The sequence below is a fragment of the Molothrus aeneus genome, chromosome 2, assembly GCF_037042795.1.
Source record: "Molothrus aeneus isolate 106 chromosome 2, BPBGC_Maene_1.0, whole genome shotgun sequence".
NCBI classification, from domain to species: domain Eukaryota; kingdom Metazoa; phylum Chordata; class Aves; order Passeriformes; family Icteridae; genus Molothrus; species Molothrus aeneus.
Window position 1 is genome coordinate 112,594,928 of NC_089647.1, and position 142,594 is coordinate 112,737,521.

The 142,594-nt window shown below is 43.5% G+C and overlaps 3 protein-coding genes and 1 long non-coding RNA gene across 8 annotated transcripts; 3 read left to right on the plus strand and 1 right to left on the minus strand.

Annotated features, from left to right (window-relative positions):
- Positions 1 to 24,171: 24,171 nt before the first annotated feature.
- ZBTB21 (zinc finger and BTB domain containing 21) lies at positions 24,172 to 32,419 on the plus strand. The gene has a single exon (XM_066545540.1). The coding sequence runs from the start codon at positions 24,251 to 24,253 to the stop codon at positions 27,425 to 27,427; it is 3,177 nt and encodes a 1,058-aa protein (XP_066401637.1). The 5' UTR covers positions 24,172 to 24,250; the 3' UTR covers positions 27,428 to 32,419.
- Positions 32,420 to 34,347: 1,928 nt separating this feature from the next.
- LOC136553772 (uncharacterized) lies at positions 34,348 to 43,395 on the minus strand. The gene is made up of 3 exons (XR_010783221.1): positions 43,254 to 43,395; positions 35,730 to 35,883; positions 34,348 to 34,799 (listed from the first exon to the last, which is right to left on the minus strand). It is a non-coding gene; the product is annotated as an uncharacterized lncRNA (long non-coding RNA).
- Positions 43,164 to 83,029, plus strand: C2CD2 (C2 calcium dependent domain containing 2). 2 transcript variants are annotated; one of them, XM_066545541.1, is made up of 14 exons: positions 43,164 to 43,445; positions 45,348 to 45,446; positions 53,990 to 54,109; positions 54,443 to 54,544; positions 57,530 to 57,652; positions 57,924 to 58,050; positions 61,790 to 61,898; positions 63,949 to 64,010; positions 65,621 to 65,760; positions 68,052 to 68,223; positions 69,005 to 69,118; positions 71,432 to 71,559; positions 72,654 to 72,966; positions 77,492 to 83,029. In XM_066545541.1, exons 1-14 carry the CDS (start codon positions 43,164 to 43,166, stop codon positions 77,716 to 77,718), a joined length of 2,118 nt encoding a protein of 705 aa, XP_066401638.1. In that variant the 3' UTR covers positions 77,719 to 83,029. The 2 variants fall into 2 exon arrangements, with proteins under 2 accessions (XP_066401638.1, XP_066401639.1); XM_066545542.1 differs by lacking the exon at positions 77,492 to 83,029 and adding an exon at positions 74,686 to 74,724.
- Positions 83,030 to 87,453: 4,424 nt separating this feature from the next.
- Positions 87,454 to 119,668, plus strand: PRDM15 (PR/SET domain 15). 4 transcript variants are annotated; one of them, XM_066545543.1, is made up of 25 exons: positions 87,454 to 87,477; positions 91,218 to 91,264; positions 94,440 to 94,533; positions 96,738 to 96,891; positions 97,654 to 97,906; positions 99,039 to 99,164; positions 101,513 to 101,611; positions 102,367 to 102,594; positions 103,228 to 103,363; positions 104,406 to 104,587; positions 105,374 to 105,468; positions 106,233 to 106,320; positions 107,010 to 107,177; positions 108,294 to 108,388; positions 109,702 to 109,833; positions 110,214 to 110,348; positions 112,683 to 112,846; positions 113,268 to 113,347; positions 113,930 to 114,049; positions 114,740 to 114,871; positions 115,372 to 115,455; positions 115,642 to 115,817; positions 116,934 to 117,014; positions 117,349 to 117,561; positions 118,219 to 119,668. In XM_066545543.1, the coding sequence occupies exons 2-25, from the start codon at positions 91,228 to 91,230 to the stop codon at positions 118,699 to 118,701; spliced, it is 3,555 nt and encodes a 1,184-aa protein (XP_066401640.1). In that variant the 5' UTR covers positions 87,454 to 87,477; positions 91,218 to 91,227; the 3' UTR covers positions 118,702 to 119,668. The 4 variants fall into 4 exon arrangements, with proteins under 4 accessions (XP_066401640.1, XP_066401642.1, XP_066401641.1 ...); XM_066545545.1 differs by having other exon boundaries at positions 115,645 to 115,817; XM_066545544.1 differs by having other exon boundaries at positions 104,409 to 104,587.
- Positions 119,669 to 142,594: the final 22,926 nt, after the last annotated feature.

The following is a 142,594-nucleotide window of genomic DNA, read 5'->3' on the forward strand; positions in this document are numbered from 1 at the left end:
CAAAACTCAGCCAAAAACTCAGCAAATTACCTGGAGTTCAATGCACAACAAAGGATGATGTTCACCTGAAAAAAATGTGTGTAATTCTCTGCTCCTTGAGGCAGAAAAAAGAAGGATTAGTCAGAACATTTTTGCTTGTCAGATGCTGCTGAAACACACTCCAAGGCAGACATGATCAAGAGTAGGCAAAGTCAAATTCCACTAATACTTGTATTCCCTTCTGCTGCACCAACAGCAAAAATGGGAAGCCCAGCTTCATTTTTTCAGAAGCAAACATCCACATTTTGAAGAATCATGTGCCTACATTATGCAACTACCTTGTCCCTAACAAAATGGGCTGGTTTTCTATCTAGACTTGTATAAAAATAAATTTGAGAGGCCTGTTTTCCCAAAAGGGCAAGGGTTATGCACATAACTCAGGGTCCACTTGGAAAATCTCTTCTGCATTCCTACGAGCAGCACTAATGATTATCTAAACAGAAAGGTCTTTTTCATCTCATTTACTTTTAGGCCCTCTTCTGTCTTCCACCTTTTTACATTTCTATCAGTCTGAATATTAAGTTAGATTAATATTTTTGCTTAGGTTTGTTCCTTTACATGTCTTTGCCATTATACACATTTATTTTTACATACATGCATGTCTATATGAGTATACATATACACACAAACATATGTGCTTTGTATATTTAAAAAAATACATACAGGCACAAAAAAAAGCATATATAAGTTTATAAACACATCTATGCAAAGATACAACCCTTGCAAGAGGAATTGTGTTTGATTCAACACTGTTAATATTTCAATTTAATACGATGGAACTGTATCAACCTGTTGAAACTTGATCTTGCAAACCTCACTTTTCAACCACAATTATTACATTCTTTAAGCATCACATTTTTTTACTGAAAGCAAATGTGATAAGGATGAAAAAAAAAAAAAGAAAGAAATGGAAACAAGTGGGTTGTAACTGTGTGCAATCCATGAGGAGGGAAATGCTCCCTGCACCTGGAGTGCTTGAGCTGGATGCTGTAAACACCCTGTAGAAGCTTTTCTCTATCAGTTTACTTTAAGCCTCTATCCTTAACAAGTCTTTACATGTGCATCATAAAGGCAAGTCCCATAGCACCTTATTAAGTTGTTTATTCTTTCCAGCCCTCTGCATTCAAGCTAAATCACATGCAATTAGCTGCTATGAAAACAAATGAAACTTATTCTCTTTTTCCATGTTGAAGGAGCAGTTCAAAATCTATCCTCTTCAAAAAGTATTTAACAGACTGAATTAGGATCAGTTTGATGTCTGAATTATTTTTCTGAATATTTTTCTGATGTCTGAATTTGAAGTATGAATTATTTTTCCTGTACACGAAAAGAAGCTGCTGCTGAGGTTATGCTTAAAACCATCAAGATGCTGCAAAAAAAATCTGTGACTCGAACAGTGAATTTTGATTACTTAGACAACTTCATCACTTTTCCCACAAGGAGAAAAGAATTAGTTACTTTTAAGATGTAGGAGTGACAGGGTGGTCTTGACATGCCACAAAGTTCAACTGGTTTCATATTAATATTTTTTTTTCCTTTGAGAAGTCTTGCTTCTAAATTTCAGCATTCAAGTGATTCAATTATTAGAAACTTCTGCTGGCAAGCAAAGGGCAGCACATCTCTGCTGTGCTGCATGACATTCATCTGTATGGGAAGAGGAAAGAGACTGTTACCATGTAAACAAAAGGAAAACAAGGACAAAATCTCACTGGCTCTGTTGAGCTCATCACCAGCCAAGCCTAATTTTGATCAGCTGTCCCTCCATCAGCAGGATCCTCTCCAATGGAATTGACCATAAAAGGAGATTTGGGGGTTACAGTTATCACTGGGATTGACCAAATGTTCAAATACCAATGGAGACAAGAAATTCAGAGTATTTTAAACTGTTGATTTTAGCAGGCATTTGCTTTCTAAATGTGTAATAGGTGACTGTCATCAGAAGAGCTCTGGGTGATTTATTTCATGACCTTCTTTGTGGAGTCAGTTCATACAAGGCTCCTTCCAAGTGTTAATGTATTCCCCCAAAAATGCAGGCTGGGTCTATCCCAGGTCATATGAAAAAATTATTCCACCCCAAGAAACCATGGAGGTTTCTGTCCTACTCTTAGCAGTATACTCCAGGAGAAAAAAAAACAAAACAAAACAAAACTAAAAACATTCAATTTTTTTTTTTTTTTTTTTTTTTTTTTTTTTTTTTTTTTTTGTTGCTGGGGCTTAATTCAGTCACAAAAATATCCCAGTCCTACAAGTGATAGTAAATACTGTTGTTTGTGGGGGTACAGCAGCTTACCTGCCTGGGGGATATTATGAAATTTGGGTCTTCAGATTCTTCTATCAAGTACAGGACATCAGGGGTGAATAACATTCCCTTTAAATCATAGCAAATATACTGAATGGTTAATAAAATGTCATCTAGAAACACATTAGAAAATTCCTTATTCCTCCATGAAAAAAATAGGAAATGATTTTTGCTTGCCATGTGAAGACAAGATTATTAAAAAAAGGAGTACATAAAAATCAACTAAAATTTAAATTGTGCTATAATAAGCTGTTCAGAGTAGTTTCAAACTAATTCCCACTGAAAATAAGTAGGATGAATTGAGACAACACAAGTCTCTGCATAAATATTTCTGGAAATACAGAAGGAGGAATGGAAACGTGGTCATAAATTTGCCAAGATGAAAAGAAGGTGTCATTAATGTTTGCTCTCTCTGTATGAGCCATGGGTTCTTCCTCTTGGGGGAATCACAGTGGAAAACTGTAAACAAATTTTTCTGCACAGCATCATAAAATAAACTCCCAGCTCTGTATGCGGTGCCAAAGACATTGCCAGGCAACAGAAAATTATTTCTCTATCTTGAGAGAATGCCCTGAATTGATTATTTTTAGGTCATCCGTTAGTGACACAACTCACAGTTTCACCCAGGTTTCATTCCAGTGAGCCCAGTCCTGAAGCTAAACAGATGTCCAGAAATTTCAGCAGTTTGAGGCACTCCAATCCCCTTGGTTCACCAAACTCTGTAGCTACTGACGGACAACAATCAGTAGGCAGCTTAGCAGGAATCAGGAGTTTGGCTGTGCCCACTCAACATCACCTGGAAATATTACCTGAAGGGCTGCCCCATTTGAGCTCCAAGGACATCTGGGGGTGAAAATTCCCTGCTGAAATTTCCCCACAGGCTCTGGACACCCCAGCACACCTGGGGAACACGCTGGGCACACACAGCAGCTGTGCCACAGGAACCCAGTGGTGGTGACAGGGAAGCTACCACATCCCTCAGCTAATTTTTCCAGTGCTTAACAAGCCTCATGGTTAAAATAACCCTCCTTTTCCTTCTTTCTTGAATTTATAGCTCCCAGTCCTGGAAACTTTAATATTAATTACCTTTTTTTTTTTGCTTAAAATATTTTGAGAGCAAATGCTCATTCTTTCCTAAGTTTTAATTGGAGAAGAGATGACTTTGAAAGGTTCAGGTCTTTCAAGCAAGCAGAAAAGGCACAGCTCTAGTAGAAGCTATAAATTTAGTGCAGGGTTAATGAGGATTATTTACATGCAGAGATGTATTACATGATTGTAATTAATCGTCCTCTTTAGCTTCAGGATTTTAAAATCCCAAACAGAAAGTTTCTCTGTGAGTAGCAATGACAAATTCCTTCCTTTCCAAAAGCTTCCTTTCAACTGTGAATGCACACAGTGCCTTTGAACACAAATCTGAGAACAATTAGGCCTCATGGATGGCACTTTTAAATATAAAACACTCTTCTTAGTATTTTATTTTATTCACCACAGGCTACAAGCATGCTTCCAGCCAGACTTTTCAGTTGAGGTGGCCAGTGATGATCTGATAAGCTGTGGTTAACTCCAGCACTTGCCATGTCTCTGCACACCCAGCAGCTGCACCCTACTGACATATGGAGGTGCAATTAGGTTAAGCCCAGCTCTTAATCACTGTACACAGAAGCAAGTGCTGTCCTGTGCTGGGTGAGGGCTGTTCTTGGTGTCTGCAGGCACCTGGGTGGGAAAAGGTGGGAAGAAAAGCAATCATGACACCGCTTGTGTGTGCTGAAAATGAGAATAACTGCTGCTGTAGTGTCTGAAATAATCAGTAAATGTGCTGGTCCAGGGCATCTCCTGACAGCCTTTACCTGCAAGGATTTTTGCACATACCTGGCTGTACCTTAAAACAGATGAAGAGTCACTTGTGGCTAAAGAAAAGGAGGCAGCTTTCAGCTGGAGAGTGAGTGAAACCCAGCTCACTCCCCAAAAAGCTGGGCTGCAGCAAAGACAGGGGGAGAGAAACCTGGACTGAGGAGGGTGAGGAGGGGGCACCAGGGCTAGCAGAGAAGAGAGAGGAAGAGAAGAATCACAGAATGGTTTGGGTTGGCAGGGACCTTAAGGGTCATCTCAATTCCAACATCCCCTGCCATGGAAAGGAGGAATAAAGGGAAGGAAGAAATCTGTATGTTGTTAGAAATAGCATTGACAATTCTATACAGACTGCAATGACTCTGAAATCCCAATTAAGGCAATGGAAATGCAGAACCAGTAATGCAGAGATGAATCATCTGACCTAAAATAGAGGGAATGATGAAACATACAAGGGAACAAAGTGTGTCATTTTAGCTTTTACAGCAAAATAATTCCAGACATATTCTCTCAAAAATATTTGGCCAACAGAAACTGTAAGACAGTGTTGGTTACTGCAGCTCTATGCAGGTACAGTGGAGAATTTCTCTCTTACAAGCTGACATGGACAGGTCTGCCTTTCTGCAGGTCTCAGACACAAAAGGCAGGCAACACCCAAACTATCACACATGCCAGTCTGTCTTGGTGTGACACTGCCAGTTAAAGATATAAAATAAATCAAAAATCTGTTAATCGTCTTTTTTAAAACAGGATGTCAAATACACCATGAATTACAAGGTCTCACTCTCAGTTTCTCTCTTCCAGTGTAGTCCTAAAAAACAAAATGAGACCAGAGCAGCTCTCAGGTCTGCAGCAGTTGGGAAGCAATGGTGAAAAAGTTTCCAATGAAGAGACTTTCCATAATCACAGAACTTTTACAATCCTAATTTAAATGCAAAAAACCCTCCTGCTTAAGGGAGGAAAACCCCATTTCCAGGCAGCTGAGCAGCCTGTCAGAGGGGAGAAGAGAGAATTTCTGCTGTACATCACACATTTCTACAGATTCCTGGGAAAAAATATGTCCCTTCAGTAGCTGGAAAGTCCATTGACAGGATTTCAGGGGTCAGATTCCTCAACTACTGTAGATTAGCCTGGAAAATGCTAAACTCTCCTGTGAGTGTGTCAGGTTCCAGCTGCAATTCCCCTCTATGCCATCCTTGCAGCATGACACCCTCTGCCTTTTCCCACTTCCTCGTCCACATGCCAAGGGAAATTTGCATTTTCACCATGTCCTCTCCAACAGGGAACTTCCCTTTTGTATTTAAAGTCAACTTTACTGATACTTTGTGCTACTCTGGAAATAGGAGGAGACCTCAAGAGGAGAAAGAACAGCCACATACACTGAAATGCCCCAGCTGACTTCTTCTATGCCACTTTGAGACTCTTGGTATTTTCTGTGCTTTAATTAGCCATTAATTGGCCAGATAAGTGCCATAATCTTTTAGCCCAGCACCAAAATACAACACCTGCATAACCTTGAAGGCAATTTCAACCTAAGGCCCAAATGTCAACAGAAGTTTTTCCTAGTCCTGAGTCATCAGCCCTCACAGCTAGTGAAATACAGACAATAATGCTTCAGACACACAAACATCACAAAATATAAAAATAAAAAAGCTTAAAGCCAGATTTGTCTGTGTATCTTTATCCTATATGCAATTACTTGATTAGCTCTCAGTAGATCTGTGTAGTTCTGCCCATTAAACCTTTTTTTTTCAAAGTTTGTGGGTTTTTTCCCCTCAAGAAGGTCCATGACAACACCAAGGAAGATGCTGTAAGAAAAAAACAGTGCAGCTCATGTGGGATTTTACCATCAGGGTTCTTTTCAAACAGAAACCCTTGTGCTGTGGCTCTCCAGGACATATTCTTGCTGTAGTAGTCACACATAACCCAGATCTATGACCTCTGTGTACATAACTAAGAGAAAGACATTGGAGAGATGTCATTTTTATAATTGAGAGAGGGGAAGCCAACTGTGTAATGACACGGACCAATTGTGTCTCTTCACATTCAGCATTCAAAATTCAACGTACACACAGAGCTGTGTAAGCACATGTAGCTCCCAAATCCCTGGAATCCAACATGTTACAGCCAGTTTGGTCCCCAGCAGGATGCTGGTTCTGGAGAGGCAATCAGCTTCTCTCTTGCCCATCTATCACTGGCTCCTGGGTAATGAACTGCCACAGGGAACTGGGGGAAAGAGTGTTAAACTGACAGAAAAGCAGGTCAAGCAAAAAGGCCTCTTCCAGTGCACTGCTTCTGTCCTTCAGAACTGAAAAGCAACACTTCCTAAAGAAATCCCCATTCTGTTCTGGGGGCTGAATTCATCATGCATAGAATGTAATTTTACAGTCCAGAATCGACAATAAATTCAGTCAGTAGCCTGAATATAAAGACATCAATAATTCTGTATCTTGGCTATTTTTGCTCTGCCACTTGAGCCTTCCACTCAGTAATGAATAAATCCATGTGGAGATGACATCAGTCAGAGTGCCCAGGCCATAGAAATGCAAAGCTGTCCCTCAGCTGTCACAGGGCAGAACTGCTGCTCATGACCTGAAAGCAAGTGCTATTCCTCATCTCACACCATGGGCATGTCTTTATAGTGCACAGAAAGGCACAAGAATAAGTCTGAAGTTGTTATAAATTGCAAATTCTCCTTGAAATATACATTTTGTCATCTAAGAACCAGCCTGTTAAGACCAGAAATTAAATTAAATTAGTGACACAACAGCGCCCTGGCACTATCTGATGAAACAAAGAAATCAAAACATATTTTTTCAGCAAGCCAATACTTTTCCTTCCTAGCTTGTGCACTTTTTGCTTGACAAGAACTTACCACACATCACTTCTAACACTTGGATACAATTGCTGAAAAGAAAAATCATCTACTCCACGTACACCACGCTTTTGTAGCATCTCAGCAAAGCACAAACACAAATGGACTGGCTGAAATTCTGGAAATTGCTGTCCATCTCTGTGGAATCTCTGACCCCAGAATGTTGTCATTTGAGGCCAAACTGACTGATACTGAGGAGTGAAAGCATCAAGCTCACTTTTCCAGTGTACCAGAGCCCTAATAGCTCTTTGGTGCTCTCTCTGATTCACTTACATGAACCTTCTCAAGAACTGAGGCTACAGCCACGCTGCTTTCTGCCAAGAAACTTGATCCCTAAAGCCACATTTACAGGAAAGCAGGACATTAACAGAATTACTGTACTAAAGCAAAATCTTGCACTATCATTCTGTTTGTTCTTCCTGGAAATTAACTTTGTTAAACATGAACCAAAACATAAGTCCTATTTATTTTTTTTAATAATAAGCACCAGAAAATTATTTTTTCTTGCTTTTCCTTGCTTGAACTTATTGTCTGGACAGAATTACAGAAAATGCTTGCCATATCATCCATCTCTCAATTTGTTTTTTCCTGAATTTCTTTACATACACAATGAGCTGGATGAACACACTTGTAACTAGGAAACCAAAGCCACTTTTTAATATTCTTACACACTTCCACTGTAATCAGAATACTCAGGATTTTAATTTTAGAAGGCTCAGACACCAAACTCCAGCTGAAGTTACACAGAGCTGGGAGAGCTGCTAACACAAAATTGCACCGTATCTGCTGCACTGTGACAGATTTTCTATTTCAGTTGCTCCTGCAGCTTTTCATCAACGTGTTTTTTAGAAATACCCACGAATTTGCAACCCCTTCCTAGCTGCAAATGAAGCCTTTTTTATGCTTTAATCATAGTAACCCATGACTGTCTGCCCACTTAAAAAAACCTAACACCAATACCTGTGGCTTATTTGTCTCTGAATCATTGTCCAACCTGTGGAACAATCACCTTTTTAAATAAGAATGTGTTTCTTACTATTTAACAGCTTTCCAGGTTAATATTGCCACCCAGCTTGCCACTGTCTGGCACCATTTATCTGAACCTGTCCAAGCTGCTGCATGTGGGCTCCAAGTGGAAAATATTAACTAGATTGTGCTATTTGCAGAAGAATGAGGCTGACAGCTAAAAAAGCTCAAGACTTGGCACTCAGAAGCAATACCAGGAATGAAGGCAGTTTTACATTATTCTGTATTATAGTTATTTTCCTGGTAAGAAATTTACATCTTCAGGAAGAGTCTTGTCTGTGTGCCTTGTATCACACCAGTAATGGAAACAGAATTTTTGTTTTTTTAATGCTCACATTGTGTATCACACAGTCTGGTTTTCCCTCTGAATACTGGAAGTGTCTCTACTTTCATGACAAGATAAGTGACAGGTTTTAACTAGAAAAAGTAAGATTCCTTACTTTACCTGCTAGTATTTGTTATAGGAAGTGTCATCTGAACACATGAGAAGAAATAAATAAAAATCCAGGCACCCTTTACAGTGCAGAGCTGTCAGCAATGAGAAAGTGGTGGAAGATTCTGTGTTTGCATTTTGGCAAGTCATTAAGTTTTGGCAGAATATTTGGAAACAATAAAGAGAGTTCCCAGGAACATCTGCATTCAAAGGAATGGGTTCATTCACGTGTGTTCTGTGATCCCAGGTAACTGTGCTCCACATCCCAGAAGTTCTGGGATAGAAGCTGGTGTCTGAAGGAATTGGGTGACAGCCACAGCATTTGCTCCACTTTAAGATTTTCAGGGGCAGAGAGACAGAAGGCAGTTTCTCAGAGATTAACCATCTCCCTCTGCAATATGTCCTTGGCAACAATCAGTTCCAGAGGATTTGGTGAGAAACAAGAGACAAACCCCTGTGCCTGGGGTTTTGCATTTCCACTTTTACATTGGTTAGAGGAGAAGTTGGAGCTGGAGAAGCCCCATTGCCAAGGTGCTCCAGCAGGACACTCCCAAAGCCACCAAAGTACAGAACAGATCTCTCACATGGACAGAAGACTCAAAGAAAATTTACCAAGATGAAAAATGTTAGCACCTCCATCTAGTCAAGGTTCCCCCATGGAAATGAAGCAGCTTCTTCTGTCCTTACCCTCTCTCCTCCCTCAAAACCAAACTCCTCTCTGCAAAACTCTTTCCCAGCTGCTAACAGAGGAGTGCCTCAGGGTATCTGAGCTACTTCTGGGTTCTCTGCAGGAAAAGAACCTGATGTCATTAGATTTAAATTAATCTCATAAGGTCCAAATCTTTATTAAAGAAAATTCTAGGATCTCAACATGCGAAAGAGCTGAAACTACAGATCTAAAAAAAAAAAAGACAATTATGTCCAGGATATGACTTCATTTCAACTATTTTTATATTGAAAATGTTAGTGTCAAAAACACTGAACTATTCAGAGTACACAATTTTGCCCTTCAGTGCAATATTTACACAATGAAAACCAGTAATTCTCATACTTTCAACCAGTGCAAGTGTTTCAGCATTTACATGTTAATTTGCTCACAATGTCCATGTATAATCATCCTTTATTTTCTCTGAAGTTTCTTTACACTCTACATTTTGCAGGGGGCTCAGTTTTTAACAAAATTCCAGTGATAAAGCTTGTTGGCAAGTATGAACCAAAGTTAATCTGAGCAGTTATTGGATACTCCAAATGGAGAACAAACCTTATACTTAACAAACATGCACCTGGTAATAACAGCTGCAACCATACATAAAGATGAAAAATATATCAAACTAAGCCCCCCATCAAAGCATCTAAAATTAGAAATGTTGGAAAATACATTCATAAACAAGCTAATCTTGAAGAACCAGAATACATTCAAATAATTGGGGATGGTACATTTGACAAAATTAACCTACTTAAAGACAACTTAAACTCCCAATCATTCTAGAGAATGAATTCCTTCCCTAGATTTTATTAGGATCAAGAAAAATCTGATTTACAGGAATATAAAGCAACCATAAACTTTAAAAACATCAAGTCAATCAGACTCAATCATGAAATACAACCAGATTATGTCTTTTTGAATCACAGAATCTTGGAGGATTGCATTTAGAATTTTCTCAAATCATGTGTTTGTAAGAATGACAAAATTATAGAATCACAGAACATTAAGGGTTGGAAGATCATCTTGTCCCACCCCCCTGCCATGGCAGGGACACCTCCCACTGTCCCAGGCTGCTCCAGCCCCAGTGTCCAACCTGGCCTTGGGCACTGCCAGGGATCCAGGGGCAGCCACAGCTGCTCTGGGCACCCTGTGCCAAGGCCTCACCATGCTCAAAGTGAAAAATTTCTTAATATCCAACCTAAATTTCCCCTTTTCCAGTTTGTACCCATTCCCCCCTGTCCTGTCACTCCATTCCCTCATAGAGAGCACCTCTCCAGCTTCCTTGCAGGTCTCTTCAGATTCTGAAAGGTGTTTTGAGGTCTCCACACAACCTTCTGCAGGATGAACACCCAATTTTCCCAGCCTGTCTCTCTAGGGGAGGTGCCCCAGTGCTCTTATCAATTTCGTGGCCTCTTCTGGACTATCTCCAACAGAATTATACAAGGCACTGCATGGGCTCTGTTCCACTGGCTGCACTTTCACTGGGGAACCTGAAAAATTAAAAATACTGGTAATAAATACCTGCACAGCAAGACACACACACATGTGTAAGACCACCTTTCAGCAGGGTAATTCTGGGACAGAATCCTCCATCTGTGCCACAGGCCCTTTTGGAGAAGCACAGTTAAGAAATTATGCAAGACCAACGAGTTTCTGCTTGGCTGAGAAGTAACTTAGTACACATGAGGGAAAAAAAAAAAAAGAAAAAAAAAAAGAAGAAAGCTCAGGTTAGCTCCCCAAATCATCCCCTGGCAGCACAGCCAGCCTCACTGCACAAACTGGTTTATGGGAACAGATGCAAGTGCTTTCCCAGTTGTTTGTTCCCATCACCACAGCAGCCCCCGTGCCAGAGCAGTTGTCTGCACAGCAAACCAGATCAGGGAACTCTTCCAAAGAGCTTTGCTGGGGTTTTGTGCTGGCTCACAAAGCCACATTCGCATCAGGGCACGAGTCCCTGAGTGAAAAAAACCCCACTCCTTTCACAAGCAGCTTCCCCAGTTTCCAAAGCTACCAAAAGAGCCAGCAATGACAAAACAAACCCCCAAGATCTGGAGAGGGGGAAAAGGAGCCAGACCCAGTAAGGTACATCTCCTTTCCTTATGTGGGTTTTAGCCCATTTGCAACAAAACCTTGGCAAAAAAGGCTTAAACGCATCCCTAAAAACATTCCAGAGATTCTACAGCTGCTTCAGAGTATTTGTGACTTAGGTGGGATATCTGAAAGCACACTGAAAACATGTATGGGATTAGATGCTAATCTCTAGAGCTGTCCTTAATGAAAAGATAAAGCGCCAGATTAGCCTTCGACAAAAACAAGAGGAATCTTGTAATTCTTAATTTCTATTTTAATACTTGCATTTTGACACATAAAGCCCTATTCAGGTATTTAATTCAAAGCGGATAATCACAATGAGAAGCCAGCCTAAAGCAATGATAATGGCCATTATGATTTTTTTTCAAATCAGCAGTTACAAAGGGGCTGAGCCAAAACCCACCGGGATCTGGGCTGTGTGTCCCTGGTGGCAACAGAGGGTGGTGGGCTGGCTTGGGACGGGGACGGTGGTGGCCTTTGAGGGACTGTGGGTGGCTTGTGAGTGGGATGGTGGTGGCTTTTGAGGGGTTGGAGAGTGGCTTTTGAGGGGAACAGTGGGTGGCTTTTGATGGGAACAATGGGTGGCTTTTGAGGGGACCAGGAGTGGCTTTTGAGGGGTCTGAGGGTGGCTTTTGATGGGGACAGGGGTGGCTTTTGATGGGGACAGTGAGTGGTTTTTGAGGGACACTGGGTGGCTTGGGAGGGGTTCGGTGGGTAGTGAATGGGATATTGGTGGCTTGGGGGAGTCAGTGACTTTTGATGTCACACAGTGGTGGCTTTTGAGGGGACAGAAATGTGAGGGGTTGGGGGGTGGCTTGTGAGGGACACAGTGCGTGGCACGAGGCACGGTGCTTCTTCACAGACCACATTGGGCCTAACCCCTACACCTAAAAAACCCCAATAATAGTAACAACAATAATAATAATAATTATCACCACAATAAAACCTCACGACGAAACAAGTACAAATGTCGGTGAATCGCGCACTAACGCGGCACGCGGAGTCCCCTCACACCCACAGCACACAGGCCGGGGGGGGTAGGGTGGTGGGTGCGGGTTACCACAGCGGCACCTCCCGAACCCCTCCGTCCCCCGCCACACGGACCCTCCGTGTGTGTGTGTGCCCCCTCCGTGTGTGTGTGTGTGTCCCCTCCGTGTGTGTGTGTGTGTCCCCCCGTGCCGGGCCACCCCCACCCGCGCGGCGCCGGCTGCTGCTGCCTCAGTTTCCCTGCGGCGGGGCGGGCTGAGGGCGGCGGCCGTGGCGCTGCGGGCGGTGCTGCCCTCGCTGGAAGGCGGCCGGCCGGGCGGGCTGTCGGTCTGTCTGTCGGTCGGTCGGTCGGGTCGGGGATCCCCGCTGCCGTCCCCGCTCCGTTTCCCCGTTCCCCCCGCCGTCCCCCCCCCCCCGCCGCGCCGCCCCCTCGCCCCCCGCTCCCCCCCGGCCCGGCCAATCGCGGCGCCGCGCACGTGACGAGCGCTCCCCGCGATGACCTCATCCCTCGGTTGTGGGATGACGTCAAATTCAAGATGGATGGAATCACGGCGGCGGCGGCGGCAGCGCGGGCTGAGCCCTGAGCGGCGGCGCCGAGGGGGGCGAGCAGGGGGGGGCGGCGGACAGGGTGAGTAGCGCCCGCGTGTCGCGCCCGTCCCGGGGGCTGCCCGCGCCGCGCGGGTCTCCCCGCGCACAAATCCGTCTTTTCCTGACGTAACTCTGAGGTGGTTTTTTTTTTCCCTTTTTTTTTTTTTTTTCCTCTTTCCTCCTTCTCCCCCCCCACCCCCTTCCTCCACCGAGCGGGGATGCGGCTCCGGCGCGCATGCGCCGGTTACGAAACTCTTCCCCCCGTCCTTGGCGGGGCGCGGCGCAGGCGCCCGGAGCGGGCGGGAGGTGCCCGCGGCCGCCGCCGCCACATCGCCCGCCCCGCCCGGGCCCGAGCCCCGAGGGGGAGGCGCGGGGGAAGCGCTCAGGGCGCATGAGCGCGGCCGGCAGCGATGGAAGGAAGGAAGGATGGATGGAAGGAAGGCGGGGAGAGGCGGGTCGGGAGCGGAGAGGGGGGAGCGGGAAGAGGCGCGCCGCTCTCCGGCTTCTTGGGGCTGCGGCGCCTCAGGAGCCCGTTACCCGCTGCAGCGGGGCGTGAGGGCCGCGAGGGTCCGGCCGCCGCAGGGCGTGAGGGACCGGTGATGTGAGGGACGCTGGGGACCGGTGGTGTGAGGGATACCAGGCTCCGGTGGTGTGAGGGATACCAGGCTCCGGTGGTGAGAAGGAGCGGCCGCTCGAGGGGTGTGAGCGACCGGCGGGCCGGCGCTTCCCCCGCCTCCGCCGGCGGCTCCGGGCTCTGCTCCCGCTGCCATCCGAGCTCTAGAACAAGAGAGAGGCGCCGGGAGGGCCGTGACTCGGGGGTGCCACGGCTCCTCCCCGGGGTCTCTGGAAGGGAGACGCGTTTCATCTCCCCCCAGCGAGGTCCCCGCGTGTCAGTGCAGGCAGGTACCAAACCTCATCAATGTCTGTCAGTCTAGAAGGGGAGGATGGACCGGGCTCTGCTCGGTGGTGCCCGGCAATGCTGGGACCCGATGCACAGACATTCCACCTCAACATAAGAACTTTGCTGTGCAGTGACCGAGCACTGGACAGGTTGTCCAGAGAGGCTGTGGAGTCTCCCTCACTGGAGATATTCCAGAACATAATAACAATCTGGACACAATCCTGTGCCGTGTGCTCTGGGATGACCCTGCTGGAGCAGGGAGGTGGGAGCAGATGATCCATGGTGGTCCCTTCCAGTCTGACCAATTCTGTGGTTCTGTAAACAAAGTATGGCTTGCTGCTCCGAGCACTCTTGGGCTGGATTATTCATCAGAAGGATGAAGCACATTTCACAGTCAGGTGGGGAAATCCTCAGTGGTGGGCTGTGCAGAAAGTTGTGGAAGATGTTTTACCTGGTCACAGCTATCAGAAAGAACTTTGCTATAAATCCTCTGTAAAATCCAAGCTGAAGTTATGTTCAGATTGGATGAGGCTCATGTAAATAAACAGAAGAAAAACTTCAAGGAGTTACTATTAGACAGGAAATAATTGTGGAGTGTGTGTGTACTGAGTAAGCTCATCTTAATAATTAAATAGCAATTGCTTTAGTAGCTCTTCCTTTTTTTTTTGTAGTTGGACTCCCAGTGGAAGTAAGAGGTAGGTAGGCTGTACATACCTACAGAAGAGATTGTGTAATTCATCACAATCACAAAGCTTTTTGTGAATACATTGAATATCTTGTAGTTAAATTAAAATTAATGTTTTATCCTTAGATAAATGAATGTGAAACTAGATTTTTTTAAAATGTATTTTCGTACAGGAAGTCTTTTTGGTATTAAATCAGGAGTAGTCAGTGCACACTGCAGGTATATCTAGTACTGTTTTATGTGTAGGTTTAGTGTTCTGTTCTGACTTTGCTCATGCTGACAAAGTGCTCTGACTAAAATTTTCCACCAGCGTTATGGTGATCCTCTTGAGGGGAAGTTTGGAGCAAATTTAAGCAACTGTTTTTATAAACCTTGTTAGCAAAAAAAAACCCAAATTATGTGGCCTTCTCTTGGGTGGAGGGGTTCTGACATCCCATTCTCTCAGATGTGTGTCTCACCCATGTGCTGCAGAGTTGTAATTTCTTAAGAATATTTTGTGCACCTGTGGAAAGTCCACCCATCCTGACTGGATTGTGACCATTTCAAGAGCTGTCATTTACATGTTCTCAGCAGGGGCTTGCAGGGAGATGTCACAAATTAGAACCTCTGGAGTTTTCAGCTGCAGAGTCAGACCAGGATTCCTTGGGGATTTTACCACTTGTGAGCTCCCCTGATTCTGCTTCAATGTTCCAGGTACCTTATCCTTTAGAACACCTTAGCATTCTTCTTGAATATAAAGCTGGCAGCAGCTTTTAGGGAGTTCCCAAAGTCCTTTTTGTGCTGTATATTCAGTGATAAATACGAACTTCTGTGCCTCCTGTTCCCATGTGTATGTTCCCAGTGCCAGGGTGATACTCTGCCACATCCATCTCGCACTGAGAACCCCCTGGATCAGTAGGAGCTGGATATTACTGAGAAATTAGATTTTCTGAGCTCATGGGGGTTTTTGTGTGTGTGATGCTAGAGAATATTTGCACTCAGTGAGTTAAGTGCTCTGATCATCTGGCTGATCACACTTTCCTCAATATTAGTTTGGGATAGATCAACCTTTGGATTTAAAAGGACAACTTGGCAGAAAGCCTCGAGCTTTCTTACTCTATTGAAGCTGTTTTGTTTGGAGCTTCAGGATGTGAAGCAGTTACTGTTAAAAACCAACCCTCTGGAGCTTTCAGGGTTTTGAAATTTGCTTTATCTGCAAAATGGTGATAACTTCAGTGTGTGACCAAGTGTGGACTCGGAGTGGAGAGGAAGCTGAGCTGTAATCAGCACAAGGTTTGCTCTGCACTGGGAGGGGCTGTGCTCTGAGTCACATGCTGCAGTTGCAATAATTTCAGCTCTCATTAAACTTTTGAGCAACTGAGCGCCTTCATTTTGAAATCTGTCTCATGTAATGATCTGGGATCCTCAGAAAGCAGCAAAAGTCTTCAGAAGCAGCAAAGTCATGGAAAGACTGCAACATGCCCTGCTTTAAAATAGGTGTTCTGTGCAGGAGGAGGTTCCTTCCCACATATTTGTTGTAGTTTAATATTAGTCTTTGTACTGTAGTGTTTCCATTTTTCCCTGATAATATTAAAGACATCAGTTCTCTTCTATTTTCTTTCAATCAGCGGTGAAATAAAAAGAAATTTGTTGTCTTTTTTTATTGACTACTCTTTGCTGTTCTGGAACAGTTCAGGCCTATTTTGTGAACAGGGAAAGAAAGTGTTGGGCAAGTCTTCAATCTTCCTAAGCTCCTTTCATCCCCACCCCCATTAGTTCATCAGTCTTGCTGTCCATCACAAATATTAAAAGTATATAAATAAAATATATCACAAGTTTTAAAATCCCTTGGTCTTGATTGTTGAGGGGTTTTCCCTCTGAGATGCAGTAAAACACCACATCCTCCTTGTGAAAATTCTCTCCGTGTACTCTGTGATGAAAAGACATGAAAAATCCTTTGTCCAAATACATAATTTTTTAAATGCCACAAAACTTTTCCTTTGATAGTAATTTGTATACAACTAAATTGCATTCTTTGGGAAAAGAAGAAATATTTTTCCCTTTCTTGTCTGGCAGCATTAATCTCCTTATCCAAGGTTTAGCCTACCTCAGGACTGAACTGTGAGTAACATTTAGGTTGCAATTCATCCTCATCAGCCTCTGACAAGGTGTGGTTACTGCAGGGACAGTTCTGGGCACAGTGAGTCTGCCCCTCACAGTCTGCTCTGGACACATTTGTGAGTATCTTCAGAGATCTTCTAAAAAACGGAGTACTTGGGACAGTAAATATGCCTCACAAAGCCCCTTTTAATGTAAATTAGGAGCCATGGAAGGAAAAGCAGCAGTTACAGTGATTTCTAATCACTGCCACACTCTGTCATAACCAAAAGGGAATTTGTTTACTCTGTACCAAGACATAACAGTACAGTCCTTCAGCTGTTGAGGTTAAGGGCCAAATTTCCTGGAAATCCAGTAAAAATATGACCATCTCAATTCTCATAAATACTTCTGAGGAGTAAAGAAAATACAGTGCTCTTGTTCATGGAGCTGGATTTTTAATTTTTTTTTTTTTAACCATATAAGACATAGCCTACCTTCAATTGCTTGTGGACTGGAGTAAACTGAAATCTTCCACATGCTATTGAATGAGCTTGAAATCTCTTAAGGTAAAACTCAGCTAAAATTGCTGTTGTCTTTTCCTGTATCATCTTCCCAGTATCTTGGCCAGAATCAGTGATGGCTGAATAACATTTTCTTTGGATCCCTTCAGTGAGAGGAAGGTACCTGCATTCCCTGAATCATAACTTTCTCACTTGGAATTTTTTAGGCTCAGCTTTTATATTCTGCATTTTTCAGATTAAATGTACGACTTTTCCCCCTCATGTCTCATTTTCTTAAAGAAACCTTAGTGTAAACACTAATTCTCTTGATAGAATAGTACCGTACCAGGGGTATGTGGCTTCTCTTCCCATCCAAAATACACTGTGCCTGTAAAAAGCACCATTATAGTGATAGAAATATGACCACAATTAGGGTTTGTCATGTTTACTACACTAGCAAAATTAAAAGCTGTATGTTGACGACTTTTTAATGTGAATTAGGCCAGTTAATGTGTCTCATCTAATAAAGCAGATGACTGAATATTACTCAATTTGATAAGTATATCTCAGCATTGCCAATAAAACAATAAAATCAACGGGTAGAAATAGTACAAGTGTACACATTTGGTCTACAATTCTTCAAATTTCAAGCATCTCTTACTAAAAAAATGACAAGAAGTATTTCTGGACGTGAGATTTCTGTAGGTGTTTAAATTTGATGGCTGTCAAGCCTTTCAGACTTGTCCCATCAGAGAGTTTATTTGCAACATTACTAAGCAAACGTTTCTTTGTATTTTGCATTACAAAACAAACATTTCAAGGGAATGAAAGATTAAGTATTCCTAGGGAAAGGTGTTTTTAAACTTTTTAATATTTGGATTTAGTTAACAGCAATTTGGAGGCTGAGTTACACACCTTTTAGTCGAATCATGGAAGCCAGGACAAATATCAAATTGTGTTTGATGTGATTTAATCTTCACTAAATGTTTCAGGAGGAACTTTGAGAGCTCCCAACCATCATTTCCCTGCCCTGTCCCTTCCATCCTGTCACTGGATCCTCCCTGCTCTGAGCCAGGCAGCCCTTCCTCGGAGGGGCAGGAGGGACACGGGCCACTCCTTGCAGGAGTGATCCTTCCTCAGACTGCTCTGAGAGTAAGATGGAATTGCACCCTGAGCTGCTGCCGGGTTGTAAACAAGAATGGCAATGACAAGAGGAGCTTTGTGCGCTGACATTCTGTAGTTTGCTGCACGTCAGGGGGAGCTATTTTAAGTGTCAGAACGTGAAACTGAGGCTATGATCTGAATGTGAAAAGTAGCCTCTAATTTCTGAGTCAGTTTCACGTCTGTGTCAGGTTAGCTGCTAATTATCTGTCTAGAGCGTAGGGCAAAATAGACTGCAGAATATTCAAACTGAAAGTAGGTTTAGATTAGATATTAGAAAAAAATTCTTTACTGTGAGGGTGGTGAGGCACTGGCACAGATTGCCCCACTTCCCCCCCTGGAAGTGTTCAAGGCCAGGCTGGATGGGGCTCTGAGGAACCTGCTCTCTGCCCGTGGCAGGGGGGTTAGAACTGGATGGTCCTTAAGGTCCCTTCCCAAACCATTCTGTGATTCCATGATTATAAAATTTCTTCTTTTTCTCTCCCTAATTTCTGCTTTTATGTGTGTGCAGGATAAACAGGTAGAAATTAGTCCATCAGTTTCACACACTGGCAAGCATGTTATTAATCTGATTTTATGCCTGTCTTCATGCCAGTGAGTCTCTTTGTGCTGCTGACCTATTGGAAATGAGAAACGTTTGTCTTCATGGAGAGTTCACAGTGCTGTCTGCAGTGGAAAACAGCCATAGCAGTGAGATCTCATTTCATTAAATCCAGGAAGACAGAACCCCCAAACTTGCAGCAAGAGATTATTTAAGTATTTAGGTAGAAAAAGATTCTAGAAATGCAAACAATATTCCTATGTGGTTTTGCAGCTTTTACCTACAGGTTTTGGGGGTATATAGGGGGATGTGTAAATCTGTATGTGCTGTGGAAGAATATCTGTGTTGCAAAGGCTGTTGATGGGAGAAAAGACATTTTATAAACTGTTGTCAAATTCAAATCATAAAATCCAGCATAGGGTCCTTGAGTAGAATCTTAAGCAGTGGAGGTTCCTTTTTCATCTGGACTTGTGACAGACAAGTAGGGGACCTTTCTACTCTTCTGGTGTCTAAAACAGCACCAGAATTGTCAGAGCCATCAGATCCTCAGCAGAGCACTCAAATGAATGCAATGTTCCTGTATTTTCCAGGGGATGCCCCAGGAAGTCACTTGTATTTTTTTGGCTGAGTCTTATAATCCACATTTCTTTGCTTTCTTTAGTGCGCTTGTCCCTGCCGTGCTTCTTGTGTGTTTTACCTGTTTAACCCCCTGTTCAGTGTCTGTCTCTTCTGTGTGTTTTCTCCTCCATCCTCACATTCTCTGCTTCCCCCTGCTCTTCCTCGCAGCCCTGGCACCTCCTTGCTGCAATGTTGCATCTCAGGGATGGTTTCAGAGCATCACCTTTCCCACTGCCCCCCAGCGCGCTGTTAACGGAGCTTCAGCTGACAGGGATTTCCTTATTGTGGAAGGCAGAAGGCAACATCAACACCTCTTAGTTGCTCATGTATTTGAGGCTGCAGCTTGCACTAAAACCACACATAAATATCTGCCTGATTCTGTCTGGGATGTTTCAGCTGTAAAGCTGGTGGCTCTGTTGTTTCTAAAGGTGAAATTTCAGATGGAGGAAACTGATGGAACAACTTCCTGACAAAGAATGAATGGGCAGCTGCCTGGCTCCTCTTGTGGGAACCCTGATGCTCATTTGGCCTCTCAGTGAGCTGATTAAGCTGCCTATCCTAGAAAATAGCAAACAGATCTAAAATTCTGGAATTATTTTATTTATTTTTGTTCCCTGCTTAATTTTAAGGACTTGAATTAACTCACTGGGAGATCAAATAAGCAAAGCTGGTGAAAGGAAGGGGAGAGTAGCACAGGGCTGGGAGGAGATGTGAGAGTAAGGAACAGAGGAAAGGAAGGGGAGCTACCACTTCAAAGGGAGGTTGCTATTGAAGATCAAGAAACTATTGGGCCTAAGATTAAGCTTTTTCACCCTTCCCTTGTGAAGAGCTCTCCTGAGATTTTTTTTATTTTACAAAAGTTATTTTGAAGTAGCGGAGGCATCTTTTTCTGTCCTTGTTCAAAATATAACATAAAAACAATGTTATACCAAATATGGTACTTAGGGTTTGAAATCTAGTGTTCTGAGATCAGTGGAGGGCTGTTGAAGGAGGGAATTAGAGGCTGGAACATCTCCCTTACAAGGAAAGGCTCAGGGAGCTGGGCATGTTCAACCTGGAGAAGGGATGACTGAGAGGGCACCTCTTTAATGTGTATAAATATCTAAAGGGGCAGGGGCAAGAGGGTGGAGCAGGCTCTGCTCCATGGTGCCCAGAAACAGGACAAGAGGGAATGGGCAGAGCTGATGCCCAGGAAGTTCCACCTGAACACGAGGAAGAACTTCTTCCCTGTGCAGTGACAGAGAACTGGGACAGATTGTCCAGAGAGGCTATGGAGTCTGCCTTGCTGGAGTTATTCCAGATTCATCTGGACACAGTCCTGTGCTGTGTGCTCTGGGATGGCCCTGCTGGAGCAGGGGGGTTGGACCTGGTGACCCACTGTGGTCCCTTCCAGCCTGACCCATCTGTGATTCTGTGAAGGCTGACACTAAAATCTCTTTGTGGCTTCTGGGAGGTTCCTGCTGCACTGGCCCTTCCTGGGTCTGGAGTCTAAACTTAGTCACTGTTCCTCCTGAGGACCAGCAGCTGCTGTGGCATGAGGCACCTGCCACCAGACTGTGGGAGATTTCCTGATGTGCTCCTGCTGTTTCCATGATGTCACCTGAACATCATGGAAGAAAAGTAGAAAGCTTTGTTTCCAGTCAGTAGTGAAGGTGGCTGGAAAAAAAGGGTTAGAGAGAATAAAAGCAGATTATCTGGAGGAAAGATCTGAGGTAGCTAACCACAAAACAATCTACAGCTGAGAAGTAGGAGTACTCAAACACCTGGAACCAAATCTGGTGTTACAGGAGACTGCCAGGTTTGTGCATCTACGCAGGCTTTTGTGTGGGGCTAAGCACAGGCAGCCAAGCACTGGCTTTGGGGAGCCAGTTCTTGCCTCCTGTGGCTGTTCCTACTGCTGCCTCTTCAGTTATGCCAATGCAGTAGTTCCTGCTGTGGTTCACATCAGGAAAAAAAAATCGACCAGCATTTGAAAAGAAATAATGTTGGGTGTTTATTTATTGTCTGTTCTGCTACGTCATACGGGCCTGCAAATATTTGTACTGGCACAGCTGAAGGAGGAGTGACCTGCAGTGTGCAGGTAAGGTGAACACAGGAGAGCAGGGATGACTTGGATCAACTTTGTTATTGAAAGGTGTTCATGTAGTGAAATTTTAACACATTGTACTCTGGTATTCTTTGGGTTGATTTTTTTCTACTTCTAAATATTTCAGGCTTTCACATGATCTGGGTAAATGTCTTAAAATGGCTCTGCAAAACAGTCCTGGTGGTTTTTTTGCAATTGTTTGTTTAATTTCTGCCTGTTGTGTCTAAAGGCTATTAAGCTGAAAGTCAAGCCCTTGAATTAGGAAATACCAGGATTAAAGCTGCCTTTGGAGGATTGATTTGGTCCTTTGCCATTTGTGTACGTTGCAGCCTTGGTTACTGTTAAAGTGACAGAGTTCAATTGCACCGTGAGTGGCTGCAGGGATGTTTATGTCTGCAGTGTTTCATGTGATGATTTGAAGTTGTTGTAGGAATGAAGAAGGAAACTGTGGCCAGAAGGATGGGTGACTGCTGGATTCTGCTTTAGTCCTGCAGATTTTACACACTGCACTGCTGGGTTATGTGGGCAGAGGGACACATAGTAATTACATGGTGTTTACTCTGCCAGTTTGAAAAACACAAGGGCAAAGCAGATTAAAACGAAAGATCTTAAGATATTTCAAAACATTTGACTAATACTCTATTTCCACTGTGTCCTTGAAGTGTGGGTTGTGCAGCAGCTTCTATTGGGTGTCTGTACACCACAGTTAAAAGTTTCCTAAGCTCTGTTGATCTGCTACCTCCATTTACCTTCTGCAACTTGCATCCCAGAGGAATCGCTTGAGTTTGCAAACTCACTTTCTTCCAGGTGAAGGGAAAGATGCTCTCCTGGAGCACTTACAACTCTGTAATTGTTAATGGGTGCTCAGACCATGAAACTGGATTAGGGCCAGCCACACTCTGCCACTTTAAATTGCAGTGGCATCCACAAAGGAGGACGGTAATGAACCACCATCCTCACACCCCCACCTCCATCCTCCCAGTGTCCTTAAGTAAAACATAGAAAGCAAAGCAAACCAGATTGCTTTCTCAAATTGAGATTGACTGCACTGCTTTTTACAGATGGAGGTGTGGGGGAATTATGCATTATAGCTATCTAAGGTGAATTAAGGATAAATTACTGTTTATGAAATGACACTGCAAGGCACTGAAATACTCAGTAAAGACTGATCTGGTGAGGAAACAGCATTCTGGTTTTGCTGTTGCCATGTCACTATGAACTCATTTGGTATTTTTAGGTGTAGAAGTGGTAGCTCAGTCCTTGATAAGATCAGTGCCCTGAGACACTGCATGCAGCATCCTTTATGTCATTTCTCAATAATCCCAATTCAGGCTTTGATCACTTATTTATACCCATTAGTTTTAAGATTTACCATCCTCATTTGTTAACCATGGGGTTGTAGCTTCTCAGCACTGTTTGGTTATTTTGATAAACTTTACAGTTTTGCTTGTAAGCTGGTGAACAATGAAACCTTTTTGTTGTAGTTGCATATATCATGTACAAATGAAACTAAAAAGTAGTTTCTCAAATCAGCTGTAAAAGTAAGAGAATTTTTTTTAACAGACACTGACTTGTTTTAGAGCCACCATGGAAGTAGTATAGAGAGTGTCCATGAAAAAAATAAGAGAATTTAATATTGTTGATTTCTCTATGTGTGTTCTTGTGCACAGATATATAAATTGCAACTCCTGCCATTGAATTTCTTTGTTTAACTTAAAACCTGGTTATCTTCTTTTGTTAAACTCTCATCAGGAGCAGTATATTGAATTATCCAGACATACCAAGTATGGAATGGGCTGTGTTTTGAAGCACATGAATCATGGAGATTTCTGCACTGCAGATTAATTTGTCCTTATTGTACTCTTGGATGCAGCCAAGGGTAACTGTTCCTCAGATATATGGGTTGTGGGCATAAAGTGCTCTAATGCTAATGAATGAAACAGGGATTTCAGTTCTCTGAGTGCTTTTCATCCTGAGCAAAGCAATGCAGGGATACTTCAGTGAAAACTGACATTTCCCAGAAACCAGATCCTGCCAGTGCACTTTTAAGTGGCACATACAGTTAGAAGTAGATATTAACAGCACTTATTTAACATAAGTAAACACGGTGAATTTAGATTACAGACAATAATGACGTTTCCTTTTCCCTTCCCAGTATTAATGCCTTTTCCATCATCCTATTAAAAGTGACAACAAAATCCCCTAAATTTGTCTAGTCAGCAGGAGGCTGTCAGGGTTGCTTGGCCTCAGAAAGGTGAGTTGCTATAACTAAGCTTTATATACCTGATCCAAGAGTCCAGAGTTTATCAATCCAGTTGTCTAGATAGATCTTTATAGAGCTGAAGCAGAGAAAAAGATGATCAAGAGTGAAATGACTGAACTGTTCCTCCCTGTGGTGAGGTGTATTACAGGAAGAGAACACAGCCCATCCATCCATCCATCCATCCATCCATCCATCCATCCATCCATCCATCCATCCATCCATCCATCCATCCATCCCCCAGTTAGTTAGGTGCAATATCCTTGGTGTAAGATTAGCAATTAAAAGGATATTTGACAGTGGGCAGATAAGCTGGTTCTTCCCATGCCTGTGCTATTTTGGAGCTACCAGTGGTGTTTCATTCCCAAAGCTTTCCTCCACACAAGCTGTTTCTTTAATTGCTGTTTGATGGTGGTTTAGCCAGTTTACAAAGTACAGGAGATGTGTTTACTTTGTCTCTAACAGTTCATATAAGGCAACCACCTACAGCTTTGTTGTTGTTGTTCTTTTTCAGGGACATCAGAATCATGGAGGGGCTCTTGCATTACATAAATCCAGCACATGCCATTTCCCTCCTGAGCACCCTGAACGAGGAGCGTCTCAAGGGACAGCTGTGTGACGTTGTGCTGATCGTAGGAGACCAGAAATTCCGAGCTCATAAGAATGTTCTGGCTGCCAGCAGTGAATATTTCCAGACTCTGTTCACAAATAAGGAGAATGAGTCTCAGTCAGTGTTTCAGCTCGACTTTTGTGAGCCAGATGCTTTTGATAATGTGTTGAACTACATTTATTCTTCATCCTTGTTCATTGAGAAAGGCAGCCTTGCAGCTGTGCAAGAACTGGGCTACAGCCTTGGAATATCTTTTCTTACAAACATTGTCTCCAAGAATCCTCAAGCTCCTTTTCCTTCTTGTCCTATGAAAAAAATACTCTACCAAGATGAAGATGAAAGTAGTTCTCAGAAGAGAAGTGTTATCGTCTGTCAGAACAGAATTGAAGCACAAGCGAAAAGCATAAATCAAACACAACATGACTTAAGCCATACTCCTAAACCTTCACCCTCTGTGGCTGTCAAAGCCGGCAGCAGACCACAGGTAACAAAACCAACTGAAACCCTTCACAACTTATCACTGACTGAAAGGAGGTGGCTGAAAGAAGGCCCTGTGAGCTATACAAAGGTTCATGAAACTTCTGGAACCGTGGAGGATCAGAGCAGAGGTGCTTTAGTGAAAAGGAACATGGTACTGCCTCAGATGTCTTTGGCAGAGAAAGAAATGGCAAGTGGTGAGCCAGGAAGCAGCGCTCAGCTTCTGAGAGGAAAAGTGGCAGAGATGTCATTGAAAAGACCACGTCCACCAGTCTTGTCTCTGCGTGGGGCAGCAGAATCCACGTTTCTGTTGCGAGAGGCAGGAAAAGGAAATGGTCAAGGGGAAGACAGGAATTTGCTCTACTACTCCAAGTTAGGGCTGGTAATCCCATCCAGTGGGTCTGGCCCAGAAAACCAAAGTATTGACAGAAGTGGGCCCCTTGTAAAAAGTCTCCTTCGAAGGTCGCTGTCCATGGACAGCCAGGTTCCTATTTACTCACCTTCTGTTGACCTAAAACCTGCACAGGTATCCTCGTGCTCCTCACCGGGAACTAACGATTCCCAGAAGACATTTAATGTTGCATCCCAAAAGTCATCCTCGAAAGAGTCATCGGAGAAGTCGGCCTTGGATGAGAAGCCACAGGTAATACACCCACATCGCCTTAGGTCTTTCAGTGCCTCTCAGTCAACGGATCGGGAGGTGGCTTCCCCTCTCTCGGAGGTGAGGATCAAAACTGAGCCCAGCAGTCCCCTCTCAGATCCTGCTGACATCATACGAGTCACAGTGGGTGATGCTGCAGCATCGGCAAACAAAGACTTTGCTTTTAAAACTGAGGATGACCGTAAGGAACCAAGCGGACTTCCAGCCAAAAGGAGGTTCCAGGATGATCGGAGGCTACCGTTCAAGAAGCTGAAGGCGGATGAGCGGGGTTCTCCTGGCTCAGAAGAGAACTTTGAGGAAGGCTCCAGCCCCACGCACCTTGATGCCGATTTCCCTGATTCTGATGTCAGCAAAGATGAATACAGCGAGATGGAAGAAGCAAGACCAAATAAAAAATTTAAATGTAAACACTGCCTTAAAATTTTCAGATCAACAGCAGGTCTTCACCGCCATGTTAACATGTATCACAATCCAGAGAAGCCCTATGCTTGTGACATCTGCCACAAGAGATTCCACACCAATTTCAAAGTGTGGACTCACTGCCAGACACAACATGGAATCGTGAAGAATCCCTCACCAGCTTCCAGTTCACACGCCCTTTTGGATGAAAAATTCCAAAGAAAACTGATCGATATAGTGAGGGAGAGAGAAATCAAAAAAGCTCTGATTGTGAAACTGAGACGTGGCAAGCAGAGCTTTCAGGGCCAGTCGGCTTCCCAAGCACAACAAGTCATCAAAAGGAATTTAAGGTCGAGAACCAAAGGAGCCTATATTTGTACCTACTGTGGGAAAGCTTATCGTTTCCTCTCCCAGTTCAAACAGCACATAAAAATGCACCCTGGGGAGAAGCCCATTGGAGGGAATAAGGCTCCTAAGCAGAAAGATCACATTCATATTGAAAACCCAGTGGAAAACAAGGAGGTTTATCAGTGCCGTCTCTGCAATGCCAAGCTCTCCTCACTTATTGAACAGGGAAACCACGAGCGGCTCTGTAGGAACGCCACTGTCTGTCCTTACTGCAGCCTTAGGTTTTCTTCTCCAGAGCTGAAGCACGAGCATGAGAGCAAGTGTGAGTACAAGAAGCTGACTTGCCTTGAGTGCATGCGTACCTTCAAATCATCCTTCAGCATCTGGCGCCATCAGGTTGAAGTTCACAATCAGAACACAATGGCTCCATCAGAGAACTTCTCTTTGCCTCTCATGGATCACAATGGAGAAGTCACCAGTTCCTCTCGGCTGCCTCCGCAGTCGGAATCCAATAAAATGAACAATTTTGTTGCTGCAAAGGAGGACGGCGTGTTCAGTGATTCGTCAGAACAAATCAATTTTGATTCTGAAGACTCTTCATGCCTGCCTGAAGACTTAAGTGTTTCCAAGCAGTTTAAAATCCAGATCAAAGAAGAGCCTGCAGATGACATAGAGGACGAGGTCACCGAAACGAGCAGGGAACCCAAGGACGTAGTCTCCAAGAAAGATCCCAGTTTGTGGCCCTGTGAGAAGTGTGGGAAGATTTTCACCTTACGCAAGCAGCTGGAGCGCCACCAGGAGCTCCTGTGCTCGGTGAAGCCCTTTATTTGCCACGTGTGCAACAAGGCCTTCCGAACGAATTTCCGCCTCTGGAGCCACTTCCAGTCTCACATGTCCCAGGCTGCAGAGGAGTCCACAAATAAAGAGCCTGAGATATGTCCACCAGCTAATTCCCCATCACCCCCACCCTTACCCCCACCCCCTCCACTCCCCAAAATCCAGCCTTTGGAGCCCGACAGCCCCACGGGCTTGCCAGAGAGCTCCGGTACTACTGAGAAGCTGTTTGTGCCGCAGGAGTCGGACACGCTCTTCTACCACGCCCCGCCGCTCTCGGCAATCACCTTCAAGAGACAGTACATGTGCAAACTCTGCCACAGGACTTTCAAGACAGCTTTCAGCCTCTGGAGCCACGAACAGACACACAATTAGCTTTAACAGAAGCCTTGCAGAGCTGGTTTGGGGGGGCTGTGTTCAGGATCTCAGAGGCCTGCCACATAGACTACAAGTTTAAGAGGATCAAAAGGATGATGATGATGATGGAAAATCTGGAATTTGTGATGCTGCTTGGATTTGAAGATTAGGGAAAATTATAACTTGGTTAGTAGGTAGAAAGCAGAGTAATTTAAAATATTGTGGTCTGGGATCTAATAGTAAGAGAATAAATTTTATTTTATTTCATTTGACACTGAAATACAATTGCATCTGGATTGTATGCATGGATCTTCATCCCGTGATGTTGGTGTGTGCGTGTGTATTATATATAAAGTTACATATTAAATGAAAGAGAAACAACAATTTGGATTCTAACTGTGAGTGTGAAGGTTCTACTTATAGTAGTGAAATACTGTAACAAACGTCATAATTTGTTTTTCAAAAAGAAACCAACACACACAAGCTCCATGTAAGTGGTTGCCATGCAGTGGCAGTTTGGGAGGAAGTGGATGGAGTGTCTTGCTGTATTGACTTAGGTCTTAGAAACCTTTAGCAATAACAAATAAACCTCAAGTTTGAGTAATCTTGATGTTATTGGATACGAATGTTTGCTATTTTAAGGGAACATAGAATTGTTTCGTTGTTGTATGGAACTTGTGCAAATTAAAATAGAATCTAAAGTCAGCAATATTATTAAGATTTTATATAAGAAGTAGCAGCAAGCCTGCTTTTCAGCCATTTAATTATAACTTTCTAAGGAAAATTGAGAGAGGGGGTACTTTGCTTTATATAATGTCCCAAAGACTAATTTCCTATGGATACTTGGGTAGCTGAAGTCATTGTGTAACAGCCATCACAATGCAAATGGTACTGTTTATAACATGAACTGAGGTTGAATGGATGTCAGACAAGTTTCATAGTTTTGTTTCCACTATTTGTACAACTGTTTGTAATTTTAACTACAAAGGAATGTATAACTATTAAATCATCAAGAGAGAGCTCGTTAAGGGACAGAAGATGAGTTGTGTTTCTAAACACAAGTAATAAGCTCAGCCATGAAGTACAAAGATATGTTTTAACAAAACCTAAAAATGTAAATATTTATATAGACACCTGTATAAATGAAGAAGTATGTATTTGAAATTTGTATTAAGCGTACATATCCAGCTCAAAGCAGAGGAGAAAATCACACTACAATCACTGCATTTTATGGATACAATGCATATAGAGTAGTTCTTTCTGCTGCTTTACTCATATGTGACTGTGTTGCAATTTTCCAATTTGTTGAAAATTGTGGTAATAATGGGCTGCAGATATTCTGTGTGCTTCCATTATTTTACCTCAAATGGCAACTGGAGCATTTAGTGTAAGTAGGATCACACATATTTACCAGGAGCTATAGTAAGGGTCCAATTTTTTCTGTAAGTCAAGGAAATATTTACCCAGAAGTAGGAGGTGAACCAACAGTGAGAAATTATTTTGCTAGAATTTTAACTTAGTGGAGGGGTGGTGGGTTGGAGTGAACGTAAATGATGCAAACTGTGTTTATGATCCTGACCAACATTCCCCCTGCAGGGTTGGGAGAAGGGGGATGTAATTCCACCCTGCTGAGTCAGAGCCCAGTCTGTGTCCACTGAAACCAGCAGGGGTTTGGTCACCAGTTTCAGGGGGAGCAGGAGTGAGGCTTGAATTCCCTGTGTAACCATGTGTGTAACTCTTTTTTCAGTATCCCAAGTTCAAAAGCGAGAATTGCAAGCTGATGCTGAGATTCAGCAAAATCAAGCACAAGTGTAACTCTAAGAATCTGAGGATGGGCACCCTTAGGCACACACCAGATTTTTCTCAGTGAAAGCCAAGTGTGCCACCATTTTTTTTTTCCCAACAGATATTTAACTATTTTTCCTGTATGTGAAGTTTGAAAGAATTAGCTCAGGATGGACCCCTGATTTTTTTTCAGCTACCAAAAAAATTGCAATGTTAGTTTCAAGCCTCTTCTGCTTTGTTTTTCATATGATCTAAAATTGCTACTAGACACCTCTGAAAGTAACATGTTGTTCTTTATTGTCCTCTTTCAGGCAAACTGTGGCTGAGTATGATTAGGCTAATTTGCTTGAGTATCAGTTAAACTCTTTCAGTGGCATTGCAGTTAAAACAAGGTACTTGCTTAATAGTGACATTTCCAGTTACTGACTTTTTTATTCCACCTAATAAAACTATAAATTTCTTTCTTACCAGAAACAATTTCAGAATAAAATGGTTATTGCACTTAAACCTGGTTTTAAAAATCAGAGAAATGTAAAGCCTTGCTAAGTACCCTTTATATATGTTTAAAAAAAATCTGTGCGTATAAAATATGAACGTGTTTTTGTAGAATGGTTCCTAAGTTTTCCCCAGTGATTCCTCTGCACAACAGCCTGAAAGTTGAGCTACAGCCTTTTAAAATTCAGTGTGCTTTCTGAAGGAAGGTGGCAACCAGCTCAGCTGGGTCACAGCCATCTCACTTCCAGCTGGGATTCTGCTCTGTGCTGTGATGATAAATTCTACACACTTTAAGTCAAAACCTTGTGCAACATCTTTGAAGAAACCCTAACCCCTTTTCCTAGTGTACTAGGTATTATAAAGAATCCATAAAATATTTTTGGTCTAAGTAGCCTCCTAAGTTTTTCTTCAGTTGCTTTGGTTTTGAGGGGGTTTTTAAAGTTTTGTTTTCCACTTTGAGCGTGTTCTGTGTGATTTTTTTTTTTTTTTTTACATTTGGTTCCTGTTTAGTAAAGGAATTCAGGATCTCTAAAATTTAAATATGAGATGTTTATATAGCAGTTCTGGTTTTCTATTAGCTTTTATACAGTATCTTAAAAAGCCCTTGATAGAAGTGTTTATTTTGGAGGATACGGAATAAATATGCTTCCACTTATATAACTTTAATATATGTCTTAAAATTTAAATTATGGGAAAAAATGTTAGTTGCTTGTTTATAAATAAAGGTCTTTTGAAAAGTGTCTAGTTTGGCCACAGCCAAAATAAAAGGCAAATTTATTGATGCAAAAGCCTGTTTTCATCATATTTTGTTTAATTTTATAGCTGTGTATTGAAGTGACAAAAAAGTTAGAGGTCTTGTTAAATATAAAAAAGTGTTTTGCTTTTTTTTCTAAAATTTGTGACAGGAACGTGCAGATGTTTTAATATATAGATTAGAATCTATAATTCTGTCCTTTTTTTTGCTATTTTTATAACCTATCAGATAAATCTCAGAGAACTATCCTGCTTCAGTGGGAGTGGAAACTAGTGTTGCATTTCAGGGGAGCAGTGTTGAGCCATGAAATGTGTTTTGGTTTGGGACTTTTTTTTCCTTTCAGGCACTGTGTTGGCAAAGCCTCTTAAGTCTATCTTAAGTCCAATAAGATCAGTCTTATTTTTTTTTCTTAAATTGTTCTGTGCAAGTTCTTTGCTGAACTGGGACCATGACCAACCTTGAAAGTGAGCAATGGCAGCACAAACAGGAACCAGTGACAGAACTGTCTCTAGTTTTGGGTTATTGGTAAGGGAGAGGGAAACACCCCATGGCAGGTGATGGAGGAGATAACCTGATGGAGAGGGTGAGCCCAGAGTTTGTCTGGGCTGTTCCAAAAGTGAGATGTTGCATTATCTGTGACCCCAAGCAGCTCTAAGAGGCAAGGCAGGAATATCCAGGAGGTTTTTTTGCCTGATGTTGTTCGTTTCCCCAAGTGGGACACGTGGGTTTGCTCCAAAGCTCTGCGTGTTCTCTCTTGCTGTTCCAAGCTTCCAGTGTTGAAATGAGTTCCTCCCATGGGATAAGGACAGACTATGCCTAATTTCTTGGCTCTAACAGTGAGACTGCAAATATCTGGCATGAGCCTCTAATCTGGCATGTGCCTATACTGTTCAATAAAATTGTTTACATTTTCCTACCAGAAGATTTAGGTAAAAATCAAAACAAGCTTAGGGGGTTGGTTTTTGTTGGAGTTTTTTTTATCTGTTTGTTTTGGTTGGGGGTTTTTTTAGTGTTGCTGTTATTGAATCAGTGTTAAAATATTTTTTTCTGTTGTTGCTGAACACAGCCTGATAGTATTTTTAATGTTATTGATTCTTGTTTATTTAAAATGACTTGTGAAAAACTGTACTGTAACTGCTCTACGAAAAGGGACACTATCAAGAGAAAGGCTGGATACAGAAAATGAACACACCTGTATTAGAAATACTTTATATTAATAAATAATATTAAAGAATTTTAAAACAAATTCAGTCATAACACTTGAGCTGCTTGGGCATGAAAATTCTATTGGGGCAGCCTCAGTTCTTGTGAGGATGTCTGAAAAATGTAACTGGATTCTGTGAGTTGAGCTGATTTTTCATGTATCTTTTCCTCTCACTATTCCAGAATAAAGGACTCAGTCCTTTTTTTTCCTTTTCCAGACTCTCAGTGATACACATTATCTTTTCAAGACACAAGCCTCCCACTATTGCAGCAGCAGCTTTAATTCATATATGTCCAGAAAAATCAGAACAAACCCTCTTTTCAGCGTTAAGTGCAAAATACACAAAGTACATATTTTAAGGCTTATTCTTGACAGTGTCCCTTTCTAAAAAGCAGGAAAATGGGATCACTTTAAGTGCTTGGGTACAGGGGAATAGTTTCCTACTAGAAATTGGAATAATCCAATATATTTTCTAGAGAGTTTTCTGGTTAGTTACACAAATCACTTGTCATTTTAAAGGATTATAGAAGTAAGACAAGCAACTCTGGGTTTATAATCCTGTATACCTTATACATTCTATATCTGTTCAATACACCAGGATGGGTTTTTACTTTTTTTAGGACTGAGACTTAATAGCTTAAGGCAACTTTTTCTTTAATGTAATGTAAATCCATTGCTGCTTTGTACAACTTTTTCTACTGTGTGTTTTCTTTACTTAGATCTTGACTAAGAAATGTTGACGTCCAATAAACTTACACTTTGTTTCTTTTGAGTCACTGTGTCTTCTACTGGAATCTCTTGGCAGAGGGTGGTGTTATTTTACAAACCATTGTGTCTGCAGGGTAGGAAGTGAGTTTGTAAGAGAGCATCTTTTGTTCTCTTTGTTGGATGTAAGTGCTACTTGTACATTACTAAAATAATGGGGGGGTTGTTTGTTTTAGTAAATGCCTCACTGAACCTTTTACTGGAAAATACAGGAAAACCAACTCTTCCAGACAATCCCTTAAAAACTTGAGCACAGCCCAAATCCTGCTTCATGTGCAATCAGTGATTTGTGGGAGGAAGTGTCTCCATCTAAAACTGGACTGAGCCAGATGTTTGAGAAGACACAGCAATGTTTCTGGTTTTGCAGCACTCTCATCCAAAGCAGTTTTGCTGCAGAAATGTCCCTCTTCAAAACCCTGTGGTGGTGTTCACAGGGGTCCCAGGAAGAGGAGAGAGACGAGGATCTGACTCCATGTTTCAGAAGGCTGGTTTAATATTATATATATTATATTAAAATGATATATTAAAGCTATACTAAAAGAATAGAAGAAAGGATTTCATCAGAAGGCTAGCAAGCAAGAAGAAAGAATGATAACAAAAGCTTGTGTCTGACCAAGAGTCCAAGCCAGCTGGACTGTGATTGGCCATAAATTAGAAACAACCACAAGAGACCAATCCCAGATGCACCTGTTGCATTCCACAGCAGCAGATAACCATTGGTTACATTTTGTTCCTGAGGCCTCTCAGCTTCTCAGGAGAAAAAATCCTAAGGAAAGGGATTTTTCAGAAAATATTATGGCTACAAAACCCCCTGTGTGGGAATGTAGTTTGTGGATTCCCATAAAGCAGAGAATGAGTTTTTTATCTTTTGGGAATGGGGTTTACTCAGTTCCTGTCTTCACACTAGGTGTGACCTGTCTTTGAAAACACTTAGGCCACTTTTCTCAACTTCTTGGACTCCCTGTTTGCTCTCTTTTGCCATTTTTGCTCTGTGCAGTGTGGTTGGACCCACTCCTCAGATTCACCCACATTTAACACAGGAGACAAGGTCTCAAGAATTAATGTCCTACAAGTTTCGTGCAAATCCCTGCCTGGGTGTCTAGGAATGATGTCAGTGGGACACCACAAATCCAGTGGGAAGGATAGGATTTGCACAGAGGATGTGCTGAGCACTCACCTGCACTTTTTACCCCAGCACTTGTCACTCTGTGTGTGCACTGACCTCTGACGACAGGACAGTGGCTCAGGTGGAACACAGGGCAGAGCTGAAGGACCAGCTCTGCCAAACATTCGGATCAGGGGTTAAAAGGGCACTCTGAGCTCAGGAGGATTTGGGCCTCTCCTTGAGAATGGGGACAAAGGGCTCGTGGTCTGTCCCTCTGTGTGGTATCCCTGCCCCTCACAGGTTAGGGAGCTTTATGGAGCTGTGGAAAAGGCAAAGAGAGGGTGGAGAGCTGCTCTCTGACCCACTCACAGTCTTAAACCCCCAGAGATGTGGCTCTCCCTTTCTCCTTTTAGATCAGAACAACTCCAGCTCTTCCTGCATCCAGGTAATATTGACACACAGTCCTCTCCATCACTGTTAGCACAGACTGACCTCTGCTAGAATGGTTCACAGAAAAATGCTCCAGAGAACAAAAAGCCTGTGTTTGACATAAAACTCAAGAAACAAATCAAAATTATTAAAAGTGACTGATAATGCCATGAGCATTGCACCTGTTTTTGTGGTTATTTTTGTTCCAATTCCAGCTGTCCCCCTCTAAGACAGTTGGTGTGCAAACAAATCCAGCAATGCTTACTTTTCCATTCGTAGGATATTTCCATCTATCATTCAATATACAAACACAGGAGCATCCTTACTATTAGACCAACAGGGATAATATTTCTGCTTCCAGTCCTGAAATACTCTGGCAATAAAAATTTGCAAGGCTGCAATGAAGCAACATACACAACTTTTATTTCCCTTTCATTTTGCATGTGTTGAAAGAGTACATTGAAAGTCAGTTTCTGCTGACAAAGAATTTGCTTTAAATTGATAAACCCTTGATAATTTATTAATGTCCTGTCAGTCCAGGATCTAGGATGGATTGAGCTCTTCAGTGTTATGCAGCCCTGGTTGTAGTCAGCAGCTTGAGCTCATAGTTAAGGGTTCAGGCTCTCACCCAGCCACATGCATCTCTCCAGTGAAGTCCACTGGTGTCAAAAACCTGCTGGGATTACTGAAATCCAGGGATGCTTCTGCTGGAAGGAAGAGACCATGCTGGGGTTTGCAGGCTCTGCAGGCAGATGGCTGAAGGAACAAAGGACAATGAGGCAGAAGAAGAGGTGAGAGCAAGTCTGGTGACAACAGCAGCAGAGTGTGAGATACAGAGGAGCACGCTGTGACCCTGCCAAAAAGAACAGCAAGAAAAAAAACAGCCTTCATTTTAAGGTGTCATTTGTGATTAATATGGCTCTTTTTGGTTCCCACTTATTCCCTTCTTCCCTAATGAATGAGGTGTTCCTGAGGCGTGACACCTCTAACCCTTTTTGGCTGACAGAAACTGTATTTATTACTCTTGTCATCCATTAATTTATCCTATAAAGTATATGAAACACTTTATTGGAGAAAACCTATCCAAAAGATATTTAATATTTCCTCTACAGTCTTGCACCAGGGGAAGTTTTGGTGCTCTTGGAACAGTCTTTGAAGACTGCACATCCTGAGGGCTTCCCCAGGTGTGACAGCTACAGCTGTGCAATATTTGCTGCTGCTGCTTCTTTACTCATCAATCATCTGAGCAGCCAAATGCCACAAGAAGAAAACTTTGCCTTGTTGGCTCACATTCAGGTTATTTGTTTCAGGAGAAATTTGACAGAGGTCTGTAAAGGCATGTAAACAAAATTTTTAAAAGCGTGAGGAACAAAACCTGTAAAATACCGAATTCTAAGTCTGGAGGAGATTCACAGATACTAAAATGAGATTTGAAATTGAGTATTTTTTACGAAATATTTACTACAAGGCTTAAGAGAGGGAGAATCACATAGAATCTTTGTTTTATGGAGATGATTCTATAATCTATTCTGTGCCTCTAATGCTGTGTACAGGCACCAAGGAGGAGACAGAAAAAAAAGACTGCACCATCACACTCAAAAGCATCACACTGAAGGTGAAGCCCTCTCTCCATATATGCACAGATCCTTGGATTTTCTTATCTGGAGCATTTTCACTGTTCCTCTGGAGGAAGGCATTTTTCAAAGCCTCTTGTTTTCCTACAAAATTCCTTTTTGTGCTGCTGCTCTCAGTCTAAAACGTGAAGATGTCTTTTGCTACTTACCAAGTCCTTTCTGATGCCCCACATTCCCAAAGCCAGCCGGTCTGAGCGTCCTCAAGCATTTGTCTGAGGGGCTCACGGGTGTTTGTCCTGCCCGGGAGAAGCGCACGCTCCTGGCGAGTCCCAGCATCAGCACCTCTGGGGATCCTGGCGCTCTCTGGTGGGGAGAAAAGAACCGGATCCAGCAGTGAAAATAAAGGAGAGAAAAAAAAATTTAAAAAAAAATTAAAAAGGGCAGCTTGACGTTGGTTTCGTTTCTAAAAACTCAGGGTATTTCACTGAAGTTTTGGTCAATGTATTTTTGAAGAGTCATCGTCATAGAAAAAATAATAGTCCCAAAAATTATTTTCCTTTTTTTCCATTGCAGTGCCAGGTGCATTCCAAACAAAATGTCTGTTGTTAGCCTTTGTCCCTTTTGCAAAATTGTGATCACTCTGGAATAGACTGAGTACCAGATATGGAATCACAGAATGGTTTGGGTTGGAAGGGACCTTAAAAACCATCCAGTGCCACCCCTGCCATGGGCAAGGACACTTCCACTGCCCCAGGCTGCTCCAAGCCCCAATGTCCAACAATTCCAGGGATCCAGGGGCAGCCCCAGCTTCTCTGGGCACCCTGTGCCAGGGCCTCCCCACCCTCACAGGGAAGAATTTTTTCCTAAAATCTAATCTAAACTTGCTGTCTTTAAGTTTGAAGCCAAATTTTGAGAAAGGTAAAAGCGGGATCCTACAGGGAAAAGCAATATTGTTATAATAATGACACTTATAAATTATGACACTGATAAAATTAGTGGATGGTGTACAGGTGGGCTATGGTTAATGCACACACCATGGTGCCATTATTTGTTTTCACACAATGTTTTTTTTCCTTGTGTTCTGGTTTTGGGTTAAACCATGACCCCTTGGGAGCTGCATTATTGGTGCATGAAGGGCTTCAAAAGCAAGTACAAGTGTCCAGGGTGAACTACCTTGGGTCAATTCAAATAGAATTGAAACATGGCTCTGCAGCTTTACTTTATACCTTAATACATAATTCAAAATTATGATTGGCCAAAATAAAACATTGTGACTCATCTGCTCTGAAACTTAGCCAATTTGTCAACAATTACATTCAGAGTTGTAAATATAGTCATTTTTTCAAGACATATTTAGGACCAGACCTGTATTTTAATAACAAAGCCAATTTCTGATCTGATGAAACAGCTCCTGGCAGTGTGTCTCCTCAAGCAATTAAGAGATGTAGGCATTTGGGCAAAGAAGAACAAAATGACCATAAATGAATTGCAGTTTTCCTGCTATGAAGTCATGGTGGACACATTGCTTTTTCTTCTACAGAGATTACTGTTTGGATAGATCAGATGTCTCCTGATTTTGCAAATGAACTGAAAATAAGAGCAGTTAGGTGGAGGTCTAATGATGCCATCACCTCTGAGCTTTTTTTATACAGAGCAAGACTCCATTAAGAAGAGGATGTTCTCTGGAAGACACGGGTTTGGAGATTCCAGATCAAGAACCAGACACGTCCCAGCCTCTTTGTCCCCACACCAGCTCCAGCTTATGGAAGCTTGCTTGGTGGCACATCCTTGGTGCCAGGTGTAGGGGTTTCAGTTGTTGGTTTCTCTGGGTCTGGATTGAAGGCACTTGAGATGGTGTTTTATGTTCAGACTCAGGTGTTTATTATTTCTTATCAGTAAAACAGTCTCACTGCTGTGAGTTCTGCAGCTTTTCATTAGAAGGCACAAAATGGCAACAATCTCTTGGTACAAGGACTTTTAAGACTGAACTATCCAATGAAGAACTGACACCTGGACCCAAAGAGCTGCAATGGGGACTTTTCTGCCCAATTACAAAATGCCACCCAAACCCATGGAGAAGAAGGAAGAAGAAGCATGAAGAAGAAACCCAGGACAACACCCTGTGCCCTCCATCTTGCTTCCATCCACAACATACTAAAGACCTCAAAACCTCAATTTCTCACCAAGTGATGCACCTACACTGCTCTCTATAATCTATTTCACACTTTTGTGGATTCTGGTCTATCTTGAAGTCTGGGAAACTTTCTCCATGAATGAGGGTCAAAGTCAGTGCTCCCCTGGGGGTCAGGGCACCCCAGGGCAGACAGAGAAATATTCCCAGTGCCCTGGGTTTCCACAGCCAGGCTGCTGAGCACCTTCCAAAGAGGCTTCTGGGCATCCCACCTGGCCCTTGCTCCACGTCTTTGCACAGCCATCACCCTCCTCCTCAGACAGCTGTCACAAAGACTCACAATGGTGACTCAGATGGACGGGATGTGTCCCACGTGCTGAGCCTCATCTAGAAAGGGGCTACAGAAAACAGACTGGAGAGTCCACATGAGGGCAGGACAACATGGGGGATCAGTGTTCTGGCTTTGTGCCTCTCCTGGCCCCACAACTCCTGAGCAAACCTGCCACAGCCAGCAGGAAGAAGGACAGGGCTGTGACCTGTCTCTGGGAGAAAAGATGAAAAGCTGCATGTGAAAGGGGAAGTGGTCCCCTCTTCCAGGAAGGGACATGCTGAGGGATCACATTTCAGGAATGAAGATTTCCAGGTCTGCTTCTTCCAGCAGAGCTGCCGGTGAGGAGCATGCAGTGGTCATGAGGCTATAAAATCTCAATGAAAACATGGCTATTGCCACCTCACAGGTAAAGGTGGCATCACACAGAGTCCTGGAATGCTGCAAAAAGCTCTGCTGGCCAAAGTGTCATTTTGACAAACGAAGCATATTTTACACTGTTACACTCTCCTGACAAAGCACTTGTATCAAACCTCATGTTAGACTGCATGAATGGCCTCTTATGAACCTTCTCTTTCTTTCATGTAGAAAATGGACTCTGGAGCACAGAGGCAGATAATTATTGGGGAAAGTTTGTATTGATTTTATCTCTTTTCAATGTATTTGTTTTTGTGTTTATTTTAATTTCAGTGACGGAATATACTCCTCTTTTTTTTTTTATAAATTGTTGTGTTCACAGCTTTAAAAATGAAATTTATTAAATAACTATGATTAAATAACAATGAATAACTATAAGCTATGATGCTTATTTTTGTAACATGACACCTGGGGTAATCTCAGATCCAGCACTTTCCAGTGCTGGAGTGGTCAGGGAGGCAGCACTAATGTGAGGCATTTGAAGGTGTCTTCCAACCTTGATGAATCCAGGACGCGGGGATTGCCCTGGGCCAGGTGCAGCACCTGGGCCGTGGCCGTCTTGAACCTCATGAGGTTCTCATGGTCCCACTTGTCAAGCTTGTCCAGGTCCCTGTGCCTGGCCTCGTCCTTCCATGGTGCCCCTGCCCTGCTCAGCTCCCCATCTCCTGCAAATGTGCTGAGGGTGAGCTGGATCTGCTGTCTGTGCCATTGAGAAAGCCATGCAAGAGCCCTGGGGCCAAGGCAGAGCCCTGAGGGACACCCCCTGTCCCAGCCCCTTGCCCAGCTGGTCAGAAGAGCAGGCCCTCAGTGAGCACTTGGTGGGGGCAATGGGTGTGCCAGAGACTGAGGAGGCAGAGCAGGAATCTGACATGGATCATGAGCTTTCCCAATGGAGAGATGTTAGGAACTACCAAGAGATCTCTGACTGGGAAGAGTCTCTTGAGTGAGAGCTCTCCCAAGGAGATGTTCTATGGAGAGCTCTCCAGCTGGGATGAGGAGAGCAGGAGCAGAGCAGGGAGAAGCCCTTAGCTACCAAGAATTTTCCATGGGGAAGAATGCAAGGAGCAGGGGCTGTCCCAAGGAGCAGTCGGCAGCTCCTCAGAACCGTCCGACTGGGAGGACTCTGTTGGTCAAGAGCTTTCCAAAGAGGAAGACTCCGCTGGCCAAGAGTTGTCCCAAGGCAATGGTAGCAGACCCTCTGTGCAGTCCAGCTGGGACAATGATGGTGACAAAGAGCTTGTTCAGGACAACTGGGAACGTGTGAGCATCCACAGCAATGGGGTCAAGCCCTTGCTGCGGGAGAAGGACATGGCACAAACGAACTTCTTTGAGCTGAGTGAAGAAGAAGACGGGTGTCAGAGCCCAGGAAATTCCTCTGGCTGCCCTGGAGGACTCGAGCTGCTGCCCAGGGGGCTCAGAGACCTTGGCACAGAGCCCAAGACCCCTGTGCCTTTGATTCAGCCCTTGGAAAAAATAATTACCAACATCAGATGAAGAATTACAAGCCACGACAGTTTAAGTAGAATGATAGTGAATTTATCACAGGGTGAAAAATAGATTTTTTGGAGTTTTTAGAATGGGGGTTCAGGGGGCAAGATGGAGGAATCTGGGCATGTCCAGCCTTTCTCCTTCTTCCTCTTGGCCTCCATCTTCTGCTGTGATGTTGGCACTTACAGATTGGTTTAAAGTAGAAGCTCACTGTCTAACATAGGTGATAGGGATTGGAAAGTAATTGTAAACATTGAACACGTAGTTTTTAGTATAAAAAGATAACACTGCCCCAGGGGCAGGCAGAGTGCCTGTGACTGTCCTGCTGAGTGGACCTTGGCAGGACAGGAGAAAAAATTTTATAGCTAAGGAACAATAAACAACCTTGAGACTGAGAAACTAAGAGCTCTGACTCCTTCTTCGACCATTGGGCTGGGAAAAGTATGTAGTTACATTAGAATAGTTTCTAATGTATCTTGGGGTCACTGACCAGCTAGAGTCCTGAGAGGTGGGGAGCAAAGACTGGACTGGGAGTTTTTGCAGCAGACGGGCTCCCAGTGCCTGTCCCTCGAGGCCTGGGTTGAGCGTGGGGCAGCCGAGCCGTGCCCCAAGTGCTGCTCTGGGCCTCGCCTCCCCACCTGGCAGCCCAGGGCCTCCTCAGAGCACAGCAGCTTCTCCTGAGGAGCAGGAGGCAGGGACAGAGAGCCCAGTGCCTGCCCAGCTCAGCTGCTTTTTGTGCTTTTCCCAGGCGGGAGCCCAGGCCCTCAGGGAGCAGCCGGCTCCCCCCAAGAAACGCCCGTCCCGCTTCAGGCGGGCGCTGCGGGCGCTGCTCCGCTGGCCCTGCCTGAGGGCACAGCCGGACAATCAGTGCCCGCTGCCAGCGCCAGGCCCGGCCCCGCAGGCCCAGAGCCTGCCCGGTGTCCTGAGGGAGCCACACGGGGCTGCCTCTGTCTGGATGTGTCCTCCAGGCCCAGCAATCCCCGGCTGCTTTGCTTCCTCTCAGGGGCATCTCCCCAAGGCCAAAAGTTACGGTGTGGCCAGCCCCAAAGCAGCAGCCGTGGGGGCTCAGGTGAATCCCAGAGAAGCATCAAGGTGGGAAGAGACCCTGATGGTTGTGCAGTCCCACTGGCACCCCACACTGCCATCATCACCCCAAAACCACATCCCCAGGTGCCACATCTGGACAACTCTTCAACACTTCCAGAGATGGCGACTCCACCACCTCCCTGGGCAACTTCTTCCAGTACCTGACCACTGTGTCAGGGAAAATTTGTTCCAATATTTAATCTGAACCTCTCCTGCTGGAATGGAAGGCCGTTTTCTCTCATCTTGGAAGGATTACATGCTGGTCCTCTGGGATTGTAGCTGTGAGGAATGGGCACACACAGGAGGCGTTTCTCCAGGAATGTCACTGCAGGACTGTGACACAAATGATTCTTCCAAAAGAGTGAAGGTTGAATTTAAGAAATGGTATTAGTAAGGAAAAAGACCACAACCTCCCCACTCACAAAAAAAGAAAAAACAAACCAAAAAAACCCAACAAAACAAAACCCCCAAAACCCAAAAAACAGAAAACAAAAACAACAAAAAAAAGGAGTAAGAATAAGAAAATTATGCAGAACTAATAGTAGTAAATAAGAACAAGAAAAGGAATAGGAATAGTAAGTTGAATGAGAATTATGAGAAGAAGAAGATAAGGAGAAATAGTAGTAGTAATAATAAGAAAATAACAGTTATAAATAAATAACAATTATATATATATGTTATATGTTATATGTTATAAATAAATAACAATTTATTTTTCTTCTTGTTGCAAGAACAAGAAGAAGAAAAATAAATTGTAGTAGGAAATAATAATAAGAAGAAGATAAGAAGACGAAACAGTTTTAGAAGTAAATAATAGTATCAAATTAAAATAAACACCCACTCAACCACAGAATGAAGGGAAGGACCTTAAGGTCCTCTAGTTCCAACTAGTTATCTTCTGCTCTCTCTCTGAGATATCTTTCCTTTCTTTCTACTGCTCTACCTCCCCTTTCTTGTCACATAAAATCCATGTTAAATAAAATCCATATGTTGTCCTCATATGGCCTCCTTTGCACCTGCATTTGGACAGAGGCCTCTCTCCCTCATGGGCTCATAACACCTGCTCAGGGTCCCTTCCAGCCGCCAGCATTCCAGGATTCTGTCAGCTCCTCGCTTCCCTCTTCTTCTTGCCTCTGCTTTGAGCTGGGAATGTGCTTGAGAATGTCCAGCCAAGAAGCCTTTGCTGTCTGCTCTGGGAGCCCAGGTGGCGTTGGGACCTTGTCACCTGCACCTGCACAGCTCCCTCGAGCAGCAGGGCAGAACCAGCACCCCGAGGGCCTCGGGAATTCCCCTCTGTGGTCCATGGCACACGCTGCAATGGCCTGGAATTCCAGTTTCCAGCAAGGAAAAGATGTTCCTGCCCTTTAAGGCAAAGCTCTGAAGGGGCTGAAAGCCAAGAGGAGCAAGAGCTTAAAATGACATTGCATGACCAGGTTTCATAACTTAATCAAGGGTTGTTTTACCACGTGGATTGGGGAAAAAATCAAGCGAGGGTCTTTGGCTGGGAGGTGCCACAGGTAAAGACAGACACTAGGAAAGAAACAGAGCAGGCACCTGCCCCATACCCACAGCGAACCACTCAATCTCTGGGAAACTCGGTGTCCCCCCTACCCCCTGAAGTATCGGACACCTGCTCCAAGCCCTTCTACCCCGGGCACCAGGCGCCCGTCCCAAGTCCTTTTAACCCCGGGGGCACCGGGCGCCCACCCTGAACTCTGCTACCTTCGGAGGCACAAGGAACTCACGGTGGGCCCCTTTACTCCAGGGCACCAGGAGCACATCATGAACTTGTCGCATCCCCAGGGGCTCATCCCAAATCCCTCTTACCCCCGGGAGCACCAGGTGCCCACCCCAAGCCCGTCTCCCCCTTCCGTCCCTGGGCCAATGGGCGCCCACCGCCGCCACGCTGCGGGACACGGCGGGCCGCGTTCGCCGCCTGGCAACCGCCCCCGCTGGGCAGCAGCCAGAGCCGGCGCCGGGCCGAGCCTGCGGCCGGGGCCGGGCCCCTTCTCCACCGCCCCGGGGCGGGGACTGCGCCGTGGGCGGGCGGGGCAGCGCGGCACGTCCCAGGGCAGCGCCGGTCCCTGCGCCGGCGCCCGCGGGTCGAGCGAGCGCCGTGCGGGGCTGCGGCCGCCGCTCCCAGCCGGGCGCGCCTTGGACCCGTCCGGAGTCGCGGCCCCATTATGGTCAGCCATGGCGTGGCTGCCGGGCGGGCTGGCCGAGCTGCGCTGGGGCGCGCTGGTCGCCCTCTTCGTGGCGGCGCTGGCCACGCTGGCCGTGTACCTGGTGCAGTACGCGCTGCTGGCACTGCGGAGGGGCCGCCCGCCGCCGGCCCCCGCTGCCCCGGTGCAGCGGGACGAGCTGCTGGAGGAGGGCGGCTCGGTGCTGGCCTGGGCGCTGTCGCGGGGCAGCTGGAGGCGGCAGTGGCGGCGGGCCTGGGTGGCGGCGCTCCGAGCCGAGGCGGCGGAGCGGGCGGTGAGTGCCGGGATGCAGGTGATGGATGGAGGGAGGGAGGGAAGGAACCGGGGAGGGCCGGCGGCGGCTCCCCCGCGCCCGCCGGGACGGGGCCGGCGCCTCCCGGCCGTGGGGCATCGCGCCGGGACGCGGCTCCGGGCGCTCCCCGCTGTTGAGACGCCGGGACTTGCTGCAGGGATGTGCCGGGTGTGTTCCTGACCCTCCGTGTGTGTGTTTGTGTATTTACACGTGTGCGTTCGGTGGCTGCTTGGCAGGGCTTGCAGGAGGGAGCCGGCCGGAGGCGCGGAGTGGGAGCAGGGAAGGATGGGGAGGAAGGAAAGCCCCGACCCCCGCAGCCCCTGGCAGGGGTTCGCTCCGCCGATAACATTGTTCGGGCGTGGGGAGGAGGAAACAATGGAAACTTCCTGGCCTGGGCCTGGGGCCCGTCCTTCGGCAAATAATTCCCAGAGCTGGGCTTCCCCCGCCATGCCTCAGGCCCTGCTGTGTGTGCTGTAACTCCAGGGGCTGGTAGCTCCGAGCCTGCTGGAAGGCGGATGGGATGCTCAGGGTTTGGTCAGGTTGCCTGTACCCGGGTCACGGAGGATGCACAAAACGTGGTATTTCTTCTCATCCCAACCCGTCCTTCCTGGAAAAGGCACAGTGTGGCATCCTGCGCGGTGGTGTGTGATGGTATGCCCGCTGAGGTGAGGAGGTTAAGTGAGGCTGTGGCAAGCTGATTTCCATGTCCTGAGGACTGAACCCTTGTCGTGTCAGTGCAAAATGCTGAGGATAAACTCTAGGAAGTGGCATGTCCCCAGCTCTCTGAATTTGCGTGCGTCCCAGACCGAAGAGGTTCCTTCTTATGTGTCAGAGAGCAGGCTGGGGAAGAAGGAAGAGTGGGGCAACATGTGTGTGTGAAAGATAAGGAATAAAAATGAACACTTCCCAAGTATCATTGTAAGTTGGGCAGTAGAAAGAAAATATTTTGTGCACCCTTTCAAATTTTGCAATGTGGTTGAGAAAAGAGTGGGTTGTGCTAAGAAATGAAGGTTGGTTTGCCGTGCACTTGTGGAAGAGAAGGGTCCAGGCAGCTTGAGCACAGGTGCTGGGAACCGAAAGTAACCAGACACAAGTGACAGCTTCCTGTCCCTGAGCAGAGGGCAAAGCCCCTTGAAGGGACAGCGACAGGGACACCCTCCCTGCCCAGGTGGAGCCAGGAGTTCAGCACCTGGCGCTGCAGCGTGGCGTTGCTCCTGCTGTCAGCCTCCCAAAACAATGTCAGCAGCACAAAGCTATTGAAATTCTTGCGTGCAAAACAACCTGGGGTGATGAGGGAAGCGAGGCTGAGTGCTCCGTGTGGGTAGCAGGTGAAGAATGCAGTGCTGATGCTTCTGAAAGTATGACCTCAGTGCCCAAAGGCTGCCTTGCCTTGCTGTCTGTGTGAAGATTGAGTTGCTGTCATCACTGTCTGCCTCCACTGATGAGGAGGGCTGGGCAGGGGAAGGCTTCTTTCCTCACCTGTGCAAGATGATATTTGGGGTTTCTTAGTTTTGGCATAGCCTACTGCAGCCCTATTAGTGGGCCAAACCAAACTCGACTTTTCAAACTGCAGCCCTGATAAATCTTTGCTGAAGAACAGCAGTTTTGCTGGACCCTGTTGCTGTTCGTGGACTTGGCTCTGCACTGTGTACCTTGATATTCTACTACAGGGAAAGATGAGTTATGATTAGGCCCATAGTTATGTCCTAAGTATATGTTTTCAGGCTCTACCCTGTATTATGTAGTGAGGTGTCATGCAATTAATACATGGAAGTTTTGACTTACATTTGCAATTCCAGGAACTTGACTGGCAGTGCATTTTTATCGCTTGTTTTCAAGTGATGGGTTCATCACCTAATGTGCTTCTTTTTTTTTTCTTGTTAGGATTGTCAGTTGCTTACGTTTGAGGAAGATGACCCAGCAGAACCACTTGAGCTAGCAGTTAAAGAAGTTACCAGCATTGTAAAGTCAGCTGGAGAGAAGGTAAACTTTGGATTTGTTGCCTTTCAGTGTACTTTGGGTCAGGAAATGTTTTATTAGTGTGAGTGGAAAAGTTATTTGTCAATAGATCTGTACCCTTGACCTGTGTTTGTCGAGGCAGGTAAGAGGCTGCCTCTCTAAAGAACCTGTGCAAACTCCCTGCATTGATTCACTTCTTTTGCATGTTGTGAGCAGAATGTGCTCCAGGGCTTCCACCAAATGCACAATACCCAGGGTTATGCCAAGTTTATAGCTACACCCTCAGTGAGCTCATGGAGCAGCCCTCTCCTCCACCTCCACAGTCCTGATGATGTTTCCCCATCCCATTGCTGAAGTGGGCAGTGGGAACTGCATTGAGAAGAAAGAAATTTCTCTCCTGGGACTGGAAAACATCTTTGTCTCCTCTTGCTGTTTGTGTGGCTGATGACAGGTTTGCTTCCTAAGTGGGAGCTAGGTCAGGATCAGTGGAACAGGTGCAGAGTCCTGAGGGTGAAGTCTTGACTCTGCTGGTCCTTGTATTCAGTGAGGAACAAGTGATTTCTTCCCTCTGCTCCCACAGCAAATACTGGGAGGTGGTTCAGTGCCTGTGAAATTAAAATAAGGCAGAACGTGGCTCTTGGAACAGTAAAAATGCTTTAAAAGGGAAAAAAACCCCTATATATGTTTATTAGCAATGATAGTTCCTGCATTTTTGTCCTAGTGACTGCTTACATTAGGCACCTGCATCAAATTAGCCTAATGCTTTTCTTTTAGTTTTGCTTTGTTATTTTGCTTTGCTCATCTGATTTAGATGCTAAGCAGCTCTGCTATGATTCCTTTGAAAACTATGCATGCTTATCTGCCTGATACACAACTTAGAGGCACACCCTGACTGGTGGCAGCTGGGTGGCAGCTGGGGATTGTTAACATGTAAAGCTGATTGTGTAATTATTTTCTTCCTTTTTAGAAAAAAAAAATTCAGTACCCTGAAATAAATGGTTTATAAAATCCCTGCCCCAGCAGTGGGGCTGGAGAAACTGGACTTGGGAGGGCTGTGGGGTTGGCACAAGTGTTTCTTACTCTGTGCCACTGGAAGATGCCACAATGGGAAATTTTAAGGAGAGGGCACTGCTAGGTCTGAAATTGATGTGCTGTGTCATGTGTGAAGCCAGGACCCCAGGGAGAGCTGCTGCAAATAACAGCACAAAAAACTGCTGTCTTGCGGTGCAGTGTCTAAAATGTTGCTGGAAGGGACAGGCAGGGCTGGGTTGAGCCATTCCAGCATTTTAATCGAGGTGTTACACTGCAGACAGAAATCCGATGTGCTTTCAAAACAGCTTAGACTAATAGAAGCACATTTTCAAATTTATTGGGATAAAGAGGTTTGTTTTCATACACTGGGTTCTTCTGAACTCTGCCAAAACCCATTTCAATAGTCTTGTGCACAGCTGCTGGAAAAAGTTCTCTGAATCATTCTTACTCCTTCACTTAAGGTACAACCTGAATATTTATTTGAATTACAGGGTATAATAACCTTATGGTGTCAGTCTGGTAGCTACTTTTCCTTCTTCTTTAAATGCATACCTTTCTCTAAACACCTCAGGAGTTCTCTTATATGATAATTGTGTCTTGAATTTCCTGAGGTGATACCAAGGCCGTTCGGGTTTTTTGGTGTTTTCTTTTTTCCCCCCATCCTCTTCAAACTCTCAATGTTTGCATGTGAAATCGAAATCTCTATCTGCAACTTGCCCAAACTGAAATTTTCTGACAGAAATTGGTGTGTGCTGCACAGTGCAGTGCTGCAGACATGGCTGGAATGCTGCTGCTTGGCCCAAGCTGTGGTGATAGGAACAGAGCTGCTCTGTGGCTGGAGGTCACACCACACTGCCCCTTGATAAAGCCTTATTTATGTGTTGCCTTCACCCCAATTTTGGGCCAGAGCCTAAATATATAGAATGAGGCGGCCTGTTTTCATTGTGTGGTATTGGTTGTTTTGTTTTAATAAAATAAACATTAGAAATATTCTTAGTCTTAGCTTTTTCTGCCAGCCTTTCCATTAGTGCAGTCTGTTTCCAGAGGACTTGAACTTCACAACAGAAACAGCCACAAAAAAGGCAATGAAAAAGAGGATTCTCTTGCTGGGGACTTGGCACAGAGGGTTTGGATGGAGCAGGCTGTGACAGAAGTCTCCCTTCTTTTTCTGCTTCATACTCAAATGGAAAGGGGTAAAATTCCTTCAGAGTGCCATTCCTTTAATGTCACTGCTGCACTCCTAACTGGAACCATTCCTGGTGTTTATTTCTGATTATTTTTGGTGGAGTGAACTATCCTGACCGTGATGTGCCGTTCCTGTTGTTTTTTAACTCCCCATTTTGTTTCAAAAGCCATCCCAGCTCTTTGCTGCTTTAATGACTGGGGGTTTTTTTACAAGCCTAGATGGAATTGTAGCCCATGGAGATTTTTTCCTTGGCTTTTTTTAGTTTTTGCACTAACATAATCCTTCCTTCTTAATATGTTTACTCTTCTTTCATGGTGCTTGCTGTCAGTAAATGTATTATGAAGGGATTATATTTCCTTCCAGCTTTTGTTTAGCTTGCCTGCATAAGTTGCTCCTTAAATCTCCTTTTAAAATACTGTCCTGTCTCCTGAGTCTCTCCTATGCACCCATTCTCAGCAGCAGCTCAAATTAAATCCATGTTTTTGAACTTGATGGCTGAAGGGCCACACAGCCCTACAGGTAAAGTCTCACAATCCAAGGAGGCAGCTTCTTTTTGGCTCTGGAAGTACTTTCCTGAGGGGTTTTGGGCTCCAATCTGCCTCTCCTGTGGCTGCTTCATGCTATGAGTGCCTTGCTGCATCAAGGTCTCTCTCCCTGTGGTGCTGTCCTGATAATAAACTGTCCTTTGTGTGAGCAGGAGTTGTTAATCCTTACACACACACACTCTCTACGTATTTTGTGTTGCATTCCTCTCCTGCTTTTCAAGGTCTTTCAGTTTTCCTGTGTGATGACCTAATCTTCCTTTATGTTGCTGCTTCCCAGCTTGCTTTCCTGAGCATCACATTTTCTTTCAGGTTTCTCCTGAGGTATTTTGGACTTTTAACTGTGTGATAGGTTTGGTGCCTGAAAGAATCTTTGGTAACCTGTTTCCAGCTTTCACCTCCTTGCTCACTGTACTGTTCTCTCCCTTTCAAACATCCCTTAATGGGGGAGTGATGGAGTAAAAGCTTAATTGTTAGTGGGGTGAGCCTACAGAAGTAAACAAGATAACATTATGATCCAGCCTTCTTCAGAACTGAGTGCCTGGTCAGGGGAGGACATCCTGATGGGGGTTGGTTTGCTTCACTGGACGTGATCCTTTGTAGAAAAAAAAACAAAACAAAAGCAAAAGCAAAACCAAACAAAGCCAAAACAAAACAAAAAAAAAAAACCAAACTCAAAAACCAAAGCTTTTTTCCTTTTTAAAAAAATAAAAACTAATTTTGTCACTCCATCAACAAAAACCACATTTCTACCATCCTGGGTTTTGCTCTGTCTGTCTTCCAGCTGCTGCTGCAGATGTGTGTGAGCTATAGGAGGCTCATCTTGTGCCACATCTGCCAGCTTGGCACAGGGATCAGGGAAGCCTGAGCACCCTGAACTGTCTCTGCAAGTGAATTCCTGTCCAAGCTACCACAGCACAAACTGGCAAACCTCTCTGGGGTTTTCTGTCTCCTCTTCTTCTCTGTGTCCTCAGCTGTGCTGTGTCTCAGATGCTTTGGAAAGGCTTGCATGATAGTGAGGCCAAACTAGCACTTCTAGTTCTGGTATTGATTTATATTCCCCTTTCTGAAATATAAGTACTGCTTCAAACTTGCATTGTTTGATGTTCATTTCAACTTATTAGGTGGATTGAAAATCCTTCCTGTCCTGTCTCCTTGTATGCCCTGCTTGTTTATTTCATTCCCTCACTCCCCATTTTTTCCACCTATTTGAATTTGAATGTGTTGGTCTCAAAGGAGTGGATAAATTCACATGTTCCATCAACTTCTGCTTTGTTTCTGTTGCTGACATGGAAACTCTGTCCTGCACTGAGTCCATCCCTCACCCTGCCTTCACTGTGGTGTTTACCAGCATTTCAAAAACTGGTCTGAGGTTTTCACTGTATTTACAGGCAAATTCATTTTGATACTGGCTCCTAAAAACCCACACCTGCCTGTGCCTGGGTTAGACATTGCATTTGTCACCTCCCCTTCATTATTTGCCCTGGTCACTTGGTCAGTTGTTTGGGTAAAGGAATGGAGAAGAAGCTGGAGAAACCCCCTCAAGAAATGAAGGAATTGGCTCTGTAACCAAGAAGATGATGTAATTCTTCTGAACAGCTGAGTGCTAATGACTGTCAAAAGGCAGAAGTTTTTGACTTGAAAAATTTTCTTGTGAGGTTTTCAGCTGAGCACACCAACTGTCTGTGTGGCCATTGACAAGATAAGTTTTCCATGCCAAAAAGAAGAGGCTTTTCATAGTAAAACCCTGTGAGACAGATGGGAAACTGTGAGGGTCCTAAATCTTACAGTGAGATCAAGGCAACTTTACTGTGTGGCTGCCTCATGGTTAATTCTGATTCTCTTGTGAAAATGTCATATATTTGTATTACTTTCATACTACTGAGTAACCTCAAGTAACCTGCTCTTTCTGGAAGTAAATACCAAGTGCAGTAAAAAGAATTTCCTCCTAGAAAACAAACAAAAAAGGCAATCAAGGCCTGTACTGCTGGGGGGTTTACAAACACATGTGGTGTGGTCAGGGCCTGGGGAAGGTGAGGGAAATGTTCCCCATCAGGGCTGTCAGAAATTCCCCCTGAAGTCACAGCCAGGGGGGAACCTGCTGCTGCACCTGGGGAGGGAAGAGTAAAGAAAAGGGAAGGTGTAATGCACAAATTAATGGGGTGCCAGTGCCAAAACTGAGACCTCAAGGCAAGAAGGCACCATGTGTGAGGAGCAGGGGCACCGTGGTGCTTCTTGAGATGAAGCAGCTTCTGCTGCTACTTCAGGAAGGAAAAACTGAGATTTTGAAGCCTGTCCAGAGGAACTGCAAAGAGAAAAAGTCTGGATATAGAGGGGGAGGGCATAGGAGGGGAAGGGTTTTAATAGCTGTGAGTACACAAGTTTGGACACTTCACTTTCTCAGAAAAATAATCTTGCTCAACCCACAATGCTTTTTCAGTCTCCTTTGTTGCTGTGGTTTCTTATCTGGAAGAGAATTGCTTTTAGGATAATTGTACCCAGAGTTTTAGATATGTGTGAGCAGGTTGTGTCACAGCATCTGCAGCTCAGTGGAGCTGAGTGCCAGCATTTTCCATGTGGGGAACTGAGCCCAGCCAGGTCTGGGAGTTCTGGCCACTGCAGCTCATCCCATGGTGGGGGTGTCAGGTCAGGGATGAAGAGGAGAGGCTGGAAACAGCAGGAATAACCCTGGCAGTGGGGGATTAAGTACCAGCTGTGCGTGGGGAGGGATGGCAGAGGACTGAGGAGGAGCAGGGACACAAAGGTACCTGAGGAAGGGCTGGAACTCCTTCCATGGGAGATCCCCAAAGCACATGGAGAGAAGGGTGTTTGTGCCAAGGGAGGTGCTGGAGGGAGAAAATCCCTTGATACTGGTTTCTTTGTGCTGCTACTTCACCTCACCCTCTTTCTGCTGATTTAGGAGATGTGTCTTGCCCAGAGGTAGGATCACACCAGGGAGCTGGGGGTGACCCCTCTGGGAGCTCAGAATCAGCTGGTCCCAGCTGCTGTGCAGGGCTTGGTTTTTAAAGAACAGTTTGTTACAAAAGTGACAGGTTTTCTAGACTCTAAAACACAAAGGGTTGATAACTGGAGGTGTCTCTGGTAAGGGGAGTGGGAGCAAGAATGAGGAATAGAAATGAAATTGAAGAACTCTCTTCCTATCAGTCCAGGTTCCTCTGTTTTCTTGTGGACACCTCCCCTTCCTCTTTCTCCCCCTGCCAGCCAGAAAGGGCTGCTTTGCTTGGCCCTCTCTTCTCCAGCTTTTCATCTGTGCAGAGAAAATGAATTTGAAGAAGCAGGTTGGAACAAGGCAGGGGGAAAAGGAGCCGAGCACGGGAAGCTTCAGTGTTTTTCTTTGTGTGCCTGCCATGGGGGAAGTGGCCTACATATTTCTGCTTGGGTCTATCAAAATCACCTGCTACACTTCTAAAGGAATGTCACTCAGCAAGGGAAGCAGCAGTTGCAGTCTCTTTAATCACCTTTTCACCACTTGTGGCAGCATTGGAGATGAAAACAAAGCTGCTTTCTCTTCAAATTCTAGCCCAGAATTCTGCTTCTCTCAGTATTCTGACTCCATCATCCATCCTGCTCCCAGAACAAAGGGATTCACCTGACATAAATACATATTATTTTCCATTTACAAACATGGAATCACTCCTTTTGATGATTGGATTAAAAGTTGACAGGTGGCTGTATGTGAGTACCACAATTTTTTTTAGTAAAAGTGAGGGTATAAAGGGAGTAGGGCTTAGTAGAGGTCATTGGCAGAATATAAATTAATCAAGGAGACTAAAAGTCCAAACTTCACTGGTCTGGGCTTTGAAATGAAAGGTAAAAATACATTAAAAAAACTGACTTAGCATCTCTTGACAAAACACAGAAAGAAAAATGAAAGTTCTGCCACCTGCAGTGTCTGTTTCCATCCTTTACTTGGAATTAAACATGATTAAGAAATTAGTGGCACATGAACTCATTTGCCAACTCTCTGGCCACACTTTTATTTCTTTTAAAAACATTAATCAACCACGTACCTGGCAACCTTGGCTCTTGGACATCCAGAAATTCCAGATGAATGGCTCTGCATTGCATGTACAGCAAGTCCAACTTGTTCTGAATACATTGAACTTCCTATGGATGTGTGGAAAAAACATGTATGGATGATAAAACACTGCATTTAGGATATGGCAGTGGCAGCAGTTTTTGCATCAAACCTGTCCTTTTTCCTCCTCTTTCCTCAAAAAAGAGGGAAGAACCTTTTCCTTTTCGAAGTCTTTAAAGAGTCACCGTGTCAATCTTTGAGTGAAAGGAGTGATTCTGTGTTTCATTTCAGCTACAAGTAAAACGAGCAGCTGGGCTCTTTGTTCTTGTTAGCTACTAAAAATCCTTTCTATTTTACCATAAATACTGGGTGTTGGTGTTGTTTGTGTGGGATTAAGGTCAGAAATGACTTCTGAAGGAATCTGGACTTTGGGAAAGGGGAGAGGTGAGGAAAACTCATTTGTCCACTTCTAAAGTATAATTTGCAAAGATATAACCTGAAAAGGCAAATCTTATTGCTTGGGGTGTGGTTGGGATTTTTATTTGTCATATCCACCTCCCCACCCCCTCCTCCTTTGTAATTAAGTCTCTACCTTAATGGATGTACTCAGGCCCTTGATAAAGCCCTGGCCATCCTTAAAATGTACCCCAGAGAGCCCAGGGAGATGAAATGTATTTAAGGAGAGACTGATAAGGATCTTCCAGGAGTTACATGATTCCTCTCAAAGCTTTCAGCTTCAATTCCAGTGCCCATAATTGGAGCAGTAAGTGCACAAACACAATTTAATAGCAGCATGCAGGGCTTTTGTCAGACAAACCTTGCAGGGAATTATTTGTCTGTGCATTGCATTGACCTGGTTCCCTCTGCCTGAGTCAGTGTGAGGGGAGCCCAGCTGTCCTTCCCACAGAGGGACAGTGACAAGCAGCTCTCCTGCACCACCAGCACATCTGTTTGCAAAACAAACATGCCTCTGTGGTGTGATGAATAATTTCTGACTTCCACTCCATGGGCTTTCCTGTGCTGCCAGGAACCCTCCAGGAATTTCTGCACACTCCAGGAATTTTGCATGGCAGCTCCAGCAGCTCAGTCAGTTTGCAGAGGGGAGGGAGCAAAAACTGTCCACTGTTTACAAACTCAGTGTGATAGCAAGTTAAATTACTGCTCCTCAAAGTGTATTGCAGTCAAGTGGCACTCAGACTTTTCCCAGACATTTAGCTTTGTCACCACATTTCAGGTTTTCTTGGTTTGGTCAAAGGTTTGAATAAATTCTTAAAGGCTCCTGCTCCTTCTTACCCACTGAGAACTGGAATTACTCAGACAGAATCCTCTGCTGTAGCAGCAGGTTTATTCCAGTTTCACTAAACTAAAGATTTTGTGGTAAATCAGCTGCTGCTCAGAGCAGAAGAGGAAGAAGAACAAACATCTTTGTCCTCTTGGAGCTCTTAATACACAAATCTGTGAGATGGAAAGGAGTCCTTGTCAGGCAAAGAGTTACTTCTGAATAAGGTAATAATACAAAAGAAATTTTGGGAAATGCCATAATTGGCAGATACTATATTTCATGTACAGATTTGAACACTTGAACTATGTGCTTTCAGAAGGAGGGGGGGAACATGAATGAAATTGCTGAGATATTTCCCACCTGTGCAACTTAGCATAATTCTGCTAGCTTTAATTCCTTTCTTATTTTCTTTCTTGCCTTCACCAGACCTTCTGAAGACTAATTTGTTTTTCCCTTTGTTTCCCCTCATCCTTTTCCTTTCTCCAGGTGGTTTCTTGCAATGTTGTGGGGGATTCTGTGAAATTCCTCGTTGCTGTCTCACCCCCTCCGCCCGCGGCTGCCGAAGCTCAGTCGTACTTTGTGAAGCTGTCCCCAGTCCACCTGCAGGTGAAAAGTCTTCAGTGTTGTCCTCTCTTCCCTTCCTTTTGTTTCCTCTCTGGGGGCAAGTGGTAAATACAGAAATTAGGCTGCCTCTTCAGGAGACTGGCGATAAATAACATGTTGGGTAGACGACTTGGATATCTAGAACAATTCCCTTTTTTAACTGGCACGAACTCTCAAAGCTCAAGCAACTTCTGCCTCCTTAGAGTGTCATTTTGAAGTTACCTACTCAGATACTGATGTCATTCTTCCTGTGCTGAGCCTTAGCATGGAGATTGACCTACAATTTCCTTACAGGACACCACAACAACTCTACAATAACTCTTTTCCTGTCCACAGCTTCAGCTCTATGTGAAAGACAAAGGAGAAGATGTCAAAGTTGAGTGGTTCCTCAATAAGACCGATGAAATCAACTTTGAAATCCAGCCAGCAGTGCAGGAGGTCAGTCAGTTTTATTTGTTATTATGGTAGAGCAGATGAGTGTCCATCCCCTTGATCCAAAATGTGGTAAAGCATCTGCCTTGGATCATCTATCAAACCCCTACACCTCTGAAATCCAGCAACACCTCTCAAGATCACTGAAACAAATCTGTATTTGACAGACAAATGACTTAGCAAACATCTTTCATCTAACTTCAAGGTGTGAAAAATGTCTGTTCCTAAATATCTTCTCTCAGACTACTTCTAAAATAATAAAAAAACCCCAGTTGTGATGGTATTTCCATCAAAGCAATTAAAACGTTGCTCCTTCCCTAATTTAAATCAGTTTTGAAGTCTGGCAGCAATAGATCAGAAATGGCTGTGAAAAATACGATGATGGATGATCTAAAAATACTTTGTTGCTTTTGAAATTGCACCTGATTTTTGTGTATGAGCACTCATTCACTGGGCCATCCTCTGCAAGAGTTTCATCTTGACTGGGATTCTCTTCTGCGTTTGCCCCTTCAGTTTTTTATTTTTGGCACAAGTGTGGTGATTTAACTTTTCCTACAGCTGTGGGGAAGACTTGTTTGTGTTTTGTGAAGTTGTTTTCTTGATTGAAGGCCTTGTTAAAAAGTAATTTTATTGTAGAGCTGCTTCTAAAGACCTGTACTGAGAGAGCTATAATCATAACAATTTATTGCCACAGCTTTTGTCTATAAAAATGTGAAACTCCTAGCTAAAGCCAGACAAGCCTTTTGAAGTGTGTTTTAATGTAGGTTTTACCATGCACACGTAGCATGTAAGTGACCTTCATGTGCTGGGGTGGCATGTTGATTATCCACATTTGAACAGTCATTAACTATTAAATCCTTCCTGACAAACACAGGTGACTCTGCTGCAGTCACTGGACTTCACAATCAGCTTTTTGCTAGGTGCCCAAGTCCAGCTTTGCAGAGTTGCCCCTGTTCTGCTTTGCCTGCATGTTTAGAATGAGCCTGTTAAGTTCTTTATTTGTTAGAGAGTTTTATTTTCACTTTTGAAGTTCGTGTTAGCACTTATGGAAGAGGAGAGGTAATAAACAAAGGGCTACAACCTGTGAGCAAGGAGCAGCTCCTAAACTACAATGTCAGCTTTTGTGCCTTGTTTTCTTCCTCTTTCAGAAGCAATACTGTGTGTACAAATAAATACCTCTAATTACTTATGATTATCTGCACAGTGGTTTTGACATCACACAAGCTGGGTGTAATAACCCATTTTCTCTTGGTAATAGCTGGGTGAACCTGAGTTGTGTTGGGCAACCTGGGTGACTGGTAGGGTTTGGATTTACACAATTTACATCATATGCTGATGTGCCCCAGGCTGGCTGTGCTGTACACCCCTAGCCCAAGTCAAACCCAAAGTGAAACCTGTTGTCTTTATCATTTTGAGGTGGCAGTTAAGCCACCCCATTATGGCTTGTCTTGTTGAGGGAGTTGTGGTGGAGAGTTACTTTCCAAAAAAAGGATGGCTAAAAATGAGCCAGAGCTGACAGGAGGCTCTTTAATCAATCTCCTTTCCAAATAACTATGGAAACAACAGCAAACACCTATGAGCAGAAGTCCAGTGACTGAGGTTGCTGTTGTTACTGTTAAATAACAGATGTCACATTAGGCTGATGGCAAAGCATGTGAGGCACTGGGATTTTACAATTTAGGCAAGAGCAGGGGAGGGGAAATCACCTCCAAAACAGTGAAGACTACTCATAATTTATCTGCTTATTTAAGTAACTTAAGTAATGAAATTGCTGTTACTAAGGCTTTAAAAAGCCTAATTTACTGTGATCTTTATTCAAGTGAATGAGTATTATCTGTTTCCTTGGTGGTTATTTGAGGGCACATGGTGTAAATGCAGCAGATTTTTGTGGGACTGGCCAATGCTGTTGTATGTTTTGAGCATGTCATCAAAGGCCAGTTAGGTAAGAAGGCAGTACAACAGGATTTCTGAATGTTTCTCTAACACCTGGGTAGCTGGGGAAGGGCTCTTACTCCCAATCTCTTTGTCATGTCATGCAAACTGCACATCAGTGAAGTCTCTCAGTGTGGTATCAGCTAAAAAAGATGGAGGGGTCCTCTGTTTTTAGGTCAGATCTTTGTCTCCTACTTCAGTCTTTCCTTTAGAAAAGAAACCTCAGTGGGATTTCAGAGCTGTTTGGTTTCAGGCTGTCCTTTCTGGGACAGCTTGATTTTAAAATTTCTGCCCTGTAGGTACCTGAGCAGACAAAAATTCCTGAGGCGCCTGCTGTGGAAAGCAGGCATTCTCTAGGAGCACAGGGAGGGCAGGGGCACTTCAGTCTCTTCATACACCTTAGAATTAATCATGTGAAGCTACATGTGTGTGCACAAACTCTCTGGTGTGTTCTGACCCCTCAGAGGTTGTGGTGCTAAGCACAGATGGCTGTGAGATTTTTTTATGGACAAACTACAACTCAGTGCCCCAGAGCAGCACAACTCTGTCCATACACTGCACTTTCCCGCAAGGTTGAAGACCTCCAGGAGATGCTATAATTTTTTTTTTCAGTGCAGCACAGGATTAGTTTCTTCTCAGCTGCTGCAAGCTGGCATAACTCCCACTAAATCAGTGGAACGGTGCAGATCTGCTTATCTGATGACCTGATCTGCTCTCTCAGGGAGTACAGAGCAGTGCAGAATCTTTAAAACACCATCATAAGATAAAAGCTATTAAATAAACTTCTGGCTTTTTGACTAACAGCTGTGTCTTCCTAACTCTTAGAACAGCATGAGTTTTTCGTGTTTAATTCTAGCTTTCCTTTAATGCATAATGGAGAATTTAAGTAATTCTTTGGATGATCTGTTGTGAAATTCTGTTGTTGGCAATAGAAACCATTGTGTCTCTCTCTGACAGAGCTAATGTTAGATGGCTTTGGTGGTATAGCTATGTACCAAATTAATTTTTGCCTCAATTGCTTCTGAGTTTTGAGAAGCCTGGTTGTTTGTTTCCTCCTAGGGACAGACAGCAGGGACATGTGCAATATCTGAAACGCTCACAGATGTCTTGAAGAACCTTTTCAGCTCAGCTTCTCCATCTGTAGAGCTGAGTGTGAGGCCTGCAGATACAAAGGAGATTCAGGTAAGTCTCATTCCTTCCAAAACCTTTTGAGAAGTGTCCTTCATGCTTTTATTACATATTCATGACTCACAAATGAGTAAATTTAACAGTGTTCAATGACAAGAACTGGGACACATGTTTAGAACAACACAGCCCATGGCAGCGGAGGCTTTGTGGTCCCACCTCCCTTGTGGCTTTGTTGGTGTTCCAGCCCAGCTTCCCTGTGCCAGCATGGCACCAGGGTTTGGTGCTGGCACGTGCACAGTGCCTTTGTCCTGGTTGCCTTTTGCAGAATGTACAGAGCACACTGAGCCTTCTCCCTCAGGGCACCAGCCCTCCCAAGCCTCCGAGGGCTCACGAGCTGAAGCTGCTGCTGAGGAACATCGCGCTGGAGCCATCGAGCGACCTCCGTGCTGCAGGTACCACAGCCCAGGGGTGCTGTTGCTCCTCAGGCTGGCCTGGGCTGGCTTTTCCTACTGTTAGAGATGGATATGAGATGATTTGGTCTTACAATTAAAAGATAGCTGTTGTGTGAATATTAAGAAAAGCTTTAGTGATGTATGGTTATGTTATTGTGGTTTAGATCTCCTCTGTTCTCCCCATGGTTCCCTTTCCCCCCTGTATTGTTGCCATCAGACAGCCTGGGCTGTCCAGGACAGGTACAAAGAAGCTGCACAGGTGTCCCTGGCATGGGGCAGCTGGGAATGGAAAAGCTTGGGGTGCTCAGGGGGTGGGCATGGCAACACCTGAGCTCCAATCCAGTGACAAGAAAGCAGTTTGCACTGATAAATGGCACAGAAGAGCTGAGTGACAGACTCTGGGAGGGCCAGGGCTGGCTGATGCAACCCCCAGGGGTATAAAAGACTGAGCATCCATCCTGAAGATGAACTGGCCATGTGGTGTGCATGAGGGGCAGTTCCCAGCACTGCAGCTTTTTCCTTATGCAGTCCTTTGTTGTGTTTTTGTCAAGGTTTAATAAACCTCTTTAAATTTTCAAAGTGAGAAGTTGTTTCTCACATCACTTTCCTTTCAGCTGAGGAAATGTAGAAGTTCTGGGTTACAGCCTGCTCTCAACAGAAGGTTTAAGAAATTGTTGTATTCTGAGAAATAGACTTCATAGAGTCACAGAATGGTTTGGGTTGGAAGGGACCTTAAAGCTTATCTCATTCCACCCCTGCCATGGGTAGGGACACCTTCCACTGTTCCCAGCTTGCTCAAAACCCATCCAGCCTGGCCTTGAGCATTCCCAGGGATGGGGCAGCCACAGCTTCTCTGGGCAACCTGTGCCAATGCTGACTTAATGTATATTTTAGTTTATTGGAGTATTTAAGCATCTTGTTCTTCTTGTACAAATCCATCATTGCTGAAAACAGATTGAAATGACCATATGTATAAAGCTGGCTGATTATTTTCTGGCTTTTAGTTTTAATTTCTAAAAGTTCTCACTTTGGCTGTACCCAAGATGACGGGCTCAAATCCAGCTCTCCATTAGCTGCTGGCAATGACATTGGCTTGATTCAATGTTACCTTATTTTTCTTTGCTTTAAAGTGATTTGCAGATATATCTCAAACTCTCCCCCTGTATTAGAAACTCCTGAAAGGTATTTTTTTGGGGTTTTTTTCTGTTGTCAGGGACATTTTCCCCTGATGAAGTGCCTCTGCAGGTAAAGGAAGAAGGTACCTCTTGCAAGTGGAGAATGAAGCCAAAAAAGAGGTCACTGCCTAATCCTAATGAAGTTAGTGTTGGGTTTGGAAAGCAGCACCAGGCCTGTCTTGCAAGGCTCAGACTTCTCCAGGTGCAGGTTGAGGCACAGCTCAGATTCTGTCAGCAGAGATACAGATTGGAGGCTCTGTTGTTTATGGCCACTAAACAACTCCATAACAGTATTTTTAATGGAAGCTTGTGGCTGCTAAATTGGGCAAGGCAGTATTTTAGATAAATACATCCTGCTTGCTGTTCTGCTTGTTTTCAGTTAGCTGTAATAGGTTTCTGCCCTAGAGTCTTGTGTAATGCTGCTTTGCTCATCCTGGTTGGAAGTGATCCCCTTAAAAATCTCTGCAGAGCTTTTTTTTTAAAAAAAAAAACAATTTATTTTTAAGCACTTCTGGAGCTCTTGGCTGTGAAATGTCCTTTATCAATAAAATATGCTGGCAACTGCAACTTTCAAGTGGAAAGTGTCCCAGCCCACAGCAGGGGCTTTGGAATGAAATGATCTTTAAGGTCCCTTCCAACCCAAACCATTCTATGATTTATTATTACTCTACAATTTTGTAGTGCAGACTAAACTTTCCAAAAGATTGGGTCATTTTGCCTCGCTTTAAAAGTCATGAGATGAGATGAGATGAGATGAGATGAGATGAAATGAGATATCTTTGTGTGCATACAGTGCATAGAACAGAAGATCCACCTTCTGAAAATCCCTGCACCTTCCCAAAAACCAAGAGGAAAAAGAGACAATTCATGTGCTGTGCTCTGGGAACACAGCTGTTGGGAGGCAAAATCCCCATTTGCCAGTCTAACAGGAGATAGAGGGAATTTTGCTGATTCTCCAGCAGCTCCTGGAGTGTAAATATTTGGAACTGAGGATGAGAAATAAAGCTTCATAATGGGGTTTAACTGGTACACTTGAAATCCAGCTGGGAAGGTGCTGGCTTCTGGACATAACTTGCTGACTTTTAATTAATATTCCCTTCCCTTGTAATAATGGATTATCCTGCTGGAGCCCAGACTCCATGGGAGTGTGCAATATTTCAAGCACACAGGTACACAGGGGGCTGGGGAGGGGCAGTTTGTCCATGCTGGTGAAACCATGGGTGCTTGATGGATGCTGACAGGGTTTGTAGGAGCTCTGGCTCTCCTGTGGGTATCTCAGTTCAGCTGGTGAATATCCACTAGCAGAACTGGTCTCTGCTTATGGGCTGTGCCAGTTTTTGTCTCCTTAGTTTGTGTATGTAAACACAAACCTAGATTGCTATGTGTTCTACAGGGAATAACTAAGGGCAAAAGTGATTTCTGCTGGTGAGGAAAAAGCAGTTAATTGTTTGCAGCAGGGCAGAAGAGCTGCAATACCCTATGGGGTACAGCTGGTTTGTGGTTCAGGTGGAGTTCCAGGGTTCCAGCTCAGGGACACTTGGCTGGGGGAGCAGAAAGCAGCCCAGGTCCATGAGCTCAGGCTCAGCCCCTGTGAAAGCAGCTCAGCTGCTTACTCTGGGCTCAGCTTGGGTCCCAAATAAGCTGTGTGTACACAGTGCTTTGTCTCCTCTAATCACCTTGCCAGACCCAGGCTGCCTCTGTGCCTGAGACAGGGCTGATCCACGGCCCCAAAGCATCCCCAGAGAACAACGGAGAGCTGCTCATAGCAAATACAAACCCAGATTCTTCTGGAGAACCGGGGGCAGCATCTTTTGTTTGCTTTGCACACAGTCAGTACTGAGCTTTTTGTTGCTTTCCTTGATGTGTTGGAACTCTGGGTTTAAATTATTTCTGATGCTGTCAGAGCCAGAAAGTGAAAAGAAACTGTTTTTAGAGGAACACATCAGGCAAACTATTTCCCCTCGGAGCAGCAGTAGAACTACTCTTAATATGCCAATTTGCAGCACTATCAAATTCCGAGATCAAGGCACAGATAAGTCTGCAGCAGTGCTTTAAAACTTGTTAAAAACCACAGTGCATGAACCACTGTGAATTAGAACTGCTGTCATCAGTCACTTGCCAGCAGAAAAAGCTTATTTTCATGTCCAGATAAACCACTGTGACTGTGGCCAGGGGGAACTTAGAAAATTTCTGTTATTTTTCAAACAGCTTGTAAACAACTTCACTCCCTCCCTGCCTCACACCCACAACATCACCTGCTCCCTCTTTGTCTCCCCATCTTTTTGGATTGTTTTATGCCTGCATTTTGTTGCTTCATGGCAGGATTTAAATCGGGCTGTCATGTTTCATAGTGTGTAGGGTAGCTCATAAGACAACAGTGATGCAATAGTGACCTTTGCCATGAATATCCTCGGTGTACAGGCTAAGGGAAGGCATTTATCCTGTGGGAGGGTGTGAAAAAGTCTGCAAAAGTTTGTTCAGAAATGCAAGGAAAGGGGGTTTCTTTGCAGTAAGTGAGCTCTTGGTGACAGAGCATTAATAACTGATTGTTCTTGCCCTTGCAGGCAGCACAGACCTTGTGTGTATAGTTCAGTTGAATGACCCTATGCAGAAGTTTTCCAGCTCTGTAGCCAAAAATGCTGCACATCCCTTTTGGAAGGAAGAGTTTATCTTGTAAGTAACTTACCTACTGAGAATACTTTTACACTAAAGCACTTTTTTTTTCCTTGAACTGTGTGAGAGAAGAATGGCATTTTGAAATAGGACTTGGATTTTCTCTGTGTGGCCTCAGAGACATCTGGAGCTGGTGGGGACTTTAGGATATCTAATTACCCTCTGTATGGATATGAGGTACAGTCTCTAGGTGTTCCATGGTAGAGACATGATTCTAGTAGATGACAGCAGTCACAGGCACAATAAATCACCTCATGCTTTCCTACAGTGCCAGAAAAGAAGTGTTAGCACTTCATTTAGGTAGCTAAGTTTAGCTGCCTAACAGCTAGCAAGGTTTAGAAAGGTTTTGCTAGGTTTTACTAGGTTTTGTTAGCAAGGTTTTGAAGTCGCTTTACTGTGAAAACTGCATTTGAGGGAATCTAATGTGTCTGCATTCCATCCCTGAGTGGAAAAAGCAAATGTGCAGAAACAACTGAGCACCTTAAGGAATGGTGGCCCTGACTAAAAAGAGAGTATAAAACTTAACTAGATTTTCTTTCTCCTGTAAAACAATAAAGGGACTTTCAGGCAGCCTACACAGTTTCCTGTGATTCACACAGCTGTTGTAAATAAGGTCAAAAGTGAGGAGTTCTAAAACTATTTTTATTTTCACTTTCTAACAGCAGAGCAAAAATGGCTTCTGAGGTGCATGAGTTTGGGAAAGGAGGGACTCAGTGATAAACTTTGTTTTCTGAAGTATCACAAAGTGCTTCAGCCAGTGGCTCTGTGATTCACTTCAGCCATCTGTTGGTGGAACAGCACCCGTGCTCAGGCTTGCAGAGCACACAAGTTCCCAGCAGTTTGGGACAGGAAGTTTGTAAGAATAAAACCCTTTTCCAGCTGAAAGGGCTGAGAGAGGGCAGGCAGGATGTGATTAACTTGACAGGAATTTGGCCTTGACACCAGGAATAATGCTGGGGTTTCCACACTGCTTTTCAGAAGTGCATGGGGTAAGCTTGGGGGCTTTTACAGATAAATGATTAGGATTTTGGCAGAGGTTTTTAAACTTCTTTCAAGTTCCCACACACAAACCTCTGCCTTTTTCTTTCTTCAGAGCCAAAAATATCTTCCACTCTGAACACTAAATTACTGACCACCATGTCAGACTCTGCTTTAGCTTCATGGCAAAGCAGCAGTAGGGACATCAAGGTTGCTCCTTTCCAAGTTTTGGGGTGCAGGAAGGGTGGGAGTGCCAGGGAAAAACTTCAAATCTGCTGCATAGATAATGTACCACAGCATCTAATGGAGGTGGGGTGTCTGCAGCCAGGATCACACCGTCCTGCAATGGGGACATGGCAAAATATAATGTATGTTTGCATGCTCTGAGGGGTTTTGGCAGAATGCCTGCTGGGAAGGGTGTAAAATAAGGTTTGACTGGAGGGTTCCTCAGCAGGCACCCAGTTTGCTTCACTGTGTCAGTCAGAGGAAAGGTTTTGTATCTGTTGTCTAGTCCATCTTAGGAAGTACCACACGTGTCATTCTGAGAATTCAGTTCAGAGTCCAGTTCACATGGGTTTTGTCACACAGAAACTCCTCTTGTTGGCTTGCAGCATCCTTGAGTCTTGTTTTGGAAAAGTGATACTGACTCTTCTCATTTAAAGCTGTAACTACTTTTGTTTTCTTGCATCTGTCCTGTTTTTGCAGGACACTTTCCTGCTTTGATAGGGATGTTGATTGAGCCTGTTCCAGCATCTTGACTTACAAATTTGATCCTGCCAGGAGAAACAAAACTTTTTGGTGTTGTGGTGTAGCAGTCAGACTAGGAACCATCTTCAGCTCCTGGGGAGAAGAAAATCCTCTGAAATCCAACAAATTGAACCTGTGCAGAAGTGAGGGAGGTTCCCAGGCCATGTTTTATTACTGTGATCCCTTCAGTCACTCTTACCCACCTGCAAGGTGCAGTGTTTGGCTTGGAGAGGGCTGAGAAAAACTGGAGAAAGGGGAAAACCTACATGGGAAGGAAAATCTGCTTAGGCTGCAAAGACCTAACATGGTTTTGTTTTCTTCCCAGTGAACTAAGTGCCAAATCAAAAGCATTGCAACTGCAAGTAGTAGAAGATGGAAAGTTGGACAGTAAGTATTTTAAGATTGAGTTATTTTGCATGATCAGCGTGTGAGCTTTGCTGAGTGTTGACAGAAGTGCCCTTTTATTTCTGGATGGCCACAGAAACTGTGAGATCCATCAGAAATCATGGGTGGAAGGAGAATACACTGACCAGGTGCCTGGGTTAAGGTTACAGAGAATCTTTGAGTTTCTTTTTATATTGTCAACATACTGAGTCTTCCAGGTGCTGGTATCCTGTATTTTTCCATCTTTTAAACATCTAACAGATCCACTGTGAACCTTTTTGGTTTCAAATTAAGCTTTTGAGTTCTTTCTGTGGCTGAAGGAGAATGATAGGGGTTAATTGTAAATCCTTCCTTTTTAAGTCCTAGAGACTCCATAACAATTCAGGTATGAAAATCACAATCAGGTGTAAAACACTCCAATTCTGATTATGTTGGACTAAATAAAGAACATGGGAGGGTCAAACATTTTTACAGCTCGATTCTGTTGTTTCAGAATTATTTATAATAATCTGGATATACAAAGTTGTGCAATATCTTGCTTATGATATGTGATTGTTGGAGGGATTGGAAAGTTAAAAGCTTTAAAAAAAATCTGATGTGGATGCTATTTTTTATTTTTAAAAGAATATGTATGTGGAGTCAGCAAACTTATGTTTTTCTTGGACAAAATGTAGTCTTGACTGTACCTAAGCATCTTTAGTCTTTCAAACAACACCAGAAATGTTCTACATCCTAACTTTCAGCCTGGTTTCCTGAAGAAAAAGGTCCCAGTGGATTGCATTGACAATTCTCTTCCTCCCCCTCTGTCCCTCCATACCTGCTGAGCTGTTCTTCTCCAAAAAATTAAATAGAAGACTCAAAGTAGAATCATATTAATGATCAGGGTGCTGAGTTATATGAATATAATGTAAATCCCTACTTGTATAATACAGGTATAGACAAGAGTTTATTACACCTGTTCAAATCGTGTTTGAGAAAATCGTTTAATACAAATTCTCAGCACATGTTCTGTGGTAACCTGACCCCAAAAGGCCAGTGAAGTGTAGGAATTTTTTGTTTTTAAACATTCTGCTTTGCACAGAAAACCAGAATTTCATCTCTTAAATCATTAGTACCATTGCTAATAATTTGTTCTTATCTAGTGGAGCTGATAAAGTCAGGGGAGGAACAAGAGAATTGCTGAAGTTTTATTAAAGTTCAAATTAAGAAATACTATTGTTGTGATGCAGCAGTTAATCAGGACTACAGATTGTCCTCTGAAATGAAAGATGCAGAAACTGGTTATGGAGATTGTCCAAGAACCTAATAGTTGTTTCCTTTTTTCCCTAGATATTCTGCATATAAAGGGAAAAATAATGGCCAGAAACAACAGTAAATAAGGAATAGGTCATGGTTCCATTCCTCCATTCTTTCCTGTTACATAGTATTAGGCCAGGCTGAGGAATAGTCATTAAATGGCAAAAAAGTTGTAAAATGCCACTTTTCTGCCCTGTGGTGTAGAACCAGTTACTGCGATTTTTTGCCTGAATTTTTCTCCTCCCTTCCAATATTCTGTCCCTTACACATCCTGGCAGCTTAGCTCTGGGCTGACCTTGCTGATTGTGTTCTTGCAGGTCCTTTATCAGGGCAGGTGACCGTCCCTCTGGACCTGTTCAGGAAGCAGCCCTGTGGCCAGCACAGCTTTGCCCTGAGCAGAGGGGCTGGGGAGAGCAGCTCAGAGCCAGGGCCCGCGCTGGGCTCCATCACTGCAGAGGTACTGCTGGGCTGGGGCTTTGGGGTGGGTCTGTTCCTTCAGGAGCTGCTTGGGAATGCTCACCCACAGCTTGGACAGAGCACTCTCTGCTGGGTTAGGAATGGCTGGATGGATGGCCCAAGGAGTGATGGTGAACGGTGCTGCATCCAGCTGGCAGCCAGTCACCAGTGGTGTCCCTCAGGGGTCTGTGCTGGGACCAGTTCTAGTTAATGTCTTTATAGAGGACATGGATGAGGGCATGGAGTCCTTCATTAGTAAATTTGCAGATGACACTAAGCTGGGAGCTTGTGTTGATCTATTGGAAGGAAGGAGGGCTCTGCAGAGGGACTTAGATCTGGTGGATGGATGGGCAGAGTCCAACAGCATGAAGTTTAATAAGTCTAAGTGCTGAGTTCTACATTTTGGCCACAAAAATCCCCTACCACGTTACAAGCTGGGGACATTGTGGCTGGACAGTGTTCAGGCTGAAAGGGACCTGGGGGTGCTGTGGTGGTGTTCACAGGGGTCCCAGGATGAGGGAAGAGATGGGAATCTTGACTCCATGTTTCAGAAGGCTGATTTATTATTTTATGAAATATATTATATTAAAAGAAAATGATATATTAAAACTATACTAAAAGAATAGAGAAGGGATTCATCAGAAGGCTAGCAAGGAAAGAAAGGAATGGAATAATAATAAAATCTTGTGACTGACCAGAGAGTCCGAGACAGCTGGACTGTGATTGGCCATTAATTGAAAACAACCACATGAGACCAATCAAAGATCCACCTGTTACATTCCACAGCAGCAGATAATCATTATTTACATTTCATTTCTGAGGCCTCTCAGCTTCTCCAGAGGAAAAAAAAATCCTAACAAAAGGATTTTTCATAAAATATGTCTGTGACAGGGTGCTGGTCAACAGCCAGCTGAATATGAGCTGGCAGTGAGCCTTGGTGGCCAAGAAGGCCAATGGCATCCTGGCCTGCATTGTGAATTGTGTGGCCAGCAGGAGCAGGGAGGTCATCCTTGCCCTGCACTGGGCACTGGTGAGGCTGTACCTTGAGTGCTGTGCCCAGTTCTGGGGCCTCAGTTTAGGAAGGATGTGGAGATGCTTGAGCACATCCAGAGGAGGCAACAAGGCTGGTGAGGGGCTTGGAACACAAGCCCTGTGAGGAATGTTTGAAGGAGCTGGGGCTGTTTAGCCTGGAGAAGAGAAGGCTTAGAGGTGACCTTACTGCTCTCTACACCTTCCTGAAGGGAGGCTGCAGACAGGTGGGGTTGGTCTCTTCCACCAGGCAGCACTGACAGAACCAGAGGACACAGCCTCCAGCTACATCAGGGAAGGTACAGGTTGGACATTAGGAAGAAATTTTTCACCAAAAGAATAATAAAGTACTGGGATGCTCTTCCCAGGGAGGTGGTAGAATCACCATCTCTGGATGTGTTTAAAAAAAGCCTGTCCATGGCACTGGGTGCTATAGTCTGGTTGAGGTGTTAGGGCATGGGTTGGACTCGATGATCTCAGAGGTCTCTTCCAGCCTCATTCATTATTCTGTGATTCTGTGATCTCATGCTTGGGCTTGTGGCTGAGTCAGAGCAGCCTGTTCTGATTGCAGGGTGTTTGTGTCTTATGGGATTTTGGAAGGAATTTTGAATGATTTAGAGACAGGACCTCTGAGTTGTTTTAGATGATGGGGTTTATTTTTCTTATCTTCTACATAGACAGGAAGGGTGAGTTTGGATCACATCTTTACTGCATGGTTCAGAAGGTCACAGGACCCCTTGTTACAAAATAAAATAAATCCTTTTAAGGGTTTATTGACCAATAAAACACTACCAACAAGGATATTTATGTTTTTGAACCAGTCCTTAAATATTTCATCTTATGGACCCATGCTACAGTGTAAGCTTTCTTAACTAATCATGTTATGAGACACAAACCTACAGTGCTGCATTCTAAACTCCTTGTTTACCTTTGTAGCTACTTTTATTTTTTCTATATCTTTAAAACTCTAAACTTTCCTCAGCTTAACATATCTCTTCTTTAAACTATAAATCCACATTCTCACTTCTAGCACCTAAGTTTGGAAGCCTTTTCCAAGGTCTCAGATCAAATCCTGTTTTTAATTCTAAGCTTTGGCTTCCAGGCCCAAAGTTCTGAGACTTCCCTGCATTTCAGATTCCAGCAGTGTCTTATTGAAAGAATTAACTCTTGAATTTGGCTCAGCAAAAACCTAAAAGGAGTACCAGAAATAGAGTCCTCCTTGCCTGACTGTGCTTCTGAGGTGGTGTTTTTTTGTCTCCTCAGTTCTCTTTTATAGAGCCCAGTGAAGTGAAGGCCAGGCAGGTCTCCTCTCCAGTGCTGGCCACCAAGATCGAGAAGGACCGCACTGTGATGCCCTGTGGGACTGTGGTCACCACTGTCACTGCTGTGAGAACCAAACCTCGTCTGGAAGGGAGATCCTCCCCCCTGAGCACAGGTCAGCACCTCCAGATCTTCCTCCAGGGGCACCAGGAGAAGCACTGGGGGCTGGGATGGCAGGGAAGCACCAATTCCAGAGTTCTCTGATGTGTTGGAGTGGGGTTGTTGTTCGTATTCTCCAGAATCGGGATTTTAATTTTCATCAAAACTTGTTTCTTACAAGAGGAACAGTTAATATTTCTTTTAATTCTGTAAATCTTCACCATGGTGTGATAATGTAGAAGGGCTGGATTTTGGTGGATGGTTTTTCACATGACAAATGTATCAGAGGTTTGCTGATAACAAACCATCCTGTGCCTTCTAACCCTGATCTGTGTTATCATCTCTGATGAAGCTTGGTGTTACCTGGTGACAAAAATACTTTTCAGCATGTCCTCCAGGAGCAGATTTTCCAATTTTTCTTGGGAAAATTATAAAAGTAAAACCTATTAACAGTCTTGCTGTGAAGCAGCACAAAGATCTGTGTTCTTTTAAGTTGTTAAAGCAAATCTTTTATTTAAGTGGGTGTAGTTTAATGTGTTACAGTAGAATGTTTTAAAACATTCTTTCATTTTTTAAACATTTAAAAATGCTTAAAAATTTTAAAATGTTTTCAAAAATTCTCACACTTCACTGGCCTTTTAGGGTCAGGTTTACCACAAAACATGTGTTGAGAATTTCTGTTAAACAGTTTTCTCAAACACTTACGATTTGAACAGGCATAACTGGTGTAATAAATTCTTATTAACGCAATAAAAATGTCTTGACCAGTTCAAATAACCAAAAAACTTGGTCCTCAGATTCTCCTGTGAAAACTCCAGTTAAAGTAAAGGTGACTGAAAAGGATTTCATTGTTGAAGCTCTCCATTCTCATGGTGCTCCAGTCAGCAAAACTTTGTCATCTTCAGATACAGGTAATAAAAATGTTTGGGGCTGCTAAGGAGAACATTTCTCTGTTCTGCACATGGGATTAATGTGACCCTGTTAAAATGACAGCCAGCCCATGTGGCTGCTGCCTGTCAGCAGCACTGGGGTGTTTTTGTTAAAAGGACTGTGGTTTGGGCTATGGCAGCCTTGCAGTAAAAGTCTGGTTTTAATTGGCAATTTGAATTACTGGTTTTGAATAAATAACAATGAGCTGTGGTTTGGAGAGGGGAAGAGGCTGCAAAAAAGCCAAAAGAAGTATTTTCTCTTACTTTTGAATGAAAGATGCCTCCTTTTATAAAGGCATAGGGGATGCTGCACTAAACTAAAACCCTGTGACATGCACATTTGAGTCCCCTGTGTCTGAAGAGAAGGCAGAGGCTGGACTGAAGACTCAGTTCTCTTACTAGCCCAGCCACTGGGCTTTTTTGGGCTTGCTGTGCCCATCTGTCCTCCTTCCTAAGTCACCTCGATACAGCTGAAATTCTTTCAGACTGTCAGGTGACATTGACAATAATTATAAATTCACTTTGAATTGTATATAAACCTGATTTTGTCTCTGGAGAATTTACCTTTTCAGGATGCAGCTCTAAATCTTCAGCACATTTTTCACTCCTGTGTGTGGTCACCACTGAACCTTTCAGTGGCTCTGTGGGCAGGAGTAGTGACAGATGTGACCCAGGGTGGCTGCCAGTGGCACCTGCTGTGGAGTTCAGTTGGCTTTGTACAGGTCTGAGTGGGGAATGCACGACCTGGAGATGATCTGGGCTGCTCCTGGCACTGTCAGGAGCTTTCTGAGACAGAATTGTGTTGGCCAACAAATGTGGGGAAGGGCAAGGAGCAGTAAGCATGAATAGCTGTAAGAGCACTTGGATCTTTTCCCATCTCTAGGGTAAGAAATGCTCTGACACCTTGAAGCAGTGTGGTATTACTACATCAATTTGGGAATTGTTAAGATAGTGCAAGATTTCTGAGTTGCCTCTCTGAAGTGTTTATGATATTAAAGACACAAAACACTTACTGGAAAATCCACCTGGAGACAGCTTATTCCATATTGTTATGGACAATGTTTTTATTGGGAGTGCAAGGAGATTTCTGTGAAGTGTTTATACAGGATTGCAGGAAGAATTACTCATTCAAACAAAAGCCAAATGAAAGAAATACAAAGGAGCTTTTGGGTATGGCAGCAACTTAGGTAAAAGTTATTACAAACATCATGGCAAAATAGCAGCATGCACCCTGGAAAAGATGCTGTGTCTGTGCCATAGTTCTGAGTGATGGCAATAATAAGAATTAATGCAGGGGCTGGGGAGATGGAAAAGTCAAGGTTTGAGATGAGTGTGCAGACATGCACACATATTCTTAATTCTAGGCTTCATCTTTTCTTACATTACTGTCACAGTACAAAAGGCACTGCTCAATTTAGTTAACACTGGTGCTATTCCTTCCTCTATTCTTTTTGTTGTTGTTAAAACTCTTGCCAGAAAAGTCCACCTCAGGCAATTAAACATGGGGATTTTTATCTTGTTGACTTCCTTAGCCTTGTTTGTTCCTGAGCTTGATGAATTTGATTAATGTGTATTCCTGTCCTAGATGCCAGAAGGGGCCATGCTTAAAAATAAACTTGTGTTTGTCAGTAAAGAGCATTTTGTACAGAAGATTTTATATTCCTGTGCAGTGGTTGGAGGGGAAAAGGGAGTGCACTTTACAGGATTTGGAGGCAGCTACTTTGCCTTCCCCTCCGTATCACATGCCTTAGCAAAACTGGAAATACTGATCAGGGAGATCTGGAAAAGCAGCAAAATAACAAAAAAGCTACCTGAGGAAGTAGCACCATGTGCCAGCCTTGTACCATGTTAGAACTATGGTTCTTCATGACTGGGATAAATAATGATGTCCCTACTGTCACCACAGGGCAGCAATGCATTGAAACCTCCTTTGTTCTCATGGAAGGGGTTTGTAAATGCCATTTTGGTACCTTTTCTCCAAAAATAGGTGCCAGGAGGAAAAGAACAGCACCTACACCATTATTTCAACACGATTGAAATAATGGGGTGCTTTGTCCAGGCTTCCAGAACCTCCTTTGTTCTCATGGAAAGGGTTTGTAAATGCCATTTTGGTACCTTTTCTCCAAAAATAGGTGCCAGGAAGGAAAGAACAGCACCGACTCGCTGGGTGGTGAATTGGCAAATTTATGGTGTTGATGCCATTTCTGTGAATTTTAAATCAAGGACAAGCTCTGGCTGTCTCTGCTCTGTTTTCTCCTGTTTCCTTGCCCCTCTGAAATGCTCCTTTCTTTGCAGAGCTGCTGGTACTGAACGGCACCGACCCCGTGGCAGAGGCGGCCATTCGGCAGCTGAGCCAGTCTGCCAAGCAGAAGCTGAAGTCCCCTCGGAAGAAAAGCACCATTATCATATCAGGGGTGTCCAAGGTAGAGCAGAAAATACACTCAGAGTTCATGCTTAGCTCTGGAAAGCCTTTTCTGCACTGACTGCAGTGCTAACAGGGCTTCTGTGTCCCTGCAGGATCAGATTTGTGTGCCAGGTTATTTCTGTGACTGTTTCAAGTTCAGCCAGATCAGGGTGTTGGGTGCTGATGGTTAGATTGGACAGCCTGACTAAAATGCACTGTGTCCTTGGATTGGGGTGGTGTTAGGGATTTGGGGAAATCAATTTAGGTGAGAAGAGGTACATATAAAATATGTATATAAAACAAGAATGTATTGTAAGAAGACAAAGCTAATTTCATATTAAAGGTAAGAGCTGAAACAGGCACACAGGCAAGCAGGGATGTTTTCACTCTAAATATCAAGTCTAGCCTGTGAATGTAAGGAAATACACACACACACACACACACACACACACATATATATATATATAAAGGAATAGCACCTTTAATTTTGAAACATTAATACAATACCACAGAGATTTTCAACAATCCAGTGCCAATCTGGAGCCACATGTTATATTTAAGCTGCATCGTTTTGGGCTTTTTTTTAAAGTACAATAATTTAGATACTCTGCCTCAAGTTTTATATTCTTTATAGTCTGTGTTTCACTCATGTAGGGAAGATGCACTGAAAAAGTATGGAAGATTTTTATACTTTTTTTCAAAGCTGTTAAAACCCTCTGAAAAATCTCTGGTTCTCTGGTCTCTGTTCCAGAGGGAGGGCAAACAATGAGACAAGATGAAATGCTTTGATGTTAATTTTCTTAGAATGACCAAAAGAAATGCTGACACTTCATTACACCAGCACATATGGGGGAGTCCTGTTATTTGTAGTGGGGCCAGGGATAAGTAGAATGCATTTCCTTAATTGATTTTTTCACACATTTGGACTTTGCAACATGATTAAAGCTTTGCTAAATGCTCCTCTCCTTTAGTAGAGCTAAGGAAGCTTCAGGTGGCTTGCTGATGGTCCTGAGCAATGCAAGTGTAAAGAGTTAAAATAACTCCTGCAGGGAGGTTTGTTTTTCTCCAGCAGGATGACTCGTGTCAGTGTTGTCTCTTATTTCCACTGGGCAGACCTCTTTATCTCAGGACAGTGAAGCTTCACTGATGATGGACTATGCTGCAGCCATGGACAGCTCCTGCAGGGAAGCAGATCCACCCACTGTGGAGGAAAATGTTGCAAAACTCACCTCTGATAAAAAGCAGTCACTGGATGCTTCAGAAAGAGTCCCTGGCACCGACCCACAGCAAAGCACCCACAAGACCTGGGGTTTGGAGAATGGCAGCCAGCAGTGGGACACCAGCACCTTCTTAGACCAGACCTCTGAAGAAATATCTGGGAGCTCATTAAGTGTTTCAGAAACTGGGAGCATGAAAAAATCTAAAGGTACATGATCCTCACTTCCACTTCAGTGACTGCTTTCTCTGTGTAATTGCTTGCAGTAGTTCATCCTTTCTTATTGATTTTTTTTGTCCTTCAGACTCTTTGTGATTGTGGTGTTGGTTGAAGCTGTTTTCCTTGCAGCTCTCTGAGCCAGTCAGGCTCTCTTACCCTCCCCTCCATGAGGAAACAGCTCACCCTTAGAAGCTCATTACACCCAACTCAGTTATTTGGGAGAGAAATCACTAGTCATGTTATCAATTCCTCAAGGAAAACTGTGTCCTTATAACCCAGGACTTGCCCTGTATTGCCAGCCCCATTAGCAGGGTGAAGATGGCAGGGATCCACTCTTGCTTTCCAATCTATTCCTCTTCCCCTTCACCTCTCTGAGCACAAGGCTGCCCTGCCCTCACTACAGTGTGTGTTCAGGGAAGCACCACAGCTGAAGAGAAACTGCCTGCTGGACAGATTCCCCCTTTTCACTCATTTCATTAATGCATCACTTGCTAAAGAAAATGGAATCAAAGTTAATTTAAGAAGTAAGTGAGGTATCAGATCATTTTGCTTAGGTGTAGTTGCAAACCTGAATAGCTGCAGTTTGAAAATGTCTTAGGGTTCTTTTGTGTTTTCTTAGTAAATCCAGTAACCTCTGAGCACTGGTTTGTGGTAAACACAGGGGCTATTAGGAAGGGTCAATGCAGTGGACTGGGCCCCAAACAGGCACACAGGTTGCACCTTAAAGTTGCAAAAAACACTTTACACTTCTGTGCTTTTCACTCATACCCATCCCTCTCTGCTTTATTATTTTCTATCCTTTCCTCGCCCAGAGATCCTGGGAAATGGCTCACTACAAAACCTCCCTGTTTTACTGGATTTTCACCCCCCTCACCCAAGGGCAGACACTGGAGCTCTTTGTCAGGACCCTCCCTTGGAGCTCTCTGGCCTTCCCACAGCTGGACTGCTCCACATGGGAGATCAGGAGGGAACAGCAACAATCCCTGTCACACACATGCCCAGGCACTGGAAAGCCTTGGGTGTGTTTGGGGTGAGGGGAGTGGGTTAGCTGTCAAGGGATTTGGCTCATTTTGGAGCCTGGAAAAGTTTAGGAATCTGTGTGAGAAACTGCAAACCTCTGGAATCTTCTTTAACATGTTATTCTAAAGCAAGAAAGTGGAAATTTGTGAGTTGTCTAGTTTTGTGTTTCCCTGTGCAAAGAGATAAATCTTCTAGAGATCCTTTTCACACAACTCAGCATAAGACTGCTAAAAACTGCAAAATATCTCAGAGAGAGTTGTATCATCTTGAAAAAATACTTGAAAAAAACTGGCTCAAATCCCTTTCATTATACACAGATGTCTTTGTGGAAGTCTTGAATCTCTGCTTTGTCACAGCTGAGTAGCTTTTATGGAGTAAGATGGGAAAACATTTCAATCCCCCTGCCTTCAGTGAGCTGTGAATAGTTCAAGGCTTCTGTTTGTCAAATGCTTTCCCTTAAAAAAAACAAACAACAAAAAACCCCACCACAAATAAAACCGCAAATGCCACAACAAAAAAACCCAAACACGGCAAAAAACCCAAACAAAACCCCTTCTGCTTTGAAAAGCCTTTTGTGTGTGTTAATGTCTTAAAGCTAGCACTTTTTTTTACTCTTGCATATTTTTGTTTGTTTGTTTTTTTACCTTTCTGACTTCCTCTTTCTTACCCGTTCCCTTTTATAAACTTAAGATGACTGCTATGCCAGCCAGAATTAATTACCTACACAGTAAGTTATTTTTGTCTCTTTTTTTTATCCCTAAGAAAACGTAGCTTTACAATGAGACCCTCATTGTAAAAACTGAAGCAAAAATTAGTTTGACACCCATTTTCTTCTTCCCCTATCCTTTCCTTTTCTCCTTCCAAAATTACCTTCCTGTGCTCAGGTGTCTTAGCAGACCAGTCTGCTGTGACAAATCATCTTTCTGGTGGTTGTGCTGTGCAGGAGGGTCACACAGAGAGGGCACCAAGGAAACCTTGGAGGGATGCTCTACATCAGTCAAAATCTGCTCATGCCAAACCATGTGTGACCCCATAACTGGATATACATACAAACAAAACTTATTTTAAAACCTGCTGCTTATACATTTTTAGATTAAACTTTTCTGGCCTAATTTACAGAGCTACCACAATCTCAGCAGGTATTTACAAAATCAGCAGCTTTTTACAAAGCCACCTGTATGAAAACTCTTTTGGAAGTTGGGAAGGAATGGAAAGCCATCTCTGTTGGTATCCTTGTAGCTGTGGAAGGAAGTCTTCCTCCATTAGCACAAATGAGATTCAGAAGTGATCCCACCCCCCACAAGCATTTTCAGACCACCCCACATCAGTGCAGTGAGTTCATGTAGTGCTCTCTGCTCATCTCCTGCTGCTGGGGGCAGGGGCTGGCACATGGATCCTGTTGAAGTGGAGGAATAAGCATGCAAACAGCACATGAACCAGCACATGAACCAGCATGGGCACTGCCAGGCTGCTGCCCTGCCCTGCCCTGCCTCCTCCCAGGGCTGCATGTCTGCACAGCAGCCACAGCCACTGCCAGGCAGCATGCTCCAAGCTGGCTGCACACTGCTGGGCATGTGGCAAGCTTCCAGGCAGCAGAGGCTGAACTCCAGGGAGCTCTTGTGTCAGGGGTGCTGCTTGTGCTGAGCCTGTGCTGCTCCCAGGGAAGTGCTGCCCACGGATTTTCAGCTGCAGGGAGTTGTCCCAGGCCACCGGCACAATTTTTGGAGCATTCTTAGTCAGGTGCTGTTTCCTTGTGTAGAAAATCTGAATGACAGAATGGATGGGACTAAAAATCTGCTCAGGGATAAACCCTTGTGTCCCAGGGCTGCTGGGCAGAACAGCTGCCTGCTCAAACAGGAGCTGCACAGCAGTGAGGCCTCTGCATCCCCCAGCCTCTGCACATCAGCAGCTGTCACTGTCCTGGGGTGGAACACTGCTGCTTTTGTGCTGCTGATCACAGCTTGAAGTGGTACTGCCTTGCCAGAAAGATCAATCAGAGGCTGATGGGAGAGCAGTCAAGATTCAAATCCACGAGTTCTGGTTGCTTTCAGCTGATTTCTGCTTCCCATCCCATTGTGCCCGTTGTGGGGAGAGTCTCAGCAGCTGCCAGAAAAAAACCATGTTTGAATATCCTCCCAGGTGCTGAGTGCCTAGCCCTTAAAGTACACAGTAATAAACCCACGTACACGTTTATGACTGCTTTGGTGTGCACAAAGCAGCATCTGGCTGCCATGAAATACCTGTTCTGCAGCTGTCACTGTGTGCAAAGTGACACAGAGGCCTTGGCAGGTCTTCAGGGGACAAACATTTAATTCTAGCTGTGGCAGTGTCCCATGAAAGAGCTGCACTGTGTGTTGCTTTTTGTGTCCATTTGCAGTGGGAGGAAAAGCAGAATCAGGACCACGCCATGACAGGAATTAATAGCTGAAGCTGGAACGGATCAGGAAACCTGATAGTGGTGCAGGGAGAGGGTGTGGAAACTCTGCCAGGGAGGTGACTGCCCCCACCCCCAATTCTGACTGCCAGAAGCTCCTGTGCTGGCTTGTCACCTGGGTCCTCCTCTGTTCAAACGAGCTCTTGCCACCTGGGACAGCAGCCCTACCAATTCCATACAAAACTGATGCTATTTTAACACAGAGCTGACGTCCCAGCCAGGCTGAGTGTTGCTGGTAGCCTGGAGCAGTGTCCCTGCCAGCTGCACACCAGGCACACATGGAGGGGGAGGGTGGAATTTGGCAGAATGGCTGCAAAAACAGCCCAAGCTTGCAAAGAGAGGAGTAGTGATAGCTGCTGTTGGCAGCATGAGTCCCTGGTGAGATAACAGCTGCAATTGCCTTGGCTGCATGCTGGGTTTGACAGGGGGTCAGAGGAAGGAACACGGCAAAATAAAGCAACTTAATTTACCACAGGAGGGATTTGGGCAGACTTCTGAACCTGTTGGAAACAGATGTAATATTATTTTTAATCTGCTTGAAGTGCATTGCTATTCCTAACAGGGTTTTAGACAGCAAATGCTTTGTGAGTGTTACTCTGGGGGGTGCTGCTGAATTTGTATGGAACACCTGCTGCCTGGCTTGTACACAACCACTGCACATGTGTTTACTGCCAGGTACTGCTGTCCTGCACCTCAAATTAAAATTTGCTTCACATGGTGCCTCACAGGCTGATCTTCACCTCCTTTGATCTGTGAAACAACAAAGAGTAACATTATTTCCTCTCTTTCATTCATTTTATAAAATCCTTTCTACTTTACTGGTTGGAAAGATTGGATGTGCCTCTGTGACACTTGAGAGCCCAGGGTACAACCCACCCCAGTGCTGTGCATGTGTGTATGAGCACTGGCATGGCCTCCAGAGGAGCATTAGGAACTAAGTGTAAGGAAGGAGCCTTAATTTAGAGGATCAGCTTTTCTCACTCGTGCTGCACTTCAAGCTGAGTTTCAAGAGGACAGCAGCCTGTTCTGTCTAAAGTGTCCTGCACCTTTTTCCCTGCACAGGTGGGATTTTGAAGAAAAGCGCCAAGCTGTTTTTCCGCCGGCAGCACCACCAGAAGGACCCGGGGATGAGCCAGTCCCACAATGACCTGGTGTTCCTGCAGCAGCCCCTGGCAGAGGAGGGCCGCAAGAAGGGGGGGACACTCTCCAGAATCCTCAGCAAGAAGCTCCTTTCCAGGAACAAGAGCAAGAGCAAACTGAACGGGGCCTCAGGAGAGCCGTACCTATGAACCCAAACCCTCTCTGATGGGATTCCTGTCACCCCTTGAGCACTTGTTTACAGAGCAGTCCTAGAGAATACAAATATGGCTGATGGCTTGCATAAAAGGATGTTCACTGTGGTCTTTTTGGTTTATTTTTCCAAAATGCTTTTTCTCTCTGACGATGAAGTCGCTCCTCCAAATACAACCAAGTGCTGAATGTGTCCAGCTTTTGGAGGAGTGTGTGGTTTCTTCTGGAAAAGGAGGGAGGATGAAGAATGGTGCAGGTGGAGACCAAGAAGTCACCTCATGTCCTGGGGTGCACTGGGAAGAGCATTTCCAGCAGGTAATGCCCCTGTGCCCAGCCCAGCCCTGGGAGCACCTCTGGCTGCTGTGTCCAGCTCTGGCTCCTCAGCACAGCAGGGCCAGGAGCTCCTGGAGCTGAGCAAGGGCCTGGAGCAGCTCCGTGCCCAGGAAAGGCTGAGGGAGCTGGGGCTGCTCAGCCTGGAGAGGAGCCCCAGGGAGAGAGAGGGGCCTCAGCCCTGCCTGGCCCTGGGTCTGTCCCTGTGTCTGTCCCTGGCTGTCCCTGTGTCTGTCCCTGTGTGCAGAGGTCAGAGCAGGCCCAGGCTCTGCTCCAGGCCCAGCAATGGCCCCAGAGCCACGGGCAGGGCCTGAGCCCAGCAATTCCCCTGCACAGGAGGCACAACTTCTGCCCTGGGCAGTGCCCAGCCCTGAGCAGAGCCCAGAGGGGCTCTGGGGGCTCCTCCTGGGGACATTCCAGAGCCATCTGGACCCAGCCTGTGCCCTGTGCTCTGGGATGGCCCTGCTGGAGCAGGGAGGTGGCACCAGGGACCCACTGTAACTTCCAGCCTGACTGATCCTGTAGGAAGGACCCAAATGTGATCACCTGATTTACATCAACGGGGAGCTCTGAACTGAAACCTCACACCCAGTTTATGTGACTGAACCTCTACAGAGAGAGAAAACACCACTGTGTTCCCTCTCTACAGCCTGCAACAGTAGCAACTGATTTTTCTAGTCTGAAAGGGGGAAAAAAAGAGGCCCAGATGCAGTTAGTGCTGTAATTTGGAAGGGGATGAGTGTTCAGAAGCAGAAGGAAAATGCTGACTCAGACACCCTACTGTAATAACTGTAGCCTGCTATAATCACTGCTCAGCCCGTGGAGGTGGAGAGATGCCTTTGACATTAGCCATAAGTCAATCAATTATGCAAATATCAATACTAGCATATTGTTTCATGTTCTGCTTAAAAAAAAGGTTACGCTTTAAAACACAGAACTTGGGTGGTTTTGTTTAAATCTACTTGAAGCTACATGCAAACAAAGTATTTGTAAAATCTTACACGTAGCTTTTCTTCCCTGTGTGAGAAGCTGTACTGCTGATGCAAAAACTCATCTTAGGGGCTCTAATTCCTTCTCCCCAGTGCTTGTTAGACAAGTACATAAACCATCATATCAAATGCAAAGCTAGGAGCAGTAAATGGTGAGTAGAGCATAGTTAACCCTTCAGTGCTTTTCATTGGAAAGCTTGTCTTACTTGCCAAACACTTACTTCAAATATACAGTTGTGAAGGAAGCTTTTGAAAAAGTATTAATTCCCTTAGTTCAGTTGCTAGATCTACCAGTGTTGTCATGTGCTGAGTGGATGGCCAGGTGAGTTTTTTAACCTTTTTTTCCTTGCTAAATATTGCAGCTGGCTCCTTTAATCTAAAATGAAAAACTGATGGGAGCAAAGGCATAGTTCTCATTTTGGCTGTGAAGAAGAGTAAAATGTCAGTATTTCACAGGTACCATCTTTCATGCTTTACCTGTATTTTTCCATCATCTGCATTCCTGCTGAGGACAAAGGACCAAGCCTGTTCTCTTCAGCCAAGAAAAACATCCAATCATTCCAACTAAATTACTGACCTGAATGGTTGATAGACCTTGTGCCTACTTTGCCAACAGTGATTTTTCCCCTGGCCCCTTTCCTCCTTTAAGCTGTCCAACACTTTGGCAGATATTTGGGCTTTCAACTTAAAGCATTCATCAAAAATAGAAAGTTACAGAAGAATAGAAACAGATTTCAAATTTCTGACAGATTCAAGGTTCTCTTGGTGAATCAATATCAAAGTAGAGGACGTTTGGTTTCTTTTTTACCAAGAAAATATTAGAAGTGAATGGTCAAAATCTTTTAACTGCTTAAAAATACTGTTTATGTGTAACCTCCTAAGATCACTGTGGTAGAACAGTAGACCAGACTATCACATAGTTGTACGTTTAAGCATGCTGCTTGTTATGAAAACACTTGAAGGCATTTTAATGTTCTGTATTTTAAAAATTGGGTACAAATTGATCTTCTGGAGCTGTATTGTGCTTGGAAATCCCAGTTCAGTAATGCAGGTTTGTCCAGCCTGAATGTGCCTGAACAGTTTTGTTTATTTCTCATTTAATACAAAGTAGAAATTTTGTTTCTTCATTTGTTCTACAGTGTTTCATGGTGTGAGCATTAAAACCCCTGATGTCATGTTCCCTCAACAGACACTTTTTCTCTTGATTTTACCAGGAATTCTTTGTGTTATGGGGCAGGGTGGGGGTCAAGTCCCTGCCATTGTTAAATGCTCAATCTTTGTTGCTGAAAGATAAAACCACAACAGTTCCCTAAATTCAAGAAATCCAAATGAAACTGAGCTCCATGGGTAGCACATCCATACCCTAAAAACAAAGAGCTGTGGAATTGGGAATGTAGAAGCAGCACATAACATTACTTGAAGTTTTCTTAAATTACTGAGCTGGGATTTTAATTTACAGAAGCTTTAGCATGTACTGTAGGACAGAGTGAAATAACACTGAGTAACTTGCAGGATACAGCACTAGGATTTTCTTGTAATTTACCCCAGAGAATGCATACACATGAAAAAACTTGGTTCATCTTAAGGTTTTGATGATCACTTGAATGCTTGTCTCAGTGGTGGGAATGAAGGACGTTCTTTACTGCAGACTGTGTGAAGGTTTGGGCTCACATGTGTTAAGAGAAAATGAACTCTCCAGATAAGGAGAGCAAGGCATTTGGTGTAAAAAGGGAATCTGGTTTTTTATTTGCCTTCACTCCTCAGGAAAATAAACATTGTTTGGTTTGCTGTTGGATCTCTGTATCTGGCGGGTGTGTTTCTCACCTCTTCTTACTCCTCTGCAAATAATTTGTGTCCTGCTGTAAAAACAAACTAAGGCACTAAACACAAGGGGACAACTCAATTGTGACAACCCCAAAGACCCACATAATGAATCCCATCCCCTCCTTAGGCTGTCATTTAAGATCAGGAGATCTAAGGATGTACATTTCTTGTGTATTTGGGTCAGTGTGAGCTGGATCCTCACAGCCTGCAGGATCCACACTGCAGTTTTGGGTTAGAATGACTGGATTTGTCAACTAGCACAAATAACACCATTATGTGTCCTGTGTAGTTTTTGTTTTACAAAACACCTTCTGTGTTCTGTAATGTGATCCATTGTTCAAATGTCTAATTATTCAAATGACAAAGAATTTTAATAACTACCCACTTGAACAGTAGATAAAATCTTTACATGATATTATTACATCAAACACTTCTTGTTTACTGTCTTGCAATTTCATGATGTCAGAACAGTAGATTGGAAACAACCTATGAAATACTCATTCCTTTTGTCCCTTTTCTTACACTTTTGTGTTTCTGGATGTTCTGTACAGCAATGAAAGCATGGGTATTTCTTTCATGAAAATAAGAGATGAAGGCTTGCAGTTCCTTTCTAAAGAATTTTTCTGCCCATACCTGCAACTTCTTAATTTGTGTTTGTAGTTTGTTTTTGCTTTATGGTGTTTAAATTTGCCTCAATGGAGACAAGCCCTATCCTCACCAACATTTGTCTTAGCTTTAGTGTGAATTTTGACTGAGCAAATAGTACAAGAATTGAATTACTCTATGTAGATGAAAGCAATAAAACTACCTAATATCTCCAATGGGAATATAAGCTAAGTAGCTTTGTTCAAATGATTGAGATCCTTTTCAAAGTCACTTTAAAGAGGAGGGGAAGGCTTTATCCCTAGGTCATTGGTATTTTATATCCCACTTGACCCAGGAAGAAATTAGAGTCATTTCACTCCTAACAATATATGAAACTTGGGAATCCGAGGCAGAAGGAATGCCAGGGTGGAAAAATTGCATTTTGAAAGCAAAATACCTTTGCCAGACTTCTTCAGCTTTATGGACAGGTCATACACTGTGCAGGCATAAATACTGGGCTTTATTCTTACGACTTCTGACAGATTTTCTTTTCCCTGCTCTTTCTGTTGGGGCTTTAGGCCATACAGACCTTGTGCTATCTTGCTCTTGAGAGGACTGGATTTACAGTGCTGCTTTTTTGATGAAACTGGCTGGCAATTACACCAGTTTTGGGGATCAGTGGAATTTTACAGCATTTCCTGGTACTGCATCTCCTTGCTGGTTCTAGGTGTTTTGCAAGTGGAAACTTTTTGTTGTTTTGGAAACTCTGTTTCTTGCAGAGTTCTGCTGTTGTTGATGTGCAAAACGTCATAGGAAAAAGCAAAGTTGAAAGCATGAAATGCTGCCAGATGTGGATGGGAAAGCTAAATAAGAATCTTGCTCTTGTTTTAACACCTATTTTAGGTCTGGGAGCTCTGGGTGTTGCACAGAGCAAGGTGAGAGCTGCCTGGATTTTTCAGTTGAGTTTATTGCAGGCTTTGATTTGGAGAGCTGAGGTTTGAGAGAAGTGCTTCTAGAATTAAGTGTGCCATAGCTCCAGGCTAAGACATTCCTGTTGTGAGTGGGAACAGCTGACCTCATGCTCTGACCTCAACAGGACCTAAGTGGATTTATTCATGTGTTTAAAGTCAGCAAATGCTTCTGCACATTGCTAAGCCTCAGCCTTGGTGACAAACAACTCCAGATTAATTATATAACAAGGGTGATTACTTTAAGTTAAGGGTGAATAATACCACTTCACTCAGGATATCCAAACTGCTACTATGCAAGGTGCTGCTGGCATGGTGTGAAAATAGCTGGGAAGGATGATCTGAGGTCTTTCCAGTATTATAACTCTGTATTTCCCAATGATGTATTATGCTCTGTATTATTCCAGGTGGGGTAAAACTTTTTTTTTCCTAGCATCAACTGTCATAGTCACTTCTTCTGTGGTGTGTTTTTCTTTCTGTGCATACATAAACTCAAGTTGGTGCAATTATAAAATCTATGATGTACAGATTTATTATATCACTACAAAAACCTAAGAGGATTTTTTTAAGGAAGTAACTCCTGCTGTACATACAATAAAAGCCAATTGTCTCTGTGTGGTGTGCTGTCCTACATACCCAGGTGTAACAGATGGTTTTCTACCCTCCTTCACTAGTTTGACCTGTTGCTTAACACACAGCATTTACCTGTTTGTTCAGGAGCAGAGTTCGTTCCTGATAACCCCAGCCTATCAGGCAGCCCCTTGGTGCTTGAGAAATCACCTGAAACAAAGATTGGGGAGGGAATCTAATGGCAGAAGGGATTGTGGAGCTCATTGTGGTTACTCAGTATTTTTTTCTCAGTTCTGTTGTAATATCCTAAATTAGGGGGCAAAGGGGGGGAGTTTTAGGGCCTGGATCCTATGGGGAAGACACCAGTACTAGAATGAGCACAGCCTGGGAATTGGGTTCCCTTGTGATGATTTTACTGAAAAGGTTATGTTATAAATCACTGCTGCCACAAAGCCCTGCCAGGCTGAGGGGAAAAAACCCAACCCCAACATTAAAACTACCACAACAGAAAAACCAACAAAACAAATAAAAGACATTCATGTGAAAATAGCCACATTAATGTTACTTTTTCCCTTCCAAAGGTGAGGGCTGTACCCTCTTTTACGAGGAAATGTTACATTCCCTTACTGGGAGTTAGTGCCCACATGTTTATTTCATATTATTGAAGTGCTTAGCTCAAATTTCCTGATAGTCTCCTATTAACAAACCTTCATCCTTTTCCTCCCTGCTCTAATCTGTGGTGAGTTTTTTTTTTACCTTCTGTGATGCCATTCCTGTACATTAGCAAAAGTGACAAGACCTGTCAGAGGGACAGCAGGAATGGATGTAGCTCCAAGTATGGCACCATACTCTTCCCTCCAGTTCATTCTTAAACAATAATATAAAGGATATTCGATTTTTCACCTCTCTACTCAGGTGAGCCCTGGCATAAGATGCAATTTCACAGTCTGAGGTTAATGCTGAAAAAAAAATTGGAGCTGCAGGATCCAGACTCACATGCCTTGTAAATGTTCAGATAACTATAGTGAATTAATTTATACTTATTGTGACAAAGTGAATGCACTGCAAGTTAGATAAACCCCTCTGGTGTGCTGGATGCTGGAGAAAACCAGGCAGAAGTCCATGTGAGTGTGCACTGAAATATACAGGGAAAGTAAGTAAAAGCAGACTATACAAAAACTACCAGTCAGCTTCAGTCCTTGAAAAAGAAAATAATTTGTACATGCAGTTAGATCCTTAAAAAAACTCTCCTTACTACTCCTGTAGTCATTCAAAACTTCTGGTGTGTCGTTTTGAAAGAACAAATGGTTCCCCATCCTGAAATGAACACTGTTTTGCCAAGTACAATATTTTGAAAATTCAAATGCTGCGTTGTTTCAGTTTCCCACAAGACAGTCAGGATGGCCATGCTGCCTTGGGTGCATTGGGATGGGCATTGCCAGCAGGTCAGGGCTGATGCTGCCCCTGTGCCCAGCCCTGGGGGCACCTCTGGCTGCTGTGTCCAGCTCTGGCTCCTCAGCACAGCAGGGCCAGGAGCTCCTGGAGAGGGACCAGGAGAGGGTGACAAAAGAAGGGAGTGGAGCATCTCTGCTGTGAGGAAAGGCTGAGGGAGCAGGGGCTGTTCAGTCTAAAGAAGAGAGGGGACCTCTTTAATGTGTATAAATAGCTAAAGGGGCATGGCCAGGGGATGGATCCAGGCTCTGCCACAGGATGAGAGGAACGGGCAGAAACTGATGCATAGAAGGCTCCACCTACACATGAGGCAGAACTTCCCTGTGCCATGACCAAGCCCTGAACAGATTGTCCAGAGAGGCTGTGGAGTCTCCCTTGCTGGAGTTACTCCAGAATATCTGGACACAACCCTGTGTTGTGTGCTGTGGGATGGCCCTGCTGGAGCAGGGAGAGGTGACCTGGTGACCCACTGTGGTCCCTTCCAGCCTGACCCATTCTCAGAACACTCTCTACACTTCTCTTCTGAAACTGCTACTTGGGTTGGTGGGATGGGTAACTGTGATGGTGTTTGCAGGGGTCCCATGATGAGGGAAGAGACGAGAATGTTGACTCCATGTTTCAGAAGGCTGATTTATTATTTTATGATATATATTACATTAAAACTATACTAAAGAATAGAAGAAAGGATTTCATCAGAAGGCTAGCTAAGAATAGAAAAAGAATGATAACAAAGGCTTGTGTCTGAGACAGTCTGGGCAGTGTGACTGTGATTGGCCATTAATTAGAAACAACCCCATGAGACCAATCCCAGATGCTCCTGTTGCATTCCACAGCAGCAGATAACCATTGTTTACATTTTGTTCCTGAGGCCTCTCAGCTTCTCAGGAGAAAAAATCCTAAGGAAAGGATTTTTCAGAAAATATCATGGCTACAGGTAACAACTGAGAAAGGCTCTGGCCGTTTCCAGCTGTTAAAGATGTATCCAGATGTGAGAAGAGCACATTCCAGTAAACAGAGCTGGTGCCAGCTTCCCACCACCTTTTGATCCCCAGTGGTGTTGTGACAGTGAAGGCTGAACAGTCACACCATGGTGGCAAGGGAGCACTGCATAAGGCTTTGGGGGGACTCTACTGCAGGTAACATTTCCCAGCAGAGCAAAAAATTGGGGCATCTTGCTTGAATACAAAAAGCCTGTGTGCTTCTTGCCCTGGCCACTGCCTGGAGTGGTGGAATAACCTGAGGTTTAAACCCCCCTAAATGATTTCTGCTGGCAGGCACAGCAGGGCTGGGCACCGACAGATCCTGGTCGTGCCAGAATGGGAGATTTAGGAATCATAGAACCATTTTGGTTGGAAAAGACCCCCAAGGTGATCAATCCAACCCTTGACTGATCCCCACCTTGTCCCCAGCCCAGAGCACTGAGTGCCATGTCCAGGCACTCCTTAAACACCTCCAGAGATGGGGATTCTAAACCTCCCTGAGCAGCCCCTGCCAATGTTTAATTATGCTTTATGTGAAGAAATTCCTCCTAATGCCCAACCTGAACCTTCCCTGGTGCAACTTGAGACTATGTCCTGTCATCCTGGAGCACTGAACCTCAGAGAGGCTTGGAAAGGAGGCACAGGCACTCGTGTGCATGGCCAGGGCTTGGGCCCACCGAGAACCTGATGTGGCTTTTGTCCAGAGAAAGGGAACAGAGCTGGGGAAGGGTCTGGAGCAGAAGCTGCAGAAAAGGAGGCTCGGGGGTGATGTTACTGCTCCCTACAGCTCCCTGACAGGAGGGAACAGCCAGGGGGGAATGAGGCTCTGTTCCTGGGAAACAAGGGACAGGGAAATGGCCTAAGCTGCGCCAGGGGACAGTCAGGTCGGACATCAGGAAGAATTTCTTCATTGATGTGATAAAACATTGGAACAGACAGCTCAGGGATGTGGTGCTGTCCCCATGCCTGGATGTGTTTAAGGAAACACTGGATGTGGCACTCAGTGCCGTGATCCGATGGACAGTGTGAAAAACGCCAATCACTTGTTTTTAACATTTTAAAAGTTTAATAGCAATAACATGGTTATAAAAATAGTAATACAATTAGAGTAATAATAATTTGGACAAATTGAATTAGGACAAGATGAGACAATGAAGACAAAGAGTTACAGACGTCCAGGTACCTTTTTCTGGGCAGCACGAGCCCAAAACACGTTAACAAAGGATTAACCCTTAAAAACAATAGCCTGCTGCATATTCATACACTTCGTACATGATGCATAAATTCCATTCAAACACAGGATTCTCTCTGGTCATCATCAACTTCTTCATCTGAATCCTAACAGCACCTTTGAGGCGGGAAGAAGGTCATTTCTTCTGATAAGAGGGCAATAAATTCTTTTTCTCTGAAAGATTTAGGTGTCCTGTGACTGCTATCTCGCTGCGAGTCCTTTCTTTTAAAAAAGGATCCTACATAGCATAGTTTCTATTTTAACCTTTTTTATAACCTAAAACTACATTTAACACAGTACTTAAGTAAATTAATACAGCATTACTTTCTAACACAACACATATAACATTCATTTGAATATTTGCGAAAAGCCAATCATAAAATACGCATCTTTCACAGACAGGGCTGTTGGGTCATAGCTTGCACTGGGTGGTCCTGGGGGTCTTTTCCAACCTAACCGATCCCGTGATTCTGTTTCTGCCAGCCCGCAACCCGGCACTGCCCGTGAGGAGACGGCAAACCCGGCGAGAGCCACCCGGCTGCTCCGCCACCTCCAGCCCGGCCCGGGGAGCCGCCGCCAAGGGCTGCGGGTGCTCAGGGGTGGGATCCGCCCGGGAGGGGACGCGGGTGGCGACATCCCGGGCGCTGAGGCAGGGCCATGGCCGGGGACGCGGCCGGGGTCAGGGCCAGGGCCGGGGCCGGCCCCGCCGCACTACACTTCCCGCCCTGCTCCGCGCCCAAGCGCGCCGGCTTCCGCTGGCGCGTGGTTTCCGGAGCGGATCGGAACCCGGAGCGCGGATCCGATCCGGGTCTGGCCATTCCCGGGGCAGGTAACGCCGGCTCCCCGCGCTCCTCCCGCCGCACCCCGCGCCCTCCCCGCCACCCCCGCCCGGGACCCCCCGCGCTCGCCCCGCCGCGGTTCCTCCCGCCGCTCCCCGGGACGCGCGGCGGGGCCGGGGCGGGCGCGGCGGCCGCTCCGAGCGCTCCCGGGGCGGCGGCGGCGGCTACGGCCCCGCCGCCTCCTCCTCCGCCGCCGCCGCCTCCTCCAGGCCGCCTGTTCTTTGTTACAGCGGCCGGGAGGGCGGTAGCGAAGGGGGCGAGGCGGGTCCGAGGCAAAACCCGGCGGAGCCGCTCCCGGATCCCGGGCCCCGACGGGCTCCGGGCGGCGGCGGCGGCGGCGGCGCGGTCCCTGAGGGGAGGGCGCGGAGCGGGCGCGGGGCGATCCCCGCGGGCTCGGCCGGGCTGGGCACGGAGCCGTGGCGGCCACGGGGATGCGGGGCCGGCAGCGGGGAGCGCTTCGGCTTGGCCGCAGGGGGTTGGGGATGGATGGAGGGGGGTGGGAGCTCCCAGGTGCGAGGGCGTGATCCAGAGGGAAGCCGCTGGGAGCGGGAGGAGGAGGAGGAGGAGGGGAGGTGCGGGGATGCTGCCCTGCCCTGGGAGAGGGTGCAGTGGGAGCCCGAGAAGACAAAAGGAGCAGAGCCGCGGGCTGCGGGGCTCCGCACACGTGAAATTTCCTGCAGTAGGCTCGTTTTCTGCTCAGGGCCATTAAACTTTGCGTAGTTTATTCGCACCATCGCGGCAAGTGCTGGGAAGGGCAGGTGGCACAGACCCCGCCAGCTGCTGTGTTACTCCATGCCCCCCTGACTGGCCTAGAAATAATTGATAGAATGGCCCTAATTTTTTTAAGAAATACAAGGCCTCGCTGTAGTTCACCAGATGTTCTGCAATTCCTTTGAACAGTAGCATGAACAAGTTTTACTACATCATGAGGAAAATTGCATTTTTGAGCGCATCCTTCCACATACATATGTGCAGCACCCATCTGCTTGTGCTCTCAAGTTATTCACTCTCATAGAAGCCCATTCTCAGACTGAAGAGAGGAGAATTTTAATTCTACCTTGTTGATCATTAAGTTCAAACACAGATTTTCAGGCATTCCGTTAATTTTTCTGACCTACTTTTTTTTTTTTTTAATCCATTAGCAACATCAACTTTTCACTTGAGCCTGATTTCTTTCTTCAGCAGTTTATAAGGAGAAAGTGTGATTTTACATCCATTCTTAAATTTTTACAGCTCAAGTGGTTCCCTGACAGTATCTTTGCACATATTGGGCTGCAAGCAGGTACCTGTGATGCTGCAGCTCCTCAGTGTCTTAATTTGGGTTCCCTCAAGTTCCAGATATGCTCCAAGGCTTGTGTTGCAGCTGGAATTTTTGTGCATAGCTGTGTGGATCTGCTCTCAGGCATAAAATCACTCATCTAATTATAAAAGCCAAAAAAATGTGTTTTTCTGCTCTTTTACTGCCATCAGAATTGGGCTTTGTACCTGGTCTAGTTTCCTCTGTGTGGCTTTTCTCCTGATTATTGACTTCTAATGATTACTCTCTGTTTTATGTAAAAAATACCTGCAACTCCCAGAAGCTTTGCAAGACAAGAACAGAATTAGGAGCATGGGATGAGTGACTTCATGGAGTATTTTTCTGTTACAAATGTTTGAAAAGAAAAAAACAAAATTAGACCCCATGGCCCTTAGCAACAGCAGATGAGGGCAAAAACAATCCTGCAGCCTGTGTTCAGTGCCACCATGTGAGTGGCACATCGTGACTCTGTTTACAGCTGGTGGCATCGTGTTGTGTGCTTTGTTTCAAAAACCCATGGGAAATCCAGCTGAGATCGGGGAGGAGGGGCTGTAAAGCACATGGGTGAGGAGGGTGTAAATCAGAATTGTAAAGCAGGCAGCAGTGTTGGTTTGGGAGCTGGGGTGAGGCTGGATCGGGAGTGTTGTGAGTGCACAACACCAGAAGTCCTTGCTGCAGAGAGGGAGCTGCGCTAATGCAGATCCCTGAGGCACCCGTGAGGGCCCTTCACGCTTCCTCCCCATCACCTTGAGCAAGGATGATGATTTCTCCACCCCTTTGTTGCTATTCTCATCTGAAGGCTCCTGTAATGTCACTTGTCTGTTTGCCAAGGATGCAACACAGCAATGTCCCAGAGGCTGAATGCCTTTGGTGGTGTGGCTGCACTGTGCTTGTGAACCATTGATCAAGGCCATTGTTCGTTAATTCACCCATATTTAGGATTAAAGTTTTGTCAGGACACAAACTATCTAAAAACAGCTGGGCATACCCCTCTTGAAATAGTGCAAAGCATCAAAAAACAAAAAAAAGTTGGTTAAAAAGCAAAGCAAACCATTTTTGATGTCAACTTACACTGCTTGTTTTTGCAGTGTTGTGCTTGGACTCCCCTGAACACCTGTTGCATTATTCAGGAAAAGAGCTTTTGGGGAAATTTCCTGAGTTGCTGTTCCTGCTCGGCATTGGGCTCTTGGATAAATGTTTGTTCTGTTATTTGAGCTTAGTCCCCAGAAGCTGCAGCCCAGAAAGGCCCAGCTTGTGCCATGCATGGGGAGTGTTTGCCCCTTAGAGCAGAGAGTGTTAGGGAGGGATCCTGCTGCTGGCAGGGGAGGGCAGTGCCTCAAGAGTCCTGATCCTGAGCAGTGCCTGTGCTCCCACATTTCTGGCTTGGCTTTTGGTGCTGGAGTAGCAAATGCTTTATCTATTTTCAAACAGGGCTCTGTGAGTTTGGTGTGTCATGTTTCCTCTCCCTCTCAGAGATTCAGGCTCTTACTCCTTCCTGTCCTCCACTTGCTGTTTTGCAGCCTCACCTCTCTCAGATTTGGGTCATGATCTTTTTGTTGCTTTGCCTTTTTTTTTGATGCTTTGGGAAAATCACTTATTTGAGGAGGAGAGCATTTTTTTTGGGTAGAAAAGGGAAAAACTCTCTTCTAGGTGCTCATGTTGTGGTCTTAGCCATACATAATCAGACTTTGTGCCAACCATAGCTTAATTGTTGAGGGGCTGTAGTGTTCATGCAAGTTTTTAATACAAACTGACACTAATGAAGTGAATATAGATTAACCTTATTTAAATGTGAAATCAAATTGGTTAGTTACCATTTCATAGAAGGTCAGTAACAGAGGCAGGGTTTTATTTCCCCAGGTTTTTTGGTGCTCAGTACCACAATATACTTTTGCCTCTGGAAGAGGTCTGTGAGTGTATCTGCAGTTTTTAGTATTACTGTGCTTATTAAATAAGTAATCTGCCTCTCAGAGATAATTTTTTTAAACTAAATAAAATGTTGCAATGTTCAATAAAATGTGGCACTGGGCCTTGTTCCTGCAGTTGTTGCTGCTGACCTGGATTATCCTCTGGCCCTGAGTGTTCTGAGGCTCCACAGGAGCTTTTTAGCAGCGGATGCAGGAGTGGCTGGAAGTTTGTCAGAGATGGGGAACAGCAGGAGACAGCATTTCCTCACAGAGAAATGCCTGAGAACCCACAGACATTGAGGCTTCCTTGGTAGTGATGTCTGCAACACATGTAGTGATACAGCAGTCTCTGGGGCTTTTTAAAAACTTGAATTTCTTTAATTTTCCATTGATACTCCTGCAGGGACATCAGTGTGTTTGTGTGGGCTCTGGGTCAGTCAGCATCATTACTTCATAAAGGAATGTTTATATGATACAGAAAGTAAAAGTCAATTCAGAACTAACTTTGTCTTTTGTATTTTGGCAGGTTTAAAATAATGGCTGAAGATGGCAGTGAGGAGATTATGTTTATTTGTAAGTATTAGGAAAAGGATCTAATTCTCACTGTGTGTGACTTGTCTATTCAGAATGCTTGAAATTAAAGACTAAACTAGTTTTAAGATTTTATTTAGAAAAATTGCTCTTTGTAAAGGAGGCTCAAACAGCTAATGGGTGAATAGAGAGGAGGCTGTGTAATTTAAGCCCACACATTCTGGGGCTGTTGGCAAACCCACAGTGAAACCTCTGCATGTGAGTGAGCAGCACAGCTTTTTCATGGCTGAAGTGAGTGAGATTGAAGGTCTAACCCTCGTGTAAGCCCTTTGTTTATACAACCAGCTCCAGCAGCCAGGGGTGGCTGGGGATAACTCTGACCTCTGGCCTGCCTTGGGGATCTGCACCTCCACAGCAGGGGCAGCAGACTCATAATTCCTTCAGAACAAGCCCAGTTTGAGATGCACCAGCTGCCCTGGCAGGTTTCACTCGTGGCATTCACTGCCTGTGCTACTTGCTGGGCCCTCTGTGTAACCCTGAGTGCCAGGCTGGGCTCTGGGACTGGATTCTGGGCTCCTGGGGTGCTGCTGGCTGAGGAAAGGCTGCAGCAGGGCTGTGCCCAGGCTGGGCAGTGGCCCATGCTTGCTACAGCTGGGCTGGCAGGCTTGGGTGCCACATTAATCCTCTCCTTTGTCAGCAGCCTGGGCATGCAGGACCTGGTGCCACAGTGGAAAAGAGTTAAGGGATGTAGAGTCCTTGTGTGAGCACAGAGGGCCCAGATATTGTGGATCCAGTCAGGGCAGAGCAGAATGGAGCACATCCTTGGTTTTAGGATCCACAGCATTTTACCTCTGATGGTTCCACAGCTGCATTTATGGCAACTGTCAGAAAGTTGAATTTTCTCCCTCCACCAGCTTCCTTCAAAACTAGTGTTGACTGTTTGCCTTTTTACTGAGATGCAGATACCAGTAGTGGTTACCTTATCTTCCCCTTCATGAAAGGATTCTGGTGGACAGCAAAAAGAATGAGGATGTGACTCCTAATTAGATAAAAGGTGTCACACAACACGATTTTATCCCTTCCAGTGGGGGCTGTGGTCACTGGGCTTTTCTTGTGTTTTCTGCAGTTAGTTTTTGCCATGGAATATGGGGACTGTTTATGTTCTGAAAAAGTGAGTTGCTGTATATGACACTGTGCACTCCCAATAATAAACATCCTTGAATATGTATTTCATAGACAAGACAATTGGAAATTTTTCTTTTTATTAAATGTGTGAATATAGTCTCCCTGGGGTATTTTTTAAATTTTCCCATGCTTGTTTTTGTGTTTCACCAGTGGCTGTAATCTCTTGAAAGTGTCACATATGGTGGGTGTAACAGCTTTGGCTGCTGTAGGGCATCCCTTGGATATTGAGCTGTGCCACACAATGTCATTGTCATATTCCCCTGGCTTTGGTCATTCCTCTGCAGGGGAGTGAGAGGAATGTGTGCCTTATCCCTGTCTGTAGTTGTGGCCAGTGCTGTCTGCACCTTTCAGAGGCTTATCTTTGCAGAAGTGAGGAATGGCCTGATGCAGTCAGGAGATGAGGAAAAGGACAAAGTGCATTTTTCTTTGGACAGCAAAGCCTATTGAAGAAGCTGTTACTCAGGCTATTCCTTCCTGTCCCCTTGGTTATGACAACCCTTTATGGATGACAGTCCATTTCTTTTCAGCAGTCAGGTTTGCACATTCCTCTGTCATTCCTCTGGAGAGAAATCTGGTTTTGGCCTAGATTATTTCAGTAATATTTTCAGTAATATTTCAGCAGTATTATTCAGTAATATTATTTCAGTAATATTTTTCAGTAATGATTTCAGCAGCCTGGGCTACAGGCACACCTGGAATGGTGGAACAGTGAACAGCTGTAGGCTGAGCTTTGGTGCTGCTGCTCTGTGAGTAGTACTTGCCCATTTTCCTCTGGTACAGCAAGCCAGGCTGGGAAATTCCTTCTGCTGAAAAATCATGTGAAGGGCTGGTTCTTTCATTCCTTGGCTCGCCAGAAGGCAGCACAAACAGGAGGCAGTGACCAGGCTTGGGGGCTGCACCAGCCAGAAATGCTGTTTGTCAAATACATGCATTTTTTCACTACTAAGCTGGTTTTGTTGCCAGAAGAAATGTGAAGCAGTTTGAAATCCCTTGTTTTAGAAGTCCTTTTGTTCACTGGGATGGGTAGAATCTTCCAGTTGGGAGCACAAAGTAGCTTTGCCAGAGGGGATATACCTTGGAATGACTTGGCTTTTGTCATGTCTTCCCAAAAAAAGGTGTAATGACCCTTACATTACACATTTTCTGGGGTTTTCCTGACTTGCCTTTGTAAGCTTGGAGCTCAGATGCAAAAGGCAGCACAGCAATATAACCCCTGTGTGATGATCTCTCCTGAAGCTGTGTCAGCAGCTGACCAGGCAGGGCAATTTGACAGCTATTTTTTTCACAGTGAAGCAATGTATAAGCATTTGGAATCCTGTTAAGTTAGCTTATTTTAGAAAGCCTCAAATTATCCTCGTCTGAAAATTGTTTCTTAGGAACCACTCAGTTCTGGGTAATTTACAGCCACTTAAACTGAAAGTTAATTTAGCTAAGCTGACAGTGAATTAGATGGCCAGAGTGTGTTGTGCAGCAGCTGACTTGTCTGGAAAGGCACCAAGAGGTACCTTGGAGGTCTCTGTCCTGCCCTGTGGGTGAGAAATGTGTGTGGCCAGGCAGAGCTGGCCCTGCTGGTGCCCTGCTGAGCCCTGTGCCAGTTCTGCTGCTGGTTCTGGGTTTGTGCCTCCTGTCACTGGAAGCACCACACTACCCAAGCTGTTCAGAGCAGCCCAGCTCCTAGGGAAGGCAGTGATGTGGTTTTCTTTAGCTGCTATGTGTTGCAGCACTTTATCTGAAGAATAATGCCTTCTTTAAGCAGAATATTTACTGTGGGTGTAAAGGCATTTATTTACCTTTGTGAGAGAATTTAAACAATTGTCTTCTGATGGTGCTGATCACAGTGTGTGTTATCTCACCTACACAGGTACCAGCTAACCACTCAGTGTTCAATTATTTATGTTCTTTTAAGCAATATAAATAAACATCTGCCTCTCTATGTATGTATTTTACCTGGTGCTAGGTTTCTTTTGAAAGAGGGAGGAAACTGTGTTACAAAAGTGTTTTCCACCAACCTTTTCTGTCTGGTTCCTTGCAGGGTGTGAGGACTGTGGGCAGTACCATGATTCAGAGTGTCCTGAGCTGGGCCCAGTGGTGACAGTCAAAGACTCCTTTGTATTGAGCAGGGCAAGGTAAGAAATGTTTGTGTTAATCCTGACTAACTCAATGCTCATATTAGTCGTTTAAAGCATATTTGCTGTTCAGTGGATGTCACGCTGACAGCTGGAAACTGAAGTCCCAGAGGATGACAGAAATCTATGGAAAGCACATGGCCTTGATTAAATAGAAAAATTGATGCACACACTTAAGTGCTGCACTGAATAGAAGCCAAAAAAATAACTTGCTGCTCATCAGGACTCTGTTTCTTTGCTGAGGTTTCTGGCAAGAAGTCAGAGTGGTGCCAGATGGGGTGATGATTTCTGTCATGGTTGAGTACCTGCCCCTTTTATCCCCCTTAGACACACCAGATTCATTTCAGAGAAGTGTGTGAGGATTTCTCATTCATGTGTATGAACTCTCTCATTCTTCCACTTAGAAGCAAAACAAGTTGTTCTCATTATTGTGGGCCTTTGCAAACGATTAGGGGTAATAGTTCTGTCAGCAAATCTGTGACAGCTCAGCAGAAACACTCATGTTTGCCAAAAGAAACAAATAGACTCAATCTAGTTGGGAGAAAACAACACTGAGTAGTGATTTTTACAGGGAAAGACAATCAGGCACTGTCAGCAAAATTCATATTAAGATGCAGAATGTAAAGCTAAGGAAAAGAACCAACTATTGTGAAGGTGTAGTACAGATCCAAAAAGGGAAGTGTTCAGATGGCTTCGTGTGTTAAATAATGTGTGCAAGGCTTCCATATTCCTTCTTGGGAAGTCACAGGCAGAAAACAGGCACGTGGGCAGCAAGTCTGGCACATCCTGGCTGTGTAGGTTGTGCTGTGTATTCCCAGCATCATTTTGTACCAAATTCTGATGTGCTGGATCTGCCCCCTGGGTGCCACGACCCCTTGGCCAGGGCAGGATGCTCCTGGTGTCCCATCAAGTACAGTGGCTGCACCTGTGCAGGAGCTGCCCCTGCTTTTCTTGGCCTTCCCAGAAGAGGAATTTCCTTGCAGCTCCTGCCAGGCACTGCCTTCCTGGGCCTGGAAACCTGCCCTGGGTGATCCCCTGCAGCAGCTGTTAATGGATAACAGCCCTGACACTACAGGTGCTCGAGGGTCATTTAAAAATACCCCTTGGAATAACAGAAGCTGGTGAGGGAGGTGCTTTTATTATATACAAAAAATGGGGAGTGCAGTAATTCTCTAGCCTGTATTATACACATTCCATGACAAACTACTATTTCCTACATTTTTCTAGTTTTTAACTTGCACTTTCATGTCCAGATGTTCCAACTGGGAATGTTTGCAAATACGGTGCCTGCACTGGTTTTCAATCTCCTTTTGACATGCAAATGCAAAGTTTTCCCTAGTGGAAGTGTGGGCTGCTGGACCATAGACTTGAAAGCAGCATTTTAAATTGATTTTTTACAGCTAAATGTATTTATTTTCCTGAAGAGTTTTCAGCTGAAATCAGGTAAGGTAAGAAAAGGAAAGAAGAAATTTAATTGCAGCCTTTACATCTGGGGAGCAGTAACTGAAAATGAGTTATCTGAAGTTGAGGGCAAGTTTAACCACAAACTGGATATGAATCTTTTAAAAACAGTCTGCTTGCTTAACCACGTTTGCTGTTCCCTCTGTCTTACTGAAGAGATCAAATGGATGCTTTGTGGTTAGAAAAGAAGTGCTGACAAACATCTGCTGAACTTCTCTGTCTCTAACACTGCTTCTTGTATGTTTCAAATTAAAGTATTTTTTCCAATTCATTTGCTTATCACTATGATTGCAGTCTTTTTGTATTTCTCTTTATCTAGGCAGTAAAGCAGCTCTGCCAGTGTCAGCCTCAGGATAGTCAGTGGCCTGTCTGATTATTTTAGCTTCTCATGCATTAGCACAGACCTAAAAAAACAGAATTGCATTTGGTTTATAAAACCAATACAGTGGGGCCAGTCTAGTGAATTTTTGGGAAGCTGTTTTCTGTGTGTTATACATAGTAACACGATTTGCTACATGTAGTTTTCTCAGAAGCTCGTTTGGGAAAAGAGAGAAGCTGGGAGCACAGAAACACTTGAGTTTAATGCTGACTTCTTTATTCCATGGGTTCCTGCAGTGCATCACTGTTACTGGGTGAGGTGGTGTTCAGCCAAAGGTTGGACTTGCTGATCTTGGAAATCTTTTCCAACCTAATCAGTTCTGTGATTTTTTTTTTTTTTTCTCAATTCTGTCTTAAATTTTTAGATCATCTCTGCCTTCTAATTTGGAGATAAGACAGCTGGAGGATGGGACTGAGGGAGTGTTTGCTCTGACTCAGCTGGTGAAACGTACCCAGTTTGGCCCCTTTGAATGCAAGAGAGTTCTCAAGCTGGAGAAAGAATCAGTTTTTCCCCTGAAGGTAAGACCCAGAATTTGTAAAGCAATAAATAGCAAGGAGTCAGTTTTACCATTGAGGAATTAATGCTGGCAAACACTATGAAAACAAAGATATGAAGGGAGATTATTTGGAACATCTTTTAGGTGTGCCCTGTAAGAAATGAGCTAAACAAACATTCTCTGGGCAAGGAACAGAAGAACCAAACTAGAAGCTCAGTTCTTTTAATGAGTCTCTTCAGTTTGATTGAATTTGCCTAATGAGCCACATATGCATTAGGTTTATGGAACATGGAGAATAAGTGGGGTTTTTTCTGTCTTGCATTTGTTTTATTCCTCTCTTGAAAAGTTTTGGTAGGAAAAATGCTACATTAAGAATGGAATTCAGTCTTAGTTTCCATTAATACCTAATGCCCTCAGAAGTAATGATTTAGAAGAGTTCCTTGGGCTGATGGCTATTTGGATACCCTTCCACTCATGTCTGCAGTAAGTTTTTGGGAAGCTGGTGGCTATAGCGAGAATTTTTGGGATGATTTTGTTCAGTTTGTTCCCATCTTGTTCCTGGTTGTCTGTCTCTGAGACAGATAAGGTGTGAATAAATAAAAGATGAATAAAAAAATTAAAAAGATGAATAATAAATAAAAGATGCCTGATGCAGGACTTGAGGCTTGCTTCGTCCCTGATGCCCATTGAAAAGAAACCACTGCAAAAGCGGAAAATCATTTATTTCCCCTTAACTTCTTATCACTTCTGGTGGTTTTTATTCTGTGAACATTTTGCTTGGCAGGTGTTCCAGAAGGAAGGGCCCCTGGTGTATTTTGACACCACAAACGAAGATGATTGCAACTGGATGATGATGGTGCGCCCAGCCACCGAGTATGAGCACCAAAACCTCACAGCCTTCCAGCATGACAATGACATTTACTTCACCACCTGCCAGGACATCCCCCCAGGAACTGAGCTGAGAGTGTGGTATGCAGCTTTTTACGCCAAAAAAATGGAAAAGCCAGTGCTGAAGCAGGTCACTAGTGTTGCCAATGGTATGTGTGGGGGCCTTTCTTCCTTCCTAAGGGCCCAGTGCTGCCAGGGACTGATAGTCCCTGGCTGTTGGAGTTGACAGTGCTGTTTATCTAGTAGGTTCTGATCCTGCAGAGTCAGGCCAGCCTGCACACGTGGGTGCCCTGCAAGAGGAAAGTGTAGATTCTTCACCATGATACAGCCAGGTTTTTTTAAAACAGGTGGCCTGGTTAATGGGTCAGCCTCTTCAGAATGGACAGACTGGATAAATAGTCCTTAACTAAAGATTTGGTGTATCAAATCATTTGTATCAAATAATTTCTGGGTAGAACAGCAAAGGAGCTCAATTATCAGACAAATCTGTATACAGATTTGATAAAGAAGCCATTCTTTGGTTGCAGTGAAAATGGTTTGGTTTTGCACAGAACTGTTACAGAGTTCTAAAAAACTAGATTTCTCTTAAGCAGCCTCACATGGGACCCACTAGAGTAAGATCCATGTGGTTGTGCATTGGAAAGAAAGGCAGCAGATATTTTAGAATCTGAATTAGAATTGCCACAAGTTCCAGTGTTTTCCCCTTTGTTTTCTCCTACTTTTCCATTTCTACAGCTGAAAGGCAAGATCCTTTGACATTGCAAGGGTGTTTTCTTCCTGCTCTTGAACTGGGAGCACTCCCTGGATGTTATTACTGCTCTGCTGGGTATAATTTGGGGTGACAAATTTGGGAAGAAGCCATTGCCACCAGCTTTATGGCTGCCCTTGATCCTAAGCAGAGTCTCAAGTGCTACAGCTGAATCAATGCAGCTGACATGTTTCTGAGCTCTGAGATGTTTCCAGTTGGTATTAACTGAGAGGTTTCATATTTTCCCTCTTTAATTTAACCTGTTCATGCATTTTTTTCTGGGGTTATGGGTATTTAAAAATACTGTTGACATATACCCTGCACTCTGTTCAGCACTTCATGGTACACTCCAGAATATTTAAGGCACAGTGGGTGAGATTCAGCTGTAAGAATGCCCTGGTTAAAATTTTCCATGAGAATGTGATTTGCAGGCCTGTTGCAGAATAAAACCTTGACTGTTGTTACTGCCCTTAGCACAGAGCAAGAGTCAAAGGGTCTGGGCAGTAAAGATGAACTCTTTTTCTTCTTCACAGATACATCCTTGGTAACAATGGAGTCTGATAAAGAGGGGAATAATAAGGTCTCTTCAAAACCTTCATCTGCTGTCTTACCCCATAAAAAAAACAAGAAATCCAGCATATTAGCACCTGATCCAGCAGGTATGCAAAATTACAGTGCTCTTAAGGAAGATAGAGGACAGATACAGCTCTGTAGAGCTGTTAGGTGTAACACTCCTGCATGTGTATTATGGATATATAACTTCTGGCAAATACTAATTTAGAGAGGATTTGAAAGCCTGATTTTTTCTTTTCATTTTCATGGGCACAGTGCTTAAAGAACATATGCAGGTTGAAAAGTGGCAGAGGGGGCAATAAACTTTTAGGCAGATTATTTTCATGAAAACCACAAGTGCTCCTGACTTTGGAGGTGGTTAGTGTTGGGATGGGGGTAATCCTCAAGAAAATCTTCATTCTGCCTGTGCAAAGTGTAGTAATTCAAGTGATCAGGCCAAGCTCTAGAAGAAAACATTTCAAATATTTGGAAATGACAAGAACATTGGTCATCCTCAAATTACAACAATACCACAGGATATGCCACTGTCAGAGCTCAAACTGTTCTAAATTACAGAAACTAAATTTTCAATAAACTTATAAGCAATACATATCCACTTGGTAAAGAACACATGGCTGAGGAAATATCTGGTAGTGTCATAGGAACTCTGTCCCAAGGATTCTTTACAAAGCAGTGCTCCCCTCACCCAGTCTCTGCAAAGTGCAACAGTGAAATTAAGAACCCACTTAACACAAATCTCAAAAATTACACTCAGAGTACACAAGATCAAAAGAAAACCATTCTAGGTCTGCTCTTTGAGGGGTTATTTTCCTAAACTTTGCTTATTAGAAGTAGCTGGCAGGAAAGGAGGGGAGTTGTTGCAGACACGTTCAGAGCAGCTGATCAGAGAGGCTCCATTTGTCAGCTTGGGTTCTGTCACAGCTAAGTTGACTGAGGAGCTGTCTTTCAGTTTGGCATTATTGATTTTTCCAGAGGTAAAATGAAGAATTGGAACAGCCCCTCCTACATCCTTCACCCTACTGCCTGAAAGCCCAACTTCAGTAGAAACAAAAAGCTGCCTTTTATATTTTGGGAACTCTGAGGTTTTCCCACTGATTTGGTGCTTCCAAAACAAAATTTTCTTCTTTTGATTTTGTTTGCCTCAAGTCATATACCTCAAGCAGTTGCCAGCTTGTCAGATGTGTGGTTCCAAGTCAGCCAGGTTGCCCTGCAGCTGTCCTGGAAGCCTGAGGAAGCGGGAACTTAAGAAGGACCTGACTCTTCCTGACAAACCAGTACAAGGAGCAGCTAAGGAGCAAGGGAGGTGCAGAGTCAGGCACAATTAACTCACACAGAATCTTGGTTTGCTGCTTTTGTCCTCGTGGACAGAGCCCTCAAGAAGTTCTTTATGCAGCCTGTGAAGAGGGAATTTTTGTTGCTGTATTGCCAAGTGATTTCTTACTAATTTATTTATTGCAGCATGGATGAGATCACACCTCTGTAGTGCAGAGTGTTGAATGTATCTCCTGTAGCAGGAAACAGTCTCTGCCTCAGAGAATCCTTTATTTTGGTTCAAGAGCCAACACTGAAAAGAAGGAAGAACTTTACTGTCCCTTTACAGATGGGGTCCTCAGGCAGAGAGAGATGAGCTGGCATGTAGTGACCATCTAGGAAATCTGTGGCAGAAACTGAGGCACAATTTGAATTCCCTGTGCTGCCATTCACTTACTCTGACTTCAGTGCCATCCTCCTCCTCTGCAGAAGGAGTGTTACTCAGCTTTTTGTGTGCCAAAAAAATCTCTGAATCAATCCAGATTTATCAGATCCTCTTGACAAATTCAAATATATCATCTAAGGACTGAAATACAAAGGACTGTGAACAGAGTTACTCTTCCCGTTTTATTTTTTTTTTATTCCAGTTTCATTTTTGCCCTAATTTCTTCACCTTTCTTGAGTTGATGTGTTAATTAAAGTATTAGTATGGTGATTTCATAGCACATCTAATTAATGAAACTGCTGAAACCTGGGTTTCCATTGTCCTCACCCTTACTTCCATTAATCCAAATGTTCTTACTCTGCAATGCCCTTCACTGAGGTTTGTCCTGCTTCTGTCCTCAGCTAATCCATAAGAAGACTGGTAACTCTGGTTTTAAAGGTGCTAAAAATTGATTTATGCCATGCCTTTTATGAACACAATTCTTTAGAAAGTGATAAAGGAGCCCTCAGGATTTTACAAGGGCACTGATAACTCTCTCCTGGCATCATTTTTATCTTCCAATAGTTCAACTCTTCATGTTTGGAGAATCCTGAAATGGTCCCAGCTGCCTCCAGGGGCCTCTTGCTGCTTAAATTGTACCTTGTGATACTCAGGGAGTTACTGCAAGATAAACAAAGCTACAGGGGTTTATCACCTCCCCATTTTCAGAGTATTTCAGTATTTCTTGTTGTGATTTAGTGAACACTCCAGAAGGCAGTGGAACAGCAGAAGCAAAGCCCAACCAGTGGACGTGTAAAGTGTGTTCATCTGCTTTCCAAGAGCCCCAGCTGCTGACAGGTAGGAAGTGCTAGAAATTCATGGGAGAGCACTGAGAATCATCAGCAGAATTCTGCTCTCCCATGGCTGTGAAGCCGTGCACCACCCATGGTGCAGTAAGATAAAAGTTTTAAATTTTGTGTTCCTTTAAGGAAAGCAATAGTAGGGAAGGTAGAACAAGGATATTTTGACCATGGCAGTGTTCTGTCTCTGGACAAACAGCTGTAATGTTGAATCTAGAAGAAATAAAACTGTGATCTAGAAGATGGTGTGACTGTCAGGAAAATCAAGGATAGGGAGCTGCATGAGCAGTGTAAAGGTCAGTGATGCCAGGTTATACTTTGTGGTATTTATGGCACAGCTTTAGTAAGGGTAATGAAGTACATATTTTTTTTTCTGCATTTCATTTGCAGCTATTTTATGCAGTTTTTCAGAAGAGCTTAAAATTATTTAGAAGCTTTGACCATTTGCTGGATCTTTTTTGAAAAGGGGACTTAGGTCAGTAAATAACTTGGGCGTTTGGAAAAATGTACCCGTTATTAGAAACACAAACTTTTTACTGTGATATCAATAAATCTCCTTAAAAATTCAGTTCTTGGGACTGTTGAATAAACTGTAGGCTTTGATTTGTGAAGGTATTGTGACTGCTTTTGAAATAAGTGGAAGCAAGTCACTGCAAAGTGAAATGGACCTGATAGATGGGCTTCATCTAGTTCCATTTGAGTATTTTAAGGATAATTTCCTCCTTACTCTCCTGTTCTTCCTTATCCACCCAGAGCACTTGCTGAGTCACCTGGAACAAGCCAAAGGTGCCTCCCCAAGCAGCCAAAATGATGCTGAGAAAGCAGAGAAAGCAGCAGAGGCTGTGCCAGCAGATCAGCCAGTGGCAAGTGATACAGCCAGTGCCAGCACAGACTCGAGGAGAAAGGCCAGGAGGGGAAGAAAAGCCAAAACAGCAAAAGTAGAAACACCTCTTGTCATTGATGAAGAGAAAGATCCTGCAGGTAAAACAGAAATCTAGAAAATGCTAAAGCAATATATCTGCTTATACATCTGTGATGATGCCTTTGCATAAAGGCGTAAAAAGCAGCAGAGGCAAGATGGAGATTTTTAGTTAGATCACTAAAGCTGCCAATTTCCAAGTTTTGTTAGTTATTTCTGAAGGCCTTGAAGGCAGCACCTGCAGCCATTCACCTGCCTTCTTCTGTGATGGTTTGTAGAGAGCCCCAGGGAAGCACAGGCTGTGAGAACTGCAAGAAGGAACGGGAGAGGAAGCATTCTTCCTCCCAAGAGGACAAATCTTTCTCTCTCTCCCTTGAGTTCAGTTTAGAAAGGGCTTTACCCTCCTTGAAGGGATGTTCTAATAGGAAATTTCATGATGCTTGGTCAGCTGACCCTTCAGTAATAGCTTGGAAAGGTAAGAAGTTAGAAAAAGGTGAGATGTCCCTGCCCATGGCAGGGGATTGGATTTGATTTTTAACAATCCCTTCCAACCCACACTGTTCTATGATTCTTTGAATGTGTTTGTGGACAATTGATTTGTCCAGTGCCACCTCTTATTACAAATCCTGCATTTGAGGTTTTGCTTGCAGCTGTCCACATGACTGCTGTGCTTATTTCTTTGGTTGTGTGTGCAGTGGAACGTGTGGCTGACGCTGTCCCTGAGGTCCCTCCAGAGGAGGTGGCCCTGCCCCCAGCTCCAGAAGAGAGCATCATGGATCTGGTTTTAGGAAAGATGCCCAGCACCACAAACAGCATCAGCTCAGTGACAAAGTAAGTGTTCTGGGATGCACAATTTCCTCTTACTTGTATCTAAGATGATGTAGCATGCAACAGTTCTGCTCAACTTCTGGGTGCACAGATGCTCTTTTTTATCAGCATAAAATTGTGTGATGCTGCTGCTGCTGCTTCAAGAGGTGATTTTGAGTGCCACTTGTACACTGGTAGGATTTTGGAACATAACGTAAATGAAAATTTCTTTTTTCATCATGTTATTGCTTTTATTCTGTGTTTCCAAAAGCCTCCTGCAGCTGCAAGGTGAAATTTACTCCCATTGAATGTTAGTGATAAGACAGGAGAAGAGATTTTTTCTTTCAGAATATGTTAATAATTTTTATTACTATTCAGTCTTGCTTGTCATCTTAGCTCATGAATGACTTCATGTTGATTTTGCTGTGATACTCCAGATTTGGAGCAGTAGGAGGGGAAAACTTCAGTATAACAGAACCTCAGGGAAACTCTTAAGTATCACATGATTAATTCAGATTCTTTGATGTCTTTTTGTCTTGGTAAAATTGGCCTTTTGAATTGTTTTTTGGTGTTTTTTTTTGTATAATAGAGCACTCAGTTTTTATGAATTAGCTAGTAATGGTATATATTGAAGTCCTTAGCAGACACAGAGCCATCAAAAGTCATTTCAGCAGATGGTTGTGCTGGGAAATGGCGCAGTGCTGCTTGGCAGCCTGCTGCCCTCTGCCCAAATACAGCTTTGATGTGGGGGCTGCCAAGCTTCCTAAGCTGAGCTAGTGCTGATGTTTTCAGAGCAGAACAGACCCTTTCTGTTCCTCTGAGGGGCCTGCAAAGAGAATTTCTGCTGCTGCTTTTTGCCTCTATGGTTCTGGGTGAAGAAAATCTGGAATGAGTGACTTCTGCAGCTTCCAGGGGGTGGCCAGGGGAGCACCTTGGAGCTGGGGAAGCTCCATCCAGGCCCCCTCCCTCCTGCCAGGAGCTGAGTTTTTAACACTCCTCTAGTTTTTACTAGCTCTGTTGCAACCTTTGGGCTAGCTTTCAGTCCCTGCCTTTCTCTCTAATCCAGTAGGTTTGCTCATCACCAAAACACCATGTCCCTCAAAAGAAGTTTCATTCTCTCCAGTAGACACGGGATTCGGCGGAAGCTGATAAAGCAGCTGGGGGAGCACAAGAGGGTCTATCAGTGCAGCATCTGCAGTAAGATCTTCCAGAACAGCAGCAACCTCAGCAGGCACATCCGTTCTCATGGTGGGTTGGCTTTTCCCTTGCCTGGAATTGATTTTATGTCTTGATTTTCATTGATTTTATGTCTTGGTTCCACCTTTGAGTTAAAACGAGCAGGGCTCGTTTTAGGGATTGGGATATGTATTTATAAGAGAGCTGGTTTTGCTTTTTTCTTTCTTTTAAGTCTCTCTAGGAAACTTAATTTTTTAGACCAAAGCATGAGAAGATCTCTGTTCTGAGATATAGAAGATATCTATTTATCTATTTATCTATCTATTTATCTATCTATCTATCTATCTATCTATCTATCTATCTATCTATCTATCTATCTATCTATCTATCTAATCTATCTTTGTTATCTATTGCAATAGATAATGCAGAATTGAAGTTGAAAGTATTTAAAATTTGAATTAGGTACATCTTTTAAATGAGGGCAAGGATGTGATATTTTTTCCAAAGATTTTATTGCCTTTAAATTGATACATAAATATCACCCCCACCTTCACAGGCACGTGGGTAACACAGCTGTGTAAGTGTCAGGTGTTTTTCCACCTGTGATTTGCAGTTTCAGGGGTCTGTGTCCTATTCTAAGGGTTCTATGAAAAATCATCACTGAAAAAGGGTGGGGGAACTAAACCAAAATTGTTGGAAATGGTTAAAATCCACTGGTCAGATCTGCTGAAATACTAAATTTTTCATCACCAGCCTGTGTGTTTGCAGTTGCTTGTGCTTTGGTTTCCCCTGCCTTGCCTGGAGTTGGTTATTATCAATCACTGACTATTTCCCTTTCATCTTGATTGACCCCCTCAGGTGACAAACTGTTTAAATGTGAGGAATGTGCAAAGCTGTTCAGCAGGAAGGAGAGCTTGAAGCAGCACGTTTCATACAAGCACAGCAGGAATGAAGTGAGTGGAAGGGGCTCTTGCAGGGTTTCTGTGCAAAGGCACAGTGAGATTCCAGGTGTGAGCGTGCCCTGCTCATGTGAGCAGGTATCCCATGGGAGTGAGAAAGGACAGAGAGGGGATGGTAACATCTTATCTTAGAATAATTGATGGATTTGAAAAATGCTTTTGAGCATGTGCAAACCCTTTTTCTATAGAAAATTGCTTTCAGGCATCAATTCCAGCAATACAAGCTGGAATTAGCTGGACCTGCATGATATAGAGGTGAGATCTGACTTGAGTTATGCTGCTAAATAGGGTTGTTACATTCTTATTTGCTTGTCCTGTTTGATTTCTCCCCACTTTTCATTCCTTTAATGTATGAACTCTGCCTTTTTATGCTGCTGCCATAGAAATATTAAACCCACCTGTAGTGGCACCTTATTAGTGACAATTTCCATTGTTGCTTGGTACCAGGGTCCTTAACTCTCAGATTGCTGCCACCTCTTCTGGAAGATGAGTCAGATCACATCTTGCTTCTCAAACCTTCTGTGTCTGTGTTGGACCAGATGTTCCACATCCACACAGGAGCATAGTTTTTGGGGTTTTTTATAGCTCAGATGTAGGAGCATGGCAGGATGATACAGCATCAGAACTTTGCACCACTGTGTAGATAAATGCCCTCTTGAAGGATTAGAAATTGGAAAGGACGGAAAGCAGAGGAGGTGTTTGAGGTTTAGAATTTCTCTGTCAGATGTGACTTTGCTTTTCCTGTTTGTGATCCTCAGGTGGACAGTGAGTACAGATACAAGTGCACCACGTGTGAGAAGGCCTTTCGGATAGAGAGTGCATTGGAATTCCACAACTGCAGGACAGGTGAGCATGGATAACTCTTCCTCTGGCATCTCTGCTGCATTCTGGGAAGATGTCCCCAAATCCATCTCAGCAGAGAAACTACAGAAGGGGAGTAGGGATTTAGGTTTTTGTCTTCATCCTGGGTTTTTGATAAGAAAAGTGTAACCAGTGATCTGTAGAGCAACACATCCACTTAGGAATTGGGATTTTTTAGTATCTTCTGCTTACCTGTGTAATATCCTGACTGGTGTTTCCTTTGTTTACAGATAATCTCTGTTTAACTTTTTTCCCTAAAACTAAATTCCACCTCACTCCTCTGAAACAAAGGAACTGGGTACAGGACCAGTATTAGTGGTAATTTGTAGTTTTTTGGGATTGCAGTTTTCTTCAGCTTTCTTCAGCTTTATACTTTCAGTAGTCTCTAAATGTTTTTTTCTTAGTATCACTCCAACCTGTGCTTTTCTCCCATAGCCATCCCTTGTGGTTACTCATATTATTTCTGCTGTGATCTTATGCTCAAAAATGCCATCCTGGTTACTTTTATGGCCCCACAATAGTGTTCAGTCCAGAATCACACAGGTAATTGCCCTTAGAGCATAGTGATGGATTCCATGTTTGAAACCCAGATCCAACAGAGGAACCACCTGTCTCACAAACATACAAAAGCTGTTTTCAGCTCTAAAGAGCTGCATGCTTTCTCTTGCTTACAGATGACAAGACATTCCAGTGTGAGATGTGTTTCAGATTCTTCTCTACAAACAGCAACCTTTCAAAACACAAGAAAAAGCATGGGGATAAGAAGTTTGCATGTGAGATCTGCAATAAGATGTTCTACAGGAAGGATGTCATGCTGGACCATCAGAGGCGGCACTTGGAAGGTAAATTTCCTGCAGATCAACCTAATTATTTCTCCTGAAATAGCAGTGGAGGTGGGCAGGTTAAGGAAATCATAGTGTGCATTAGATCTTCTTGAATGGTGGCTGTCTTTTTATTAATCAGTTACCTGATCAAGAATTTCAAGTTTCAGCAAAATGTTACATTTATGAAAAATAACAGTAGTGGGTCCAGAGCTATTAACAGTCATGTGAAAGCAGCATGGCTTGTTATGCAGCAGTTTAGACTGGCTGATTTTAATTTTTTTTTCTTTCTTTGCATCCTATTCTTCCTTTTTTAAAATTTGTGTGGTAACTTGAAAATCTGAAGGCAGAGAGTTAACTTGCTGAGAGTGACTACTACATAAATACAGTGTCAGCATGTTATCTTTGAAACACTTGAGAATATATGAAAATGAGATTATGAGAGTTAGCTATTAAAAATCTCAAGCATCTGAGGATATTACAGGTACTCAAAGACTGGAAAAAGTTGGTACATTGCTCAACTTGTATTAAAATGTGGTTAGTGACTTAGAAGATAAAACCAAAAGTGATTAAAAAAAAAAAAAGCAGCCAGATTGTTTATTTTGTGTCCTGAACCAGAGGACAAGGGGCTGTGAGACACTGAAAGTGTCTCATTTTCAGCTGTCACAGAAGAGCAGGAGCCCTCTGCCCTCCTGAAAGTAGCAGAGAAAGAGGTCTGAAATCCTCTCTGAGCATTACAGCTGATGCTGGATGGTTGCATCTCTCCTTAGAGACTTCCTCTCCTCTCTTTCTTAGTGAGGGTGAATTTCTGGGCCAGATCCAGATTGAAGTGCCAAGGCCTACTAGATCTGCCTCTTTCCTGGTGTTGACAAAAATGTTTTTGACAAAAGTGTTTTCTGTCACTTTGCAGTTGCTTTCATAACCATAACCCATAACACATCACTCTGGCAGACTGCTTCTATATTCTTAAAACACATTATAATTCAGAAATCACCCTTTTGTTAGCAATTCAATCCTGCAATGAGGGTTTCACTCTTCTTCCCAGTCTCCTTGTGAGCAGGCCTGCAGGCTGGAGTGGAAAGCCATGGTTTATTTCTTGCTTTGTTTTTTTTTTTTGATGGGGACTGCTGTGTTAAGGGGTGAGGCGTGTGAAGAGAGAAGACTTTGAGCACAGCACGGAGAGCATGGTTCGCTACAAGAAGGAGCCCTCGGGCTGCCCCGTGTGTGGGAAGGTAGGAGCTTGTGCCAGTGTGCCATGAGAGGCTCTGCATTGTGGCTCCAGGGTGCTGCAGTTCAGTCCAGAGAGGAGAAAACTGAGGGGATCCATCCATACATTTAAATCTCTCCAAGGGGTGTCAGAGCATGGTGCCAGACTCTTTCCGGTGGTGCTAAACTGTGGTATTCACATTCTCTGAACAGAGAGTGACATAATTCTCTCTCCCAGGATTTTGCCTAGAGAAACACAGAGAGAATAGAGGTAAGAATTGTTTTCTCTTCTTCTCTCTGTGCTTCTTCAGGCAAAATCCTGGGAGAGAGAATTATGTCACTCTCTGTTCAGAGAATGTGAATATCACACTCAGCAATGGCACGAGGAGCAGCGGCCATAAAGCAAAATACAACAAATTCCACCTCAGCATGGGGAAGAAATTCCTCACACTGAGGGTGGCAGAGCTCTGGAACAGCTGCCCATGTAGGGTGTGGAGTCCAGTCAGGATATTCCTCTTCAAACACCTGTAGCTCCATTATTTATCCAAGCCCACCGTAGCCATGGATGGTGGGAGCTGTTAGCACAGGGATGAGAGCAAAAGTGCATTTCAGGCTTGAACTTTCCTTAGGACACCCAGCACAATGGAGAGTGTCACATGGCCACTGTGTGTGTCAGTGAGATCTCATGGCTTATGTTATTTAAAATAAAGTTTTTCTGGCTGGTTGTAAACAGCTGGAGTTAACATTGGGAATCCTTTTCCATGGGGAATAAAACTGAATTCATGGTGTAGTCATGGCATGGTTGCATTTGAATGTTCAACACTCATGATCATAAGTCACTGTTGTCACAAGGAGTGTGGGTTAACTTGTGATTTTATAAATGTTTAATGATTCATGGTGCAAAAGGCACTCAAGAACTCTTCAGCTGATCTTCAGACCTCTGATTTTGATGCTTTGGTTATGTTTCATATCAGTCAAGGTAGATTTTGTGGCTATATCTTTTTAGAGATAGATGGAACATTGATGATTCAAAAGACACTGTCTAACTATTTCAAATTCTACTCTGTATAATTCTGCTGTAGCCTTTTTTTGGATGTCCACCCCTGACAAATGGCTAGTTTCAGTCAGTTCCTTGGAACTCTGCCCCTGGATTTTGCCATGCCAGCAGTTCTGAGGCAGACTGCTAACAGGAGCTCCTGCATGTTTCTGGCCAGAAGGAATAAAAAAAGACAGTAAATGTGACAGTAAATGTGTTCTGTGCTCAGCACTGGATAGGTATCAAAGAACTGTAGCCCAGCTGGACATGATCCAAAAATCCTTCCTTCTCTTTTCCTTTTAGGTATTTTCATGTAGGAGCAACATGAACAAACACCTTCTAACACATGGAGACAAGAAATACACCTGTGAGATCTGTGGACGTAAATTTTTCAGGGTGGATGTGCTGAGAGATCATATTCATGTCCATTTTAAGGTATTGTGTTAATAATCAGATTGTTTTGTCAACACTGAATTGTAAGGAATGAAATGAAATTAAAAGGGAATTGTATCATTCAGTGGTGCTGATAAAGATGCTTTTATTGATGTAATATTGTACCAGCTGAGTGTCTTTATATTAAAATTCCTTTTATATGCAGAAAAATTAAAATTACTTGTTTGAATAAGTTACCCCTTATATGGACATATTCAATACAGAAACTCTGTATTGAATGAAGCAGGAGGATATTCAAAATAAATAATATTACAGCAGTTAATGCAAAGCAGTCTACATGGAAGCAAAAGGTGACCAGGCCTTACTTTTTGAAGAAGTTTAATCTATTAAAACAAAATATTCTTTCCCTTTACTTTACACAGGACATAGCCCTAATGGATGATCACCAGAGGGAAGAGTTCATTGGTAAAATTGGAATCTCATCAGAGGAAAATGATGACAACTCTGATGAAAGTGCAGATTTAGAGCCTCACAAGTATAGCTGCAAAAGGTGCCAGGTAGCTTTAAATACTTTCAAATTAACTTGTTTTGGGATGGGGGAGGGAGTGGAGGAATTTATAAATAATTCAGAATTTTAAATAACATTAAAGCTCTCAGAGAGAAGGCAAGTTCTCAGGTCTGCTGTCTTCTGCAGTGCTGTTACCTCTGATCTGTGAACTGAGGCTATTCCATAAGAACTGAGGTGGTGTCCAGCAAGGGGGATGATAAACACTAAAAAAAGGAAAGACAGACACATTCACTTTTTCCTGTGAGGAAGAAAACAAGCAAAACTGGAGGAAGAATCAATAAAGGAGCACTCACATCTCAAACTACCTTTCAAATATGTGCAACTTTAAATGGTGGCAGCATTTCTGATTGATAGAGTCCACAAATTGGTTAATTTTTATGAGGTCAGAAGGTTCTTTTGTGGATACCCAGTTTGGAGGAGTAAGACTGCTGCTTGTGTTCAGAGTGACTGTTTATTTTCACCCTGCTCCATTGCAAACAGGATGGTGTTGGAAGTGCTGCTGGAATGTGATTCACTCAGTTGTCAGCTGGGAGAGGAAGATTTTTTAAACCTCTCACTGTGAGGCTTTTGCCATTTTCTAAAGAAATAATGGGTCCTTAAGGACTCTGTGCCCTCCCCAGGTGAGCACACTGTGCTGGGGCAGGTGGGGTGCAAAACCACTCAGTGAGAACAGCAAAACTGACACAGGGACAGGGGATTTTTGGTTGTTCAGCCACTGAATTGACCCTGGAAATCAGAGCTTATTTCACAGCCCACACTTAATGTGGTGAAAGTTCTTAATTTACCTTCATTTTAAGACCTGGAGATAATAATATTTCAGTTTTCTTATCTGGCAGATGGTTTTCAGTGCAAACTGATTTTAATTTTGTGTCAGTAAATATGTGAAGTTGTGGTGCCACAGCAGTTCATCATGTTCTTGCTTTCACTGTGCTGATTTTCTTGCCTGACATTTCATGGGTACATAAACTATATAAAATTTTGTACTTCCAAGTGAGGGCAGTTCGGCCATTCAAATCAGAAAGATCTTTTTGGAAATTGAAGGGTTTTTAGTGCTTTTGCAGGTGTTTGTGTAGTAAACAGTTGTGTAAAGGCACAGCTGTGGGAAATGGGATTTGATGTGAGGAGATGGGGACACTGAACAGCCAAAGGGAGAACAAATACAAGTAACTCCTGGAGAAATCTCTCTTCTGAGCTCTTAAAAAATCTGGTTTACTTGGTGTCAAAGTACACCTTCACCAAGATGTGCAGTGCTGTTAGAAATGCCCTGCCTAGTTCCAGAATTGGAGCAAAAGGCCATGTCATTATGGCACATCACCCTGGCATGCTGGAGCACATCTGGATGTGCACATCTGGAGCTCAGTAGTGCAGCACCTGTCTGTTGTAGCTGCAGCCCCTCCAGGAGCTGAGCCAGAGTCACTGCCCTGCAGTGCCTGGAGATTCCAGCCCTTCTGGAAGGGAGCTGCTGCCAAAGCTCCATGCCCCCAGAGCCCAGCAGGCATTTCCTCCATCTGTGATCTCTTCAATCTTACAGAATCACAGAATAATCTGAGCTGGAAGGGACCTCAGGGCTCACTGAGTCCAGTTCTTGGCTGTGTGCAGCCCCTGGAATCCCCCCATGTGCCTGAGAGCATTGTCCAAACACTCCCTGAGCTCTGCCAGGCTGCTGCAGTGACCAGAACCTGGGGAGCCTGCTCAGTGCCCAGCCATCCTCTAGGGGAAGAACCTTTTCCTAATACCCAACCTAAACCTGCCCTGACACAACTTCAGGCCATTTCCCCAAGTCCTGTCAGTGTCAGCACAGAGCAGAGATCAGTGCCTGCCCCTCACAAGGAGCTGTGACTGCAGTGAGGTCTCCCCTCAGCCTCCCCTTCTCCAGGCTGAGCAGACCAAGTGCCCTCAGTGGCTCTCACAAAACTTCCCCTGCAGACCCTTTACCATCTCTGTAGCTCTCAGGACATTCTGCAGTAGTTTAATATCACCCCTATACTGTGGTGACCAAAGCTGCTCACTGTAGTCAAGGTGAGCTGGTGCAGGTTAAACCTGGCTGTTTCTCAGTGCATGAGCAACTCAAGGTCTTCTTCTTGTGCAGAAGTGGAGACACCATCTCCATCCAGAGAAATAGAGTCAACTGAAGTCCTGTAGCAGCGTGCTTGTAATGTCCAAAGAGTTTCAGGCCTAAACCCTGCTGTCACAGGTTTTTCATCCAGTGGCATACAGGATTTTAGTGCTGCACAGGATATTTATTTCTGCTTGATGTTACCCGCTCCTTGCTGTGCCCGAGGACATTTTTCCCCCTTCCATTCACTATTGGTTCATTCCCCAGCTGACCTTTGGCAGAGGGAAGGAGTACCTGAAGCACATCATGGACGTGCACAAGGAGAAGGGTTATGGCTGCAGCATCTGCAACCGGCGCTTCGCCTTGAAGGCCACGTACCACGCGCACATGGTCATCCACAGGGAGAACCTGCCCGACCCCAACGTGCAGAAGTAAGGCTTGTTCCACTGAGAAGAGCTGCCTGCTTGGAGTTCTAATGGTTCTGCCTCCTGGGGGGCTCTTAGGGAATTTGGCTGTGCTAAAATAACTGTGAAATTTGGAAATGTGTGCCGCTGGTGATTGGCTTCACACGGGTCACTGAGTCAGCAGCCCCCCAGTTTGGGCTTTGCAAAATGTGAATCAGTGATTTTAATAAATAGTTTTGAAAAAAATTTGAGTGTATAGCAATGCCAGACTGCTCCAAGCTTGCAGTTAACTTGGGGGTTTCTTAAGGCTCATTTAGAAAAACTTGTGCTTCAAGGAATTTTTGGAGTAATTAGTATTAGCAAATGAAATACACTTAGTGACAGAGATGCCTGAGAATCACCTCTGCCTCGAGAGAAAAATCACAGTTTTTGGTCTCTTTGGTTTCAGATACATCCATCCATGTGAAATCTGTGGCAGGATTTTTAACAGTATAGGAAATCTGGAAAGACATAAGCTTATACATACAGGTAAAAATGTCGTTTCTTTATAATTACCAATACCAAAGAGAAATTTCTGTTGCCAGTGCCTGCCTTTTTTTTTTTTTTTTTTGCTAGAGTATTTTCACTCTGTGTTACGACAAGACAAATATAATATTTATTCTTTTAGAGTAAACCAGTTTTCTAAAGCAGGGAATATTAATGAAGAGATTTGATCTGGACACACAGTCCAAATTCCTAGTTAATATGTTTGCAGGATTCATCTAATTCTGTATTCTGTTCTTCCCCAAATTCTTATCCATGCCACCTTCTCACCATTACACAGGCTCAAACCTGCTATTGCAAAATCATTTTTAACAGCTCATTACTATTTCATGCTATGCAGTCTTCTCCTACCTCAGGCTTCATCTGTTTTTTCTCACACAAAAAGCCAGCTTTTCTCTCTCCAAAGTCTTCTAATTTACTTTGGGCTACAATATCCATGAAAGGTGTGCTTGTCAGCATAGGTGTGCTGTTGCCCTCTAATTCACCACTTTAATCAGTTTTTAGGAGATGCACATTACTCATTAACATTTTTTTTTCTTTATGTTGTCTTTTAAATTTATTTTCAAGGTGTAAAAAGTCATGCTTGTGAGCAATGTGGCAAATCATTTGCTAGAAAAGACATGTTAAAAGAACATATGCGAGTCCATGATAATATCCGAGAATACTTGTGTGCAGAGTGTGGCAAAGGTATGTCTGCTGCCTTGTTTTCCATTCACTGTGATACTGAATAGCAGGTGAATATCTGAATTAAAACAACTGCCATGCTGAGAGTAGTGGCAGTGCTGTAAATCCTGCATTTTTGAGAGGTAGAAAATGTATTAATCAGCAGCATTGTTGTTACGTGAGCTGCCCTAATTTTGTACAGTTTGGTTTCATGGGCTATAACACAATACTGATTTTAGTAGAATTTGTTTCTGTCAGGTTGAAGAATGCCTGATTTGCAGTACAAAAGAAAATGCAAGTTGATCTTTTCATTGTAGGCTTTTTACAGGCTTAAAAAATAGAGTAATTTCTCTCTGTAAGAGCCCTAAGAGTCAAAGTCACTTTGACTTCTTTAATTTCTCATGTTATAACTTGAACAAATCTGAGCTGGTATTTTAGTGAAAGACAGTAATAAGTCTGACACCTCTAAGGATGTTTTATCTTTGCTTGTCCCTGCTGTTTCTCTATCAGTGATTACTCAGATTTTTTCCAGAGCTTTTTTTTATGGAATAAAAATAATAATGATGAAATGCATTGCTACGTAAACAATTAAAAATATGCAACTGTGGACTTGCAGCAAATATAAAATAGAGCTGTTGGTTAACAACATGAGCCTGATTTCTCCCCTGAAGGTGGGAGTGATGGACTAAGTGTCCTGTGCCTTCTGCCTCACAGGAATGAAGACAAAACATGCTCTTCGTCACCACATGAAGCTGCACAAGGGGATTAAGGAATATGAGTGCAAGGAATGTCACCGAAAATTTGCACAGAAAGTCAACATGCTGAAACATTACAAGAGACACACAGGTGAGAGCTCCAGAGATGGACAAAAGTTGCAGTGAATCAATTAAATCTTTCCCAGGAGAATTCTTACCTAGAGCAGTCAGACAGTATGACAAAAACTAATAAAATATGTATGTTCTGCTCTTTGAAAAGTGAGATTTTGTCCTGTCCTCAGCTAGGACCCCTTGTTCTAGAAATAAATGCAGATTAATTGGTATCAAGTTTTGCTTTTTTTTAAAGGTTCTTGGTCTAGAGTAGCTCTGCAGTGTTGGGGATTTAAATTAGTGTTCAGGTTGTGATTTCCCAAAACAAAGTTTTACTTCCCACATCAGTTTCTCTGATATTTATTTTCTGCTGGATATAGTGGAATGGTTCAGCTAAAAGTAGCTGGTGAAGGTAGGCTTCAGCCTTTTTTTTTTTGTTGTCTGTGATTTTTATTTTTTAATGTTACTAATAAAAACCTCAGGATTGTCCCAGATACCTTTAGACTGCTTTCACAGGTGCCAAATGTGCTTTTCATGCAGGAATCAAAGATTTCATGTGTGAGCTCTGTGGCAAGACCTTCAGCGAGAGAAACACAATGGAGACTCACAAGTTGATTCATACAGGTAAACCCTCTAAAAAGCAATATCCAGCAAAAATACCTTAATTTTGCTCCTTAATTTTGATTTAGACTGGCCAGTCTTGGAACTAACGTTGCACATCCTGTTACCAAACATCAATTATTGCTCTCCTTGAGGCGTTGGCAATCTGATGTTCATCCATTGGGTTTCCTTCCTTCCCTCTGCCACCAGTAGGAAAACAGTGGACGTGTTCAGTGTGTGATAAGAAGTATGTCACTGATTACATGCTGCAGAAGCACATCCAGCTCACCCATGACAAGGTGGAAGCCCAGAGCTGTCAGCTGTGTGGCACAAAGGTTTCCACCAGGGCTTCCATGAGTCGACACATGAGGCGTAAACACCCAGAGGTGAGTGAGTTTGAGCGCTGGATTATGGAATTTTTAATTTTTTTTTTTTTTCTTTTAAAAGAATGTTTATGACTTTTGGTGACTTGAAAGGAGTTGCTGTGTTTCCCTCTCTCTTTTTCCTGTTCTTTTGGGCCCAATTTTAAGTAGTATCTGTGAAACATGGACTTAACTGAATCAGCCATTTCACTATCTGATTCTCAGTCCCTAAAGATGAAGTTCTTCTGATTATTTAAATCTCTTTTCTGTTTCTACCCTGGTTTAAATGTATATTTTTCATGTTTTGTCTCCATCTATTAGTGAGTATAATGGATTCTTTTTTCCCCATTGTGTTCTCTGTTTTCAGAAGTGATCTGAAAGAAGTGGTGAATAGAGAGGTGATGGCAGCATCTGTTGATGGTGCAAAATTATTCTCAGTATTAAAGATGAATGCTGACTGGAGAGGATGTGGATTAGAGGGATGTTTTGTCTGACCCCAGCAGGGTTTTTTTCTGTGTTCTAAATATTGTGTTTCTCCTCAGCATTTCCTGTTTAGGTTTGATAAAGGCTTGTCTGTTCCCTTTGAAGCTTTTTAACATTTTTTTAACTACCAATTTTTCATTAGCATTGCTTTGCTGTTTTATCATGATGATTGTGAAGGAAGTCAACAAAATGCTTTGTTTATTGATTTGGGGATTTAAAATGCAGCTACATATCTGAAATCCAGAGGGCAGTTTGTCTCTATTCTTTGATGAGCTGAGATGTGTAGATTCATCTGAAAATAATGAAATAGGACACAGTTGATAGGTTTATAAATTGAAATGATAACATAATACTTTTTTTTTCCAAACACGTTGTTTTCTGTAGAATTCATCACGTTCCACAGCGTTATGTTCTGTCTAGAATATGAAAATGGACATGTTCTTCTACTGTGTTTAAATTTTGCTGGATTTCAGCAAGAGGGAAAAGGTGATATGCCAAAAGGTTATTTTAAAAAGCCACACTTAACTCCGTGTATTAAGTACTACATGTAAAGTGCTAGACTACATCACTATTGCTTGGTGATGGGGTTTATTAGGGAAATGCTGTGCTGTTTGACTGTGGTTTGCAGTGCTGCAGCTGACACCTCTCTGTGTTCAGATTCTTTCAGTGAGGATTGATGATTTAGAGCCACTGCCAGAGACAACCACCATTGATGCCTCTTCAATTGGGATTGTTCAGGTGAGCTCCAGGCCTGCTGCAGGGTGAGGTGGGACAGCACTTTTTGGGTACAGAACACAGCTGGGTGTGGGCTGATGGGTGAGGAATGTGCTTTTTTAGAGAGTCAGCCCCAGTGGAACATGTCCAAGCAGCCACAAGCTGCTGATCTGCTTGGTTGTATAACAGGCAGAATGTAATTACAGGGTGAGGTCTCAATCCCTGGAGTGAGGATTTTGCTAAAGTTTGTTTCTTTGCTTGAGAACTGACAATAAACCAGCTTCAGGTGATTGTCTCTTTCTTGGAACCTCACTAAGCAAAAAGACTTGATGCTCTGTTTGGAAATGTGTTGCTGCAGCCGGAATTAGCCTTGGAACAGGGTGAACTACCAGAAGGGAAGCAGCACATAAAAGCTCCTAAAAGTGGCCAGAAAAGAAAACAAAAGTCAAGTGAGGAGGAGGAAGCTCAAGTGCCTGAGGACCCTGCCTTTAGTGAATACACAGAGAAGGAAGGTGAATTCACAGGGAATGTTGGAGATGAGACTAATTCAGCTGTCCAGAGCATCCAACAGGTGAGCTGCAGGAGGAGGGTGATGGGTGGCATTCCTTAGAGGGATAACCCTTCTTTTGGTTAAAAAAACATCACAAAAGAGTGGTTGGAACATTTGGAGCTGATTGGATAAATTGTGGTAACACAAAGATGGGTTTAAAAACCCAAGAAGTTGGACCAATAAGCTCCTCATGTTTGTTTTATTTCCTCTGGGGTTAGATCAATTTGTTGATATCACAGTGTAGATATCACTAGCTGGCTGAAGCTGGGATTAAAAGAATGAAAGTTAATTTGTCTGTTTGTTCTGAATGTTCCATATCCCTCTCTCCCATCACCATCTTACTTCTACACTTGGAAGTTGGTACATTCCAAATTTCCTACTTTCCCATCTGTGTGTGGCTTCTCTCGCTGGCACCACGTGAGCCCACCAGCACTTCCCTGGTATTTGGTGGTCACTCAGAATCTGCTGAGTGATCAGGTCACTGAGGCTGAGGTCAACTTTGTGTTTGTCCTCAAACAGGTGGTGGTGACCTTTGTGCTTCTCCTCAGGTGGTGGTGGTGATGCTCAGTCACCCTTGTGTTTCTCCTCAGGTGGTGGTGACCCTCAGTGCCCTTTGTGTTTCTCCTCAGGTGGTGGTGACCCTCAGTGACCCTCAGTGATGTTTGTGCTTCTCCTCAGGTGGTGGTGACGCTCAGCGACCCGAACGTCTCAGCCCCCTCCAGCTCGGTGGGACTCACCAACATCACGGTGACCCCCATCACCACGGCAGCTGGCACCCAGTTCACCAACCTGCAGCCCGTGGCCGTGGGCCACCTGTGTCCCCCAGAGAGGCAGCTGCAGCTGGACAGCTCCATCCTCACCGTCACCTTCGACACCGTCAGCGGCTCGGCCGTGCTGCACAACCGCCAGAGCGACATCCAGCTCCCACCGCAGCCCGAGGCTCCCAACCCCCAGTCTGTGGCCCATTTCATAAACCTGACCACCCTGGTGAACTCCATTGCTCCCCTGGGGAACCCCCAGATGACAGAACAGCACCCCCTGAGCTGGAGGTCAGTGCCTCAGACTGATGTGCTGCAGCCCCCGGCGCCGGCCGCGCCGCAGCAGCCGGGCCAGCAGCCCGTCCAGACAGAGCAGCAGCAGCAGCAGATGTACAGCTACTAATTTATACTTGGGCATGGACAGTACTCAGAGACACAGAAAAAACACACAGACCTTTGGAAAATTTCTACTAGGATTGTTTGCTGGATACCAAACAGAGATGGGAATTTTATTTCATCGTTTATACAACGAAATTTAAGATGGAATTGGCAGATCACCCTGCAACACCCCAGTCTGAGGTTCTCATGCTGTCTCTAGACCTTGCACTGTCTTAAAAAAATAACAGAAAAGGGAAAAAAAAAATCTCACCACAAATTTAACACCCCCTTGCAGTTGTGCACTAAGATTGAGATTTGACAGGTGCATCATCACACACCTTAACCAAAGCAGGGAAATCCTAAATTTTGCAGCACTTGTGATGTACAGAAACCCTTTCAGCCATACCATGTCACTTCTTTCCAAGTCTGGAAATGGCATCTGAAGACCTTGTTCACAGTGGGTGGAATGTCCTTGTGGTCAGCTGGTAGAGACTGAAACGTGAAGACACAAAGGGGCAAAACAGGAATTGTCTTTGTTTCTTATCTTCTTTAGGTCTTATATCTAACAACATCAGTAAAGTAGGTGGAATTTGGGGTTTTGGGGTGGGCGTGAGTGTGGTGTGGAGGAAAATATTACCAGTTATTTCCATTTTAGTCATGGGAAAAACCTTGTACCCATCAGACAGTGATAGTGCTACTTGAGCCAGAGAGCTGATCCAATGCTGAAACAAATTTTTATGGTCTTCTAGTCAAGTTTCAATCAAACCAATTACAAACTGAAAGAAGAATGTGATACAGTTTTATGTAATTTTTAAAACCTCCTCTTTCAATCTTGCTTTTAGCTAATAGGCCTGAAGAGCAATCAGTCCCCTTTGATCAATTTCAGGATGTGAATTTTTTTCAATTAGACTTATTTCATCCTGTAATAAACATTTGAGAAAGCATTCTTTTTATATATATATACATATATATATATATATATAGCCTTTGTATTTTACTGCGTGTTCTTGGTGAGTATTTGTGTGAAAAACACTGTTACCAACACAATTCATGAATTCTTTCATCCCCGTGTCGCCCTTCTCACAGAAAAAAAAAAAAAAAAGTATGGATCCTGTTCCTTCTGTTCCCAAAATTTATTTCCAAAGTTCACAGCCACACACAAGGTTGTGTGAAGTGCAAGGAAAAGAAAAAGGAATGTCTGAAGCATATTCTGTGTCCTGCCACATGGAGTCAGTGTGCCCCAGTGTATAAAGGGCAAGGTTTGCATGACTGCTGGGGATGCAAATCCTGGGCTGGGTCAAACACGTCTGTGCTGACAGAACCCCTTCATTCCATTCTCCATCCATGGATGTGCAGTCTGGACTTTTGCATGTCAAGAAGATAGTGCTATTCCCACAGGGAAAATGAGCTGGTAGCAAAAAGGAATAAACTAAATATATATATATATATAATATGCATATATATATATATATAAAATGTTGTTGCTTGAAATCCTGAAGGGTAAACCCTGCTGTGGCTGAAGAACAAGGTCCTTTGGGGCAGCAGACTGAGCCACAGAACTGTGCTGAAGGGTTTTTTTTTCCCTGAGGATAAAGCAGCTGCTGTGTCTGACAGTGAGGATGGATTGGTGGTTGTAAAAATCCTGTCTGTGCTTATTGTATTTATGAAAATTTCTATGTTTTAGCAGAAATATGAGTAGGAATGACTTCAGCTTTGAAAGTCTCTATTAACATGGACTACTTGACCCTTAAAGGTTGCCTTACAATCTCTACAACAAATTCTCCCAAAGTATAAATGTCTGAATATTAAAATTAACCTCCAGTGCTTTTCTTGGTGCCATGGCTGTGTCCAGAGGCTTGGGCTTTGTGTAAAGCTGCAGGACAGGGATAGCAAAGGGGTTTCTGGTGATAGAATCTGTGTATCAGAGGAGCAAAACTACTTTTAATAAAATGTCAACAGGTCTATAAAATACCTGCATGGGAGGGACCAGTATTGGATGGGACAAGGATGCATATTAGAAAGAAAGGTACCTTTTAGCAGTGTGGGAAAGAGAAGTTTTTCATTCCCTGCTCACTTCTGTCTTCCTTAGGCGCTTTTCACACAAATACTGTGAGCTCCTGTAATTTTTTAGCCTCCCAGTGTCCTGAGTACAGTTCCTGGATTCTTTCACCACTGGCTTGAGCTAGTTCAGTTTCTCCTCAGCTGTCCTGCCCACAAATTCTGTTTCACACCAAACCAATGGTCAAGAGAAAGCCAAGTTTTATTTATGAATGATATTGTTTATGTACTTGAAACTTCTTTTTCCCCCCTGTGTTTGCCTAATTGATAAAGGCACATTATCTTTTGTCAGGTGGAAAAAGGGGAAAAACAGGGAAGGAAAGCAAATTCTATGATTCTGTGAAATGGAGAACTCACATGACTCTGTGAAATAGAACTCCTATTACCACAACACTTGAGTTGTGGTAATATAGAATTTTTACACAATCAAAGTTTTGTTGAGACACATGTAAATGGTGATTAGGCTTTTAATTGGGGAGGAAGAGGTTTTTACCTTAGCAGAGTCCGTCTTCTCTATGTTGATACTACTGACAGTGGCATTTGTGCTGCATTTAATCAACTTGCATAATTTTAACACATAATTTCCTGCTTGATAAGAGTAGCACTCAGAGGAAATCAACTTTCAGAGACCTCTCTGGCTTCACAAAAATCTCTATTCTAATGTAATTCCCTGGTTTTCTCTACTCTTATGGGGTTTGGCATCCCTCCCATGCTAGCTGGCCTCAGTAACCTCATCCAGGCAATAGGATCTTGCCTTTCTGGCAGTGGTTGATTCCAGGTGATTTTAGAAGGAATGATCCCACAGGAAGTGCTTGCATGCTGGTTTTCACATAGAAATGTCCCTCTTCAGTCTCTGAGAATCCCCAAAATCATAGAACAGCCCAGGTTGGAAGGCACCTCAAAAGATGATTGATCTTGTCCAGCCTTTTTCTGGGGAAAGAGAGCATAGGTGAGGTGATAGAATCATAAAATCATCATTAACCTGTCTTAATTGCATCTTTTAAACGTCCAGTGACACAACTCTGGGAAGGTTGTTCCAGTGGCTGATTGTTTTTCCTGTAAAATTTACCTTAAATAATGTTCAGGAACCACTGGAAAGGCTTTGGTTAGGCCAGGCAGTAGAAAACTCTAAATATGATCTTCCCAGAGCACTCCTTTGAGACAGGACAGGGAGTTTCTCCACAGCCCTTGCTGTGGTGCCTCATCATCTCCCAGCATGATTTTATTATTATTCCTGTTATGAACATCCATATGAGAAAACAACTGTATCTTGGGTGTGCTGCACCATGGGAAAAAAAAGAAATCCATAAGAAATTATTCTGTTTGCTTTTTGTTTCAAATGGTTTTGTTTGGAGATGTTGGAAATTGCTGCCTTTTCAGACAGAGCTTCCCTTGGACAAGCAGTGACTGCTCTCCCAACTAAGCCTTTTCCAGGTGAATACCAAAGTTGTACTGATGCTGTTTTCAAACTGCACAAGAAATAAAACCACTCCACAAGGGATGTGCAATCTAAATTTCCTCTGCCAATTTGTTCCCTGCCTTTTCAGCTGTAGGATGTGAAGGCTTTCTTGTTTTGCATAACAGCTGTTCAGTCACAAACTGGAATTACTTTGAGCCAAAGGAGTGATGTTGTGTGGTGTTCTGTGTATTGTCATTGTTTATTGCTAAGATTATTATTTAATTGAATGCTGTCTGTGGCACACTGGGCTCTGAAGTAAAGGAGCATCAAGGTACAGAACCCTTTCTCTGCCAGTGTTATTCTTTGCTGTTCCTTAATTAAGATATCAAACATTTTTTTTTTCCTTCAAATCTCTTAGATTTGCCCCAAAAGCAATAAGATTAACTCTCATCCCCTGGAACTTTGTACATCCCAAATTAGAGAAGCATGGGGTAGCATTCTGAAATATTTATTCCGTAGCTTGTTATTGGTAAGAAGAGAAAGCAAAAGAGATTGAATCTTTCATGGCTTCTGTGCTGAGTTATCTCAGGAGAATTGACTGTATCAAGTGTTAGTATGCTTTAGAAAACTAATTTCTTTTTAAACTATGAAAAGTGAGTATTTTTGCAGAAACCCACTAGCCAGTCTCCTGCCAGTCTAACCAGCCACATTTCTGTACTCTTTTATTGTTCCAGAGATTGCCTGAAGTTAACATTCAGGTAACAGCTGGATTTATTTCAAGAACTGAATTCCCTGCCAGGCTGTCAGTGATTTGTTCTGCATACACAAAGATGTCTCAATTTGACATCTGGAAAACCAGGAATGGAATAAATACCACACATCCAAGAGACAGTAATATCCAAACTCTAGGTACCCCATGCAAATATTCACAAATACCTTGGTGAAATCTTGGCCAGTGATGAGATTTCCTTGGTGCTGTTTACAGTAATAATAATGTCCCTCCTGATTCCTTTTGGCTTGACATTTGTTATTGATTTGGGTGTAAACCAAATGTTTACATTGGAAACTTTTTGTAACTCTTTAACCCTTGTATTCTTGGCTCTCTCATGGTTGGCCTCATTTGTTAAAGGAAATGAAATTGGAAGAGGATCTGCTCATCTACACCATGATGCACAGCAAAGCCCTGCTTGAAAAGCACTTTTGGAGACAAACATGCAGCCAAATGACTTGAATCTCTGAAATTACCAAGGTTTCTTTCCAAATAGGGGCTTTTGCCCTACAGCAAACCCAAAGTCTCATGGTGGCAGCAGGATGAAGGAAAAAAAATATTTCTGTCATGTTTCTCATCAACTTGACTTGATAGTCTTGAGTATTGATTATGCAATATTCATGGCAGGAAGCTGCTAAAAAATCAGTGCAGCCATGGTTGGAAAGGATGTTTCTTGCCCTAGGATGCTTGGAGAAAGCTTTTCTGCTTTTATTTTCCCTCCTGGGTGCTGCAGGGCTGTTCTGCACCTGTACTGCTGCCATCTCACTTCAGACAGGATTCTGCAGTAGAATCTTAAATCACAGAATGTCTCTGTTTGGAAAGGGCCTTAAAAACCATCCAGTGCCACCCCTGCCATGGCAGGGACACCTCCCACTGTCCCAGGCTGCTCAGAGCCCCAATGCCAACCTGGCCTTGGGCACTGCCAGGGATCCAGGGGCAGCCACAGCTGCTCTGGGCACCCTGTGCCCCTCCCAGAGAATTTCTTCTTAATACCAAACCTAACCCTACTTTCTTTCAGTTTACAGCCATTCCCTCATGTCCTGTCACCACATACCTTTATAAAAATCCCTTTCCAGCTCTCCTGAGCAGCTGATGATGGCTGAAACATTGGATCACTCATCCAAAGAGTCCAAGATCACTGTTGCTAAATTCCCAATATCTGAGGAGAAAGTGTCCTGGAGATTTCAGTGTCACCTCCAGAGTAAGAATTCCATCAGCATTTGGGGTGTAATGCCCTTGTATTCCTGCTTTATCCAGGACCTGTGTTGGCAGGTACAGTGCCTGACACTTTTGAAAAGTTGATTATTGTGTGCAACATCTGTAGAGCAGCTGATATGAAAAGCAAGAAAAACTACTGGGTTTGGAGGTTTATTTCATTTAAAGTTGAATTTTTCAGTCCTGATATCATTGCTGTCACATGAGTGCTTTCCTGTGGTTTTTTCTGTTTACTTGTAGGTTTTGATTCTAGAAGGTTTTTAAGAAAAAAAAATAAGAAGAAAGGAAAAAAAAAACAGTAATGGCAGAATGAGGAGTTAAAATTAGGAGAAACAAGTGATGCTCATTTTCTGCAGATTCCCACCCTTCTGCTGCCCACCTGAGCCTTAGGTAAGCTGTGCTGGATGATGGAGGCTGAAGGAAGGAGGCAGCACAAGTTCTGGCTCGTTTGGCAGAGCTGTGGCGTGGGGATTGAGGTGCAGGGTGTTGGTAATGAGAGGAAGAGCTCTGCCTGCCTTATCCTCAGTGCAGGGTGTTGGTAATGAGAGGAAGAGCTCTGCCTGCCTTATCCTCAGTGCAGGGTGTTGGTAATGGGAGCAAGAGTGTTGGTAATGAGTGTTGGTAATGGGAGCAGGAGCTGTGCCTGCCTTATCCTCAGTGCAGGGTGTTGGTAATGGGAGCAGGGGCTCTGCCTGCCTTATCCTCAGTGCAGGGTGTTGGTAATGGGAGCAGGAGCTGTGCCTGCCTTATCCTCAGTGCAGGGTGTTGGTAATGGGAGCAGGGGCTCTGCCTGCTTTCCCCTCAGTGCAGGGTGTTGGTAATGAGAGCAGGAGCTCTGCCTGCCTTATCCTCAGTGCAGGGTGTTGGTAATGGCAGCAGGAGCTCTGCCTGCCTTATCCTCAGTGCAGGGTGTTGGTAATGGCAGCAAGAGCTCTGCCTGCTTTCCCCTCAAGCCATGTGCTCTTTTCAGTTCCTCTCCCAGCACAGAGCTCAGGGGAGCCTCACAGTCTCCAGGACTCGTGTCTTTCATGTTCAGTGAATGTAAAATCAGAATCCTTTTAGGCTGGGAAAGATTTCTGAGATCACAGAGTCCAAACTGTGACCAATGCCCACCTTGTCCCCAGCCCAGAGCTCTGGGTGCCACCTCCAGGCCTTCCTTGCACACCTGCAGGGCTGGGCACTCCAAACCTCCTGGGCAGCCCCTGCCAATTCCTGACCACCCTTTCTGGGAAGGAATTCTTCCTGATGTCCAACCTGAGCCTCCCCTGGCACAGCCTGAGCCTTTTTGTCCTGTTCCTGGTTATCATGGAATGGTTTTGGCTGAAATGGACCTTCAAAATTATCCAGTCCTACCCCCTGCTATGGGCAGGGGCACCTTCCACTATCCCAGGTTGCTGAAAGCTTCATCCAGCCTGGCCTTGGACACTTCCAGGGATGCAGGGGCAGCCACAGCTTCTCTGTGCCAGGGCTTCCCCACCCTCACAGGGAAGAATTCCTTCCTAATATCTAAACTAAACCTACTCTCTTTCGGTTTGTACCCATTCCCCCTTCTCCTGTCACTCCAGTTCCTGATGAATTGTCCCTCTGGTTTCCCTGCAGCCCCTTCAGGCACTGGAAGCTGCTCTGAGGTCTCCACACAATTTCTCCTCCCCAGGCTGAACAGCCCCAACATTCCCAGCATCAAGAAAGGGATTCAAAACTGGGGGGAAAGAGGGGCCTGGGGGGCACGAGGCACGTTGGAAATACAGCTAAAAAATATGAGAGAGAAGAAAGCTGAGCCTGGTGTGCTGAACTGATGGCAGGCTGTGGCTGGCTGCAGGGCTGCTCACTAATTAGTGATTATTGCACAGAATCTGTGTTCTGTTACCAGGGCTACTCACTAATTAGTGATTATTGCACAGAATCTGTATTCTGTTACCAGGGTTGATCACTAATTAGTGATTATTACACAGAATCTGTATTCTGTTACCAGGGCTGATCACTAATTATTGATTATTACACACAATCTGTGTTCTGTTACCAGGGCTGATCACTAATCAGTGATTATTGCACAGAATCTGTGTTCTGTTACCAGGGCTGATCACTAATTATTGATTATTACACAGAATCTGTGTTCTGTTACCAGGGCTGATCACTAATCAGTGATTATTGCACAGAATCTGTGTTCTGTTACCAGGGCTGATCACTAATCAGTGATTATTACACAGAATCTGTGTTCTGTTACCAGGGCTGATCACTAATCAGTGATTATTGCACAGAATCTGTGTTCTGTTACCAGGGCTGATCACTAATTATTGATTATTACACAGAATCTGTGTTCTGTTACCAGGGCTGCTCACTAATTATTGATTATTGCACAGAATCTGTGTTCTGTTACCAGGGCTGATCACTAATTATTGATTATTACACAGAATCTGTGTTCTGTTACCAGGGCTGATCACTAATTATTGATTATTGCACAGAATCTGTGTTCTGTTACCAGGGCTGATCACTAATTATTGATTATTGCACAGAATCTGTGTTCTGTTACCTGGACAGGGAAAAGTGTTGATGCTCAGTGTGTGAATTTGCCATGAATGAAACCCAAAGTTTTGGACTCACACACTCTGTGTGCTGTTATGTGCAGCAACATGCAGAAAGCAAGCAGGGAGATGCTCGGTGATAAGAGAATGAAGTAGGGCCACGTTTCATGGCTTTTGGGAATTGTGGAAGTGAGGCTGTGAGCAGAGTTTTCTCAAGGGTGATTCTCCTTTCTCATGCTCAGAATAAACCTCTGTGCTGCCTGTATGTGAGTCAGGCACAGGAGAGCTGTCAAGGGGGTGACACTGAAGGAAAGGGGGGCTTTACAATTAAAAAAAAAAACCTCTAAAAAATCAAATCAGCCCATTACAGGAAAGGGTGGGGAAGTACTAACCCTAGCTCCTTGCTCTGCCAAGGGAGATACAAAAGAAAGGCTCTCAGTCTGTTACACTGGCTGGTAGATAAAGAAAATTAAATAAATTGCATGTTCACACTCCTTTTCCCTTCTCTCCACACCAATGCCCTGACCCTCATCAGAGCTTTCAAAGGAATAAATACCTTTGTCTGACCAACAGAGAGATGGCACTTGTGCCCTTGTTAGGGAGTAAAATTCAGGATTGCTGAACTGCAAACATGGATGCACAGGGTGAGGGTGTTTGGGAGGAGTGGGTTCCTTTTGGGGCTGTGTGTGTCTTTAAAAGTGAAAAGTAGCTGCTTTATTGCCCTCCTGTGAAGTCCATGCTGATGCAAACAGATTTTTGCTGAAGAGACTGGAATCAGTGACAAAGCACCATTTTTAAAGGCCAAGAAAAAGAAGGAAAAAAAGAAGATCTTATATTGCATAACCAAAGAGAAAAATTGGAAACTCTGTCCTGAAGGCAAATGCACCTATTTCTCATTCACTCTCCTCCCTTTTTCACTCCTTTTTTTCCCATGAAATACATGCAAATCCCAACATGCACTAAGTTTTCCTCCAGGCATGATATACTTGTGTGGTTATTTAAGTAAGAAGTGGGTTGAATAGAGATATGAGGTGTTCCCAGCAGAAAGAGCCTGGAAAAGAGTGCTCAGTTTATTGCTGCTGTTTTAAAGCCATGCACTCACCCCTGAGAGCATTTGTAGGTAGTAAAGGGGATAGCTGTCATTCTAATTATACAAAACACACATTTCCTGCTTAATTTACTTTGTCTTCTCACAGTACAGCCACTGGTTCTGAGTCTGCCTACCTGGAAAGGTGTCAAGAAATTAAGTTACAACCTAATTTCTAGACATTAGCACTTAATTTCTAGACATCTAGCATTATCAAAATGAAGAGTGGTTTAAGGAGTAATTCAAGCAGAGCAAGAACTTGCTGTTATCAATTAATGCTTGAAAGAAATCACAATTTCTGGTTGCACAGGACACTTACCAGTCTGGAAGCAGCAAATCAATGTGTGTGGTCTGTGCTTGGTTGCAAATCCTTCCAGGATCCTTCCAGCTCTCCATTGCCTTTAAAAGTGCCTGTGTTTGGGGTGAAAGATACTGAAAAAAATGGGGGTGAGCCTAAACTAACAGAAGTACAAACAGAAGGATTAGAGGGCGGGTGGGGTGCAGAGGGAAGGGGGGAGAGTTGTGGGTGTTCAGGTGGGATGGGGAGACAAGGAAAGGGCAATGTGGGAGGTTCAAATAAAATATAAAAACCAGCAAAGGGGATGTGGATGTTCAGGTGAGATGTAGAGACCAGGAAGGGGATGTGGGAGGTTCAGGTGGGATGGGAGACAAAGAAAGGGAATATGGACATTCAGGTGAGATGTAAAGGCAAGGAAAAGGCAATGTGGGAGGTTCAAATAAAATATAAAAAATAGGAAGGCGATGTGAGAGGTTCAGGTGGGATGTACAGACAAGGGGAGGCTGTGCCATTATGGACAGGAGGATTTCAAAGTTTCTCCCACAGTTTTCCCTCTGGTGGTTTTTGCCTCTGCTCCTTGGGATATTGTGGATACTGGCGTTGGTCAATTAGAATAATTATAACTTGAGATATTTTCTTCCAGTGGTATTAAATCCATGGCTGGAATAACTTTAATAAAGCTCCTTGACCACGGATTATTTAATGTCCTGCATAAACTCTGCTCTTCCTGCCTTTCCCTCTGTCTTTAGGGATGCCAGGAGTTCCTGTTTCAGGGAAAAGGTTGGTTGTAGAAGCTTGGATTGAGGAGAGTCCCACTTGGATTAGATTTTAGGGTTCCAGGAGCCTGTGAGCAGATCAGACCATCCTTTCTCTGGGAAGCTCTCCAGTATTTCCCCTTCTGATAGGGGAACACTTCCAGAGGGGTAATTTAAGCTGGAAATACAAAGAGCACACAGCCAGTCGTGTGGATGGTGCCTGTCTGACACCATGGAGCTGGCACAGAGATTCCTGCACGTTTTCCCACTTTCCCACTGGCTTTTTTCAGCCTGGAATGATGTCAGCACCCACGGGTTTTAATCAGTGGGATCAGCACGAGCACCAGGCTTTTCCACTGATGCTTGAGGCTACTGGGCAGAGTTTGTCTTCCAGATCTGGATGAGAAAGTGCAGCAGCTCCTCCCAGCTGCTGTTGCCATCCTCCTCCCAAAGTCTGCCTGAGATCCCTCAGCTGATCTGCTCCTGGAGCCCTAAAATCTCACCCAGGGTGCTGGCAGAAAGCAGGGCAGGGAGTGGCTCTCGGAGCAGCTGATCTGCAGATCTTTGCTAACACAGGGAACAGGAGGGAGGTGGAAAACCTGGAGAATGGGCCAGAAGAATTGTTTAATCAAGTTTGCTGTTGTATCTGTTCAGAATACCAAAAAACCAGTGGAACTAATTCTCATTGGCTTACACTCCCGTGGCTTCTTTATATTAACATGCATCCAGTTGAGCAGAAAACTGATTTCTCTCCATAACACTCCCCCCAAGAACCAGCTCTTTCAGCTGCAAATCCCTTTTTTTTTTTTTTTTTTCTTTTCCTATCAATTTTCTCATCAATTTAGCAGCTCTCCCAATTCCAGAGCTGCATCCTGAGAAGAACAAGAAAATGGAACCAGCCCTGTTCAGTGGGATCCCACTCGGGTGTCAGTGACTGGAATTGCACTCCTGGTGATGGTGGCTTTGCCTTTCTGTGTGGAAAGAGGTTTTACAGCCCTGCCATGCAGTTGAATTTTAAGAAAGGTGAGGCAGATGTGGTTGTGCACCCTCAGCAGATATTTGGGAGGGTGATCACAGGACTCTTACCATGTGGCTGTGATGAAAATGTTACAGCTCGTGGCTTCTGGCAAGGTTTGCAAAATATGGCTTTAGATACTTAAAATAAGGTATCCAGTGATTAAAAAAAAATAAAGAAAAAAAGTTCATGTCATTGAGGAGGCTGTACTCTTGACTGCTATTTTTACAAGAGAAACTCATAGAAATGTAATACAACTGAAAGTTTTAGGCAATGGCCCCAGGAAGCAAATTTGAGGACACTGGATTGATGCTGCCACATGTGAATGGGAAGGATGCTGCTCTGTAGGGAGATGCATGGAGGAATTTTGCAATCACACTGGGGAAGGAGCTGGGAACAGCAGATCATTCCCACCTCACCTTCCACACAGATTTTGGGGGAGAATATTCCAAGACTAGGAGGCAATTCTGACTTCAGTTTACCTGGAAAATAACACTGACTTCAGCTTCCCTGCCCCTGAGCTTTGCTGCATGAAGCCATTCAACAAGTCCTTATACCTGGTTTTTTTTCCCCTTCATTCCTGGTTATTCTGGATTTTTTTTTTTTTTTTGTATTGATAACTATTACTAATATGGAAAGACAGTGAAGAGGTGATGTCATGAGAACTTCTGCTGAGGTTTTTTTTTTTTTCTAAGATCAGGGCCTCAGCAGGTGCAGATTTTAACAAATTGTTTTTAATGGCAGGGTTTCCTTCCCTTTCAGGGATAAGGATTTTAAGTTTAAATTAGGATTTGTAAGAATCTTCACAGAAAAAGGGGAACTTTTATTGTTTCTAGGGTGTTTTCCTTAATATACTGGTGTTATCATGATGGTTATCGTATTTTACAGTTTTTAAATAGTATTAAATGTATTTTAAAAAAACCAAAAAAAATCCCATTCTGCAGAAAATTACAGGCAGAGTCTGTGGATATAATAGCAATAATATACCAGACTTTTTAATATAGCTGGTTTGGCTCTTGTGTATCCTGCTCTTTATTCTTAACACTGTAATCAAGTGTAATTACAGGTGTAGACATTTTAATTAAAGGTGAATGAGTTTTAATTAAAGGTGAAAAAAGTAGAATTGGACCAACATTAACAATGTCTCTGTGACCTAAGCTGAAGAATGTCATAGTATATACCTAAGAAAAACTGATTTTGACAAAATTCTCCTGTTTAATCTATGAAATGCCTTTGTACAGAAAGTTGTGCTTCAAAGTACAAAGCAGTCAGGTGCTGCTGCATTTGTGGGACAGTGGGAAATCTGTTTGCCACTGAGATTTGCAAGTTTTATTTGGTGCATTATCAGTAGATAGCAATTAGCAGCTTCTCTGCTAAGGGTACTCATGGAGAATGAAGTCACTACACTTGTTGGCACAATTGTGATGTGAAATACTTGATAGGGGCATTTTATTTTCCTTTCCTGACTGCAGCATTCTTTGGCCTTGGCTCCCAATGGGGAGTTTTTGCTCAGTTTGACCCCTGAACAAGGCGTCCCTCTGTCCCTGTAACAGGAGATTACCAGGGCAGCAAAGACAAAAATGCAAAGCCCTGGAGCAATCGCCCAGAGAGGGCACAGAGCTCCCTCGTGGGGCTATTCCAGACCTGTCTGCACAAAATCCTCTGCTCTGGGAGCTGGGACCAGGTGAGCCACTGAGGTCCCTCCCAACCTGACCCACTCCGTGATAATTGCGTAACATTTCTGACCTTGAATCCAAGTTTTCTTTCTCTCTCTCAGCTCTAAAATGATCTTTTCGACAAAAACACAACTTTTCCTCTGTTTTAAAAGCATATCAGAAAAACTTTAATACACTCAGTTCAGTGATAAACTCGTAATTTGTAGCCAGATCTGGAGTGTTTATTGTTGGTCTGAGAAAAAGGCAACAAAATCTGTTTCCTTGGTTAGTTGGAAATGTTTGGGAATTTTTCTTTGCTCAAGACATTTACACCAAGCTCTTCATGTAAGTTTGATGTTCAAACATTGCCAAGTTTAGTTTCAACTAAAAATGGTTTGTACCTTGACCACTTTTAATGTCATGTGTTAAATAAAATCATTTATCCATTCTGTGCTTTTCCTGTGCCAAGCAAACCAAGACAAGAGCAGCTGCTATATTTTCATTAACAATGTTAATAAATAAATAACATAAATACTGATGCCTATATAATTTTTTTTTGCATCTTGAGGTGTTCACTCCTGATCAGAAGTAGCTTCCTATTGATATGACATTAATGGGGAATGTCATATAATTTCCTTTCCATCTCCTTTGGTGTAACTCTTGAGCAAGACAGTTCTTAAAGAAAAAAATATTGCATGAAAGTTTTTTATCTGGTGCACAACAATTTTTTTTCATGAGTTTTGCTCTTTCATTTAAGCGATATAACTGAGAAAAATAACGGTAAAGAAAACACTGAATTGTGTTACTGAAAAACTGGGAAGATAAACAGTTTTGCAAACCTCACATGGACAAATCTGATGTTGGTTTTGAAACAGTGAACTAATTAGTAATAAATAATCAATACAAAAATAATCAATCAAGAATAATCAATACAAAAAATTCATTTTTCAGAAGCCTTTGATCATTTTTTCCTTATGTCTCTCTATGTCTTTCAAAGATTCATAGCTTATCTTCCTTAAATCCCATTTTCTATTATCTATGATTTTTCATATCAAAGTTTGTGATAATATAAAAGACATAAACTACCTTTTTGAGGTTAAGAACAAACACTAATGAGGATGAAAATATTTCCATGCAAGGCAATGTCAGACCAAAGGGTGGTGCTTTACAAAGATATTTTATTTCCCATGTGTGTCATACTAGAATTACAATCAGTGTGATATTGGAGTATTTGTTATCAGAATTTATTGGAATAAATACACTGCAGTGATGGAGCAAAGTCAATTCTGTTTTCTGATGGTGCCTACAGTCCCTGCTTTGCTTTATTAAACTTTGCCTTATTGGGTCTATAATCATTTCCAGTTTCCTCTTAACAGTTCAGATAGGATATCTAAAAATGTCCTTTTGACCCTAAATTTAGAATTTCTGTATTCACATAATGCTCTGATACCTCTCTTTTATTAATTTTTCCTTAAAGGAAATAAGGAATGACATACAAATTCTGTTTATAGAGAGAGATAGTTCTGTTGTTAAATCAATCTGTGAGAACCTCTAAATAAAAAATTTAATTTACAAGTGGATCACACATGTAGCACCCATTGTCATATTTTTAAAGCTATAAGCCTAAGCATATAGTACAGATAATTTATGATAACTTTTGGATTGCCTGCATAGTTTGATCACAAACTATTGTTACAAGCAAACCTTGCTGCTGTTTTGTCTGATATCTTACAGGAATCATATTTCTTGCAGGAGTTGTTTTTGATACTGATGGCCTTTAATGCACACCAATCAGCCTTTACTCACACACTGCCATGATTGGTCTGTTTATTTTAAAAATGAGGAAGGTTCAGAAAAAGTTCAAAGCCCTCAGAACTTTGCTTTGCTGCCTCTGTCACTAAGAGCAGTCTTTGCTTGAAAAACAGGCTTAACCCCCAGCTAATGGATTCATTTTCCAATTTTTTCTATTTGTTAGTGGGCAGTTCGGGCTGGTGGAACCCTTGAGCCCACAGCATTCTGCAAACTCTTTTTTCCCACGTGTTTTTTCAAGTTCCAGCTATGCAGTGAATTTTATTAATTAGAAGAACGTTTCCCAACTCAGTAGGCACCAGCCCCAGGAGGTGGGGTAGGGCACACTGTGAAAGAGGAGAACTTTGAGGGCAGGGAAAACTGCCTCCCTCTCCCATCCACCTGCAGATTTGTTCCCACAGTTCCAATTCCCCTGTTGAAATCACCCTTGCAGCTTCCCCTGGCACTTGTGGCCCCTCTCACTGGGTCAGCTTCGGGGTCCCCACACCTGGATCTCCTGACTCAAACACTTCTCCCCTCCCCTGTTTGCACATAAAGAATATTTAAGAAAGTTCCACTAAAACGCTCCAAGTTCCTGGTGCCAACCAGAATTAAAATGAGTTTGAGCCCCACATGGTTGCTCTGATGAAGGGTGAAGTGGTTTTCCATCTGTCTGCCTCAATATTTCAGTTGACTCACCTTTATGTGCCTCCATGTTTCCATATACACAGGACCTTGGATTTCTCAGATCCTGTTTCAAGCCCTTCCGAGGAAATAAGGGCTTGTCTGCCTCAGGGAGCTGTTGTGAAATACTCTGGAGTGTGAATTTAAAATGCAGCACTTTGCCTGCATTAACTCCTTGTGGGAATGCTCTGTTCTGCACACAGAATGCTCAGCAGCTGCCTTTAATCCACTCTGCTGTGATTAGAATGACTAAAACCAGGTAATCCCTGTATAAAATAGCATATATAAAATATAAAATATGTTTAAATTGATGTAGTTTTTATTTAAACAACCTGGATGATATTTACATTTTAATCAGCTGTTAGCATCCTAAGGAGCTTCACCCATTTCCCACTTCCTGTCCCTGGTGTTTGATTTTGGTTGAAAGCAGTTGATTTTGGTTGAAAGCAGTTGATTTTGGTTGAAAGCAGTTCCTTGCCCCAAATTCAGTGTGTAGCCTTACAAAGCTGTGCCAGCACAGCAGAGAGGCTGGGGGTCCAATTGTTGGGAACTGAGGGGTGCAATTTGAGTTTGGTGTGCTGCTGAAAGGCACCCTGTTTCACACTGCAGAAATGCAATATACTGCCACTCTCAGGTGTGGGGTGTTTGTGGACTGCATAATTAAGGTTTAGTCCCCCCTTGTCACACAAATCTTGACTTGTGGGATGCTGCATCCTGACCAAACATAAACCCACATAAACCAAATTCCGTTTAATCACTCCCATTTCTGTTGGAATTACCTGCACCGCCCTCATAAATCCTGAGTAGGAGCAGGGAGAAGTGAAGGGAGGGGACAAGGTAAAAATATACAGAGAAATAAACCAACAGAAATGCATGAGCAGGCACAGCCCTGCTCCAAAGAATGAGGAGCATTCACTCAATTGGTCTGGACAGATTTTTCCACTCAGAGATGGTGGGTGAGAATGCAGGACCTGGTTTGTGTTGTGGATACTGCAAAATTTTCTGCATTTTTGTAGTTGATGTAATTGTCTCTGTGTTGGAGTGAGTTAATTAAAAGTTACTGCAATATTTACTGGTGTCTGTTTGGTTTTTAAAAACACTTAATTCTATGTTCCTGTCAGTTGATTTTCTGCCAAAACCATCTTGTCTTCTCCATGCTTCTATTTTGGTTTATGTTACCTTCAGTAGCCCAGTGTGGTTTTATGAACATGTTGCTCTTCATGCCTCTGATAAGGAGGAAGAAACTGTTACAAATTTAAAAAAAAGTTGTTTATTGTCACTGGAAAGGTACTTCATTAAGAAATTAAAACACACTATCTCAAAAAGTATTTCACCTACAAATGTTTCTTATAAAATTCACTTAGTGCTCTATGTGCATAGGAACTTGTGACAGATCTTTGGATATTTTTTCCCTATCTGAAATAGTTGCAAAAACATTTCTATTTTATGGGCACCACGATTTAAGTAGGGTATCTCCTGTTATCCTTTGGCAGTTCTCAGCTCAGGAGTTAAACAGGGTTGGGTTTTCTCGTGATTCTGCTTGTGGTTGGCAGTGCATAAACTGGAATGGTTATTCCAGCAGATTTTTGACTTATTTCTACCAGCCAGGATCAGGGCTGTCTCCCTCAAGCTAATATTTCATAGTGAGCTTCCTTCTGTCCACCTGACCCTTTCAAATCAAGGGAAACACACCCACCTCCTACTGCCCCAGTTTTTCTCAGCTCTGTGGTAAGAAAGAGCATTTTTAATGCATTCTCTATATTGTAAGCTACCTCTTGTGTTAAAATTATTGTCGTGGCTTCAAAGGTGATGTCCTGCCTGTGGCTGTATTGGAGCCACATTCCAGTGACAGCCTTTCATAGCAGATGCCTGCATTGTTTGAGTAAGGGCTAAACTATGGGCTGCATCTGCTGTGCATGCCATTCAGCTCCAGAGCTGGCCAGGGCAGGGGCAGAGCCTCTCCAGATGAAAAGCTGAAGGATAATGAGGCAATCTGTGGGACTCTGCCCCTGGAACAGATTGTTCTCTGCTTGCTCTGAACGAATCCGTTTGGCTTTGTTTTGTAAAATGTGTCAGCAGAGCTCACTTTGGCTTTGTTTTGTAAAATGTGTCAGCAGAGCTCACGTTCCATTGGAATCCTCTTGGTGAAGCCACAAGCTGGGTGTCTCTTCAATTTATGGGCTGAAGTTGCTTTTTGGGGTAGGTATTAATGACAAAATCCCATCAGTGGATGCAAGGAAACACAAATGTGTTCACTCTGGAGATCAGCTGACAGGTGCATGGTTTTTTGTCTGGAGAACTCAACTCACTCCAGCAACCCAAGAGTGTAAAATTTCTAGTCCTTAAGAGGAGCCAAAGTCACACATCACACATAACTTTAGAAAATAAAGCCCATTAGGATATATTATAATCCTCTGGTTGTATAGCCTAAAAATGGGAATGGGGAAGAAAAGGACTATGGTTTGCCATCAAAGATGTTTAGGAACAGTGAAACCATTTAATCTCCATGTCTGTGCTAGAACAGATGAGAAGCAATGAGCATCAGGTACAAGAGAGGTGAAAGATCTATTGCAGGCAAGGTTTCAGGATTTCTTGTCTTTTAATAAAGATTTGAGGGTTCTGACCCTTTCCTAAGTACATGAATCTGTAGCTCAGAACTCTGTGCCAGGAAATTGCCTGTATTCCATGCACTGGAGTGGATGTGGGCTGTGATCAAGGTTTTACATTCTTGTTCTTCTTGAGAGATCTTCCTGATGAAGAGCAGAAATGGACTCACTGTGCACCCACTTGGTTACATGAGCTAGGCAAGTCCTTTGTGGTAAATTAATTTTCTGTATTCATTTCTGAGACCTAAAGATATCCAAAGAGTCATTTCAGTTCTTATCAGGAATATTTTCTTTCCCTGCCTCTTGTTCTTGAATTTGCATTTAGTCCTCTTGATTCTTAAGTCTTTGATTGGGTGCAGGCTGTGATTTCACCTTTCTAAAAAGGGAGATCTCTGCATAGCTGTCACCTTTGTTAGGCAGATGAGAGACACTTGTGGCTGTTCCTTGCATGAGAGATAGGACATTCCTTTACATATGTCTGAAGTTTTCTCCTGCACGTAGTTTTTTAGCTCTATTTACACCCAAACACAAAACCACTTGGGATTTTCCCTTGTCACATGTCAACAGTCAGAGCTTTCTACTTCTGCTGTTAAAATTGCATTGTGTCCTCAGTATCAGAGAGTTCCTGAGCTCAGGAGATCAGAGGACAGAGCTTTTGAAATGCAAAGATTATTTGGTGGCTTGCTGATTGCTTGTGGTTAACCACTATGTGAATTTAAATAAAGACAGAAACTGCAAAGATTGTTTTAAAAAATAGTCAGTAAGTGGAGTTCTGGAGATGTACAGCTGACATTTATTCCCTGTCCCATCATCCTGATGCTCCAGGGACCATGAAGACTGGAGATATTCCAGAACAGTCTGGACACAACCCTGTGCCATGGGCATTTGCAGGGTTAAATGTCCTGTGGTGTTTGCAACACTGCTAACATGATTTTTATTTTTTAAAGAAAGAGTTTGTGTATTTCTAAAAATATAACAGCCAGACATAAGTATGCAATCTCTTCTTCTGCTTCTGCATAAGAAAGCACAGTCCTCATGTGCAGCTTTTTATTTTTTGGTTGGTTGGTTCAGGTTGTTTAGGTGTATTTAAAGGAAGGTGTAGGGTTAGCTGTAGTATTTTTATCATGTACAGAATTAAGTTTCAGAAAACAGCACGGGGTTATGCTCTCATTTCTGTTTATATTTTTAAGATTTTCATTTAATGCGCGTGTGTAATTTAATAAATATTTCTGCTTGCATAGAAATCAATTGCATGAGAGCAGAGTTTGCTCCAGGAAGGTTGCTGTGTTCATGAAGCACAGAAATTCTCTTGCCTTTGTGTGTTTGGTATTTTCTTCACCAGAACACTCCCTGCCTCAACCGTGTATTACATTGTGTGCTTTCCTGCAAGCTGGAAAGGGAGGGACAGGTGGTGGCTTTGCTCTGGTTTTAAGTGCTTGGAATATATTTAGGATTTGTGGATGTTTTGGTGATGGAAAGTGATTGCATTGACAGAAGATCACAGATTTTAAATTTATTGGTTTTTTGAACAGGTTATTATTCTGTTTAGGATTTTACTCACTGATAAACAATCCTCTTCACTTAGCCTACACTAAAATTGTAGTGAAAAAAGAATATTGGAACTGCCTCAATGCTATATGACTGTATTAACAAAACTGGCAGCTTAATTAATAACAAGTTATTAATTAATAAATCTTTAAAAAGTTATTTGTATTGCCGCTAAATAGTTCCGGTTTAAATTCAGAAAAAATATTTGCTTGCCAGAACGGTCGGAAACATTCTGCCAATGAAAGGCTGCTAGAGATAACATGAGAAAACATGGCTAAGTTAGAGCTTCCTAAAATAAAACACACTTTTCTCAAGGTTAGATAAACTGCAGGTCAGATAAACTACAGAGTTATAAGCATTGTTATATCAGCTAAGAAAATTGATATATGAACCTGGGTCAGGCTGTGTTACAAATGCTGGAAAAGTAAGGACTGCCTGTGCCTCTGAGGCATGGAAATTCCATTCTTTGTGCCTTCAAACCCAAGAGTTCAAGGGGCTTTTCTCTTTTGCAGGGGCTCCCGTGCAGATGTTTATCCTCCTCTTGCAGCTCTGTTTATTTGCTTTCAGGAGGCAGGGCTGGGTGAGAGCCCAAGGTGTGCTCCAGCTGGGGCTGCAGCACATTCTCAGCCTCACTCACACACAGCCCAGTCCTTCCCTGACCTAACCACAACCTCCCTCGGGTCCCAGAGATTCCCACAAGTCAGCGATGACTTGCTGGGAAAGAATCCTGGTGCATCTGAGCAGGAGGAAAGCTGAGCTCTGGCTGTGGGACGCACAGGAAATGCAGGGAGCAGGGTGGGTCTGCCTTGGGAACGGGAATATTCCAGCCATGCAGCCAGACCTGGCAACCTTCGGGTTCTATACACACACACAGAGCTCTGTGCAGACTTGCTCAGTCGGGGCACATTCTGCTTTCCAGTTGCATTCTTAAGGAAACGTGATTTTTTTTCACTGACTACAGCTCCACACGTTGATGCCTAGACACTCTGCATTTCATTAGATTAGACTCAACGTGCTTTTGGAAAGAGATTGGAAATAAATCCAAATTGAGATTTTTTTTGTTCTGTTTTATTAACTAATGAAGCTGTTTAAATATGCTGTTTTTTTTTTTTTTATTACAGAATCACAGAATAATGAGGTTGGAAGAGACCTCTAAGATCATTGAGTCCAACCTATGCCCTAACAATTAAAGCATAACACATCAAGATAGATCTAATATATTAAATAAAGCACATGACTAACTGAACTGTTTGTATCTGGGTACTCTGGCAGTGATTAAAACTTGGTGAACTGTACAATGTGCCTGGCTGTCCTTGTCCCCAGATAGCTCTGGCTGTGTTCTGCTTGCACAGGCAGGGAAAATCCCAAGGTGGCTGGAGCAGGAGCAAGGCTGATGTGAACCTGTGTCACATCCCAGTGAGTGAACGTGGCTGAGGGAGCTGGGAGGCATCCCAGGGTCCCAGCTGCTCAGGCACAACCTAAATCCATTCAGATTCTGAAGGCAGCTGCATCCCTGGGTCATGATTCAGCTTTCTTTAGCAATTCTGGCAGCACACACGTCTGCATGTTGGTGCAGAGTGCCAGTGCAGACATGACATTCCCATATTCCTGCCCTGGTGTATTGCATAACAGCTTGCTGATAAATATTGAAATTCCCTGTTAAAGAGCTTGCTTACCTGTAGGAAATTATTCTGAAATAAGCTGTGATGGGAATGCAAATGTTGTAGACATTCTGAAATCTTTCCCTCTGTGGACATATTTATGTGGCAGACAACTAAGTAAACTTGGATGCTCCCATTCCAAGAGCCTGCTAAATTCACTGACACAGTTTTGCGGATTAAGTTATCCCAGACAGGTTCTCCACATGAAGCTATTTATGTGAGGGAGAAAAGCAAAACAAAATTCCTGGTCTGAGACAAACTATGAGGAAAAATACCTGTGCAGGGAGTGATTCTGGAATATTACAATGCATTATTGTGGCATCCACATTCTCTGAAAAAATCCCTTCACCCAGGAGTTTTCTCCTGGGAAGCTGAGAAGCCTCAGAGAAAAGGAAAACAATTCTCATCTCATTTGCTTCTCCTACATTTTGATGCTTTGGAATGTGTTTGGAGATTGTTTATCCAACCTGTGAATTGTTTCATTGCATTCTGCTGTGAGTTGTTTTCACTCATTGGCCAATTGGGGCCAAGCTGTGTTGGGACTCTGGAAAGAGTCACAAGTTTTCATTATTAGCATTTATGTAAGTATATTTTAGCATTCTGTAAGTATATTTTATCTTTTTAGCATTCTGTAAGTATATTTTCTGTATTCTTTAGTATAATATAATATAATATAATATAATATAATATAATATAATATAATATAATATAATATAATATAATATAATATAATATAATATAATATAATATAATATAATATAATATAATATAATATAATATAATATAATATAAATAAATTAGCCTTCTGAGAACATGGAGTCAGATTCATCATTCCTGCCTTCGTTGGGACATTCCCTGCAAATACAATACATTATATTTACTTTTTTTTTTTTTTTTGAGACAACATGACTGTTTTTCTCTGGACATTTGTAAATCTGATTATAAAACAATGAAAGGTTTCAAGTTCCTATAAAAGCCAGCTTTTGTCCAAATTCAAGCATTCTTTTAGAGGCTCTCCCTCCGGCGTTCACCACGTTGCTGATTCATAGCACAAAGCAGAGTTTGTTCAGGGTAAATCCTTTCAGCCCTGCCTGCCCATCTGCCAGAGGTTGTCCCAAATCCAGAGCAATCCCATATCTCAGCCTGCAGCTGAACAAGCCCTGGGCACAGCTGTGGAAATAAATCCCTCTGTGGAATGGGGAGGCAGAGGATGGACACCCTCCTGCTGCCCTGGTGAGAGTGGTGATGCCTCAAACACCAAAAGCAGACTTGACAGTGCTTGTCCCTCAGAAGGCCTCCAGACAATATCCACCTTTTAAAAACCCTCCAAAAGTGCCAAGGGGAAAACAATAATCATCCTTTTTGTGAGGGCCTAGAGGGTGAAACGTGATCTTACCATCTATTTTTTGGAAGTAACCTGAAACTCTGTAAATAAAACATTATTTCACTGCCCTCTTTATTGTACTTGCATTTTATTTTGATCTCCTCCTTTCTCTGTATATTTTATTCCCAAGTGTATTATAATATGCTAATTTTAAACTATGTGACTCTTTTGGTCACATAGAAGACAAAATCCTGGTGAAGCTGTGATAGCAAAGAGAAAATACATTTTTCTCTCTATTATCTTTTCTAGTTAATTGTATTACCCACAGCCTCTGTGGGATGGTGAGCACAGGTGCCTCCTCACTGAAAGCACACATCCGATTTTGGCACCATAATTCCATTGTCACCTCTGTGACAGCAGGTAAGAAAATCTGAGGCTCATGGCCTGGGGATGTGACAAACCAAGCTGCATTGGCAAATTATTTTAACTTTTCCTTAGAAGATGAGAGGCCTAGGTTTTGGATGCTGGAAATGGGGTAAAATGCATCAATATTATGTATTTTTCAGTTCCCACTGTGTGTGGATAGAAGGAAAGAACTGCAATTTCTAAACCAAAGAGGATGGTTTGTAATGGACAAGAATTTTCTCTACGTGAACATAAAGAAAGGGTGACAGTTGTGGAAAAATAACCTGGATTTGGGCATGGTGTGGATGTGTGGGAAGAAAGAAGGAATGGAAAAAGAAATTAAGAGCACATCAAAGGGAAGTCTGTCCTATCCCTTTCCACAGGTGGAAAAACTGAGGCAGAGGAGCAATTTACACATATTCCACTTTCACTTGTCCTTGTCAGAGCCAAAAATTTCTACCTCCCAGTCCAAAACATTAACCACAAGGCTACTCCTCTGTACTATTATATCTGCTCTTTGTTTTACCTTGTTTTCAGTTTTAAGAGAGCCTCTGATCTACATAAACATGTTGAAACACACAGTGATTCAGGTGCCTACAGCTGTGATGTTGGAGGATGTGGTTTTATTTCATGGATTTCACCAGCTTTGAGACAGCACTGCAAGAGGCTGCATGTGGTGAGTGTAATAAAGAGCAGGATAAAATATATTTCTCTAAATGAGATTAAAGTTTCACATTTATGTGCATTTGGTTTAGTGCAAATTAATGAAATATTTTATTTTTGTATCAAATCCAGCAGTTATTTGCACACATTTCTAGGACTCTTGCAAGTGTTATGCAAGTTCCTGATTCCTCCTTTGAGTGCTTGCTGTAGGTACAGGCAGTTGCATTCTCAGAGTCTTGAACTCTGGCCAACCTCCTCCCACCTCCCTTTTTTTTAAAGGAAAAAACCCCCCCCATGCCAATTCCAATCTCAACAGCAAAGTATTTCAGGGATTAAAATCCAGCATCACCTTTCTGGATTGGTACTCCATGCTTAGAACTAATATGCTACCTGAAAATAGGGAAACTTTTAATCATGTGAGTGAGGCCACCCATTAAAATTCAGTTTGGGCTGCTGTAATTTATGC

Bases quoted from the DNA above. Each gene is read 5' to 3' on its own strand.
- C2CD2 (XM_066545541.1), top strand. From the start codon at position 43,164: ATGGCGTGGCTGCCGGGCGGGCTGGCCGAGCTGCGCTGGGGCGCGCTG. The intron at 54,545-57,529 runs GTCAGTCAGTTT...GTTTCCTCCTAG, and splicing joins TCCAGCCAGCAGTGCAGGAG to GGACAGACAGCAGGGACATG. The intron at 69,119-71,431 runs GTAATAAAAATG...CTTTCTTTGCAG, and splicing joins TTTGTCATCTTCAGATACAG to AGCTGCTGGTACTGAACGGC.
- ZBTB21 (XM_066545540.1), top strand. From the start codon at position 24,251: ATGGAGGGGCTCTTGCATTACATAAATCCAGCACATGCCATTTCCCTC.
- PRDM15 (XM_066545543.1), top strand. From the start codon at position 91,228: ATGGCTGAAGATGGCAGTGAGGAGATTATGTTTATTT. The intron at 94,534-96,737 runs GTAAGAAATGTT...TTAAATTTTTAG, and splicing joins TTTGTATTGAGCAGGGCAAG to ATCATCTCTGCCTTCTAATT. The intron at 107,178-108,293 runs GTAAATTTCCTG...TGCTGTGTTAAG, and splicing joins TCAGAGGCGGCACTTGGAAG to GGGTGAGGCGTGTGAAGAGA.